General features: G+C 35.2%; 3 protein-coding genes across 3 annotated transcripts in view; all 3 read right to left on the bottom strand.

Annotated features, from left to right (window-relative positions):
* Window positions 1-9,820, bottom strand: part of pxna (paxillin a) — a 100,946-nt gene extending 91,126 nt beyond the window's left edge. Inside the window, exon 1 of the mRNA XM_056457299.1 lies at window positions 9,700-9,820. Within this exon, the coding sequence (XP_056313274.1) occupies window positions 9,700-9,712 (13 nt within the window). The 5' untranslated portion in view covers window positions 9,713-9,820. The remainder of the gene's footprint in view (window positions 1-9,699) is intronic.
* A 19,716-nt stretch (window positions 9,821-29,536) lies between these two features.
* Window positions 29,537-54,790, bottom strand: crybb3 (crystallin, beta B3). The gene is made up of 6 exons (XM_056457297.1): window positions 53,587-54,790; window positions 49,629-49,711; window positions 46,390-46,508; window positions 43,695-43,827; window positions 38,252-38,394; window positions 29,537-29,986 (listed from the first exon to the last, which is right to left on the bottom strand). The coding sequence occupies exons 1-6, from the start codon at window positions 53,798-53,800 to the stop codon at window positions 29,677-29,679; spliced, it is 1,002 nt and encodes a 333-aa protein (XP_056313272.1). The 5' UTR covers window positions 53,801-54,790; the 3' UTR covers window positions 29,537-29,676.
* Window positions 54,791-56,903: 2,113 nt separating this feature from the next.
* tnks1bp1 (tankyrase 1 binding protein 1) lies at window positions 56,904-122,381 on the bottom strand. Its single transcript, XM_056457296.1, has 10 exons — window positions 122,289-122,381; window positions 116,245-117,104; window positions 106,239-108,993; window positions 79,757-79,863; window positions 76,261-76,390; window positions 72,571-72,736; window positions 68,894-69,030; window positions 64,470-64,618; window positions 60,701-60,792; window positions 56,904-58,354 (listed from the first exon to the last, which is right to left on the bottom strand). The coding sequence occupies exons 2-9, from the start codon at window positions 117,087-117,089 to the stop codon at window positions 60,717-60,719; spliced, it is 4,365 nt and encodes a 1,454-aa protein (XP_056313271.1). The 5' UTR covers window positions 117,090-117,104; window positions 122,289-122,381; the 3' UTR covers window positions 56,904-58,354; window positions 60,701-60,716.
* Window positions 122,382-144,179: the final 21,798 nt, after the last annotated feature.

Here is a 144,179-nt window from a genome sequence, read left to right as displayed (position 1 = left end):
GCGGCGAGTTTAGGCGAGGGAATGTTTATTAAGTAAAACTGGCCTCAGATGGTTTAGTTTAGTCTGCTTCAAACCTGCAGGAAAATATCAGGCTTTGCTAAAAGGCAGATTATTTTACCAACGATTAGTGCAAGTAGTGGTGGCCCTTTACAGAATTCAAAGAAAAATCTTAATATTAAAAAAGGAAACATAAGCTGGACCACAACAGATCAATGTCATAACGAATGCTCAAATAATGTAGCCTAGTTTACAGCAAGCATCATGTTTTCAGTTAGATTGTGCCATCTGTCATGTATAGTAGGTCTATAGGTCTGTTATTTTTACTAAAGATATATGATTTGAGTTCAGCACCAGAGCTGTAGAAACTGTATTATGCTTGTTAAAAAAAATGGCACAGTATCGGGATTGGATCTGTATTGGTCGATACTCAGAATTTTGGTATCGGATCCAAAAAAATGGTAGCGGTGCATCTCTACCTGCTGTTGACTTAGGAATTGCAGTCTTGTGCATTGTGGATTGCAACTATTGTATGCACAAATTTGAGCTTTGCATATGTTAAAGCAATTGAGATCACATGCTTCATGCTTTCACTGTTAAGGGGGCTTATGCATTACATTCTAAATCTGTAACTGGACTGAATGCAAAATGAGTCAATATGTTTTTGATAAATGGCATGCACAAACACCGCAGAGCTGATGATATCTAGCTCACTCATATCTTTCATCTTGATGTCCCCTCTAGCTATGATACGCATGCTTTACCCCACACTGTGAGAGACCTACAAGAGACTATGCTAACATTCATTCATACATGCATGCATTCTCCTTGGCTTAGTCCCTTAAATATCAGGGTTCGCCAACAGGGAATAAACTATTCCAGCATAAGTTTTCCCTTCCAGCCACAACCCAGAACTGGGAAACACCCATACACTCTTGCATTCGCACGCAGACACTCATACACCATGGCAAATTTACTATTCTAAAATATATCAGTGTGATCTGGATGAAGTACAACACTAAATACACATTAGCCAGTTTGCTGCTTCTCAGCCACGTGCAGCATAGGAAACCATGACAAAATGCACACCTGGAATTGATTTTCACTGGAGGTTTTTTATATTTATGAGTGGATTTCTACAATCATGTGCTGTCTATTTATAAGACAAAGTCAAACATCAAAACATGTGATTTTGCTCTTGTATATTAGTTCTGTACACTACATTGTATACTGTTCAACACATTTTTAGATCACAATAGGGTATATGCCGAAGCATGCTAATAGGACTTTGAATTTGCCAGTAATCTGGGTTAATCATTTCCGGTGAAGTGTGTGCCAATGCAAAAATAGGCGCATTTAAGGTCAGTTTTCTTTAAAAATCAGCTATCTCCACTGTCTGAGTGATATCCGATATAAAGTGTGGTTCAGATTGTACACGAAGCACTGCATTAAATAACATGTCCCCCACCATTACTTTATAATATGAGCATTTATTTTCCCCATTATATTCAAAGGAGCATCTTCGCTAGCCTGCCGATACTGACGGTCGTGTGCGAGTAAATGGCTTTTTGTCTCGTTTTACGCTTGAACAATTAAATAAATGCCAAAGTTTATTTAACTGAATGTATTTTAATTACATTACAACATCGATCCTGTAAAAGGAACCATATAAAATGGAAAAAAACTCACAATAACAGGTCACCGGAAGTTTATCAGTATGGGAAAAATACTAGCTTGGCATATACCCTATAATACATTTTACCATGATTTACAGAACACATACTAAAATATAATTCAGAGTAAGAACATTTACAGCTTATAAACCCAAATATCTAGTCATATTTATAAAAAGATTCATCTGATGACATATGAAAATACTCCATTTAATAGTGCAGCCCTAAAATACAAGCTGTTATTTTAAATATTTAGTCCTTGCAAAAATCCTTCAACCTTTAAGCTTCAACCTTCAATTTGTCTGCAAGAAGTTATTCATCATTGAATATATAATAAACTACTATAAATGCTTTTATTTTATACATTTTAATAACTTATACTAAGAAAGTGGTTAAGTTTTATGTCATCATATTTATGTCTTTATAATTATGTTATGGTGTCATATGTTGTAATAAATATGGACAAAACAAATGTTGGGTTGACTTTTTTTTTTAATTTAATAGAAATTTCACTTCTCATCTCAAGCCAATGATTGGGTTTGTCTATATTTGACCTAATATTTGTTTATGTCGTCATATTTGACCCATATTGATATAATTGTGACAATCGTGTTATGCTAAATGACGATGCAACATTATTTCACCTATAATTTCACAATTTCTTTGGCACAAAATTTATTTTTAACGAACTGAAATCTTGATTTTTTAAAAAATAAAAATCTTTCTGCTTACATAAAACAATTTGATATTAAAATGGGATGTAAGCTAACTACCCTTTTCAAACTAATAAATACACTTAAAAAAATGCTTGGTTGTAATAAACCAATGTTGGGTCAAATAAGGATGGACAAACCCAACGTTCAACCCAACCTTTTAACCTAGATTAAAATTACTTTAAAACTGTTAAATGCTAAAACACAACTTGTTTAAAAATACGCCAAAGTAATTCTGTTACTGAGCAATTCCTTGCAATTGTCAAACTGGCAACGAGAAAATACGTTTTCACCAAAATAGTGAAACCGTTTCTAAGTTGTTTGTGTATGCTTGTATTTCACAGTACTGTAAATACTCAAAAATGTCTCTGTCAATGTTTTAAAAAGATTATATTTGATTTTTTTTTTATATATTTGAAGTGCCACAAGTACCAATGTCACACTGGTCACACCAATCCCAGAGAAACACCCACCCAAACAAAGCTTTAATTCCTAAATTGGAGAATTTTAAAGTCACATCAATCAGCTGGTTTGTCTATAAGCTGACATACGAGCCATCTGCTGATGAATCATGGCTTTAAAACGCTCCAGTGTCCCCATATCTGTGGTTACACTCAGTAAACAGCGGTGAGTTTGGTAAACTGATGACCTTCACGGCCAATCACAGTCATTTCTGTTGAGCATCTGAACACAATGGCAAATCAGCACTGTTTATGAACGTGCTCAACAGTGATTATGACAAGCATTTGATATGTTTTTTCTTTCATAGTTAAGACAAAGTGTTGTGCATGAGAATAAATGTTTAACAGTGTCCGTATACCTTCTCTAGCCTATATAATGTTGAATATAATGCAAGAGGGACTCTGATAATGACAAATGTTTCATTTTAGCAGTGAAAAAAAATGGTTTAATAATGTTGACAATGACAAATGACAAGCACATGTCTTAAACATAATAATTCAACTTCAGACCAGGACAAATTTAAAAAGTCTAGTCAAGTCCACCATTCCAAGTCTATGCAAAAATTTGCCATTTTAACTAACAGACCTACACAAAGGCCTAATATTATTGCTGTTTTATCATATGTTTGAGAATAATAATAGCCCACTCACTTTAACCTTTATTTTACACCTACAGAATCATGAGAACATCCTGATCTCAATTTTAAGCAAAAAAATAAGTAAAAATAGTGATTCTCATTTTAGCCAGAATCATGCAGCCCCAGTGAACAGATGTTTAAATATACTGTTAACTTATAGACCACTTTGAGGGATGTAAACAATAACAAAGGTCCTAACGTATTCCTGTTTTACATATTTAATTTCTAGAGCTTCAGAGAAACCAAAAAGCTCTGCATGTTGATAAATATTATTATGAAAGCTGTTTTAATGTTATGCTATAATAGAACTGCCTCTTGTTACAGTTATGAAATAGTTTGATAACAAGCAGCAAATGTTCATGGGCCAAAGGCATCACTACATTGAAAGTTTCACATTGAAACTGTGGTACGAGGGCTTCCTTCTAGTGGTACGCAGGATATTCGCCAAATAATAAATGAACACACTTTTAACCCTTTACACCAGGGGTTTTTAAACTGTGGGGCGCACCCCACCAGGGGGCGCCAGCACCTATTGAGGGAGGCGCGAGACATTGAGGCGTGCACTCGAGTAAATTATGATGACAATTTTTATGCGTTTACTAGAGGGAATAATATGATTAACATTAAATCCACAGATAACTATCAGGCACCTTGTCAGGAATTCGACCACAGATTAGCATGTTGTCCTCAGAAACAGGCTCAGCCATCACACTGAATCAGGTAAGCTGTATATTTGTTTCAATGTAATTAATTCTACGCACTTTAAACGCTGCAAGTAATATGTGAACGGCGTTTGCACATGCATTATAATTTTGGCTCGAGGGCTAGTGAAATTGGACAAATTGGGGGGGGTGTGTGTCCTAAAAGTTTGGAAACCCCTGCTTTACACAATAACACGGAGACTCATGTGATCAGACAGCAATGGCTGTTCCCTGAAGCATATGATTACACAGGTGTGCTTAGAATGTTTACTTAAAGGGCACCTATGGTAAAAAATCTACTTTTCAAGCTGTTTGGACAGACATATGTGCATGTATGGTGTATAGACTGTCATATTGGGGTGATATAAGCACACCCAGTGCTTTTTTTTTTCAATTTAACAACATAAAAAACAGTGGACCAATTGGAGCAGTTTTCAAACCCACCGCAACTTTACGTAGGAGAGCGATCCAATATTGATTGACAGGCGCGTCATCATATCCTCAGTTTGTTGATTCACGTCCGCCATTTTTAGCGTGAGTCGAAGCGATATCACTAAAGGAACACGCTAACTCTATTTTTAGATGCAAGGCTCATTGGGCTCAACACAAGAGCAATATTCTCCACATTATCGCTCTAATCTGAATTATTGGTTGTATCTTTAGGTAGGTTTGCAAACGTGTACTTCTCATCGAGTCTACCTTATACTTCAGCCATTTGCATTTCTCGCGATCCCAGAAGCTCCCTGTGATCTTAACTAGCATGCGTTTTAGAATTCTAAACATAGGTTTCTCTCAGGGTACACTCAAGTCGACGGCTGGGCGCCGCGGACCGCTGCAGAAACCTATGTTTAGAATTCAAAAATGCGTGGCGTGACGATTCGGGACACTTCATGCTTCTGCCGTGCCACAGAGAGTGTCTGGTGTGCCGTATCGCGGCTTCGAGCGGCGCATCCGGTGCCTCAGTCAAAGTTAATGGCACAAAGTTCATGGCCCCGCCCCCTTGTTACGTTGGCGGGAAGCCGAAACTAATTTACATGTGAAGCAACACACCCATAAATCAGCGAACTGTGGACACGCCCCCAACATGACACTTTTTAACACATTATAATAAAAAAATCTGAATTGTGTTTTAAACTGAAGCTAAACTGGCACACTCAGAAGAACCATAATATTAATATTAAATCATAAAAAAGAGGTAAACTATGTGCCCTTTAAGTGCATCATCAGATGTAAAAAAATCAGTCCGCTTGGCGCAGAGCCAGAGGCGCGCAGTGCCTGCAGAGCAGATACACACATGCTAGAGAAGCCCTTCTGCAGACCAGTCCTGCTGTGTTGGTACTTCAGTCACTGAAAACTCAGGAATTCCCCCATGCTGCATCATTCGTAAAATAATTACAAACGTGTTCAAATGTTTGCTCGTAGTTGTGTAAAATAATGCATGCTTTCCAAATAGAAAGCTATTTGTTTTGTAAAGCAGCGTGGCTTTCGGTTTAATTCGTTACCTCAGATTTAGGCTAATTAATTTGGATGGGATTCAAACGGCGCGACACACAGAGCACAGACTCGAGCAACTTTGCCATTCTTGAAGCTTAGAGGTACAATATAATTAAAGTTAGTCTCTGTGTGCACAGACGGAGGATCCCCGAATTGTACCCGAGTCTGCTTGAAAACAGTGCGCATGATTCATTTGATCATGATCTCATTCGCACCAAATCACAGAAATACCACACGTATGAATTGGTCAAGCAATGTGTACAGTTGCAATCAGAATTATTAAACCCCTGAATTATTAGCCACCTGTTTATTTTTTCCCCCAATTTCTGTTTAACAATGATTGTTTCAGCACTTTTCTCAACATAATAGTTTTAATAACTCATTTCTAATAACTGATTTATTTTATCTTTGCCATGATGACAGTAAAATAATATTTGACTAGATATATTATAGACACTTCTATACAGCCTAAAGTGACATTTAACGGCTTAACTAGGTTAATTAGGTTAACTAGGCAGGTTAGGGTAATTGGGCAAGTTATTGTATAACGATGGTTTGTTCTGTAGACCAGTGTTTCCCAACCCTGTTCCTGGAGGCACACCAACAGTACATATTTTGTATGTCTCCCTTATCTGACCCATTCGTGTCAGGTTTTGGGGTCTTTTCTAATGTTCTGCTGAGTTGATTCAGGTGTGTTTGATTAGGGAGAGGTTGAAAATGTGTACTGTTGGTGTGCCTTCAGGAACAGGGTTGGGAAACACTGCTGTTGACTATCGAAAAAAAATCTGCCTAAAGGCGCTTATAATTTTGTCCTTAAAATGGTTTCTAAAAAAATTTAATGCATATTCTAGCCGAAATAAAATACGTAAGACTTTCTCCAGAAGAAAAAATATTATCAGACATACTGTGAAAATTTCCTTGCTCTTTTAAACATAATTTGGGAAATATTAAAAAAAGAAGAAAAAAAAATTCAAAGGGCGGCTAATAATTCTGACTTTAACTGTATATGGGCAATTCCATGCAAATGTCAACCTTGCCATGAAATAAATAAAGTTTTCGCCAAAATAGCAAAACCGTTTCTGCGTTTTTTTTGTGTAGGCTTGTATTTTACAGTGCTTTAAAATACTCTAAAATGTCTCTGTCAGTGTTTTCAAACAATTATATTTGATTTACCAAAGTCACACACGTGGCAAATTCACATCCGTCACATCCATAACAGAGAAGTGTCACATCCAGAACGAAGCTTTTTCCTCATAAACGCAAAAATGTGAAATCAAATAAAATCAATAATGTTTATTCTGTAGTGATCCAACTCTTATCCTTTAGATTAGCATCATTTCTTTTGGTTTGTGCAGTTTAATTCACAGAATTTCTACAAAGTATGCTGTCTACTGTAAACTTGCAGACTTTTTAGGTCTCATCCGTAACGCAAGCTTATTTCCCTCATTTAAAATATAAAAAATGTTTACAGATTGATATTTTTCTGCTCCCACAACTCTATGACTAGATGTTTTGAAAAATATAAACAGATATTTCAATATAATGTTAACATACTTCCTCTGTCAATTTATGTTTTGAGATTTTACTACAAACGTCACAATCAAAACGTTGGAATTGCTCGTATGCGTCGCTCGCTTTTCTGACACACAGAGGCCTACTGCAAATAACGAGCAGCAGAGCTAATTTCTAATTTAAATATGTAATTCCAAATACAAGTTAACGTTTAGATTTCAAAGATTTACAAAAATCTCATACTGTATGTACATTCAACTTATATTTCAAAATGTATAATAAAAAGTGTGTATATATAGCCTGTATGTGTCATGTCCAAGTAACATTTCCAAGTTTTGATGAATAAGCTACTATACAAGTGCAGCAGTTTTCTTTTCACTTTTTAATAACAGTGGCATTTTAATTAACTTTTAAAAGCACATTTTAATCTAAATTCTGAACTTTTTTTGTCTGCAAGTATAAAGTTAACGTTCAAACTATGTATTTTACATTTTATGAATGAGTAATTTTCATTAATAAATTTGAGTAAATGGTGATTTATTTGCATATATTATAAAAGCACAAATAATATTAAAATCATCATCTATCACTCAAAGAAAACTAGTCATTTTCACGATTCATTCAAGTGGTTTTGGTTAAAAAAACAAATATGAGTAAATGGTTGTGGATTAACTTAAATTATAAAAGCACATTCCATTAATAACATTAAAATCTCAATCTATCACTTAAATGTAGTAATTTTCAATTTTCAAGTCTTGAAATTTACTTTTTAATAATATGTGCAATAGTATTACCACTATTTTTTTTAGTAAATAGCACATAAGATTTTTTACAGTGTATTTATAATGTTTAAAGTGGCTGACAATAATACATATTCTTAATAGGAATTAATCTTCCTCGTTTGTGAACTGTGCAGTGCTGTAGCTGCTTTATTAGGCCTACTAAATCACTGTATTTCAAAACTGGTCGTTATGGTGGTACTTAGAGAGACTATTTTTTTTTTTAGGTGGAACTTTGTTTGAGATACGCTGGTCTACACAATCTCTGTGATTTTTTGTTTACATATTTTATACAGCAAATGTGACATGCATAACGCTGGAATTGCTGTGCTGATATTTTGGCATTACAGCAATAACAAAGTCCTGGTTAATTTCTGATCCTGGTCCCACGTTAATGTCTAAACAAATGCTTGTGGCTGGTCGTCACAGATGAACGAAAATAACTATACTAAACAACGCGTCACTCTCAACCCAGCAGCCTCGAGGCACTAATATTGAGATTAGTTAGATTAGGCAGTGCGGCTCATTTTCTCATCGCCCCGGGCAACAAGTCAACAAGTTACAACATCAAAAGCTGTAGATAATGGGATTTACTACCCAAGACAGACTTTTTATTTCTAATTTTGACAAAGAAGTGTATTGGAAACCATGTATAGCAATCATATCACTAAAGAAAATGAAAACAAATGCACAATACAAGACAAACAGCAAGTTTTAGAGTCATAGTTTACACAAAAATGAAAATATGTCATCTTTTACTCATGTTTTACTTGCTTCTTTCTTCTGCTAAACAGAAATTAAGATATTTCGAAGAAAGCTGGAAACCTGTAACCATTGACTTTCATTGTATTCATCTTTCCTACTATGGAAGTCAATGGTTAATTTCAGCATTCTTCAAAATATCTTCTTAAGTGTTCAACAGAAGAAAGAAACTCATAAACATATTTGGAACCTCTTGATGGTGAGAAAACAGTAAATTTTAACTTAGCTAGTAAGTGAAGTTTGGAGGACGGGTGTGAAATGACACTTCACTGTTTTGTTGACACATTTCAGAAGTTACAAGCAGACAGGAACTATACATGCATATCAACCAGCATAACGCCTATACAACTTCTGTATTTAGGGGTAAACATAGAGCTCAAAGCAAGGGTCTAATATTAATCATGTACCTTCGTGTTACAAGAGCAGCTGTGAAGAGCATTGTGGTAAATTTGGTGTTATATTCGCACATTCGGGCACTCTCCTCAACAATATGAATTCAGAGAAGTATTATTAGCAAATTCTCAATCATATTAGCACAACAGTTTCCACACACTGTTAATTAAATAGTGCTAATGTTGTTTTAAAGTCATACTTAAATGCAATTTCATACCGAGTGTTCAAAGTAGCGTCACAAGTTGTCACTGTTAAAAAGAAAATGTAAGAATATGTGAATATAACACCAACTTCGACTCAATGTGAATAATGAATCAGGCTGACTCCTACAACCCATTAAGAGACTACAGAAAACAGATTAAAACACGCGAATACATCGCGTAAAACCAGGTTTAAATCGCTGCAGAGAGTGTGTTTTTCAGCGTGTTGCTGCAGTCAAGCATCGGCGCGCGATGACGTTGGCAACAGGAGCGCGCTCCATCCGCGTCTTTAGCGTCATTTTTGCGCTCTAGCGTCTCGTCAAACTTCTCATTTCACGATTTTCCGATGTCAAACGTTAAAGGAGATCATGCTTACCTAGATCGTCCATGTTTCTCGGTGGTTCTGGGTCGATAACGGGAGCAGGAGCCCGCGATTTACCGCTTGCTCTGTTTCGTGGCTCGTCTGTGCTCCGCAATTGCACGCGGAGAAGTTTTCAACTAGTGCACGCGCAGCGCGAGCCCGTGAGGAGTCGGACACGCGCCCGCGCTCTGGCCTGTTGACCGTAAGCGAACTATTAAAAAGAAAAAGTAAAATAAAATAAAACCGGACATGATGAATGGACACATAACAATTGCTCAAAATATATACTTGGTGTTCGTAGCTGAATAATTATGGAAGACGAAACCTGCAAAAACTATAAATAAATAAATGTGCAAATATATAAATGAGTAAATAAATCTATAAATTCTGCATAAATAAAACAATAAATAAATAAATATGCACAAATTTAAATGAGTAAATAAAATTATAAATTCCTGCATAAATAAAATCATTAATAAATAAATATGCCAGTATATAAATAAATGAGTAAATAAATCCATAAATTCCTGCATAAATAAACTAATTAATAATTAAATATGCAAATATATCAATAAATGAGTAAATAAATCCATAAATTCCTGCATAAATAAACTAATTAATAATTAAATATGCAAATATATTAATAAATGAGTAAATAAATCCATAAATTCCTGCATAAATAAACTAATTAATAATTAAATATGCAAATATATTAATAAATGAGTAAATAAATCCGTAAATTCCTGCATAAATAAAATCATTAATAAATAAATATGCCAGTATATAAATAAATGAGTAAATAAATCCATAAATTCCTGCATAAATAAACTAATAAATAAACAAATATGCAAATATATCAATAAAAGAGTAAATAAATCCAAAAATTCCTGCATCAATAAAAAATGCAAATAAATAAATAAATGTATACAAAAATCCACAAATTCCTGCATAAATAAATAATTAATAGCGCAGGCAGGTAAATACTTAAATAAATTACATGTTGGTGGAATAAGAAAATGCTAAACTGAAAGTTTATGCAGGACTGTATGACTTTATTTACTCATTTATTTATATATTTGCATATTTATTTATTTAATATTTTATTTATGCAGGAATTTATGAATTTATTTACTCGTTTATTTATATATTTATTAGAGTATTAATTTATGTTTTTTGCAGGTTTCGTCCTCCATGAAGAATACTTTTATTTATGAAAAAAAATATTTTAAATAATACAGACGTTTATTTCTAATATAATTAATTTATTGAGTAATATAACTTAACATAATTTACAAATATTCCTAATGGATTGTAACATTTAATTTAATAGCAAAGAAATACTCAAACAGTGAATAAAATTATGTGTATAAATGAATATAGCATATTATTTCATTAAATTATCTCTTTTTTTTTTTTACAAATATTACAAATAATGTATGCTTATGTTTATCTTTGTTTGGCAAAACCACTTTTTATTAAATTCATTTATTCATTCATTTTCTTTTCAGCTTATTCCCTTTATTAATCTGAAGTCGCCACAGCGGAATGAACCGCCAACTTATCCAGCATATGTTTAACGCAGTGGATGCCCTTCCAGCTGCAACCCATCACTGGGAAACATCCACACACACTCATTCACACACATACACTCCAGACAATTTAGCTTACACAATTCACCTGTACCGCATGTCTTTGGACTTGAGGGGGAAACTGGAGCACCCGGAGGAAACCCACGCCAACACGGGGAGAACATGCAAACTCCACACAGAAATGCCAACTGATCCAGCCGGAGCTCGAACAAGCGACCTTCTTCCTGTGAGGCGATTGTGCTACTCACTGGGCCACCGCGTTGCCGTCTTTTATTTAAATAATACATTAAAATAATACATATAAAAATAATAATTAACTCTGTATGGTGTGTAAAATTATATTGTGTAATGTGTAACACGTTACAAAAAATAACAATGGGTGCTGATATTTAATTTAATAATAAAATATTCAAACTTTAAATGTGAATAAAATTCTGAATATATACGAAATCATAATTGTTTGTGCATGTAAAAATTAATAAATAAAAAAGATATATGGATGTTGATTGATTTAATAATAAAATGTTTATTAATATTATAGGCCCACTAATAACACTTATAATAACATACAAAACATATATAATGTACTATAAAATACATAATTTGCATATAAAATAATAAAATCTAATTATATATGTATGAATTGTGCATTTTACTTTTATCAACATTTTTATAATTTAAATAATAGAGTATATATATATATATATATATATATATATATATATATATATATAAAGATCATTAATAATAAAAAGTACTAATAAAAGACAAAAATCAATCAATAAAAAAATCTAAATAAAATGAAGTGGGTTTGTCCATCATTTTGCAAAATATGAATAAATAAATCTACTGTAAATGTGTGTGCATGTGGGTGTGTGTGTGTGTGTGTGTGTGTGTGTGTACGTGTTTTTGTGACATATCAGGACACAAATCTGTATAATGACATGAGTATGACACAGGTATTACAAAAACGAGGTGAAATAGGAGGACATTGGTGACGTCCTCGTTTCTCAAAAAGCTTAAAAATCCCACAAGATAAGTTTAATCAGAGAGTAAAGCTGCACACTGTCTCCTGTGATGGTTGGGTTTAGGGGTAGGGTGGGGTGAGGGCAATACAATATACGGTTTGGACCGTATAAAATGAATGGAAACCTATGTAATGTACCCACTTTTCACAAAAACAAACGTGTGTGTGTGTTTCTGTTTTCCTTCTCTTTCCCATGTGTTAATCTCATCTGGACAGCATTAATACCCCATGAAATGTCGCCATATATCATCCATGCCATATATATATATACCACATCAGCCTTTACATTACACATTTTTATTTTCCTGTAAGGGTTGGGCCCACAATGTAAAACAAAACTGTAAAATGTACAGTAACTTACTGTAAATTTTTGGTTGCTAGTAATACTGTAAATTTCTAGGCACATTTTAAATAAATAATTACAATTGTGCTGTATTTTTACAATACACTTGTAATTATTAATTTACAGTCTTACTGGCAATTTTAGTTAATATTGCAATAAATTGTAACTATTCATTTACACGGAGCTTGTAAATTTACAGCCTTACCAGCAACCAGTAAGTTACTGTACATTTTTACAGTATTTTTTAATTATATACAGTGCGCTTGTATTTACAGTGTGATGGTAAATTTACAGTCTTACTGGCAACCAAAATTGTCAGTAAGTTACTGTAAATTTGACAGTAAATTGTAAATATTACAATGTGCTTGTATATTTGGAGTCCTAAATTGGCCATAAGTTCTAAAATCTAATTATTAATTTATAGCACGCTTGTATTTACAATGTGATTGTAAACTTACAGTCTTATTGGCAACGAAAATTGCCAGTAAGTTACTGTAAATTTGACAGTAAATTGTAACTATTAGTTTCCAGTGTGATTATAAATTTACAGCCCAAAATTGCCAGTGAGTTACTGTAAATTTGACAGTAAATTGTAACTATTAGTTTCCAGTGTGATTGTAAATTTACAGCCCAAAATTGCCAGTAAGTTACTGTAAATTTGACAGTAAATTGTAACTATTAGTTTCCAGTGTGATTATAAATTTACAGCCCAAAATTGCTAATAAGTTACTGTAAATTTGACAGTAAATTGTAACTATTAGTTTCCAGTGTGATTGTAAATTTACAGCCCAAAATTGCCAGTAAGTTACTGTAAATTTGACAGTAAATTGTAACGATTAGTTTCCAGTGTGATTGTAAATTTACAGAACAAAATTGCCAGTGAGTTACTGTAAATTTGACAGTAAATTGTAACTATTAGTTTCCAGTGTGATTGTAAATTTACAGCCCAAAATTGCCATAACTTGCTGTAAACTCTACAGAAAATTTTAATTATTAATTCATAGTGTGATTGTAAATTTACAGCCCCAAATTGAGAGTAAGTTACTGTAAATTTGACAGTAAATTGTAACTATTAGTTTCCAGTGTGATTGTAAATTTACAGCCCAAAATTGCCAGTAAGTTACTGTAAATTTGACAGTAAATTGTAACTATTAGTTTCCAGTGTGATTATAAATTTACAGCCCAAAATTGCCAGTGAGTTACTGTAAATTTGACAGTAAATTGTAACTATTAGTTTCCAGTGTGATTGTAAATTTACAGCCCAAAATTGCCAGTAAGTTACTGTAAATTTCACAGTAAATTGTAACTATTAGTTTCCAGTGTGATTATAAATTTACAGCCCAAAATTGCCAATAAGTTACTGTAAATTTGACAGTAAATTGTAACTATTAGTTTCCAGTGTGATTATAAATTTACAGCCCAAAATTGCTAATAAGTTACTGTAAATTTGACAGTAAATTGTAACTATTAGTTTCCAGTGTGATTGTAAATTTACAGCCCAAAATTGCCAGTAAGTTACTGTAAATTTGACAGTAAATTGTAACGATTAGTTTCCAGTGTGATTATAAATTTACAGCCCAAAATTGCCAGTGAGTTACTGTAAATTTGACAGTAAATTGTAACTATTAGTTTCCAGTGTGATTGTAAATTTACAGCCCAAAATTGCCAGTAAGTTACTGTAAATTTGACAGTAAATTGTAACTATTAGTTTCCAGTGTGATTATAAATTTACAGCCCAAAATTGCCAATAAGTTACTGTAAATTTGACAGTAAATTGTAACTATTAGTTTCCAGTGTGATTATAAATTTACAGCCCAAAATTGCTAATAAGTTTCTGTAAATTTGACAGTAAATTGTAACTATTAGTTTCCAGTGTGATTGTAAATTTACAGCCCAAAATTGCCATAACTTGCTGTAAACTCTACAGAAAATTAATTATTAATTCATAGTGTGATTGTAAATTTACAGCCCCAAATTGAGAGTAAGTTACTGTAAATTTGACAGTAAATTGTAACTATTAGTTTCCAGTGTGATTGTAAATTTACAGCCCAAAATTGCCAGTGAGTTACTGTAAATTTGACAGTAAATTGTAACTATTAGTTTCCAGTGTGATTATAAATTTACAGCCCAAAATTGCCAGTGGGTTACTGTAAATTTGACAGTAAATTGTAACTATTAGTTTCCAGTGTGATTGTAAATTTACAGCCCAAAATTGCCAGTAAGTTACTGTAAATTTGACAGTAAATTGTAACTATTAGTTTCCAGTGATTATAAATTTACAGCCCAAAATTGCCAGTAAGTTACTGTAAATTTGACAGTAAATTGTAACTATTAGTTTCCAGTGTGATTATAAATTTACAGCCCAAAATTGCCAGTGAGTTACTGTAAATTTGACAGTAAATTGTAACTATTAGTTTCCAGTGTGATTGTAAATTTACAGCCCAAAACTGCCAGTAAGTTACTGTAAATTTCACAGTAAATTGTAACTATTAGTTTCCAGTGTGATTATAAATTTACAGCCCAAAATTGCTAATAAGTTACTGTAAATTTGACAGTAAATTGTAACTATTAGTTTCCAGTGTGATTATAAATTTACAGCCCAAAATTGCTAATAAGTTACTTTAAATTTGACAGTAAATTGTAACTATTAGTTTCCAGTGTGATTGTAAATTTACAGCCCAAAATTGCCAGTGAGTTACTGTAAATTTGACAGTAAATTGTAACTATTAGTTTCCAGTGTGATTATAAATTTACAGCCCAAAATTGCCAGTGGGTTACTGTAAATTTGACAGTAAATTGTAACTATTAGTTTCCAGTGTGATTGTAAATTTACAGCCCAAAATTGCCAGTAAGTTACTGTAAATTTGACAGTAAATTGTAACTATTAGTTTCCAGTGATTATAAATTTACAGCCCAAAATTGCCAGTAAGTTACTGTAAATTTGACAGTAAATTGTAACTATTAGTTTCCAGTGTGATTATAAATTTACAGCCCAAAATTGCCAGTGAGTTACTGTAAATTTGACAGTAAATTGTAACTATTAGTTTCCAGTGTGATTGTAAATTTACAGCCCAAAATTGCCAGTGAGTTACTGTAAATTTGACAGTAAATTGTAACTATTAGTTTCCAGTGTGATTGTAAATTTACAGCCCAAAACTGCCAGTAAGTTACTGTAAATTTCACAGTAAATTGTAACTATTAGTTTCCAGTGTGATTATAAATTTACAGCCCAAAATTGCCAATAAGTTACTGTAAATTTGACAGTAAATTGTAACTATTAGTTTCCAGTGTGATTATAAATTTACAGCCCAAAATTGCCAATAAGTTACTGTAAATTTGACAGTAAATTGTAACTATTAGTTTCCAGTGTGATTGTAAATTTACAGCCCAAAATTGCTAATAAGTTTCTGTAAATTTGACAGTAAATTGTAACTATTAGTTTCCAGTGTGATTGTAAATTTACAGCCCAAAATTGCCATAACTTGCTGTAAACTCTACAGAAAATTAATTATTAATTCATAGTGTGATTGTAAATTTACAGCCCCAAATTGAGAGTAAGTTACTGTAAATTTGACAGTAAATTGTAACTATTAGTTTCCAGTGTGATTGTAAATTTACAGCCCAAAATTGCCAGTGAGTTACTGTAAATTTGACAGTAAATTGTAACTATTAGTTTCCAGTGTGATTATAAATTTACAGCCCAAAATTGCCAGTGGGTTACTGTAAATTTGACAGTAAATTGTAACTATTAGTTTCCAGTGTGATTGTAAATTTACAGCCCAAAATTGCCAGTAAGTTACTGTAAATTTGACAGTAAATTGTAACTATTAGTTTCCAGTGATTATAAATTTACAGCCCAAAATTGCCAGTAAGTTACTGTAAATTTGACAGTAAATTGTAACTATTAGTTTCCAGTGTGATTGTAAATTTACAGCCCAAAATTGCCAGTAAGTTACTGTAAATTTGACAGTAAATTGTAACTATTAGTTTCCAGTGTGATTGTAAATTTACAGCCCAAAATTGCCAGTAAGTTACTGTAAATTTGACAGTAAATTGTAACTATTAGTTTCCAGTGTGATTATAAATTTACAGCCCAAAATTGCTAATAAGTTACTGTAAATTTGACAGTAAATTGTAACTATTAGTTTCCAGTGTGATTGTAAATTTACAGCCCAAAATTGCCAGTAAGTTACTGTAAATTTGACAGTAAATTGTAACTATTAGTTTCCAGTGTGATTGTAAATTTACAGCCCAAAATTGCCAGTAAGTTACTGTAAATTTGACAGTAAATTGTAACTATTAGTTTCCAGTGTGATTGTAAATTTACAGCCCAAAATTGCCAGTAAGTTACTGTAAATTTGACAGTAAATTGTAACTATTAGTTTCCAGTGTGATTGTAAATTTACAGCCCAAAATTGCCATAACTTGCTGTAAACTCTACAGAAAATTTTAATTATTAATTCATAGTGTGATTGTAAATTTACAGCCCCAAATTGAGAGTAAGTTACTGTAAATGTTACAGTAAGTTGCAATTATTAATTTACAGTGTGCAAACCAAAATGTACAGTATTTTTTACAGTGCATATAATAACCTGTTTTTATTGTCAAAAATACATTATGGCTAGGGAGTGTCCCTGTAAACCATGTATACTGTACAAGTTTGTGTGTGTGTACTTTGTGGGGAACTGTTGGGTGTCATTAGACACTGGGATTTCCATGTTTCGACAGCTGTGAACTGGCTGCTGAAAGCTGCAGGGTCTCTGGGAATCCTCTGAACACACTCTGAATTCACACATTCATCTGCGCGTGTGTGAAGTGAAGTGAGTGACAGCTTCAGCGCTGCAGGAGAACCTGGGCAGGAATGTAAGCACGAGCTATTCCTATACACAGTCTATCCTTCAGCTTAGTCCCTGACTCATCAGGGGTCGCCACAGCAGAATGAACCACCAATTACTCTTGCAAATGTTTTATGAGGTGGATGCCCTTTCCAGCCGCAATACCCATACACTCTCGCATTCACACACTCATACACTACAGACAATGTCGTTTACCCAGTTCACCTATATAGCTCATGTGTTTGGACTATGGGGGAAACAGGAGCATCCGGAGGAAACCCACACACCAACATGGGGAGAACATGCAAACTCCACACAGAAATGCCAACTGGCCCACCCGGGACTCGAACCAGTGTCCTTCTTGCTATGAGGCCACAGCTAACCACTGAGCCACAGTGCCGAAGTATAAATACATTTTGAAATGTCAACAAATTATACAAATTATTTTAGACGGAACCACTGCAAAAATGTTGAACATTTTAAACTGTAATATTATTTCACAATTTAGAAAAATTGGTTCTGTATTCTTGATTAAACAGAAACATCTCAAACCGGAAAGAAAAGAAACAAACAAATGAAAACTGAAAGAATAGGGTTATTAAAGGCCCCTGGGGAAAAATGTCTAAAAACCCGCTTAGATTCAGAAATAGAGTCCTTCACTGAAAATGTGACGCTTTTTTTTTTCTTCTGCTGTTTTTAGGAACTGAAGTTTCCACATCAAATCATCTTCCTCTTAATCTGAGACGGCGCTAAAAGATGTGTTTATTTATAACTCATTTGAATAAACATCAAACGTCTGCTCTGTTTTTTTCAGTAAGGCTGTCTGAAGGACCATCTATAAGATTAGAGAAAAAAATCCAGTCATTTAAAAGAGACGTATCATTTATTAACGTACAGTTGAAGTCAGAATCATTAGCCCTCCTATTAAATGTGAATTATTTAATATTTTTTTCACCAATTTATGTTTAATGGAGATTAAATTTCATTCAGTTTCCTTCAGCTTTTGTAAACACAATAGTTTTAATAACTCATTTCTAATAACTGGTTTCTTTTATCTTCGCCATAATGACTGTACATACTTGACTACATATTTCTCAAGATACTAGTATTTATCTTAAGGTCACATTTAAAAGCTTAACTAGGTTGATTAGGTTAAAGTTAGGGTAAGTAGACAAGTCATTGTTTAATCATATTAATTCATTCATTCATTTTCTTTTTGGCTTAGTCCCTTTATTATTCAGGGGTCATTGACATTACCAAGCCCAGCGCTGGCATCCTGAGACCCTTCAGTGGAACTGTGTAGAAGGTAATACAGTTCACATACTATTCATTCATTTTCCTTCAGCATAGTCCCTTTATTCATCAGGGGTCGCCACAGTGGAATGAACCACCAACTTATTCAGCATATGTTTTACACAGCGAATGTCCTTCCAGCAGCAACCCAGTACTGGGAAACACCCATACACTTTCACATTCACACACGCAATCATACAGGACAGCCAATATAGTTCATCCAATTGTTCATCCAATGTGTGGAAAACCGGAGCAGTTTTTGAACTATAGTAACGTGTATTATACTGTGTGTATTTACAACTGTTAATGCTGCATCAAAGAGCGTAGAATCACCAAGAGGCGACACTCTAGTGCGATTTGGGAAACAGCCACTAGATGGCGCGGCGGCCATTTTGGAATGAAAGGGAGACAGAGACAACTGGCCTAGCCGAGGCTTGAACCAGCGACCTTCTTGCTGGGAGGTGACAGTGACAACCACTTAGCCACCAAACCACCCTTTCCCCAAACATATTGTATATATAAATAAATTAATGCAATAGTTTTATAGTTAGTAAGTTAGTTATGTTGACTGTTTGTTTGTTCATTCTGAAGTCATTAAAATAAATACTTTTTTTAAATTATATTTAAATGAAGATAAATAATAAATGATAAATCTAAATCGGTTGCTTTAATTATCTATTGAAATAAATGTATTTATTTTTAAATAATGTGTTTTTTTTTTTCAAATTTAAGCATTTATGTTATTTACATACAAAAATTTGTTTACATTTACATTAGTTACATATGTGCACTGTATATTTATTTTTAACAGCTGTTAAATTACAGAAATTTACCGTAAAATAATGGACATTAAATTACAGAAATTTACCGTAAAATAATGGACATTAAATTACAGAAATTTACTGTAAAATAATGGACATTAAATTACAGAAATTTACCGTAAAATAATGGACATTAAATTACAGAAATTTTCTTAAATTAAAATTTCTGGTAAATTTCTGCTATTCAAGCTCTGTTATTTTACAGTAAATTTCTGTAATTTAACGACAGTTATTTTAAGTTTTTTTTCCGGCACTCCATGATTTTTTTTACAGTGTATGAATACAAACATACTTGTATAAATATAATAATTGCTTAACATTACTAGTTTATTCATTAGATTATTAAATTGTTTCACCAAATACTGTAGTTATTTAACGTTATAACCCCCTATAATTGTTACACCTTTTGGAGTTTAGACAATATATTCATTCATTCATTCATTTTCCTTTAGATTAATGCCTTATTTATCAGAGGTCACCGCAACGGAATGAACCGCCAACTTATCCAGCATATGTTTTATGCCCTTCCAGCTGCAACCCAGTAATGGTGAACACCGATACACTCTCACATTCACACACACACTCATACACTATGGCCAATTTAGTTTACCCAATTCACCTATAGCACATGTTTTTTATACTGTGGTGGAAACTGCAGCACCTGGGGAAACCCATGCCAACACAGCGAGAACAGGCAAACTCCACACAGAAGTGCCAACTGACCCAGCCAGGACTCGAACCAGCAACCTTCTTGCTGTGAGGCGACAGTGCTAACCACTGAGCCACCATGTTGCCATTTCTAAACATAATAGTTTTAATAACTCATTTCTAATAACTGATTTATTTTATCTTTGTCATGATGACAGTAAATAATATTAGACTAGATATTTTTCAAGATACTAGTATTCAGCTTAAAGTGACATTTAAAGGCTTAACTAGGTTAAAGTTATGGTAATTAGGCAAGTCATTATATAATCATATAATAAATATATATTATTATTAGTGTTTTTTAACCACTATTAACGTGTATTATGTGTGTAATCACAACTCTTTGTTAATGCTTATTCCAGTGAACAGTGTAATTAATCCTGAAGTATACTTTAGTTTTAGAGTAAACCGTGCAGAAAACATAGTACAGATTTGCTTGTTGTGTTATAACAGCAACTAGAATTACCACAATAGATTAAGTCCAGTACTTTACTATAGTATAGATAAAAAACTATAATATTTACTATACATTGCTATAGTATTTTTTCCTGGGATGTATATGAGGTGTTTGTTTATTTTACTCAAAAAATTACATATTAATTAGTTTGTTTTTTGATTGTTTCATTTAAATAAAAGCATTATTTATTTTACCCAAACATTCATTAATTCATTCATTTTCTTTTCGGCTTAGTTACTTTAAAAATCTGGGGTCGCCACAGTGGAATGTACTGCCAACTATTCCAGCATATGTTTTACGCGGCGGATGCCCATCCAGCTGCAACACAGCACTGGGAAACACCCATACACACTCATTCACACACACACACACACACACACACAAACACACACACACACACACACACACACACACACACACACTACGGTCAATTAAGTTTACCCAATTCACCTATAGCGCATGTGTTTGGACTGTGGGGGAAACCGGAGCACCCGGAGGAAACCCACACCAACACGGGAAGAACATGCAAACTCCACACAGAAACACCAACTGACCCAGCCGGGGCTCGAACTAGCTACTTACTTGCTCTGAGGTGACAGTGCTAACCACTGAGCCACCAAGCTGCCATTTTTCCAAACATATTGTATTACTAAATAAATTTGTTAGTTATATATAGTTAGTTTGTTTGTTATGTTGACTGTTTGTTCATTCATTAATTTTCTTTTCGGCTTAATCCCTTTATTAATCTCGGCTTTGCCACAGCGGAATGAACCACCAACTTATTCAGCATGGTAAAGTCAGAATTATTAGCCCCCTTGTTTATTTTTTTCCCCAATTTCTGTTTAACGGAGAGAAGACTTTATCAACACATTTCTAAACATAATAGTTTTAATAACTCATTTCTAATAACTGATTTATTTTATCTTTGCCATGATGACAGTAAATAATATTTGACTAGATATTTTTAAGACACTAGTATTCAGCTTAAAGTGACATTTAAAGGCTTAACTAGGTTAATTAGGTTAACTAGGCAGGTTCAGTGTTGCCAACTTAGCAATTTTGTTGCTAGATTTAGCAACTTTTCATACTACCCTAGCAACTTATTTTCAGAAAGCTTCTAGCGACAAATTTAGCCATTTTTAACGTTCATTTGGCTACTTTTAGCACTTTTTAAAAAGTGACTCAAAAGAGCAGTGACTGCAGGCTTCACTCAACACACACACACACACACACACACACACATCACATTCAAGTTAAATTGCTATCTCAGATTATTTTTCATAACTGTAAATTTACTGATATTTGTTAACATGTATAATTGTTGGTAATTTAGGTAGCAATAAATTCCAATAGTGCTATCACTGTTGTCACTTTCACAAATGTGTTAATTTCACAAGTTAAAAAGAGTAAGTACACAAGCTGTGATTTGTAACACGTGGATGACAGAGACAACGTTAGGATCCAAGTACAGGTTTATTCGGTAGTCAGGCAAGCAAAGGTCAACACAGGTGCAAACAGATGAATAAAGGCAAATCCAGAATCGTAGTCACTATAACAGGCGAGAGGTCAGAAGGCAGGCAGTGAACATGGACAAACAGACAAACTTGGCAAGGGTCAAAACAAGACTAGGGAAACCGCGTTGAATTGTCACTTTACAGGTAAACAAGACGTGGCCCAGGAAGTGAGTGTGTGTGCTGCTAAATTAGTGTGTGTGATTAGTCCAGAAGCAGCATCAGCTGTGGGAGTCCTATCAGTGGAGACTTGGAGCAGGTGTGTGTGTGTGTGGCATGACTGAATTTGTAGTTCATAAGATGTAGTCCATGTGAAAGTGAGTTTTTACCAGCGACCTCTGGTGGTAGAGATCGCTGGTAATCATGACATGATTGTTTAAAAGAATGTAACTGTTCATTATCAGTGTTATACTTAAAAATAAAACATTCTTATCAAAAAGTGTTTGTATTTTACAAATAGTCAACCATATTTTTCATACAAATCTAAATGGACATATTTCACATAATGTTTTGGCTGAAATGGCCAGTCAATTTGAGAAATCATTAATTATTTTGTTTACTACTAAAGATGTAGTTTTGAGTTACGATTACGCAATGACATCATCACGCAAAGTAATATGTTAATAAGAACTTATTTATTGTGCATATGGATATAAATATGGATATAATGTTTTAATATAATATAATATAATACACGGCGCCTCAAAGTTGACACGTAACGAGCTTATCAGATACTACATGATGACGTCACTTATATGCAAATTAGTGCGTGAAGTCATCTGGCAACATTTAGCTAATTTTCGGGCAGGCTTTAGCTACTTTTCATTGGAAATAGATGGCAACACTGAGCAGGTTAGGGTAATTAGGCAGGTTATTGTATAACAATGCTTTGTTCTGTAGACTATAGGAAAAAAAAAATTGCTTAAAGGGGCTAATAATTTTGTCCTTAAAATGTTTTTTTTTTAATTTAAAATGGCTTTTATTCTAGCCGAAATAAAACAAATAAAACTTTCTCCAAATAAAAATAAGCCCTCCTTGTAAGTCGTGAAGAAAAAATATCATCAGACATACTGTGAAAATTTCCTTGCTCTATTAAACATCATTTGGAAAATATTTAAAAAAAGAAAAGAAAATTCTAAGGGGGGCTAATAATTCTGACTTCAACTGTACACATTAATATATCTTGTATTAAACATGTTCTGAAAAACACCATACCTGCGTCAATTCTGAAGAGTTAATATCTTGTTTCACTAAAAAAAGCATGTGATCATGGAAGTAAAATGAGTTGCTTTATTATGTTGTCTTCTTATTTCTCTATTCTAGTTCTCCTCTCAGGTTGTGTATAAATAAACGAGAGTTGTCTGCATTTGTGTGCATGTGTGTGTGTTTTTTCTTTCCTTTCATCCTCTTTATGTCTTTCCGTCTCTTTGTAAGTCGTGGCTCTTGGCAGGAGTTCAGCTGAATCATGTGAACGCAGAACAAAAGCCTGGCAGCCTGCAAAAATGACAACTAATGAAATAACTGCAGTCTGATGTGGGCAGGCCTGGGCTTGGCATGGTTTGGCTCTGTGAAATGATGAGGGGAAAAAAAAGATGGCACGCTTCCACTGCCGGTACAATCCCTGGCATACCTATGAGCTTACCACAGCGGATCCACAAACTACGACACATTAACATCAGCTAAATATTGATATATTGTAGGAGAAAACGTTAAATGTTACAGCTGAAGTCACAATTATTCGCCTTCTTGTGATTTCGTGTTTTTTTTTATATTTCCCAAATGATGTTTAACAGAGCAAGGACATTTTCACAGTATGTCTGATAATATTTTTTTGTTCTGGAGAAAGTCTGATTTGTTTTATTTCGGCCGGAATAAAAGCAGATTTTTTATTTTTTTTTAAACTATAGGGGAATTAACAGCCTACCCAGCCTGATCTCACGAGAAAACGTAAGTATTTTACGTTTTGTCAGTTTAGTGGCTAATTTGGCGAGTTCAGTCGTACAAATTTGTACGATTTTAAAAAGGAGGCGTGGCACCTAACCCCACCCCTAAACCCAACCGCCATTGGGGATGAGCAAATAGTACGAAAATGTACGAATTAGATCGTACGAATTCAGACGAATTAGCGACTAAATCAAAAAGTTATGAATTGCCGTGAGATTGTGTTGGCCTACCTCATACATGACGTCACACGGGTTCAACTGTGCATACCGGTTGCAAAAAAAAGACCGGTTGCAATAGCAAACATGTTGTGTTGTGATAGAAAGTCCAAAAATAGAAAACTTAACTTTTAGCATACACCACACCGCTTTTAATGCCAACCGCAGACATCTTTGGCTAACAGCCATCTGAAAAGCTGAATGGAGTGAGGACCTAATTAAAAATGCTGGACTCTGCAGTTGTCATTTCTTATCAGGTAAGTTCCCGCTATGCTGAATCACACACATTACTTGTGTTTGATTGCAGTAGTGATTTCAGCAAAAACAGTTAAATATGGTGAATTAAACTGCAGACACTGAATGCTCAGAATGAAATGTAAACATGTAAGTTCACATACCCTGTCGTACAGGTGCAGGTCGCTGTCAGAATGCAGTTATTCTGCTTGTTGATGACCCAGGCCTTGTACAGCTCCGTCTTCTTTCCTTGTCTTCAGCTAGGCAGATCCTCGGTTTTTAGCACTACACAGTGTTGAATCTGTAACATTATTTCTTGCACATGACTACACAAACCACAAAATTGTAGGCATCCAAAGACTTGTAGGCCTTTAACTTCTCTCTTGTAAAATCACTTGGAGTTTCAATAAGATAGTTGTATATTTGGGGCTGGATGCTTGGCCATTTCGTCTTATCCAATATCCATTGAGAGGGTGCTATCGCAAATGGACCTGTCAGATGAACGCCGCTCACTTTAACATAAATTTTTCAGAAGATCTGTGCTTATCACTGTGTGACGAGCTGTTATAATAAGCTGAAAGCATTACGTAAATAATATATATAATATGCAATCAATATAACTTATTTCATAGACAACAACAAACTCTGTAGCGCATCAGATGTCATTCCCTCACTGTAAATGCTTGTGCTCCCGGTTGTCCTCTGCAACCTCGATGCGCACGCATCCTAAATGTTTACAAATCGGTAATTCATCTATTTTAAGCAATATTTTTTCGATAGTCAACAGAACAAACCTCTGTTATACAATGACTTGCCTAATTACCCTAACTGGACTTATTAACCTAGTTAAGCCTTTAAATGTCACTTTAAGCTGTATAGAAGTGTCTTCAAAATATCTAGTCAAATATTATTTACTGTCATCATGGCAAAGATAAAATAAATGAGTTATTAGAAATGAGTTATTAAAACTATTATGTTTAGAAATGTGTTGAAAAAATCTTCTCTTTATAAAAATATAAAAGTATTAAAATTTAACAGGAGGGCTAATAATTCTGACTTCAACTGATATAAGAATATTATAATGTAACAGATTTTAGTGAAGACTCTATTGTCTATTGTAGCAAACATTTACTGCTAAACAGACCGTACTAACTGTGTTGTTTTAAATAGATTTTTTATAGTATTGGTTTTAGCTGTTGCTGTTTCCCATAATTATTTTAGAACTTGTAATTTATCTTTTAATAACTGTATTTTTTAATAGAATGTTACATTGTATAAGTAATTTTTTAAAATTATTCTAACTGCTAATTACCATTTTAACAAAAAAAATATTTTAAATTTAAAATATAAATAACAATAATAATTTACAATCTTTAATTCCTTCATTCAATTCGTCACCCCTTCATTCATTCAGTCATTTTCTTGTCGGCTTAGTCCCTTTATTAGTCCCTTAATCCGGGGTCGCCACAGCGGAATCAACCACCAACTTATCCAGCAGATGTTTTACACAGCGGATGCCCTTCCAGCTGCAACCCATCTCTGGGAAACATCCATACACACTCATACACTACAGACAATTTAGCCTTCCCAATTCACCTATAGCGCATTGGACTGTAGGGGAAACTGGAGCATCCGGAGGAAACCCCTTGAACGCAGGGAGAACATGCAAACTCCACACAGAAACGCCGGAGAACATGCAAACTCAACACAGAAACGCCAACTGACCCAGCCGAGGCTCGAACCAGCAACCTTCTTGCTGTGAGGCGACAGCACTACCTACTGTGCCACTGAGTCGCCGCTTCATTCATTCATTCATTTATTTTATTTTCGGCTTAGTCCCTTAATTAATCAGGGGTCGCCACAGCGGAATGAACTGCCAGCTTATCCAGCATATGTTTACACAGCTGATACCCTTCCAGCTGCAACCCATCACTGGGAAACACCCAGACAGCGTTCTCCAGCCTCTGTCGCTTAGACTGCAGCTCTGCACAAGAAGTTTGGCCATAGGAGAAATGGTCGTGCCCAACTGAGCCTGGTTTTCTTGAGGTTTTTTTATCCTTCACTTTCGTCAATTGGTGAAGTTTGTTCCCCGCTGCTGTCGCCACTGGCTTGCATGGTTCAGGACTTGTGGAGCTGCGCATCAATGAATTTGGACTTTCAGCAGTGAATATTAAACCACACTGAACTGAACTGAACTTAAACACTGAAAACTGAACTGACACTGTTTTAATTTAATAGAACTTCTATGTTAAGCTGATTTGACACAATCTATATTGTAAAAGCGCTAGAGAAATAAAGATGAATTGAATTCTGCTGTGTCAACTTCTATAATTTAATGATTATTTTCCCTCTTTTGTACAAGATCTTTTAGTTCCAGATTTCAGAAACAAACATATCCCTTAGCCTTCTTAAGCTAAATACCTAAGCCACATTTTTCATCTCTTTTAGTTTAAATGATAACCAATATGTTAAAATCTAAGCCCAGTGTTGCCAAGTCCTCATAGCTCCAAGCCTACATAATAAAACAGATAGTCTCGGTTCTTGATTGATTGTGACTGATAATGTGTTGCCGTTGTACATTACTCTACAATAAACACCCACCCATGACTTCATTACATTACCGCTGTACACTGTGGTTGTACCACGTATTATGTATTTTAGCAAAATTACCTGTTTGTTCTTTATTTTATGAAGTGTTACTGACCCCTACTGGAGTTATATTGCATCCACGACCCTGTTTTTGATATCACACCTTCGTCAAAAAATATCCTTGTATGATCATCTAGGTTTAATAACGCGGTTGATAGGCAGACTTTTAAATTAAATTACATTCATGTTTATTAATTGGCGCTTTTACTATGTAGATTGTGTCAAAGCAGCTTAACTTAAACAGCTAAACTTGCTATATTTCTCTATATCTAACACACACACACAGAGAGAGAGAGAGAGAGAGAGAGAGAGAGAGAGAGAGAGAGAGAGAGGGGCGAATTTTTACCTTGAAAGCCCACGCGAACCGAAAGTTGCTGAGACTTTTGCTTCAGTATGTTGGTGTACTTCCAATGGAGTATATGCACATGGACTTTTTTAAGTCACCCAGCCCATGCGCTTCCGGTGAACCGCCTCTCCATTACAAAATCGCCACGTTTAACATCTGATTTCTTTAATAATCACTGATCTTTACTGCCTGGTTGATATACGATATAAAGTGGGTATCAGACCAGACAAGAAGCACTGCATTAAATTACATTTCCCCCTGCCATGCCTTTTAAAATATGTAAATGTATTTTTAAAAAAATGTCACCCCAGTGTTTTCAATAGATTTTCGCGCTAGCCTAGTGCTACTGAGCACTGACGCCGCTAGCATTTACACTGTCTTTCGTCTTGTTTTACACTTTAACAACTAAATGAATGCTTAAGTCTATTTAAGTGATTGTATGTTATTTACATTACAACATTGATGCTGTAAAAGGAACTTTATGAAATTGAAAATAGTCACATTAACCTTGCACTTGAAGTTTATCATTGACTGAAAAACACTGTGCATAGAGCCCACTGAAATGGTATATTGAATGTGCGTAAACATCTATACCACTTCACTCAGCAAGTTAATGGGGTAATTCACTCAGCATGTTAACTAAAATGAAGACCGGGGGAGATGAAGTGGTATAGATGATGGGGTAGGTGTTGGGGAGGGTGGTCTTCAGTTTGCATGATCATAACTCAATCTCAACCTTAACACCGCCTCCACGGCCCAACTCCCTCCCGGTCTTCACTTCACTTCACTTTGCACGATAAGCACCCCCATGTGAATGGGAAAGTACAACAAATAATTATTTTACAACCTTTTTGCTGAAATAATAAAAGATAAACTCCATGATGGTGTTACCAAGACATTCAGAAATAGAAAAAAAAAAATAGTGTGAGACTGATAACTGCAGCTAGCGGAGATAACAACGTCAAATTTACTACCAGCCCAATAAATACTGCATTACAAACACCTCACACAAGCAGTAATTAGTTTTTTTTGTAATTTGATGCAAAGATGATTTAACTTACATATAAATATAGATATGTTTTTAAAAATAATCTTAAATAAATCTTGCCATTAGTATAATAATATTTCCACAGCCATATCACCATGTAGCCCGGTTACTCAATGAAGCTAAGCAGGGGGAACACCACATGGGAAAACTAGGTTGCTGTTGGAAGTGGTGTTAAAGAGGCCAGCAGGGGGCGCTCAAACTGCGATCTGTGTGAGTCCTAATGCCGCAGTAAAGTGAAGGGGACACTATACTGTAAGTGAGCGCCATCTTTCAGATGAGACGTTAAACCGCGGTCCTGACTCTCTGTGGTCTTTAAAAATCCTCGTAAAGAACAGGTGTAACCCTGATGTCCTGGCCAAATTCCCTCCATCGGCTCTTACCTATCATGGCCTCCAAATCATCCCCATACACCAAACTGGCTCTATCACTGTCTCTCCACTCCATCTATAGCTGGTGTGTGGTGAGCGCACTGGCACCTTTGTCCTGTGGCTGCCGTCGCATCATCCAAGTGCATGCTGCACACTGATGGTGGTGTGGAGAGACTCCCCTCATGATTGTGAAGCGCTTCGGGTGTATGGCCATACACGATAAATGCGCTATATAGATGCACACATTACATAATCTTACACATTAAAAGCTTTCAAGGATTTAAGATGCTGATGACTCTTTAACGCTTCTTGTGAAAAGGGTCCACTGTAAATGACATTTGGAAGATTTTTGTATCGCGTTTCATATGTAAAATCGCTTCTCTTCTCAAAGATTCTCTTCTCATTAGGATTGAAACCCAGATAGTGTTAGTCCCAAACAAATAAAATCAGACACGAGCCGAAAGTCAGAGATCAAACCAGGGCCGAGGCCTTTATTTCCAATGATAGACACACAAGAATCAAGGCAGTCACTTTTGCTTTCCAGCTTTCTTCGTGGCCCTCTGAGCAGGTGCAGGGTCATGGGATTATCATTATTATTAGCTATTCAGCTGCTGGCAGCCGTGGCGGATGGGGCAGGGGGAGCGGGAGCTGGGGCTGGATTGGGCGCAGGATTGGGATTGGGGTTTGGGTTTGGATTGGGGTTTGGATTGGGGTTGGGGTTTGGGTTGGGTTTGGGAGCCGGGTCGGGGACGGGGACGGTGAAACAGCCCCGTTTGTGCCACTGCATGTCTCGCACACGCCGGACGGACTGCAGCTGTGGTTCTGTGGCTCCCCAGTCGTTCCAGTGTTTGTAGTCGCCATGTTCAAACACAAACTGCCGGCCGCGGTAGCCAGGGTACATGTAGCCCACCCATCTGAGGAATAAAAGAGAGACTGGAGTGAGATTCTGGGTTTATAAACTTGCTTTATCTCATTGATCAGACTTCAGTGCAGTGTATGAAAATGGACACTATACACTGTGAATGCACTATACATTAGTGAAAAATGAAGTTTGAATACAGTTTCTGTGATCCGATACTGGCAAAACGTCCACATTGGGTGCATCACCATCTTGAGCTTATATCTAAGATTTAAACCCTGCCATAAAACAAAGAAAGATTTGATTTCCCTAACCCATTTGGGGTAAAATATACCATGCCAATGCATATTTGGTACATCACGATATAGTCATCATAACTGGGATTTAACCAATTTTTACACCCTCTTCCAGACCTCATATCTAGGATTTAAACACATGAAAATCATAGAAAGTCTCGATTTCCTCAACTCTAATCATTCAGGGTAAAATATATCTCATCATAGATGCCAGTGCATAGTCCATCACCATATAGACCTCATAACTGGGATTTAAACCTAAGCAAAACCCCTAAAACCAACCCAGCAAGCATTTTTTTAAAGATGTCTAATAGATCAAACGCTACTTGAAAACTACCGACCGGTATCCCTGCTTCCATTCATGGCCAAGATTTTGGAGAAAGTAGTGTTCAATCAAGTCCTAGACTTTCTTACTCAAAACAACCTCATGGACAACAAGCAATCTGGCTTTAAGAAAGGCCACTCAACTGAGACTGCCCTGCTCTCGGTCGTGGAGGACCTCAGACTGGCTAAAGCAGACTCTAAATCATCTGTCCTCATCTTGCTGGATTTATCAGCTGCTTTTGACACTGTAAACCACCAGATCCTGCTATCTACGCTTGAGTCACTGGGCGTCACAGGCACTGTTATTCAATGGTTCAGTTCCTACCTCTCGGACAGGTCATTCAGGGTGTCGTGGAGGGGAGAGGTGTCCAACCTACAGCATCTATACACTGGGGTACCTCAGGGCTCTGTGCTTGGACCACTTCTCTTCTCTATCTACACGGCATCTTTAGGAACAGTCATCCAGAAACATGGTTTTTCCTACCACTGCTATGCTGATGACACCCAGCTATACCTCTCTTTCCACCCTGATGATCCCTCGGTTCCAGCTCGCATTTCAGCCTGCCTGTCAGACATTTCACTCTGGATGAAAGATCATCATCTCCAGCTTAACCTCACGAAAACGGAAATGCTTGAAGTTTCTGCCAACCCGACTCTTCACCATAACTTTTCAATCCAGATGGATGGAGCAACCATCACTGCATCCAAAATGGTAAAAAGCCTTGGAATAACGATTGATGACCAACTGAACTTCTCTGACCACATTTCTAGAACTGCCCGATCTTGCAGATTCGCACTCTACAACATCAGAAAGGTCCGACCCTTCCTATCTGAACATACAGCTCAACTCATTGTTCAAGCTCTTGTCCTCTCCAAACTGGACTATTGCAACTCTCTGCTAGCCGGGCTACCAGCTAGTTCTATCAAACCTCTTCAGCTGCTTCAGAACGCAGCAGCACGAGTGGTCTATGATGAACCCAAAAGAGCACATGTCACTCCGCTACTCACCCGTTTGCACTGGCTTCCAGTTGCTGCCCGCATCAAATTCAAAGCTCTGATGTTTGCTTACAAAGTGACCGTTAGCTTGGCTCCTTCATATCTGCTCTCACTTCTGCAGATATATGTGCCCTCCAGAAACTTGCGTTCTGTGAATGAACGTCGCCTCGTTGTTCCATCCCAAAGAGGGAAGAAATCACTTTCCCGAACTTTCACATTCAATCTGCCCAGTTGGTGGAATGAACTCCCTAACTACATCAGAACAGCTGAGTCACTTGCTGTCTTCAAGAAACGACTAAAAACGCAACTGTTTAGTCTCCACTTTTCCTCCTAATCTGCAATTGCCTCTCTGGCTATACCACTAACTGAGCCCTCTTTCTCTCTCTCTCTCTCTCTAAAAAAAAAAAAATAAAAAAAAATAAATAAATAAAAAAATATTTTCTACTAATTTTTGCTTCTTAGACTTTTACACGCCTGAAACTTGTCTATAGCGCTTGTTCACTGCTGCTCTTATAGTTGTGTAAATTGCTTCCTTGTCCTCATCTGTAAGTCGCTTTGGATAAAAGCGTCTGCTAAATGACTAAATGTAAATGTAGATGTCTAATAGACGTCTAAACATAGTCCTCTTGGCTAAAACCAGGCTAAATTTGGCCTACCAGTGAAAATCTAATAGACGTCCTAGAATAGGCCAAAACTAGACTAGTCATCAAATAAACAGAAATGAATGAACACACATACACACTGCCATAAAACAAAGAAATATTTGATATCCTTAAGCCATTTGGGGTAAAATATATCATGCTAATGCATATTTGGTACATCCCCATATAGACATCATAACTGGGATTTAAATCTAAGCAAAACCCCTAAACTCAATCCAGCAAGCATTTTTTTTAAAGATGTCTAATAGATATCTAATAGACGTCTAAACATAGTCATCTTGGCTAAAACAAGGCTAAATTTGAGCTATCAGTGAAAATCTAATAGACGTCCTAGAATAGGCCAAAACTAGACTAGTCATCAAATAAACAGAAATGAATGACTACACAAAGTCTGTGCAATCTGTCTATTTGACGATTAGTCTAGTTTTGGGCTATTCTTAGCTGTCTATTAGCCCCGTTTACACTGCCAATTAAATGTGACCCAATTCCGATTTTTAGCTCACATGTGATACAGATTGGATCTGTTCTATAACAGTGTAAACACAAAAAATAAACGCATGCATTCAGATATTCAGAGATCGGTTTCAGGCCCCCTTCATATGTGCAAATAAATCAGATATAAATCATGTAAACAGGTAGATCGGATTTATTGAGGCATTCCGTTTTGTACGTCATTAAACTTGTGACAATGTGGTACTTCTCTGCGGTTTAATGATTTAGAAGAGTGTGTGTGGAGATGCCAACGCGGTAAACAACAGCGGAAACATGGAGTCGCCACAATTTGCTCCCACCAGACCTGAGATCTTTCTCGTACCAACAAATTCCTCTGAATGGTGGAGGACACCATATATAAACCATAGGTGCAAGCTGCAATGACGGATCTTTTCCCTCCTCCCCTGCCTCAAAAATAATTTTAAAGTTGAACTTCGCATATTTCGCAGAGCTAAAAGCAAGACAATTTCTTCCATCGTGGCTAGTGTGGCGCAGATGCTAGAACACCCCTTTACGCATACACGGTGTCGTAAATTGTATGGCAAGTGTAAACACATGAATCGGATATGGGTCACAATTAAAAGAACGTGTAAATGCATGAGCAAAAAAAAATCAGATATAGGCAACAAATCTGAATTGGGCATCAAGACTTGACAGTGTAAACAGGGCCTTAGATTTTCACTGACAGCCCAAGTTTAGCCTTGTTTTAGCCAAGCTGTCTACATTTAGATGTCTATTAGGCATCTATTAAACATAAGATTGTTTGAAACTTGAAATGTCAAAATTTGAAGTAACAAATTTCGAATGTCAAGATACCGTCAAACGTGATTTTTGAATGAATGAAGCAAAGTGAATTACAGGGACATGAGGTGTGTCCCTGTAAACCACCTTAATTATTGACAACAGATTAAAATTTGATCAAAACACACATACAATTATTAATAAGGCTCATCAAAGATTGTTTTCATTGTGGAAACTCATTTAATGTTGAGACAGCAAGGGCGTAGGTTTGTACTTGACATTGGTGGGGACGGGGGACAAGTGAATACAATCCCCCCACACCCCCGGCAAGAATTAATATTGTTTTTTATATATATATATATATATATATATATATATATATATATATATATATATATATATATATATATATATATATATATATATATATATATATATATATATATATATATATATATATATATATATATATTATATTGCTATTAATTATTTAACTGCTATTAAAATATATTATTAATCAATTAATTAAATAAAATAAATTATCAATAAATTAAATAGTCAGGCACGTAGCTGAGGGGGTTCAGGTGGTTTGAAAGACTAAAAGTTGGATCATTATTAATATGTTTGAATTTATCTTATTATTCAAATGGCCAAATTCTCACTGGGGATGGTTGAATGCGCTGGCCAGTTTATTATTTGCCAGTAGGCTTCAGTTTTTAATTTAATAAAGTCTAATCTAATAAAGTTTGAACAGAAAATTATGATTAAAAAAAATTATTTAAAAAATAAGTATATTTTTATATTTGAAGAGTTTAGATGCAAAAACCTCTAAATGCCATTTAATATTTTCTTATAAATTAGCATTTTTCTCCATCTCCTGTGTGTGGACTCAGTGATTTTACTTTTATAGTGATGAACACGTCCTTTCCATTGCCTTTAAAGTGAAATAACTGAACATAAATATACAAGGCTGAGAAAAATGCTAATTTTACATGGCATTTAGAGGTTTGGGCATCTGAACTCTTCATTTCTTTATTCTAAGAATTTTAATTTCTAATTCAAAGTATTTTTATTATTTCTAAAACTTACTGTTTGAATGCACATGTGTAAATAAAGCAATTTGACAAAATAGTAGGAAATATTTTTGGTACATCAAAAAGTGTAGTTATAATACCTATCCAACAAGATAATCCAGTAAAAATGAGTTCTTGCAGATACTTGAACTCCTCCACCTGGGGTAAGGAATTTCCTCCAACCTGGAGATGGCAAACCACCTTTTTCCGGTGAAGCACCATGGCCTCGGATCTAGAGGTTCTCATTATTATTATTTATTTTTATATTTATCTTCCTTCAGTAGTTTTTTTGTTAGTGTACTTGATGTTAAGTGTTGGTGTTTATTGTGTTAAGAGTGTCATTCTTGTTATATGTAAAGCATCACCATGTCAGAATTGCCCCAAGGGGATTACTAAAGCTTTAAACTTAAACTTAATAGAGTACAACTAAGTCAAACCAGCCTGATCTCATGATGTAACTATTTTACGTGTCATCAGTTTAGTGGCTAATCTCAGCCCTAGAAAAAAATGTATGATTTTAAAAACGAAGCGTGGCACCCAACCCTGCCCCTAAACCCAGGTTGTTGCTAGGTCGGACATGGTTGTGGCCGGAAGTTAACAAGAATTGTTTATATTATTTATTAAATTTCCCATTTATTGTATTTTAATATTGTCTATACTCACCCCACCCCTAAACCCCAAACATCCCAGTAACGTAAATACAGTAGTTGTACCGAGTTTTATTTATGCTATCTATAAAATTACCCAATAAATTGTATTTTTTAAAGCCTACCCCTACCCCAATCCTAAACCCAACCGTTAAAGTACTGTACAAATATTAATTATTGTTATACAGTGTCATAAAAAATGCTGCTATATTAATGTGTATATCTCACCTCCAGCCGGCCAGCCACGTATCTGATCTAGACTTTACCCTATACCCAACCGTCATTGGGGAATGATCAGATCGTACTAAATTGTACCAATGAGATCATTCGAATTCATACAATTTAGCCACTAAATCAAAAAGTTATGAATTGCCATGAGATTGTGTTGGTCAAATCCATATCATTATACAACTTTCTGTCCATGTGAACCAGACTTGTGCACACACACACACAGTTTTCAACATTAACATTATTTAAAAAATTAAAAACTATGTAAATGATATCACTTTGCCCTGCTTTCTATAGTAACTGTAATAATTCATTGCGAAGTCTATAATCTCACTAAGCTGTTGTGCAGGGCTCTGAAGACTTGATCTCTGTGTAATGTAAAGGCTGATGTGGTATATATATGGCATGGATGATATATGGCGACATTTCATGGGGTATTAATGCTGTCCAGATGAGATTAACATGTGGGAAAGAGAAGGAAATACAGTTACACACACATACACACACACACACACACACACACACGCACACACACACGCACACACACACACACACACACACACACACACACACACACACACACACACACACACACACACACATGACTAGGAATGACAAATTAACACAGTAAAGAGACAAACTACTTGATCTACAAACTAGTGTGTTGATGACAATACAGTCAAATTAAAAAAATATAATTATTTAATAATATAATTACTTAAGTTGGCGTGGGTTTCCTCCGGGTGCTCCGGTTTCCCCCACAAATCCAAAGACATGCGCTACAGGTGAATTGGGTAAGCTAAATTACACATTGTTTATGTGTGTGAATGAGTGTGTATGGGTGTTTCCCAAAGATGGGTTGCAGCTGGAAGGGCATCCGCTGCGTAAAACATGTGCTCGCTAAGTTGGTTGCCGCTGTGGCCACCCCAGATTGATAAAGGGACTAAGCCGAAAAGAAAATGAATGAATGATTACTTAAATTATAAGAAAATACCAGTTTGAACATCAATCAGCATGACGAGCAGTGGTGGAAAGAGTACTGAAAAATCATACTCAAGTAAAAGTACCATTACTTGCCTAAAATGTAGTGCAAGTAGAGTAAAAGTATCTGTTGTAAATATTACTCAAAGTATGAGTATAAAGTAGCCCTTTCAAAAGTACTCAAAAGTAGTGAGTAGTGAGTATCACGCTGTTAAAAACGTTGTGGATATGTGTAAATGTAACATTCTGTAGTGCATTTAGTCATTGCCCAGCAGGCACACGTCATAAGACGTTATTATTAGGTTAGATTTAGGTTGTGACGTCAGGTGACCAAAATTCAACAGCTAGCCAGCGTCTAAGGACAATGTTATTTTGATGGCCAATAATGGCGTATCTGGTCGATTTTAGGTTGTTAGAAAGTAACCAAAATCCAACGTCGACCCAACATATAAAACCAACATCTTATTGATGTCAAATACTGACATTTATTTATCAGGTACGGCAACCAAAATCCAGCGTCTGATAAATGTCAATAGTGTTAACGTCCACACAATATCAAGCTGTTACATCATTAGACGTTGATATTTGGTTGGTTTTAGGTTGGACGTTGACGTTGGGTTCTGACGTCAACGTGATTTTCATTTCCAAACAAAATGCAACGTCCCCATGATGTTGGAGTACAACGTCAATCTGACGTCATGTTGGCGTCTTGAGCCTGCTGGGTGTTTAAGGCCATTTTTGTCCTCATACAGTAAACATCCGTCATCTTCTCATCAGTGACATGCATCTAAACAGTCTCTGGGTCAATGCGTGTAAAGACTTTGAACATCTTCTTGGTAACTTTGAATACTTCCAAACAGTTTGCTGCAACTATAAATCGCTCATGTCTTGAGGTTGTTCATTATGATGCGATTTACTTTCTATGTGTGATTTGATTGGACTTGCAGGACTGATTTTTCAAATCTCCATAGACAAAAAAAAATAGTAGTGACTGCAGATTGCAGAAAAGTAGTGGAGTAAAAGTACCGATACAGCACTAAAAATGTACTCAAGTGAAAGTAAAAGTACAGATTTTTAAAACTACTTAAATTACAATTCCTGAGAAAAACTACTCAATTACAGTAATTTGAGTATTTGTAATTAGTTACTTAACACCACTGATAACGAGTAAACAAGATGGGAAGTAAACGAGATGGGAAGTCTCGACACAGTAAGGTTACAATGGCCACGCCTACTTTTGAAAAATAAGGTCAATCAATCACAAACCAATGATCAAGCTCTGAAAAAATGGCTCATTGCAAATTGTTGCAAACAATTTATATAAGCTGAATTTAAACAAACAAATTAAGTTCAACATTACTCAATTTAGGGAGACATGGTGGCATAGTGGGTAGCGCTGTTGCCTCACAGCAAGAAGGTCGCTGGTTCGAGCCCCAATTGAGCCAGTTGGCATTTCTGTGTGGAGTTTGCATGTTCTCCCCATTTTTGGCGTGGGTTTCCTCCAGGTGCTTCGGTTTCCCCAACAGTCCAAACACATGTGCTGTAGCTAAATTGTCTTTAGTATATGTGTGTATGTCCTGGTCCTCCAGGTTGGGGGTTGAGCGTTGAGCTAACAACCCTCCTTATAAAAACTAGATGTTACGAAACACCAATATGGAGCGGCTCAATATTAACTGCGATATAAATGGCCCTGGGAGTAAGTAAGTATTACTTAATTTAATTAGTTTGTGTTAATTCAGCCCATATAAATTGTTTGCAAAAATTGTTTACCTTAAAAAATTTAGTAAATCCAATTAATAATTTTTTTTAAGCGTGTGAATAAAATCTTGATAGGTTAATGGACGATTTATAACATGGTCAAGATATTTTTTCATACTCACGTTCCGTTAACAGCTTTCGCACTGGCCACGCGATCCTGGAAGCCATGAACCCACAAACTGGGAATGTCATCGTCCACGATTTCCATCTTTCTCCCGGCGAAGCTGCAGTTCTCGAACAGATGTAGTTTGTGGTCGGCGCTGTCCTGAGGATGGAGCACAAACACTGGGCTCAGCAGTTATACTATGAGATTAAATATGTCCGATTTTATCATTTAAAGATTAAAAACTAACCCCTGTTAACCCCTGTTTTTTTACAAGATATAAATTTCAAAAGAAGAGTCTGAAAGTTAAATTTGGCTGCACAGTGGCTCAGTGGTTAGCACTGCTATCTTATACCAAGAAGGTTGCTGGTTCGAGTTCCAGTTGGACTGTGTGGAGTTTACATGTTCTCCTCATGTTGGCGTCGGTTTTTTTCCGGGTGCTCCGGTTTCCCCCAGAGTCCAAACACATGCGCTATAGGTGATATGAATACAATAAATTGGCCATAGTGTATGTGTAAATAAGAGTGTATGGGTGTTTCCTAGTACTGGGTTGCAGCTGGAAGGGCATCCGTTGCATAAAACAAATGCTGGAATAGTTGGCGGTTCATTCCGCTGTGGCGACCATTGATAAATAAGCGCCTAAGCCGAAGGAAAATGAATGAAAAACAAACATTTTAATATGAAATATGTTGTACATTTGCATTGCGGCTAAATTAAAGTGTGCATTTCATACCAAAAAAACACCCTAAACCTTTTGAAAAGTACATGCATATAAAATAAAACCAGAATTTTCTAAGCAGTCTTAAAAGACATCTTAAAGGCATAATATGTATTATTATTTTCTTTAAAATATCCAATAACCACTCGAACAGTGTTATATATTTTGCTGACTAATGTACATACATTATCCAGATGTTTTGAAGAATGTTCAAATTCAGAGAAATAAGCACTTTTAACTAGTGATATGGAGTGTGTGCTGTGTGTTCATGCGAATGACATCCCAGTCCCTCTACATTCGGTTCGGTTTTATAGAAAGGAACGAGGCTTTTAGAAGTCGTGTGTGTGTCATTAGATTGCACAGAGCAGCATTATAACAGAAGCCTAAACGGTATTTAGTCTGATAAAACAGAGCTGGTTCTTCTCAACATGATCATGAGCTGAACAACAGGAAGTGGTGGACTGTAGCATAACAAAAGCTCTGCTGCTTTCCTGCCGCATCACCCTTGTATCTCATCTGCAATTGCTTCAGTGTTTCTCTCGTTTCACTTCTACAGCTTTTTACTCTGTTTCATGCTATAAGTGTTGAATACTTTAACTCATCCATCAACATGATTTCTGCAGGAGTCCTCTCGGATAAAGAACTTCCATGATGAAAAAAATAGGTCTTTGTTTGTTTTTGATACTACATACTGTGCCTTTAAAGGATTGGTTTGAGTTCCAAACCTATCCAATCCAGTCAGCCTTTTTTGGTACCATGATGTTGATAATAAACTTTCTCTGGCTTTGAGTTCGGGGAATGTGTGTGCATGAAGTTGTGACATCATTAGCAAACAGCCAATCGCATGCCTTGAAACCTGACTTCTCACAAAAGCGTAAAAATAAAAAATAAAACATTGTCCATGGTGATGAAAAGAAAACAATTTGCTTTAGTGCAAGTAAAAAATAGCATACAGACTCTGACTCAACCGAAACTCATGTAAAAAAAAACTCATGTTAAAGCTTACAGTAATCTACTGATTCTAAAGCTTATTTATAACGGGGTTTTCCATCTATTAATTTTCGTAAAGGCGCAGTGTGTAATTTTTGCCACTAGAGAGCATGTATTCACAATAAAGTATTTTGATGAGGGTGTGACTGAGTGTGGAATCATGGAAGTTGTGGTCTTCTTTATCATCTTGTGGGACTCCTGCAGAAATCATGTTGATGGGTGAGCTAAAGTATTATTATAATGGTAGTATGAAGCAGAGTAAAGGCCCGTGCACACCGGGGCGCTTTTTGCTTGTGTTTTCCATTGACGTTTAACACCTCGTGAGTCGTGACTAAAGGTGATTCAAGTGATTCAATTAAAGGTGATTCAATGTGATTGTGCACAGCAATGCGCAAAACAGCAGGCGTAAAAGCGTCATTTTAAAAGAAACCAAAGCCAAAACCTTCTCCACCAATCAGATTGGCACTTCTGTTCACGTGCACGGAGCTGCTGAAGTTACGGTAAACAGCACTTGGAGGTGCTCAAGCGCAAAACTGTCAATGCGAGCGCACATTGACGAAGATGCCCAGAGGTGATATGAACGTGGAGCTGCTTATAGCACTGGTGAACAATAATCATTTCTTCATCGCTACAGCTGCTACTTAAACCTTCCATAACAACAAGCGTGGCAACTTTCTGTCTTCTTCTGTGTTACAAGCGGGTGTCAGCTTAAAGTTGTGTAGCGCCATCTAACGTCAAGGATGATTCTGCGATTCTGCGAACTTAACGTCAAGTGATTTTGCATACTTTTCTGCTCGACGCCAGTGAAAATGTCTGGGGTTTGAATCCGGAAAAACGTCTTGAAAAACGCTGACAATAAACGCAAACGAAAAGCATCCCGGTGTGTACGAGCTTTAAGGCTGAAAGCGGTGGAAGTGAATTGAGAGAAACGCACAAAAGCAGCAGAGCTTTTGTTATGCCACAGTCCACCACAGCTCGTGATCATGTGGTGAAGAAGCAGCTCTGTTTTATCAGAATAAAAAGATTTTAGGCTTCTGTTATATGCTGCTTCTGTGCAGTCAAATAAAACACACAACATATGAAAGCCTCGCTCCTGTTTCGATGCTTTCTTTAAAACCAAAAGTCATAAGCACGAACACACAGCACACGCTCTGTCTCACTAATTAAAATGGATTGTTTCCCTAGATTTAAGCATTCTTCCAAACAATTGGGATAATGTAAATACATAAGTCAGCAAAATATATAACACTGTTCTAGTGGTTTTTGGATACTTTAATGAAACAAATCTTATATATTGTGCCTTTAACACATTTATAAACACAATGAAAAGAGCCGTCCATGATAACTAATAAAAAACTCATTTCAAAACTTTAAATTAATTTATCTGTTAATTCTAATTAATATATCTCAGTCCTTAAGGGAAAGACTATCACTCCTTTAAGGCGGGGCTATCAGTCCTTTAGGGTGGGGCTCCCATTAATTTAAGGCAGGCTATCTGTCCTTTAAGGCAGGGCTTTCAGTCACTTGGAGTGGGGATATAAGTCCTTTAAGCTGGGCTATCAGTTATTTGAGGTGGGGATATTAGTCCTTTAAGGTGGGGCTATCTGTCCTTTAAGGCGGGGCTATTAATCATGTAGGGTGGGGGTATCCGTCCCTTAAGGTTGGGGCTATCACTCATTTGGGGTGGGGATATCAGTCAGTTAGGGCAGGGCTATCAATCTTTTAGCGCAGGCCTGTCAGTCATTTAGGGTGGCGATATCAGTCATTTAGGGTGGGGCTATCAGTAATTTAGGGTGGGGATATCAATTCTTTTGGGCAGGGCTATCACACATTAAGGACGGGGATATCAGTCATTTAGGGTGGAGCTATCAGAAATTTAGGGTGGGGATATTAATTCTTTAGGGCGGGGATCTCAGTCATTTAGGGCAGACCTATCAGTAATTTAGGGTGGGGATATCAATTCTTTAGGGCAGGGCTATCAGTCATTTAGGGGGGCTTATCAGTCATTTAGGGTAGAGATATCAGTAATTTAGGTAATTTAGGGTGGGGATATCAATTCTTTAGGGGCAGGGCTATCAGTCATTTAGAGTGAGGATATCAATCCTTTAGGGCAGGGCTATCAGTCATTTAGGGCGGGGATATCAGTCATTTAGGGCGGAGTTTTCAGTAATTTAGAGTGGGGATATCAATTCTTTAGGGTGGGGGTCTCAGTCATTAAGGGCAGACCTATCAGTAATTTAGGGTGGGGATATCAATTCTTTAGGGCAGGGCTATCAGTCATTTAGGGGGGCTTATCAGTCATTTAGGGTGGAGATATCAGTAATTTAGGTAATTTAGGGTGGGGATATCAATTCTTTAGGGGCAGGGCTATCAGTCATTTAGAGTGAGGATATCAGTCATTTAGGGCGGAGTTATCAGTAATTTAGGGTGGGGATATCAATTCTTTAGGACAGGGCTATCAGTCATTTAGGGCGGGGATATCAATTCTTTAGGGCAGGGCTATCAGTCATTTAGGGCGGGGATATCAATTCTTTAGGGCAGGGCTATCAGTCATTTAGGGTGGGTATATTAGTCATTTAGGGCAGGGCTATCAGTAATTTAGGGTGGGGATATCAGTCATTTAGGGCAGAGTTATCAGTAATTTAGGGTGGGGATATCAATTCTTTAGGGCAGGGCTATCAGTCATTTAGGGTGGGTACATCAGTCATTTAGGGCAGGGCTATCAGTAATTTAGGGCGGGATCAATCCTTTAGGGCAGGGCTATCAGTCATTTAGAGCAGGGATTTCAGTCTTTGTCTTGCTTTTTGCCATTCATCAGTCTTCCTCAATTTTGTTAGCAACACCTATCTTCCAATGATCCAATTGGTTCCCAAAAGACGAAAACATGCACTGCCCTACATTATTTCTCATTTCTGGACCATTTCAATCAAATTTAAGTCACAATATGGGGAAAAAAAGAACAATCTTAACTTGCGTTTTATGTTGACTTTAAAGGGGACCAATTATGCCTCTTTTTGCAAGATGTAAAAAAAAGTCTCTAGATGTCCCTAGAGTATGTATGTGAAGTTCCTTTTGCAAAAGGCTTTGATTCAAATTGTGGCACTTTGGTGACTGTCACTTTAAATTCAAATGAGATTGTTCTCTTTTCAAAAGAAGGCGGAGCTACAAACACCTGTGTGTCAGAATAGCTGCAGATTCAGTAACAGGACTAACATTATCTGTGTGAAAAACTGAAAATGTCAAAACAAGTGTGTGACAATGTGTCAGTCTATGAAGACTCCAGTGTTCATTTGTGCATCTAAAACGCCACATTTATAATCCTCTTAGTCGCTGACATTATTTTCAGCAGGTCAAACTCTAACAGCGGACGGCTGCTTCTCACTCAGGGCTGTTTATGCTAATGAGGGTGAGGTGATCACTAATGGGTGGGGCTTTCCTCTTCTGATGACAAGTACAAAGGGAGAATGTGAATCAACGTGTTCCTGCAGGCTGTTTTATCAAGTGTGATTATTAAAAATAGAATTAATAAAGTTTCACCATTAGAAGCTGGTTATATTCACACACTGCTGCCACATAACTGTGTTTAAACCTCTTATACAAGTGATTTTTGCATAACAGATCCCCTTTAAATCTAGAGTTTGTGCAAACTAAACTGAAACTTATCCAGCTAACCAGGTAAACCAGCTTCATGGTACAGGCCTCAGGTTTTGGGTAATGTGTGTGTGTGTGTGTGTGTTGTGAATGTGTCTCTCACCACGCGCAGGGGTCTGATGGACAGCAGGCAGAAGCTGTTCTGGCTGTTGGTCCAGGTGCTCCAGCGAGGATATTCTCCCTTCTCCAGGACAAACTGCTCTCCCAAAAAGCCCTTCTGCTCAAAGCCCACCCATCTATGATGACAAGATCATCTCATGAGGGATAAACGAATCATTTCTTTTGATTAAAGCAGGAATTCCTAATCTGTTTTGTCACACCATTTCCTTTGAGTTATTTTAGTACTTGATGTATATAAAACTCATATAAAAAATTCTAATTCAAAACTCAAATTCAAAATTCAAATTCAAATTCAAAATTTAAATTCAAATTCAAAATTCAATTTCAAAATTCAAATTTAAAATTCAAAATTCAAATTTTAAATTTGAATCACATACAGAGTCGTGCACAGTATGAGTGAAATGTTTACACAACCTCTTGTGACCTTAAAATAACAACAACAACAACAAAGAAGAATATGAATCTAAATTATAGAGGAATAAAAGTTCTGCAATTGAAAATACAAGCAAATATAAAAGATTTTAAAATATATTCTATGTATTATAAAGCACATTCTTTCAAGAACTCACATTTAGCTGATGATTGATTATAAAGTGTGTTTGGCATGCTGTCATGGGAGAGAGCCCTAAGCTCAGAGGATCCTCGAGCCCGGGGCTCCCTCCCACTCGAAGGACGAGAGGGGAGTTTGAGCTAAGGTAGGTCTCGAGAACTCCCTGGTTTAGTTAGGGTCTAAGACAGATTGTAGGGATTGCTATGGAGAGATAGACTGCTGACTAAAGCATAGGTAGAAGCCTGACTAAGAGCTCATCTATGGTGCCAATTTGGTTTAGTCAATTCACTTATATCGCTTGTCTTTGGACTGTGGGAGGAAACCGGGGAACCCGGGGTAAACCCACGTGAGCATGGGGAGAACATGCAAATTGCACACAGAAACATCGACTGGCCCAGTGAGGACTCGAACCAGTGACGTTCTTGCTGTGAGGCAACAGAGCTAACCACTGGGCCACCATGCCTCCCTATCTAGGAAAACGGAGGAGGAGTAGGGGTTATAAGGAGGATTCTTCGAGGGAAAGATGACTGAGGTGAGAAACTCCGGTTATTTACATTGTGTAGGATTCATCTGATTGGTGAATCATGCATTAGCTAATGCAGGACCAGCTGTGGTCAATCATAAGCACGTGATCCTCTCGAATTAGTTTATAAATAAACCACACTTCAATACAGAGCATGTAGGTATCCATAGAGTATGCAGGTATGTAGGTACCAGTGGTGTAGTCCTAAAAAAAGTGGTGTACTATTACCCACCCAACCCGCCCATGCTGTTTTATCATTTTACCTGAACGTTTCAGCGAGACATCATTCAGTTGACTTTGAAAAATTCACGAAATTTTCTCTGAGGTCGTCAGGGGGCGGGGAATGGTGCAAAATATAAACAAAAGTGCACCGATTCCAACAAATTAAGATGAGAGTTTAAAAACCATTTGGTTTTCAGTTAAGGGATGCGAATATAAGTAAATAAGGCAGGTCTAATCAGCAAAACAAGTGAGTATACCGAGGGTATACGCAATTATTGATCCTCAGAAGTCGTAATAGCAAAACAGCTAGTGGAAAAAAATAGGCATACTGAGTATACGTGCGTATAGCCCCGACTACACCACTGGTAGGTACACCAGTGATTTTAGTTATCGCAAAGGTATTTTTGGTTACATTTTATTTTAAGGTGTCCGTCTTATAATGTTACTATCCATTTAACTAATGAGTAATAGTAATTACATGTACTTACTATATGGATACAATGCAGTTAAGGGTTAGCTATGTGTAATCATGCATAATTAATTGTATTTACTATAGTAAGTAGATGAAACGTGTAATAAGAACACCTTAAAATAAAGTGTTAGCTTATTTTTTTCGAACACAAACACACAGAAAGAGCGAGAGAGTTCTAAAATTATTTAATTTGGAATAAATGGAATAAAACTAATAAAATTTAATTGAAAACAGAAAATACTGTTTTCAATTTAATTTTATTATTTTTTTCCGTCTTAATTAGATAATTGTAGTAACCAAAATATTTAATAGTGAAATAAGTAGTTAGTTGCAATTTTGTAATTAACAGTTACTCATGTAGTCAACTGGAACTAACAATCTACCTATATTTTATTATAACCAGCTTATGCATTTAATAAACTATCCATAACATTAATAATTCACAATTAATTTTGAGCTAATTCTTTAATTAGTTACTGGGGGGAAAAGACGTCAGATATTGCAGCTCCTACTGTATTTTCTTTCTCATGAAATTAGTTTGTTAGCTAGTTAAAACGTCTTTCTTTTTACCACTTCATCATAGTTTTCAGATCCATTTGTTCAACATTTTTACTGTCAAGAAGGATGGAAGAAAGTTCTACAGGTGGGTAAATGATGACAGGATTTTCATTATTGGTTGAATATTACTTCTGCTTAAACACTGTCAAAAATATCTTCCACAGACAATAAAATACAATTTCAGCCTTCCTTACTCCTAAAAACATCCCATTACATTCCCTGTTTCTTTTAATTACTTTGTATTAATCATTTGTAAAATATAAAAGCAATTTCTGAGTAAAGACAGCATCATACAGCACTTTTATTTCCATCGCAGAATAATGCAGCTTTGAGAGCAGAGTGTTTGTACTCACGGGCCGGACTCAACGATGATTGATCCCACTTTCTCCAAGTTCTTCTCAATCAAGTCCTTGCTTTCTGCTGACAGCTCCAGCTTTTTCCCACGGAAGTTCTCGAATTCATACAGTGAGACCTGCTCAGATAATTCAACACATTTTAATCTTAAACTATAATATTGTTTATAAATAATGTGTATAACGTTTATTTGAATAATTATGTTGGCTTGAGAAATAGCTCGTTGTACTATTTACTTATATACTGTCTTCTGAGAACTCCATCTCCTCCTTGGGATTTAATTCTACAAGCCCCAAATTTGGCAAAAAGCTGTGTTCTGCATTGTTGCTATGTATTTTCCAACTGGTCCAACTTTTGGTTTTCCAAAAGCTTGGAAAAATCCCATCCACAAACATGGGACCAAACTTTAAAGCATTATAACTCAGAACAAAATACTCATATAAACACATGATCTTCCACAACTGAAGAGGCTGTCAAGCTGTGATAACTATATATTAAACTGGGGAGTAAGTTGTACCCCTGGGGCGCATGAGAAGACCCACACTTGCCCATAGTAATGTAATGTAATGTAATGTAATGTAATGTGTATCTATATAGCGCATTTTCATGTTTGGCCACTAGGGTTACACCCCTAGTTTTTCTGAGAAGTGCCATGGGATTTTTAATGACCACAGAGAGTCAGGACCTCAGTTTAACATCTCATCTGAAAGACGGCGCTCACTGATAGTATAGTGTCCCCATCACTATACTGGACAGGTTGAACACCCCCTGCTTGCCTCACTAACACCATTTCCACCACCAACCTAGATTTCCCCTTGTGGTCTCCCATCCAGGTACTGACCAGGCTCAGCCCTGCTTAGCTTCAGTGAGTAACCGGTCTTGGGCTGCAGTGTAGAATGGCTGTGGCACATTGTGACTTACAATGGTGAAGAATCTTCCATTCAAAAAACTACAGAGATCCGGGGATGCGCTTATTTGTCTCTTAGGATTATTCTAAATCTGACATGCCATAGCAACCATTTAGAGCACCATAGCAACTAAAAAACTGACCCAAAAAAACTTGCTTTTCTTTCATGAATGGTGTCTACTTTTTATTTTTTTGGTCACACGTTACAATGAGGTTTCATAAGTTAATGTTATTAATGTATTTAGTAACATGACATACTTGTACAATATTTATTAATCATAGCTAGGCCCACACGGAATCTGCGCGTACAGATTTTTAGCCTATCATTGATTCGTTTTATTTAGTTGTGTAAATGTGTGTAAATTTATATTTATTCAGTTTTTAGATTAATTACAGTAATATTATGGTCTTTTAGTAGAGATATTGTATGAGAGATTTGCTTCGTTTACCAAATAAAGTGAATCCAATTGGATTTGCATTGTAAACATTAAATAAAAGTTAAAAAGGTATTACTTTTTATTTCATATATTAAGGTTTTAGTTATGATTTTCCCCAAATCATTCTGCATAATCCCAGATTTTAAACAAAATTCTGTGCAGAAATAGCAAAAAACGTCCACCGATTCCGTCTGGCCCTAATCATAGCTCAACATTTATTAATAAAATCCAAAGTTGTGCTTGTTAACATTAGTTAATGAGTTGACCTGACGTGTCTGACCCGACTTCCTCTGAATTGTGTGATGTTTGTGTATGGTCAGGGGGGTCCAATTTCGCTACATGTAAAAGTGTATGTGACAAATAAAGGCTTCATCATCATCATGTGAGTTAATGAGAATTAACAACACTGTTAAAAAAACATTGCGACTCAACTTAAAACTGTAAATATAAAGTTGCTCATTCACTGTAATAACGTAAAAGTTGACAACTTAAAATTGTAAGATAACTTGCAGCACAGCTTATTTTGAGTAGACTAAACTTAAATAGAGTCAACTACAGTGGGTAAAAAGTTGAGTCAACTCAAAAAAAAAAGCAGTGCAGAAAGTTACCTTATAATTTTAAGTTGAGTCGTTTTTTTTATTTTTATTTTTACAGTAAATTATTTGGCAGCATGGTGGCTCAATGGTTAGCACTGTCGCCACACAGCAAGATGGTCACTTGTTCGAGTCCCGGCTGGGTCAGTTGCCATTTCTGTGTGGAGTTTGCATGTTCTGCCCATGTTTACGTGGGTTTCCTCCGGGTGCTCCGGTTTCCCCACCCAGTCTAAACACATGCGTTATTGGTGAACTGATTTAACTTAATCGACCGTAGTGTATGAGTGTGTGTGTGTGAATGTGAGAGTGTATGGGTGTTTCCCAGTACTGGGTTGTGGCTGCAAAAACATATGCAGGAATAGTTGGTGGTTCATTCCGCTTTGGTGACCCCTGATAAATAAGGGACTTAGCCGAAGGAAAATGAATGAATAACAGTTTTTATAAAATAATATTAACAAATATGAATAAATAATGATGGAAATGTATTGTTTATTGTTTGTTTCATGTTAGTAAACACATTAACTCTCATTAATTACTAAAGCCTTGTTGTAAAGTCTTCCTTTTTTTATTTTACTTCATAAAATATGCTTATACGTGTTTGCCAAAGCTCAATTTATATACAGTTGAAGTCAGAATTATTAGCCCCCCTGAATTATTAGCCCCCCTGTTTATTTTTTTCCCAATTTCTGTTTACAGAGAGCGCATTTCCTCAACACATTTCGAAACATAATAGTTTTAATAACTCATTTCTAATAACTGATTTATTTTCTCTTTGCCATGATGACAGCACATAATATTTGACTAGATATTCTTCAAGACACTTCTATACAGCTTAAAGTGACATTTAAAGGCTTAACTAGGTTAGTTAGGTTAACTAGGCAGGTTAGGGTAATTAGGCAAGTTATTGTATATCGATGGTTTGTTCTGTAGACTATAGAGAACAAATATAGCTTAAAAGAGCTAATAATTTTAACCTTAAAATGGTGTTTAAAAATAAAAAAAAAACACTTTTATTCTAGCCGAAATAAAACAAATAAGACTTTCTCTAGAAGAAAAAATATTATCAGACATACTGTGAAAATTTCCTTGCTCTGTTAAACATCATTTGGGAAATATTTAAAAAAGAAAAAAACATTTAAAGGGGGCTAATAATTCTGACTTCAACTGTGCTGACCATTAAAATTTGAACAGATGCTATTTATTTAAAGACTAAAGGACAGATACATCAGAAACATTATTGTAAACAAACTATAAAAGATATCAAAACATAATAAAAGCTGTATAAATGAGTGTGTTTGGACCTTGTAGATCGCTCCTGCTCCTCCTTGGCTTTTCCCAGCCACTTGCTGATCTGGGACTCCCTGCTGATCCGACATCTCTCCACCTGAACACACACATGCACGCACGCACACACATAATTGCAAATGCAAACGCACAATCCCAAAGAAACACAAACACACACACATAAATGCAAACACAAATGCACAAACCCAAACACACCCACACACAAACATAAAGACAAACCGCACACAAACACAGACAGACACAGAAACAAACACACACATAAACGCAAAACAAATGGACAAAACCAACCAAACACACACACATAAACACAAACAAACACAAATACACAAGCAAGCACACAAACAAACACAAAGCACTCACATAAACAAAAACACACACAAACAAAAACGCACAAACACACACACAAACAAAAACAAACACAAATACACACAAACACAAACAAAAACACAAACAATAAAATACAAATAAACAAACAAACACAATCAAACAAATACACAAGCAAACACACACAAACACAAACAAAAAAACCACAAACACAAACAATAAAACACAAATAAACAAACAAACACACACATACAAAGCCACAAGCAGACAAACACAAACAAAAATTCATAAACGAACAAACACACAAAAACAAAGTGCTGGACACTTCAGTTTAATAATAAAAGTTTCTGTTTCTGGAATAATTTCTATTTTCACTGCTCTTTTATACCAATAACTATTTTATATATATATATATATATATATATATATATATATATATATATATATATATATATATATATATATATATATATATATATATAGTGCTCAGTACAGTGCTCAGCATAATTGAGTACAATGGTAATATACAGAAATATATTTTGTACAGTAATAACTGATAATATAGCATATATATTTGTACATTAATATACGATAATATAGTTTGTACAGTAATATATGGTAATATACCATATATTTTAAACATTAATATATGGTAATATACCGTATATTTTAAACATTAATATATGGTAATATACCGTATATTTTAAACATTAATATATGGTAATATACAGTTATATATTTTGCACAGTAATGAATGATAGAACAGCATGAATTTTGTACATGAATGTACTGTAATTTACAGTAATAACTGGTAATACAGCATATATCTTGTACATTAATGTACAGTAATATACAGCAATATATTCTGTACATGAATATACGGTAATATACAGCAATATAATTTATACAGTAATACACCGTATATTTTGTACATTAATGCACAGTAATATATTTTGTACAGTAATAACAGATAATGTAGCATATATTTTGTACATTAATATACGGTAATATACAGGAACATATTTAGACAGTAATATACAATACCGCATATTTTGTACATTAATGTATGTAAAATACAGTAATATATTTTGTACAGTAATAACCAGAGATGTATAAAGTACTAGAGACCCAGACTTAAGTAAAAGTACAAGTACTCTATCAAAAAGTGACTTGAGTAGAAGTAAAAGTGCTCTTTAAGCACCATACTAAAGTGGAAGTACTAAAGTATTCAACATTTTTTGTACTTAAGTATTGCAAGTAGTTTATTTCAAAATTTACTACTCAAGTACTGAAAGTAAAAGTACATGTATTGTGTAATGTAGTTATTAAAGAATGCAGTCAAAAGACATCATATTGTTTTGTTTATTTTAAATCTCTTTTTTGGGGGCACGTCATTAAGCAGAAAGAAAAGAAAAGAAACATGACTTACAATACTGTTTTTCTCTCACGCTTGAACCACAGATCTGACAGATTATAACAGCTTCAACACACACCTTTTAGAGTTGTGTGTCACAAAAACAGTCCATAATCCACTCAAAACGCTATTGAAACCCATATATTTTGTACATTAATATACGGTAATATACAGGAACATATTTAGACAGTAATATACAATACTATTCTGCATATTTTGTACATTAATGCATGTAAAATACAGTAATATATTTTGTACAGTAATGAATGATAGAACAGCGTATATTTTGTACATGAATGTACTGTAATTTACAGTAATAACTGGTAATACAGCCTATATCTTTAATATACAGCAATATATTTTGCACATGAATATACGGTAATATACGGGAACATATTTGGACAGTAATATACAATACTATTCCGCATATTTTGTAAATTAATGTATGTAAAATACAGTAATATATTTTGTACAGTAATATATGGTAATATAAAGTAATATATTTTGATGCATTTAAACAAAAAAGATTTAGTAATTTTTAATTATATACTATAAATATATATTTATTCAATCAATAGTCAGAACATCTTTATAAATAAAAAGATAATGCATGCGAATTCATTAATTTTGCATGAATTCATTCATGTGAAATATTGCAAAAATACATACAAATTTACTATATATTTTATACTATTTAGTATATAAAAAGTATATTTTTGCTCTTTTTAATTTTTTAAGTAACATTTTTCCTTAACCTTTAATAAATTAAACGATATCTTCACTTTTTTTTATTAGATTAGCTCCAGATTTGCCTTCGATACTGACTAATCTAATGTATAAGCACAAATATATAATATCGTAAGCATATATATTTTTTATTTACTATTTTTTTATTTCAATACTTTTATTTTAAGTTTTTTTATACACAACAGAACAAACAAACAACATAGTCTCAGAATATACACACTTTGCAGATAAATATAATATGAATAGCCATACATGTGGGTTCAGCTGTTACGATACGAAAGATACGAAAACTAGAAATGTAATGTTACTAAGGGTGTCACATCGAAATCGATCGAAATTCATGCTTAATCTCGATTATCGAATCTAAAAAATGGAATCGTCGATGCTGCCCCGCCCCTATGTCCCGTCAGCAGCAGCTTGACTTGCCAAGCGGAAAAAAACTCACGCATGCGCGTCAACCTAACAGCTACAACAGCCACGAGACAGCATGGCAACTGCAGACGCAGGAGACCCATCGAAAGAAATTGAACCCCCTCCTCTTTCACTGAAGTCGCCGGTGTGGAAGTATTTTGGATTTCCAGTGAGTTATGTTGACAACGTTCGTGTTGTCGACAGAAAAAACACAGTTTGCAAGCTCTGCAATGTGCATATACCACATTATTCCACCGGCAGCACGACAAACATGGCCGGGCATCTCGGCAGGCACCACAAAAACATAGATGTATCTGCTAAACCGACAAGTGTAACACAAACTACTCTCCCGTCTTCATTTGGAATAAAACTTCCAAGCAACTCAACACGTGCAAAGGCAATTACAAGCGCGATAGGAGTATTTATAGTCGCGGACATGCGACCTTATTCAGTGATAGAAAACTCCGGTTTTCAGCATTTAATTAACGTGCTAGAACCGTGCTAGAAATGTTAATAAACATTTTATATTTGACAATGTAGTGTGTGGTACATTGTGAACAAAGGTCAGATGTTATTATATTGCATATACGTCTTAAAATGGCATAGCTTGTGCTTTAAAATTTTTTTTTGTTAAAAATCGAAAATTTAATCGAATCGTGACTTTAGAATCGCAAATGTAATCGAATCGAGGATTTGGAGAATCGTGACACCCCTAAATGTTACAGAGTATATAGTCATAAACTCGGTAGTGTGCCAGTGAGATTTCATAACTGATGCTGGATTTGGATTGAGCAGTTTCAGGTCTAAGCATCCAAGAAAGAGTTCCCAGGTAGCATTTCCCATTAAAATTGGACCTCATAAATCGGAGCCTTTTCAAAATGGATGATAAAAATATGAATTAAATGCGCGATGTGTACTCGTATATGCTGAGAAATGTACACAAACACATAATAATCAATAAGCAACTCTTTAGAAGGCAAAATAAGACAATATTTTTGCAATAATATTGATTTTTTTATCAGCATGCATGTAGAAAAGTAAGTCAGATGCATCTTTACCTTTCTTTTTTGCCGTCTCCAGCTTCAGCAGTTCTCCGTCCACTCGATTGTGTGTGTGTTGTGTGTGTGTGTGTTGTGTGAGTGTGTCTGGAGGTGAGGGTGTGCCGGGCGAGTGAACGGGACCTGGGGGGTATTTATGGTTTAATTCCGTCCACAGCAGCAGAAATGGGCCGGCCGTCGATTGCTGTTGATGCAGCAAGTCTGTCGCTCGCATTTGTGTCCGTCAGACTGAATCTCAATAGGCCGAGAGTTGGCAGGAGTCGCCCTGTGGACACCAGCCGGAGCTGCTGCCAGTGTGGGCACAGCGGGCACCGACAGGGCACGAGCCAAGAGGATTCAGACGGGATCAGCTGCTGTCATCACAACACCGCTCTCTCTCTTTCTCTCTCTCTAGCCAAACACACTGCACACATGTGGGTCATTCAGATTCATTCAGTCATTCACACTATTATTTTGTGATTTTTTAAGGCCCAACTGGCATAATTTTGTGATGTGTTGTGTGACATTTAACTTGACTTGACTTAGGTTGACTTGAGTTGACTTGATCTTTGACTGGACTTTACTTTTGACAGGAGTTGACAGGAGTTGACTTGAGTTGACTTGAGTTGACTTGACTTGAATTGAATTGACTTGACTTGAATTGACTTTTGACTGGACTTTACTTTTGACAGGAGTTGACTTGACTTGACTTTTGACTTGAGTTGACTTTTGACTGGATTTTACTTTGACTGGAGTTGACTTGACTTTTGACTTAAGTTGACTTGATCTTTGACCGGACTTTACTTTCGACAGGAGTTGACAGGAGTTGACTTGACTTGACTTGACTTTAATTGACTTGACTTGACTTTTGCCTCGAGTTGACTTGACTTGACCCGAATTGAATTGACTTGAAATGACTTGACTTTTGACTGGACTTAACTTTTGACTGGACTTGACTTTTGACTCGAGTTGACTTGACTTGACTTGGACCGAATTCAATTGAATTAGCTTGAATTGAAGACGTGGGTCATTCACACTCAGTTTTTGTGATTTTTATTATGGACTGGACACATTTGGGTCATTCAGATTCATTCAGTCATTAACACTATTATTTTGTGATTTTTTTTAGGCCCAACAGGCATAATTTTGGGTTGTGTTTGACTTGACTTTTAACTTGACTTGACTTTTAACTTGAGTTGAGTTGACTTTTGACTGGACTTTACTTTTGACAGGAGTTTACTTTTGACTGGACTTTACTTTTGACAGGAGTTGACTTGACTTAACTTTTAACTTGAGTTTAGTTGACTTTTGACTGGATTTTACATTTGACAGGATTTTACTTTTGACTGGACTTTACTTTTGACAGGAGTTTACTTTTGACAGGATTTTACTTTTGACTGGACTTTACTTTTGACAGGATTTTACTTTTGACTGGACTTTACTTTTGACAGGAGTTTACTTTTGACAGGAGTTTACTTTTGACTGGACTTTACTTTTGACAGGAGTTTACTTTTGACAGGAGTTTACTTTTGACTGGACTTTACTTTTGACAGGAGTTGACTTGACTTAACTTTTAACTTGAGTTTAGTTGACTTTTGACTGGATTTTACTTTTGACAGGATTTTACTTTTGACTGGACTTTACTTTTGACAGGAGTTTACTTTTGACAGGAGTTTACTTTTGACAGGAGTTTACTTTTGACTGGACTTTACTTTTGACTGGAGTTGACTTGACTTGACTTTTGACTTGAGTTGACTTTTGACTGGACTTCACTTGACATGAGTTAACTTTTGACTTGACTTTAGATGACTTTTGACTTGACTTTTGACGGGAGTTGACTTGACTTTTGACGGGAGTTGACTTGACTTGACTTTTGACTTGACTTGAGTTGACTTTTGTCTTGGCTTGAGTTGACTTTAAACTGGACTTTACTTTTGAGTGGAGTTGACTTGATTGAGTTGACTGTTGACTTGACTTGACTTTTGACTGGACTTTACTTTTGACAGATGACTTGACTTTTGAATTGACTTGAGTTGACTTTAAACTGGACTTTACTTTTGAGTGGAGTTGACTTAACAACTTGACTTTTAACTTGACTTGAGTTGACATTAGACTGGACTTTACTTTTGACTGGAGTTGACTTGATTGAGTTGACTGTTGACTTGACTTTTGAATTGACTTGAGTTGACTTTACTTTTGAGTGGAGTTGACTTAACGACTTGACTTTTAACTTGACTTGAGTTGACATTAGACTGGACTTTTCTTTTGACTGGAGTTGACTTGATTGAGTTGACTGTTGACTTGACTTGACTTTTGACTGGACTTTACTCTTGACTTGAGTTGACTTGACTTGGACCGAATTGAATTGACTTGACTTGAACTGGACTGGACACAAGGGTCATTGACACTTAATTTTTTGTGATTTTTTTTTTATTAGGGTAACAGGTATAATATGCAATTTTTGTGTTGTGTTGTGTTGTGTTTGACTTGACTTAATGTAACTTGACTGATGACTTAATTTGACTTGACTTGTGGTTTGACTTTTGACTTGAATTGAATTTACACAAGAATTGAATTGAATTCACTTAACTTGAATTGCACTGGACACATGTGGATCATTCAGATTCATTCATTCACTCAATTTTTGTGATTTTATTTTAGTCCCAACAGGCATAATATGCAGTTTTAGTGTTGTGTTTGATTTGACTTGACTTGTTGTGACTTGACTTTTGACTTGAGTTGACTTTTAACTGGACTTTACTTTTTACTTGAGTTGACTTGACTTGGACTGGACACGTGGGTCATTCAGATTCATTCAGTCATTCACACTTAACTTTTGTGATTTTTTTAGGCTAATATACAGTTTTTTGTGTAGTGTTTGACTTGACTTGATTTGACTTGACTTTTGATTTAAGTTGGACTGACTTGACTTCACTAGAACTGGACACATATGGGTCATTAAGATTCATTCAGTCATTCACACTCAACTTTTGTGATTTTTTTGCATAACACTTTACTTAAAAATTTATTAAATGAAAGTTTTTTAGGTGTTAGTATCAACAGGGGTGGATTTAGTGATTTGGGGGCTCTGAGCAATTAAAACCATGTGGCTCAACAATCCTAATATGTAGTTTTTGTATTGCATTGCATTGTATTGACTAGACTTGACTTGGATTTGATTGACTGGACTTGATTCGATTTGATATTAGACATTTTATACTTTGAATTCAGAAACATTTATACAGCCTTTCAATGACTGATGTGCTGTATAACTGTATAACTGGCACACCAACACACACACACGCACGCACGCACACACACACAAACACAAAACTTGCTTCCCAGTTACAAAAATATTTAATGAAAATTTCCCTTGATTGCAATTCATTTTTATAAAACAAATCTCCCATTTCCCAGCAATAGACAGGTAAACTTTTTTCCTCAAGCAGCATTTACACAGCTGAAGTCTAAAAATAAACATTGACAAATGAACATTAACATGACTTGATATACATTATTATAGCTCTGATTGTTGTCGGTAAAAGTGTTCTTGGCAGGACTCTGAAGACATGGGAAAATAATAAAAATGACAAAACAATCAGCTTCGCTTACAAGCTCTAATTAAAGACAAAATATAAAACAATAGAGTGGCCAGAATAAAATCTAATTACCGCTCAGTTATATTTATAAGTTGGTTTTAAATGAATGGCATATGCTGAATAAAACCGAATAAAACAATCAAAAGAAAAAAGGACGTTTTATACACTACCTGACAAAAGTCTCGTCCAGCCCAGTGACCAGACATGAACATTATTGAGCATGTCTGGGTAAGACGAAGGAGGAGGCATTGAAGATGAATCCAAAGAATCTTGATGAACTCTGGGAGTCCTGCATTAACGCTTTCTTTGCCATTCCAGATGACTTTATTAATCAGTGATTTGAGTCATTGCAGAGATGTATTTATGCAGTCCTCCAAGCTCATGGGAGTCATGCACAATATTAACTCTTTTTTCACTGCAGCATGACTTTATATTCTATACTGGACATTATTTCTGTTAAGTGGTGACTTTTGTCTAAACAAAGTCTGACCTTACTGTCCTAATTAAGTAATTATAAATCAAGACATGATCATATTTTAATTTGGTAAATTAAGCATAATCTAGAGGTCTTTGTCTTTCATATAAGCCACTTCTGATACCAAATGATCAACTAGAAGTCAAGTTATTATTAGCTGTTCCTAAAACTTGGATAGGCGACAAGACTTTTGTCAGGTAGTGTTTTATAATGAAAATCAGGCGACTTTCAGAAACACGATATTTAAAATTTGATAAAATATAAAAATTAAACGCATTGTTAATGTCTCCAGTGATTCTGACTCAGTTAAAGTGCATTTTATCATGAAGCTATACTGATTTCTAATTCTCAGGCAAGCTTGAGAATCTGGAGAAACTTCGAGAGATGGTTTATCAGCATAAATTAATAGACGTAAACAGAATTAAAATAACGTACACATCCCGTTGACTGGCAGTAAACAGCACTTGTGCCAATTTTGATGCTGCCAAATAAATATGACAGACTTTGATGGAAAAATACTAATAATTAAAAGGTGTCATCGTTTTTGGAAAACCTTTTACTCCAGGAAACAAACAAACAAATAGTCTGATACTCAGTCAACATGAGAACGAAAGCTCATTACGTCTCATTTGTGTAAGTCAGTTCCTTTGGCATCTTTGTGGCGTCACACACTCTTCCTTGGCAGAAAAAAAAATGGCAAACTGCATCATCTGACCTGCGAATTAAAAGAGCAATCCACTTCTAAAACTGTAACGAGAGACACTGCAATAAAACAACCCCCAAATAGTCACTTTTGCTAGGTACACTTACAAATATCTAATCAACCAATCTAATTTAACAGCAGTCGGCACAAGAGTTCTTATATCCATCCCATTTACACAGCAGAATCCTTAATCCCACTCAAAAATTCTCATTTAAAATGTGGATCATCACAAACAATATCCTTACAGCAGCTACCTCATACATTTCTTGAATAAGCCTTTTCCATTCCCAACCTAGAGCGTTTAAAGCAGTCTAGATCAGCAAGTACTGATTTTGATTGAACAATCAGATTTCCAGATCATGCTTTTATAATATATCTTATCAGACTCTCAAAAACAGACTTGTAGAAAATAAATAAATCCACTTATTAACTCCAAATTCCTTTAATTTACATAAAATAATAAAATAAATAAAAAATAATTTATTTTTTAATATAAATATATATTTTTATATATAAAATCGGACAACATAATTTACTTTTGGGGCTTTTTTAGGTGAGGATGTAGTTGTTTATATTGCAACTATGCAGTTTATTTATAAGGATTTCAAATATTTATAATTTCGGTGTCTGCATCCATCAGCCTGTCATACTGAGCAGAGCAAAGACGGTTGACGCTCTACCACAAGATGGTGACAGAGACCACATAACAAGCCTTTAGAGGAGGAAAAACTACCAAACTTCAAACTACAGCTGATCAAATCATTACAGAACAGGTAAGTGACATTCTAAGTCGATCTCTCTCTCTTTTGTATGTTGTAGTGCTGTATTTTATACTATAGTAATCTGGTAGTGTTTCTGGTAGTGTTTCTGGCAGTGTTTGTGTTGCTTTGGCTTTTTTGGGATTAATTATTGTGAAATCCCGACTGCAACAGAAAAATACTGGGAAATCTCTGTAGACTGATGGCATTTCATGTCGTTCAGCCTTATAATCTTAAAATATGAGCAAAATCACCTGTTTTGTCATCATTTTAGACATTACGCTAGAAAATCCTTCAAATACTAGCTCAAAAGGGATGTTGGTGAATGTGCATCGGTTTCTGCTGTTCTGACGTCAGCTGTAGATGTGAATGAATGGCGGAAGAAAGTTATTCCTCGAACAAAAGTATTTTTAGACTCTGTGTTTGAATTTCTTTTTTATATACATGATTATGCCATCAAACCATTGTACAAATGCAATATCACATAAGAAGCAGTGTGATTTGGCTGTATATAGTCACTGGTGGAACACTAAGGCACTCAGCCTGCTGCCTCGAGCCAACGCACACAAGCCAACGCATATCGCACTGCTACTTGTGGGATTTTGCTTATATACACATATACACACACACATACATACATATACATATACATATATATATATATATATATATATATATATATATATGTGTTTTCTATATTTTTTTGTGTAAGCAAGTATTTTACAGTGCTTTAAAATGCTCATAAATGTATCTGTCAGTATTTCGAACTATTATATTTAATTTGCCAAAATCACACAAGTGGCAATTTCACAGCTGTCACATCCATAACGGAAGAGTGTCACATTTATAACGACACTTTTTCCTCATAAATGCAAAAATATCAAACAAAGTAAAATCAATCACCGTAGTTCTATAGTGAGCCGACTCATATCTGCCTGATTAGCATTATTTCTTTTGGGTTGTGCCATTTAATTGACAGAATTTCTACAAAATATGTTGTAGACTGTAAACTCGCAATCTTTTTTGTCACATCCATAATGCATGTTTATTTTCCTCATTTAAAGTATAAAGATTTTTTACAGATTGATATTTTTCTGATCCCATAACTCTGTGGTTAGTTGGTTTGGAAAATATAAACAGATGTGTCAATATAATGTTAACATATACTTTCTATGTGAATTTATGTTTGGAGTTTTTACTGCCGATGTCACATCCATAACGCTGGAATTCATATATGTACACATACATACACACATATATATATATATATATATATATATATATATATATATATATATATATATATATAATATATATATATATATATATATATATATATATATATATATATATATATATAAATATAAAATTTTGTTAATTTTTTAAGCACTGTGATCCCTCACAGATCTAAGGTCAAAAATTAAACCAATCAACCGTCATTGTTTCATTTAAAATCATGGAAATATCAGTGAGCCTGTGAGTGTAAAAGTGTGTTTTGTCACCCTCTAGTGGAGATAGAAGAAGCAACATGCAACTTTTCCCACTTAATGAGTTTTATTTTACATTATTTGAGAGAATTGACTGATTGCATTTGACTGACCTGATCTTCATGAGCTTCACGCTTCACTTTCAGGTTGACTTATTCGCTTCTTGGATTTGAGTTCAAGCAGCCAGGAGGGAGAAGATCCGGACCTGGGTTTATAAGAATAAATGTTATTACAAATATGTGACGTAGTTATGATCATTCCCACTACATTTATGATTAATTATTAAGCACCACAGTATCTAGCACTGTCAATATGTGTTGTGTGACAGATTAGAAGAAGAATTACTTCTTAAGAAGTGCTACTTTTCTCTTTGTACGTTGAGTTTTTGTTTTTATTTTTTAGTTCTTGATTCCACAAAATGTTGTGGGAACATTCCATGTTGTTGTTTTTAACGCCTTCAAAATAGGAACATCCCTATTTTATAAAATACATTCTAAATTAAGAATCAATTCTAAAATAAGACGACACATTTCAAATTAAAGAACTAAAGATCTTTGAACAAACATATGCTACACTCCAGCAATTTATTTGACAATATTATTGTTAAACTTAACCAAATAAACTAAATAAAATTAGGAATAACAACATCAACCTTAAAAAATAAACAGTTATACATACATCCTTAATGTTTTTAGGTAATCACTAGGACTACAAATCTACAGAAACGTTTTTTTGCAGTGTGACCTCTAGACTCCTAGCCAAAATTTATAAAATAATAATTCCTTACTATTATATAGCGGTTTTCTGGACACTCAAAGCTCTTTACACATTTTTTGGGCAGAATCTCCTCATCCACCTCCATTGTGTTGCATTCACCTGGATGACCCAGACCGCACACCACAAACAAAGGACGAGGAGAACGAGTGATGAAGCCAATTATGATATGGGGATGGTTAGGAGGCCATGATGGACAGAGGCCAGTGGGCAAATTTGGCCAGGATGCCGGGGTTAAACCTCTAATATTTTTCGAAGGACATCCTGGGATTTTTAATGACCACAGAGAGTCAGGACCTTGGTTTAACATCTCATCTAAAAGACAGTGCTCACTGAGCAGTATAGTGTCGCCATCAATATATTGGGGTGTTGGAACCCACACAGACCGCAGGTTGAGCGCCCCCTGCTGGTCTCACTAACACCACTTCCAACAGCAACCTAGTTTTCCCATGTGGTCTCCCATCCAGGTTCTGACCAGGCTCAGCCCTGCTTAGCGACAGTGGGCGACCATGTGAGAGTTGCAGAGAGCTAGCTGCTGGCTTAAAAGCTTAGAGCTCCTATTTTGCATTAAAAAAGGTCATATTTAGGTTTTGGGGTCTTCAATAATATGCTGATATGTGTGCAAGGTCAAAAACACTTTCATTTTGTTTCATTGATTCACCTAATTATCCCAACGACTTCCATATGAATCGTTCAGCGATTCATTTGATCCCAAACCCCTCTTTAGCACGAAGCTAATCTGCGCTGACTGGACCGATGACCCAGTCTGTTGTGATTGGTCAACTGGGTTCAGCACGAGACAGAGAGATACGCCCACCATGGCTATGAAGTAGCAAAGAGAGCCCAATGCAAGAATGCAACAAAGCAATACAGTTAAACACCAGCATATTACATTTACGTTTAGTCATTTAGCAGACGCTTTTATCCAGAGCGACTTACAAATGAGGACAAGGAAGCAATTTACACAACTATAAGAGCAGCAGTGAACAAGTGCTATAGACAAGTTTCAGGTGTGTAAAGTCGAAGAAGCAAAACATTAGTAATGTAAGTTTTTTTTTGAGAGAGTACAGTTAGTGGTATAGCCAGAGAGGCAGTTAAGATTAGGAAGGAAAGTGGAGACTAAATAGTTGAGTTTTTAGTCGATTACAAGTGACTCTGCTGTTCTGATGTAGTTAAGGAGTTCATTCCACCAACTGGGCAGATTAAATGCGAGAGTTCGGGAAAGTGATTTCTTCCCTCTTAGGGATGGAACCACGAGGCGACGTTCATTCACAGAATGCAAGTTTCTGGAGGGCACATATATCTGCAGAAGTGAGAGCAGATAAGAAGGAGCAAAGAAAGAGGTCGCTTTGTAAGCAAACATTCAATTCAATTCAATTCAATTCACCTTTATTTGTATAGCGCTTATACAATGTAGATTGTGTCAAAGCAGCTTCACATAAAAGGTCATAGTAAATAGGAACAGTGTAGTTCAGTTTGTAGTGTTTAAGTTCAGTTCAGTTGAGCTCAGTTCAGTGTGGTTTAATAATCACTACTGAGAGTCCAAATACTGAAGAGCAAATCCAACGATGCGCAGCTCTACAGATCCCGAAACATGCAAGCCAGTGGCGACAGCGGAGAGGGAAAAAAAACTTCACTAAAGGCGGAAGTGAAGAAAAAAAACCTTGAGAGAAACCAGGCTCAGTTGGGCACGACCATTTTAATTTCTCCGCTGGCCAAACGTCTTGTGCAGAGCTGCAGTCTCAGTGGCGGAGGCTGGAAGCTGGCCTCAGCGAAGACTCGTCTGTCTCTGGAGCGTCACAGGAATCAGTCTCATGTTCTCCACTCCTCCATGACCATCACAGTAGCTGCTCAGGATTCGGCCAGGTCCAGGATATAAAAACCTTGGGATCATCTCGTCGTTGGTCTTGGATCGAATCAGTGGCTCTGCATAGTCTGAGGGCCTCGGGAAGAGTATCCCCAGGTGGAAATGGAGAATAAAGAAAACATCAGAGCTTTGAATTTGATGCGAGCAGCAACTGGCAGCCAGTGCAAACGGGTGAGTAGCGGAGTGACATGTGCTCTTTTGGGTTCATCAAAGACCACTCGTGCTGCTGCGTTCTGAAGCAGCTGAAGAGGTTTGATAGAATTAGCTATTACACTACTCTCAATGCTAACCCGAAGTTATAACAACGACACACATTCAGTATTAATCCACACAGTGGCAAAAGATGAACTATATTGAAAATTGACCGCGCCACGCATGTGAGGAACAGCTGATGGTGGCCATAACAAAGGTAAACTGTAGAGGATCGCCAGTTCAGAAAAACATTTAAAATCGGTAAAGGAAGAAGCATGCGTCACGTTTTTAACGTAGTTTTGGACACAATATGTGAACAGCCTCATACAGATTTAACCTGAGAGATACAGTACAAGCACTGATCTATAATAGATACATGTTTACAAGCCGCGCGGGTTATTACAACTTATAACACACAATTAAACACATATTTTGCAAACTACACCAAACGAGGCAACAATTTTAATGACACTTACATGTTATGATCCGGCGGAAGAAGAAACATGAACTGTAACAGTTACTGATAAGGTTGGCTGTACTGTGGTGTTGTTGTGAAAATTAACTTTAATAACCCTTTATTCCCTGCAGCTGAATCTCCATCTGTCAGTAATCTTCATCTTCGCTTCATGATCAGTCCCGTGATCGCCTGCACTACACCAGTTTCTGAAGGAAAAGTGCGTTCACGTGAACTGGAACTACATATTAGGTGATGTACTGTATCGACAGATTCAAGCCTAAGATCTGAACTCAACATGATTCATTTATTCGACTCTGAGTCGACTAATTCGTTAAAGAATCAATAGTTTTAAACATGCTGCACTTTTAGATTTAAACCTCAGCTGGATCTTTTCATTCACTTAGAGGTGCTACACCATGAAAGCTCATATTCAAAAACCCATAATAGGGGCTCTTTAAATATTTAGATTAAACCGCTGCTGTTTAAATGCCCTCTAAGATGTCAAGCTGAAATCAAGTTGATCCGCCCAGGTATCTGAACTGTAACTATTCAAACCTGCAAATACATGCACTCTAGTTTCTGGTCCACTTACCCAGCATCCTTTGCGTCGGCAGGGGGCAGCACTCGGGGGCCGAGGGTCCTGCTGGGTGTTCGGGGAGAGCGAGAGGGAACAGACGGAGGGGTTTGAGCTTCTGATTGAGCATCTGAATCTACAGCTGCACTCCTGCGCTTCAACTGAGCCTGAACAATAAAAACACCAGCATCAAGACATGAGGAGACAACACCGATGAAACTGTTAACACTACACTGCAAACAATATCTGTTAATGAACAGTTTCTTAATTTTGGGATTGTTTTGGGGTTTTTTCGGTTGTGAATTGCATTATGGGATGTTGATGTCTGCTCTGTTGACTTTTGATGTTGAAAATTCATCTCTACAGTTTAACAAAGTGACTTTTATTGACATTTTAGTAGTTTAAAATAATATAATGTATAAGAAATAATAATATATAGAGAAATAAGTGTGAAAAATAACAGAAAATGTGCTGTCAGCTTGTTACAAGGGGCCTGTAGTGTAATATACAACATCAACCCTGACAATACAGCACTTTAAACTATTAAAAATGTTCATAAAAGTCACTTTTTCTAACTTATGAAGGTTAAAAGTTGTTGGAAGAAAGATCAAGGTCCCATAATGCAATTCAAAAGCATTAATAAATGAGGGAAAAAATAAAAAAAATTGAATCATTGAATCACAAAATACAGAAAACTGCTAATTTATGGATTTTTTTTACAGTATAACACTAAACCTACAAGCTGCATTCTAACCCTTCTCATTTAATATACGTCGGTAGTTAAATGAGTAGTTACACTGTAACAAGGATGCCTTAAAATAAAAAGATCACTACAGGTGTAGACCAATACTAAAAATATTGTACTGTATATATATCGAATATATACAGTTGAAGTCAAAATTATTCACCCCCTGTGAATTCGTTTTCTTTTTCAAATATTTCCCAAATGATGTTTAACAGAGTAATGGATTTTTCACAATATTTCCTATATATTTACAATATAATCTTGTTTTGACTGAAGTCTTATTTGTTTTATTTCGGCTAGATTATAAGTAGCTTTTAATTTTCTAAAAACCATTTGGCAACACTTTATAATAACTACACACTATGAATCATTTATTAAGCATTAGCAAATAGTGATTTCATTATTTGTTGAGCATAAACTCTACATTAATAAACGTTAGTAAACTGTATAACTGTAGCTACAAGTGCTGTATTCTTGACTTACAACCACATTTATAACGAGCTTAATAATTATACTTTCATACTTTGTTAATGATTTATTTTTCATTACTAAATTAACCACTGCATTATTTACAAACCAGTTATTTGAGCATAGTTGGTGTTTTTTTGATCATTCAGAATGAGTTAGTACATGATTAATAAACCATTCAAATTAACATTTATATATGTTATTATTCAGGCATATACTAATAGTTAATTTACATGTTAATAAATGCTTTATTTTCATATAGTTTTGTGACCCAAGTTAAAGTGAGGACTATTTATGCTTTATAAATATAAGCACACCCAGTGCTTTTTTTTTTCAATTTAACAACATAAAAATTGGTGGACCAATTGGAGTGGTTTTCAGACCGACCGCAACTTGACGTAGGAGTGCGGTCCCCCCGCCCACCAATATTGATTGACATCATATCCTCAGTTTGTTGATTCACGTCCGCCATTTTCAGCGTGAGTCGAAGCAATATCACTAAAGGAACACCCTAGCTCTATTTTTAGATGCAAGGCTCATTGGGCTCAACACAAGAGCAATATTCTCCACATTATCACTGTAATCGGAATTATTGGTTGTATCTTTAGGTAGGTTTGCAAACATGTGTACTTCTCATTGAGTCTACCTAATACTGCAGCCGTTTGCATTTCTCGCGATCCCAGAAGCTCCCTGTGATCTTAACTAGGCGCTGCTGTACCTGACGCAGCGCCATGCGTTTTAGAATTCTAAACATAGGTTTCTATCAGGGTACACACAACGGCGCGACGATTCGGGACACTTCATGTATCTGGTGCGCCACAGAGAGTGTCTGGTGTGCCGTGTCGCGGCTTCGAGTGACGCATCCGGTGCCTCAGTCAAAGTTAATTCAGTGTGCGTGGTTATTAGTTTCTGTGTACAAGCTCGGCACTTGAAACTAGCACACAGTTGGCTGTAAAACTGTACAAAGACACAAATGATTTTGTACTCTCTGCTTGGTCTGTGTCCGAGTTGTACATGTACGACTGAATGCTGATCCTCTCACTCCTGCTCCTTCTCTCAGTCTGCCTGTCAGACTCTGTTGCAAACGCAGAGTGGGTGAGCTCATGGCCCCGCCCCCTTGTTACATTGGCGGGAAGCCGAAACTAATTTACATGTGAAGCAACACACCCATAAATCAGCGAGCTGTGGACACGCCCCCAACATGACACTTTTTAACACATTATAATAAAAAAAACTGAATTGTGTTTTAAACTGAACCTAAACTGGCACACTCAGAAGAACCATAATATTAATATTAAATCATAAAAAAGAGGTAAACTATGTGCCCTTTAAATACAAATGATTTGTAAATAATTCAGTAGTTAATTTAGTAATGAAAAATAAATCAATTTCACCCTCCTCTCTGCTTGCTTATTGGTTAACCATTCTGTCCATCATCATTATGATGGTGTCAGTTCCACCAATCCCAGGACGAGCCACAAGGATTTAAAGCCTCGACAGACCAGTGTGTGGTGTGCGCTCTGCCATTTGTGCTTCACGCAATTTGTTTGTGCTGTGCTTCGGCTGTTTAGTGATTTATTATCACAGTTTACTGTGGTAATTCGAGTTTGCTTGTTGAACTTCGTTGGCTTTAAGTAACATAATGTGATGGTTGCTGTGCGATTCTAAACTAAGCTTTGACCGTCTTATCCGGTTTGTTTTAGTTTAGATTGATGTTTTGTTAGATTAGTTTGAGTGTTTTGCCAGCTGTGTATTTTGAGTTTTGTAGCTTTAATTAGTTTAGTTCGGGTGTCGTATACACTGAAGATCTCGGTTTTTATTTGTATTTATTTTTGACGCCTAGTTTAGACTTTAGTTTTAAGGATTGTTTTGTTTTGTTAATTTTTTGATTTGGCTTACACTCGTTGTTTTTGTTTAAAGATAATTATAAATGTTTTTTTTTTTCATTTATTACTGTTACATAATTGTTTCAACTACTGAGTAAAAAGCTTAAATAGATAATTGATTCTTGCCTCATCCTTGATCTGTCGCACACATTACACCCGTCTAACCTAAATGTTACAGCATCCCACTTAAACATCTTAAACACGTAACAAGCTGCAGGTATAAACTGCTTAATAACGTTTAGTAATGTAGAGGTAATGCTTAACAAATAATGAATTCACTAGATGCTAATGCTTAGTAAATGATTCAGTGTATAATTATCAAGTGTTACCAAACATTAAGTTCAATATTATTAGCCCCCTTAAGCAATATTTTTTTCCGATTGTCTACAGAACAAACCATCGTTATATAATAACTTTGCCTAATTCCCTTAACTTTACCCTTTAAATGTCACTTAAAGCTGAATACTAGTCTCTTGAAAAATATCTAGTCAAAAATTATTTTAATATTATTTAAGATAAGGGAAATCAGTTATTAGAAATGAGTTAATAAAACTATTATGTCTCCAACAGAAATTGGAGAAAAAAATATACAGGAGGGCAAATAATTCATGAGGGCTAATACTTCAGCTGTATACATTTATTCATTTTCTTTTCAGCTTAGTCCCTATATTAATCTGGGGTCGCCACAGCGGAATGAACCGCCAACTTATCCAGCATATGTTTTACGCAGCGGATGCCCTTCCAGCTGCAACCTATCAATGGGAAACCCATACACACTCATTCGCACACATACATACACTATGGCCAATTTAGCCTACCCAATTCACCTGTACCGCATGTCTTTGGACTGTGGGGGAAACCGGAGCACCCGGAGGAAACCCACGCGAACGCTGGGAGAACATGCAAACTCCACACAGAAACGCCAACTGACCTAGCCGAGGCTCGAACCAGCGACCTTCTTGCTGGGAGGCAACAGCACTACCTACTGCGCCACTATGTTGCCCAGCTGTATACATTTATATATTTAGTCTAAATTATTAGCCCTCATGTCAAATCTAATTATTTTATAAAATATCTCACAAGTGTTGTTTAGTGGAGAGAAGAAATGTAATTTATAATAACTCATTTCTTTTTTCTTTGCCATGATGACAATACATTATATATTTTTCTAAACTATTTTGCAATAAACTAAAATTAAACTCTGTATCTCCTGGAATTAAATATCTTAATTTGTGTTGTGAAGGCCTCAGTGGGTTTTAAGGAAATGAAGGTGAGAGATGAATAACAGATTTTTCATTTTAATAAAATTTGACTAATCGTTAATAATCAGTGTGTTGCTCTACCATCAGGGCTGAAGGGTTTATCCCGGGAAACACAGACACTCTTTTGGGCTGACTGGGGGCCGGAGTAGATGTGACTTCCTGAGATGGTTCCTCTTCTGATTCTGAGTCCCCTCCATTGGAAATCTGATCTTTGGCATCTGTAACAGTAGGAGTTTTATTCCATTAAAATAACAGACAAGCTGGAGTCTTCAAATTTGTAGCTGAAAATCTAACATTGCAGTGCTGTGTAACTAGTTCCACGTTGAATGTAAATGAAGAGAAAGCTACACTATGATAAATTAAAAACGGCTGGTCTTTGGAAATCATTTAAATCAATCTGTTGGTTTTGTGATATTAGCAGTTTTGGAAAAAAAAAAATCTATAGAAGTAATTAGTTATTATAATTGATCAAACTTATTTTTTTTGTTCTTACTTTTCATTTCTAGGTACTTGCCTTAAATACTGCAAATTAATCCAAAAGTTCTGTATAAATAAAAGTAGCGTTTGTTTTTGTATTCAAATAAATAGCCTCTCACACAGGGCTTGACATTAACTTTTTTGATCACCAGCCACTGTGGCTAGTAGTTTTCCAACATTACTAGCCACTCGCCATATTTACTAGCCACAATTTTATTGTTGAGAAAATATATTTTAAACACATAAATATGACTTTGACATGCTAAAATGACTTGATTTAGATGTTGGGTTATCTCCACATGCCTCCTAATTCATTTCACTTTTGTGTGTCGTGTATGAGCTCAATAATCATGAGCACATGGGTCATGGTTTCATAGTATTACAATTAGCTTTTATTTCACATCATTTTCAGAGCTCAAAATAAAGGATTTACCTAATTTATCTCTGACCGCACCAAACATAAACAATTAATTATTTCTTAGCCACAAATTTTAAATGTGTCAAAACAAGCAAAATATAGCTTATACTATACTTTTTATTTAACAAAACACATGCACAGTAATCTGTCCTGGCTAAAGGTCTTAGATCACCAGTTAACTACACATAAATGGGGAGTTAATCTCCCATTAAAGCAATGTTATTGTAAAAAATTATAATTAAACCATATTAACGCAAAAGAAAGCAGGTAAAAAACATAACGTGTGATAATTAAAGGATGATCACACACACGGTTAATGTTAGACCCATAAATAATCTGTTCAAAGAATGGTTAAAGCGAAAGCAACTGGCGCTGCTTACAATAAGTCAACTCTGGAAATCTTGAAAGCAGAAAGACTGTGGGTGCATGCTCATCACTTTTTGTCTAGTCGATTTGAAAGAGAACCGATCACATCAGTTGTGTTTCTAGCACAGTTGCTGCACGCAAGGAAACGGGAGCGCGCACGCGTTATATGCGTGCATCACCTCAGCTGTTAGCGCGAGTGATTCTCCTCTCATTCGGTATTCACCCGCTTTGCTCGCGCGAAGTTGCGAACGCAATTATTTTGTCAGTCGTGTTGCTTCTCAATTCTAAGATCGCCTTTGCATGCATATTGGACCATCCTTATTGTCAAAAGCTGCTTTTAAGAAATATTATCAGGGAAAATTATTTTCAACCAGCCAAAGTGGCTAGTGGGAGTGTCTGTCTTACCCGCTGCCGCTGAAATCTACCCGCATTTGGCGGTTGTTAATGTAAAGCCCTGCTCCAACATAGACTTTTCTTGGGCGGGCCGCCCAGGTATATTTAGTGACAGATTTTTATTTATTTTTTACTATTATTAACATCCTTTTACACTTTTTCAGTCAATAACTGTGTGGTTATTGACGCTACAGAGCACTGCGCACTAGAACAGCCCGACACAGAAACAGTTTCTTCGCTCAGGCAATCCATCTCATGAACACTTGATGATAATAATTGTGGAGCCAACATCACTACTTGCCATACACTTTTATACACATATACACTTATTTAACAACATACTTTACATGCCAATTTGCACATAACAGCTGCACATATAACGTTGTATATAGTAATAAACATGTACATACACTTGTCAATCTGTATATTTGCACTCACTACTTACTTCTATTTTTTATATATATTTATTATCTGTTTTTTGTCCTGTCTCTGTAATCCTGTTGCACTGTAGAAGCTCTGTCAACAAAACAAATTCCTCGTATGTGTGAACATACCTGGCAATAAAGCTCTTTCTTTCTTTCTTTCTTTCTTTCTTTCTTTCTTCTTTTGTATCTGCCCAATATAACCAAACATCCACAATTGATTAAGTAGTGGAAACTTTTCTCTTGTTTACCCGTTACATACAGTGTGCGCAAGACCTGTCAACACTCCCACAGACAGTCTCACGTGCTCTGTAGACCCACAGAGACATGCATTTTTGGACTTAAAAAAATTGTCAGGCCTGGATTTCTAAATCTCCAAAAATGTCCTGGATTCAGCTTTTGCTTTCGCCTTCTATAGCTTGTTTGCGCTTTTGCATTACTTTTTACGTAAACCTACTTTCGCTTAGCTCACAGCTGACTGCACTTGAACAGTTGCATGAGCGAGAAAAACATAAAATAATGAATTCATGAATCAAAACGACTCTCAAAGAGGATGAAATGCTGCAAAATATATGTACACCATTAGTAATGGTTCATCAACACATGGTTAATTGCCTTTTTTACATGTTTTAATCTTATAATTATGATCATTTTTGAGATATTGTCTGCATTGTTTTCTGTCCTTTATTTCTCATTTAATCATTCATTCATTCATTTCCTTGGCGGCTTAGTCCTTTTATTAATCCAGGGTCGCCACAGCGGAATGAACCGCCAACTTTTCCAGCATATGTTTTAAGCAGAGGATGCCCTTCCAGCTACAACCCATCTTTAGGAAACATCCAGAGGATGGAAACCCACGCAACCCGGGGAGAACATGCAAACTCCACACTGAAAAGCCAACTGACCCAGCCGAGGCTCGAACCAGCGACCTTCTTGCTGTGAGGCGACAGCACTACCTAGTGCGCCACCGCGTCACCCATTTATTTCTCATTTGCCGATTATTTTGTTAAATTGATGACGTTAATATATTACATAGGCTGTTTTATCTACATATCTAAAATCCTTCAGCATTCAAGTTTGATTTGAACTTGAGAGAGAGAAGCAGATTTGACCTGTCAGTGGGTGCACATGGCTCCTTAATAGCATTAAAGTAAGAGAAATAGTGGATTTTTTTTATTTAAACAGTTTTTTTTTAACTTTAATCCATTGAAAAGAAACAGTGTCAAGACAGTGTCATAATAAATACAATTATTGTTAAAAAATAAATGATGTTTTGATTATCGCATGTAGTTAACTATTTATCTGATGTGGGCAAATGGTGTGTTTCAATCCAGCTACCACCGCAAGTCTATTTCAAACGTGTGGGAAGCACTGAAATATATTATACACAATAATTCTTTCATTTAACTACAGAAGGATAATAATAACATATTTTGAAGAAAGCTAGAAACCTGTAACCATTGACTTCCATAGTATTTGTTTGTCAATGGTTACTGGTTTCCAACATTCTTCAAAATATCTTCTTCTGTGTTCAACAGAAGAAAGAAACTCAATGTTTGAAACCACTTGAGGGAGAGTAAATAGCGAGTACATTTTCAGTTTTAGAAATTTTTAGATAGAAACTATCCCTTTAACATAGATTATGATTTATGAAATATGATATGATGCATGTGCTGATCCACCTGTGGAGTCGCAGAATCTCCAGTCGGGGTTTGTTCCCTCGGTCAGAGCAGGCAGAGCGGCTCTCTGTCGGACGGCACGGGACGGTCTGGAGCGCTTTATACTTCGTTTCTTTCCCAGATCAACCTTTGAACGTAAAACGGTGGAGTCCAGTGGAGGAGCTGAGGACTGATCCAGTAATATACATGTAAAAACACACACAAAAACAAACTGAGACAGATTCACATTGTACAGTTGAAGTCAGAATTATTAGCCCTCCTGTATAATTTCTGTTTAAGGAAGAGATGATTTTCTAAACACATTTCTAAACATAATAGTTTTAATAACTCATTTCTAATAACTGATTTATTTTATCTTTGCCATGATGACAGTAAATAATATTTGACTAGATATTTTTCAAGACACTTCTATACAGCTTAAAGTGACATTTAAAGGCTTAACTAGGTTAATTAGGTTAAAGTAAGGGTGAGCAAGTCATTGTATAACAGTGGTTTGTTCTGTAGGCAATCAAAAATAAATATTGACCTTAAAATTGTTTTAAAAAATTAAAAAACGCTTTTATTTTAGCCGAAATAAAACAAATAGGACTTTCTCCAGAAGAAAAAATGTTATAGGAAATACTGTGGAAAAATTCCTTGCTCTGTTAAATATCATTTGGGAAATACTTGAACAACTAATATTTTACAGGAGTGCTAAAAAATATTCCTTCAACTGTATATTTACTTAATAACACGTTATTTTAGAAAGATGGTAAAATTATACCTTTCACCTGAGATTTAAATCTAAGTTATTTGAAAAAAAAAATGACTAAATCAATTCCTAAATCATTATTTTATTTTTGCACAGAAACCTTCTACGCTGATAAATTTGTCGTTTTGTCAATTATGTCGTAAACAGTTTATTTGTGTTGAATTTAAACAAACTAATTACATTTATTGGCCTAAAATTTGGCTTAAAACTTGCCCTGGGTTTTAACATATACATTATAGCTGCTTTTAGGGCATTAAAATCATAAATCATCACACTTTTCTCCCCTACAGAAAAGTACATTTAGGTTTAAGTGCATGCTTTTTAATGTGTAAGTATCAGCATCGGTATCGATATCGGTGATACTGGCCCTGTATTTACTTGGTATCGGATCGATACCAAATTTTGCAGTATCGCCCAGCCCAACTTCCTTCTCTCTGTCTGCCTGTCTGTTTCCATACACAAAGCAGGGGAGCTCTTGGCTCCGCCCCCTTGTTAAGTTGGGCAACACACCCCTAAAACAGCAACCTGTGTACACGTCCCCAAAATGACACTTTTTAACACGTTTATTCATAGCATTATTCATAGGAAAAACTTTGGGCACCCCTGCTTTGTACTGTGGGGAAACCAGAGCACCTGGAGGAAACCTACGCCAACACGGGGAGAACATGCAAACTCCACACAGAAATGCCAACTGGCTCAGCCGGTACTCGAACCAGCAACCTTCTTGCTGTGAGGCGACAGTCCTAACCACTGAGCCACAGTGTCGCCCTATCCTAATAAATTGTCTTTCCTAATAAACTTTTATTTTGTAATCTTTATTTTTAATAACCATGTTTATTTATAAATGGTTCAGTCTCAGATACACGAGAACCCAGATGTTTTTAACCCTTTTTCAATAGCCGAAAACTGAATGTTGTATACAGCTGATGCAACTGTGTTTAAAAGGAATGTTTTTACACAGAAACCAGAAATGTAGCTTGTTACCCTCTTACAGCCTGCCAATCATGTTATTCTTCCAAAGTCAAGAATACCTACGGTTGAATTGACATGGACTGACCTTATTGCTATTTGTTAGATATTAAATAACAACAGGATTCAATGATATATTTGGTATCAACAATCTATCAGGTGACCTTGTTATGGCAACAAAAGCAACATGAAACTCTTTAGAAGTCAGTAACAAAGTCTTTAATACTGAGAGGCCTGAAAAAAAACTGTATTTTTACATTTAACAACACCTTGTAAGACGAAACCAACAAGTGCATTGTCATACTTTATATCAGCATGACTACTGTTCATATCATTGCTCATATTTATATGCTGAATATATATATATATATATATATATATATATATATATATATATATATATATATATATATACAGTTGGGGCGTCACAGTGGATAACACGATCACCTCACAGCAAGAAGGTCACTAGTTCGAGGCCCTGCTGGGTCAGTTGGCATTTCTGTGTGGAGTTTGGATGTTCTCCCCGTGTTGGCGTGGGTTTCCTCCGGGTGCTCCGGTTTACCCCACAAGTCGAAAGATATGTGGTATAGGTGATTTGGGTAAGCTAAATTGTCTGTAGTATGAGTGTGTGTGGATGTTTTCCAGTGATTGGGTTGCAGCTGGAAGGGCATCTGCTGCGTAAAACATTTGCTGGATAAGTTGGCGGTTCATTCAACTCTGGCGAACCCAGATTAATTAAGGGACTAAGCCGAAAAGAAAATGAATATATACAGTTGAAGACAAAATTATAATTATGAAATATTACTAAATTTAAGCTGACAACTGCTATCTTACAAAACAACTAGAAAATCATTATGTACTGTCATCATGACAAAGACAAAAGATTTAATTATTTAATTATAATTAGTTATTAGAAAGCAGTTATTAAAACTTTTGTATAAAAATGTGTTTAAAAAAATCTCTCTTTTAGACTTTACTTGGGAAATAATTTCAAACAAAATTAAATTTCATAGGAGGGCTAATCATTTTGTCATGTAATAATTATAATTTACATACTATACCTATACGGAATTTATATCCACTACCTGACAAAAGTCTTGTCGCCTATCCAAGTTTTAGGAACAGCTAATAATAACTTGACTTCTGGTTGATCATTTGGTATCAGAAGTGGCTTATATGAAAGACAAAGACCTCTAGATTTCGCTTATTTGACCAAAATAAAATACGATGCTTTGATTTTGAATTATTTCATTAGGACAGTAAAGTCTGACCTTTCTTAGGCAAAAGTCTTGTCATTTAAAAGAAATAATGTCCAGTATAGAATATAAAGTCATGCTGCAGTGAATACAGAATGAATATTGTGTCTGACTCCATCATGAGCTTGGAGGACTGCATCCATACATCTCTGCAATGACTCAAATCACTGATTAATAAAGTCATCTGGAATGGCAAAGAAAGCGTTCTTGCAGGACTCCCAGAGTTCATCAAGATTCTTTGGATTCATCTTCAGTGCCTTCACCATCTTACTCCAGACATGCTCAATAATGTTCATGTCTGGTGACTGGGCTGGCCAATCATGGAGCACCTTGACCTTCTTTGCTTTCAGGAACTTTGATGTGGAGGCTGAAGTATGAGAAGGAGCGCTATCCTGCTGAAGAATTTGCCCTCTCCTGTGTTTATAATGTAATGGGCAGCACAAATGTCTTGGGTCAATGTGGGTTCCAGTTGGTCTTCTGCTCAACAGATGATTCATCAGAAAAATCGACCTTCTGATACTTTTCCAAATGATCAACTAGAAGTCAAGTTACTATTTGTTGCTCTCACAACTGGGATCGACGACAAGACTTTTGTCAGGTAGTGTACACATACATTTTGCTTGTAAAAACAAATCAGATAGTAATCAGTTATGCATGTTTACACATTATAATAATATAATGAAGACAGCCACAGCATAGAATGAGACAGAAAGGTACCTCAAGAAGAGGCAGTGGTTCGGACTCCTCTTGAATTGGGGTATTTGCTGTTTCTGAGTCACTGGATGTTTTTCGCCGTCTGGCTTGATTCAGTCTCTGAAGGGCTTGATTGAGTCTCGCTGTGCCCTGACTGAAAAGATTAAAAAACAAAACATGAAACTGAAGTTTGCACCAGAGTGGTGCATCCGATTGGATGATGCAATGGCAGCCACAGGACAACGGCGCCAGTGCATGCAGCACACACCAGCTATAGGGGGAGTGGAGAGACAGTGATAGAGCCAATTCGGTGGATGGGGATGATCAGTAAGGGTCGATGGAGGGAATTTGGCCAGGATAGTCCAAAACTCACCCAAACTAAAAAAAAAATAAATAAAAATAAAAATGCCCAAAATATTAAATATTTTAATTAAGTTTAATTTATTTAAATCCAAATTAACCTAGTTACTTTAAATGTCATATTTTTTAACCATACAGCAACCAACAACCACAACATAACCAGATCACAAGGATAACCAGATGATCCCAAGCATAACCAGATTATGCCAAGGTTTCCATATCCTGGACCAGGTCGTATCCTGAACAGCTGCTGTAGTGGTCATGGAAGAGTGGAGAACATGAGACTGATTACTGTGACGCTCCAGGGACTGAGGAGTCTTCGCTGAGGTCCAATTTTCAGCCTCCGGCACTTGGACTGCAGCTCTGCACAGGACGTTTGGCCAGTGGACAAATGGTCATGCTCATCTGAGCCCGGTTCTCTCTAGGTTTTTTTTTTTTTTCTTCACATTCGCCAAGTTTTGGTGAAGTATTTTCCTCGCCGCTGTTGCCACTGGCTTGCATGGATCAGGACCCGTAGAGCTGCACATCAATGGATTTGCTTTTCAGCAAAAGCTAAACTGAACTGAACTTAAACACTGAAAACTGAACTGACACTGTTCCTATTTACTGTGATCTTTTATGTGAAGCTTCTTTGACACAATCTACATTGTAAAAGCGCTAGACAAATAAAACTGAATTGAATCACATCGAAACATTGCCCCCTCTCACCCCTACACTGCACTTGTTGCTGTAGATTACACTACCTATTAGAGTAGGCTATGTTTTACTTTCGAAATGGGGTATCAACTCATCCCATTTTGGCGTTATAAACTTTTTTGAACATATTTAGGTGCTCAATCAGACAACACTTCTTTGTTTGTTCTAGCACTCAATTGCCGAAAAAATGATTGATGATGAGTTGCAAGCGCTGCGTGATGCACGAGGGGGAGTCAGATTTGTCTGAGAAGTCCGATTTTCACAAAACTTTACTTCTCCTCCTCTTGCAGGTGGGCCCACGCGGTTTGCGCAGTGCACTAGTCACTACAGACAGAAATTAGGAGCACAGTTATGTTTAGTTAAATAAGTTGCATATAAAATTTACGTTTCAAAACTGCCCAATTTTTGTCAACCCGCCTATGCCATTTTTTACCTGCACAATAAAGATGTGCGGAGTGAAATGTCACTCGAATTCGCAGCTTCATACTAATCACCCACCCGCCACCTCATAGAATTTTATGTGATATATATATATATCCGCACCTGATCGTCACTTTAGTAATTCTAACGCCTGTTTCACACCGCAAGCGAAAGCAATGCGTGAGGAGAGCGTGCGCAGCGCGTATGGAGAGCAGAAGCATCCAGCATGCGTATGGAACTACACTACCCACAATACACTTCGCTGTGGACTACAACTCCCGTAAATAAATATTTTGGGCCTAAATAAATGTTTGTTGCAGTTTTTATTCATTTAAGTTCATTTTATTGACTATATATATAAATCAGTGGATATTATTACCGCATTTATTGGGTAAAATTACTACTCTTTACTGTCACTCAATGTGTTTTGGTCATTATCAATGCACTGTCACTTTAATTGAGCGTGAGCAGCATGGCAAAAATAGACCCAGCGCCGAAACTATCGCGGCACTGCTGCTTCAGCGACGCTCACGCCTCGCACTGACACGCTGCTGCTGCGTGCGGTATGAAAGCTCAAATCTGTTAACATGGACGCCGAAAAAAACACGCGCTGCTCACGCTTGCGGTGTGAAACAGGCTTTAATTCTTTGTTTTAAGCATGATGATGATAGGTCAGAGTAGATCTTTTGATATTAACAGCAGATTCAGTGAGCTAATCTGCGCATCCCTTGCCAGAAACAACATGGAAGGGGCGTACTGCAGTGGTGTAGTCCTAAAAAAAAAAGGTGGTGTACTATACCCACCCAACCCACCCATGCTGTTTTATAATTTTACCTGAACATTTCAGCGAGGCATCATTCGGTTGACTTTCAAAAACTCACAAAATTTTTTCACAGCTGCTGTGGTCGTTAGGGGGCAGGGAATGGTGCAAAATATAGACAAAAGTGCACCGATTGCAACAAATTAAGATGAGAGTTAAAAAAAACAATTGGGATACAGTTTAATACAGTTAAAGGGGATGCGAATACAGGTAAATTAGGGAAGTCTAATCAGCAAAACAAGTGAGTATACCAAGGGTATACTTAATTATTGATCCTCTGAAGTCGTAATACCCAAACAGCTCGTGGAAAAAAGTAGGCATACTGAGTATACGTGCGTATAGCCCCGACTACAACATGGCGTACTGTATATCAAGGCAGCACAGGTCCATCCACACATGCATCCATGTAACTTCCAGTGGTCTCTTTTCCTGTCCTGATGAATGTAAGAACTTAAAGTGCTTGTCAGACTTTGACTTGACCGGCCTTTCAATTTAGCACACACATGATGACCGGTATTTGAGGTACCAGTCTTGTGGCTTTCATATTTTTTACAGACGTTGCATAGCTTATTACATACCTAGCACTTGATTCAACCTTGTTAACCTTTGCTAAAACGCTCCCATGCGGCACTTTTCTTTCCTTCCTTTTGTTTTGTTTTTAATTTTCCCTTTTTAAGTTTCTCTCGGATGGGTTTCGCCTCCATTTCTGCTTCAACAAAGGTTAAATCATCAATAATTAAACTCATCCACCCACGACCCACCCGCAACTAATCATAATGTATTTTTTTATTACCACACCGACTCGCGGATTATCTGCAGCGCCCACGGATATAACCGATATCCGTGCATCACTACTGCACAATCCAATTCATAACCACCCAATCGCCGAGGTTACACCTCTACTCTTTATGAGAAGTGCCATGGGATTTTTAATGACCACAGAGAGTCAGCACCTCAGCACGTCTCATCCGGAAGACAGCGCTCACTGACAGTATAGTGTCCCCTTTACTATACTGGGGCATGAGAATGCAGGTTGAGCACTGCTAACCTCTCTAACACCACTTCCAACAGCAACCTACAGTAGTTTTCCCATGTGGTACCCCATTAAGATACTGACCAGGCTCAGCCCTGCTTGGCTTCACTGAGTAACCAGTCATAGGCTGCAGGGTGACATGGCTGTGGCTAATGATGATAATGATGATGGTGGTGTCAGATATTTCTTACCTGTCAACAGTGTCACTGTTTTCACTTTGTTCCTCTGTTTCCTCAATTAGATTCTCTGAGTCCTGATCTGCATCTCCATCTTCTTCTAGTTCACAGTCTAGCTGACCCTGAAAGGTTTAATAAGAGCAAACAAAGTACTTTAGTACACATATCACAGTATACTCCGGCTAAACCCTGCTGAAAAATACATCTGGTTGTAGTATTTTTAGTTGTGGAAGCTGATTTATCCTATAGAGTTCCTAACTAGATTAACCAGCTCCACTACACTGTAAAAAATTAACCGATTTTCATATTTTGTGATTCATGATTTAATTTTTTTCCCCTCATTTATTTTTGCTCTTGAATTGCATTAATTTTAACCTTGAAAAGTAAAAAAAAAGGACTTTTATTAACATTTTTAACAGTTTACAGTGATATGTTGTCTGGGTTGTTGTTGTATATTACGCTACAGACACCTTGTAATAAACCGCCATCTCATGTTCTGTTATTTTACAGACTTATTTCTCTAGATATTATTTCTTATACATTATATTATTTCAAACTACTAAAATGTCAATTAAAAGTCACTTTGTTTAACAGTGGAGTTGAATTTTCAACACCAAAAGTCGACAGAGCAGAGATCAACATCCTATAATGCAATTCACAACCGCAATTATACAGAAAACACTTGTGAATCATGCACTAGCAGATAATTTTTAACAGTGCAAGTTAAAGCTTCTTTAATAAATGTCATAACAAGACCAGAATGTAAACCAGCGTATTATATACATTTTAATTTTGGTTACACTTTTGGTCATTGCTACTTGTTAGGTTTATTTTTTATTTATAGTAGTTTTAGAGTATAAATATTCAAATTTAGTCACTAATAGTGTGAAATCAAAATGTATGTTTATTTTGCTAGTCTACATTGTTAGTCTTTAGGTGAACTGCAAGTTAATTCACTGAAAACATGTTATGGTAAGTCTGTGCATTTGCTTCTGTGTTTGGATTGGCTTCTCTGATGATGTCAGTTTGTAGCTTCAGCCACAATATTCTTAGCCACGCCCCTCTTACCGTTTGCTATGAGGGAATGATGCACAAAAAGAAAGCCCCGCCCCCTACTCAATATAAAGATTGGCTTCACATTAAGGATGGAAATCCCAGCTAGTAGGAATGTCAGTCAACTAAAAACATGAGCAACTCCAAACAAATATTCCATTAAAGAAGAATATCAGTGACCAATATAAAAGATAATAATCTAATAATAATAAAATAAAATGTCAAATCACCAACAGTCAATCAATGAATCAGTGAATCAATGAATGAATCAATGAATAAGCGAATCAAATAATGAATCAATCAATGAATCAGTAAATCAATGAATCAATCAGTAAGTCAATCAAACAAGGAATCAGTGAATGAATGAATGAACGAATCAACAAATCAATCAATGAATCTATAGGTGTGTTCGACTTGAACCATGGCTGCAGCCTGTGATCAAAGAGATTAGCCGAGCGCAGGCGGTGGCAGGGTTGAAAATGGAGCCATCACTTCAGGGCTCAAAGTTGCGGTAGTCATGATGACCAATCACACTGCGTCATCATAATTTTTTTATTTATAACAACAAAAGATTTACAGTACAAATAAAATAAAATACAGTATCTACAATAAGGGAATTTTGAATTAAATATATAACAAACGCATGAGAGAAATAGGAGGAAACAAGAGGGTAATATAAATATAAAAATGAATAGGCCTGTTAAATACAAGGCAATAAGCACAAATTCTAGGAGTTTAAACATCCCTCTTTAGGCTAATACTTCTTGTTGCTAAAGAGGGGTTTGCATTTATTTACATTTATAGATATAAAACTTTCCAATATATAATAATGTAAACCCCAAAACAAGGTGTTTTAATTAAGTCTTAAACAATGATTTAGATTATTTTGGATAATGAAAGCATTTTCAAAAAAGCACTTTAATCCAAAAAGATTGAACAAAAGGACGATCCTAAAATAAGTGAGCTACACTTTCAGTAGAAATTGCCCAGAAAGAGCAGGTACATCAATGTCACTTTTAAAACATGTGTATAAAGGGCTAGACAGGAAGAAATATGTATTTCATAATCATATCAATGATTTTTAAAAAAAAATATTAATTAATTATTTAATAAAATATTCTTTAAATTAATTTGTTAAGAAACCTTTGGAGTGGCAGGATCAATGATGATAATTATTTTATTTCAAGTTTGTAAGACTTATTTGAGTTAATATTTAGTTTTTTTTTTACTAAAATATATAATTTAAATCGTTCATGGAGCTGAATGCAGTAAAAAGTCTGTATAAAAAGGTTGAAAATATACCTGTGCAAACAATCTAGCCTTTATAACCAAATTAATCAGCAAAAAATGATTACGGCAGTAAAATATTTGAAGTCTTTTAATAAGCATGATGCACAAGATAGAGAGGGTATGAAAAGTGAATTGTTTGTTTTTAAATGTTTTAATCGGATTTTGTCCAATAATAAACCTGAAACACACGTGGTTGTTGTCATGCGGTGAACTTAGCCAATCGTGTAATATCGGTGTGGTCGCCGCAGCTCCTGCAGTCGCTTTTCAGAGTTCGTTTGATCTCAGAGCACTGTCATGGTACTTTGATGCAACATGTGATAGTCACATGGCGTCTGCGCAGCGTCAATCCGGACAAAATTTCTAAAAAGCATGCAGCACTTTCAGATTTCGATCGATCTGTGGAGCGCTGCATGAAGTCGAATGCACCTAATCAATCTGTTAAGCTAAACTGTAAAATGATTGAAAAAAATCACATACAAATATTAACCTAAAAACTGTTCTTTTGAGGTTTAGGAAGCTACACATTTTTGCTGTTTTTAGTCTTCCTGTCATTACTTAATTCTCTGAAACTGATGGCATGACAGATTCTTGGAGTAAAGCCACTAAAGCGAAACTCTGAGGAGCAAAACTTGTTTGTGGCTCTCGTTTCTTTGCAATGGATTAAACAGGTAGAATATGCAAACTTAAGTACAGTACTTAAAAAAGTGAGTAAATCCATTGCATTAAAACTATTAAGTAAAAAAACTATTAAATGAAGTAAATAGCAAAATTATCAAAAATATGTTAAGTCAATTTAACGGTTACAATGGGTTTACTCACTTTAAGTAAAGTAACTAATTGCTTTTTACATGCAGTGTATAAAAAAAATATATTCATCAGCTCATCATATATTCATATATTCATCAGACCCTTTTGGTCAAGCCTTTTCTTTTAGAGCATCACATCAGTGGAATTTAATACCACAATCTGTTAGAAAATGTGTATCATTTCATTCATTTAAGAGTCACACTTAAAATAAAAAAAAGAGAAAACAGATGAATCCAATTACAAGTGATTGTCCAGAGGTAATATAGGCCCAATCCCAATTCTATTTTTGTACCCCTACCCCTTCCCCTTGGCCCTTGAAATAGAGTGTAAAGGGGAAGAGCTTCAAAACTTACCCCTAAGAATTGAGACAGCACTACAACACCTGCACACTTCATCATATGTCATCCCGAGCTCTTACTTCATATGAGATCAGACGATCATGACTGCTGTAGTTTTTCCAGTTGCATTATTTTCTGATATTTATCTTCAGTGAATCACTGAAGGCATATATTATGTTATCATAACAATATAAGGTCGCAAAAAGATCATAACTATACTGCGCATATACACAGAGGCTATATTCTCTAAACACACCAACACACTCACAGGGTATTCGAGTGTCATCGAGTGTCAGAATGTTGTGGGACTGCTGTACAGGAGTTATTATTAGGGATTATAGATCGCAGAATTTAGCGGGGTTTTTTTTAGCGTTATTTAAAAGCATGATGGTAAAATACGAACGCGGTTATCAGTGTATTAAAACATGTGTTTGTTGTAAAAATTCGTAATAATGACAAAAAAAATACTAATTTGTGGATCTCATTACTTCTGGGTGCAGCTACTGTATGCAGCTGTTGTGGCTGGTGTATTCTGGGAAATTTTCTTACCCCTTGGTTTTGAGTGTGGTGCTGAAAAATCTCAGTTCGAAGGGGTATCTACCACTTCTCCTCAGCCCTACGTCTTCAAGCTAAAGAGAATTGGGACAGGGGAGGGGAAGGGCTAAGTGGTAGAATTAGGATTGGGCCATCCAGTACCCACAGTCAATATAAATAAACAAGGAGAAAATAAGGAGAGACTTAATCATAGATGGTAAACACGGAAGCCAGACAAAGAAACAAAATCGAACCGGAATACAGAGACAGGTCCACACCAGTCCTAAACAAGAGACAGAGTACGTGAACAGCTAAACAAACGGACAAGGAGACATAGGGTCACTGCCCAGATACAGTCCCAATAATGAGCCACAGCTGGCCGGCTAATCAGAACAGCTGATGATGCCAAAACAACACAGACACAATAACATGTGCATGAAGGAACCAAAACAAACAATCAGGCGAGCGCACAAACCCACAACCGTGACATTAAGTTTAAGTTAACATTGTGAACACTAGGGGCCCTATCATACACCCCACGCAATAGGGTGCAAGACGTGTTTTGCGCGATTTGTTGCCAGTTTCAGACCAGTGCAACCCAAATTTTTGGGTTGTTTAAATAGCAAATCTATTTTCGCCACTTTTGGACTCATGGGTATGCTGGTCTGAAAAGGAGGTGTGTTAAGGCGCATTGTTGGTATGCTGGTATTCTGAGAAACTGAAACAGACCACGCCATTGACCAAATTTTTTTCAGGTTATTCATGACAATTTGCATTAGTATAATGTTATTATTAGCAGTGTTATTTATTATCTGCAAATTTATATTTGTTTTCATAAAAAGTAGTTTAGATTTGTCCACCTGTCGGGTTTTGGAGACGTTTGCATAACCATATGGGGCAAAAGAACAGGACGTGTGTTTGGATATAACTCCACACTTCGTTATTATTGTTCATTTATTCGTTTGCTGGAAATTAAAACGGAATTTAGAAATAGTTTTGAAACAAATCTTTGCGCTTAACAAGCAAAATTAAATATGTAGGCTAATGGGTGTCCTTACTCCACGAAAGTAAAAGAGTAAAGTAAAGAGTAAAAGTAAAGAGGCCGAATGGAGGAGGCTCATTCTTTATCCTCACGCTGCAGATGGTCTGTTTAAATGTTTTCTCACTAGTGAAGCGTTCAGTTTTTCCACGTACAAAGTCCATCATGTAAATAGCAAATGTGCCATGGCGAGACACAACTGACTCTTAAAGGGAATGCGAGATGAGACACTGATTGGTTTAATGCACGTTATGCACAAAACACACCCAGAACTCATTAAGAGAATAACCACAACCCTGTTAGACCATGCGCCGGGGCACACCGTATTTTTCCATCCATGCCCTTAATGCTTTTGCACCATGCACTTTAGACTTTGTGCTTAGATCGTTAAAATAAAGCACTTAGTTTTCTGGCTGTTGTTGTTTTCTGTTTTTCATTTAAGTTGTTTCATGTATTTTTTTTTGGCGTATAGGTCTATAACATTTGGCAAATGGTCTACCAATGAAAACTAGCCTTTCTGCTAGTATGGACAAATAGCATTGAACAAATCTGATGCACAAGTGTGTGCAAAACTACAAAGCTGCATAAAATATTTCGTTGTAAACATATTTTAATGAGCCGACATGGACACACACCTTAAAACTGTCCTTTATACACACACACACACACACACACACACACACACACACACACACACACACACACACACACACACACACACACACACACACACTTGTACAAACAACAGATACTTTGAATTTCACGCCACTCTGCTTCTCCAAACATGTCATTGTACAGGAATTGTTACTAGGAAACCAAACACTTCCTCGAAAAACAAAGCTCTGCATTGAGCAAACGTTCATTCCACAGCGAGACAATGAGATTTATACACTATAAATGATTCCTGGACTATATCCGTGAAACTACTTAAAGTAAACAGACACCTGATTTGTTTCTCTTTTTATATATACACAAGGTGGAGGATCTTAAAGATGCCGTGAATAATGTTTTTAAAGCTTGTCATGGAAAGTGAAGGAAATGTCCTGTAACCAAAATGGCAAAAACTAAATCAGATTATATAAGAGAGGACTTAAGTGCGACCATAACACTTACAAATACTATAATATGACATGTTTTATCTCAAATAAAGGCAATAATATTACAGCTTGAATACATGTACATTTATATTTAGATTACTGGACTGATTTGAGACATTAATCTCACTGAATTGACTTCAGCATCTTTAATTCATTGTTATTTTTTAATTTCTTTATAATAACTTTTAGATTAGACTTTTTATTGTTTGGCAAGTCAATGAACCATCAATGTTGTCATATGTACGTCATATATATATTGCGCTCATGTACTGTAAATGTACCCTTATTTATTTTTCAAAACTACAATTGCAAAGAAAAGGCATTTTAATTCAGTTTTGACGCAGATATTGATAGTAACCTAAAACAATTACAGACAAAAACCACATTGAAACACTGAATCAAATCTGAAATGTTGAAATCTAAAGACAATGAAATTATGCTTTTTTACTTACAGATTAAGTGCTTTAGAAAAAAAACATTTATAAATAAATGCAGTAAAAGTTTATTTTTCTCTCACAATGAGAGTAAAGAAATAGTGAATGAATCAGCAACTGTGGCAATATAATATATAATAATTATATAATATATAATATACGCTATAAAATAGATAAATAAATAAATATAAATAAAAGTAATGTTAAAAAGTAATGTTAAAAAATTGATAAGTTAGTGAGGGGCAAATTAAAAGTTTGTTAAAGTTTGTACTAGGCTTAGGCGGTAATATGGTATATCGCGGAATCTAAAAATAGCAAGGTAACCAGTTTCAATACCGTTATTTCGTCATCAAAAAAATGCACTTACATAAGAGACAAGGATTAAATATTAAATATAATTTATTTAATGCCTAAAGATGCGTATGCGTGGTTGTCATCACGGAACAGCGTGGAGGAGACAGAGAGAGGTGGGGATAGATGGCGATTCTCGAAAAAGAACACAACTTCTGAAGTTTGGCAGTATTTCAGGTTTCGACCGAACGAGAAGGGAGAGGCGGTAAATACAGACGAGGCAATATGCAAATTGTGCAACAAAAAGGTGATCGCAAGAGATGGAAATACCTCGAACCTAAAGTCGCATATACGGTATTCACTTTCTGAATGGTTTAGACACAAGCCAAAAGTGATGCTGTCTGAGCCTTATGTCATAATTTTTTTATTATGCACGTAATACAGTATACCAAGGTAAACTAGGAAGTAGTTTTGACGGTATCAAAATACCGCCCTAACTAGTTTGTATATATATATTTAAGAAAATTATTATTTATCATTTAATTCAAAACACAAGTATATGATCCAAATATATAGATATAGCAAAGTTGTTGTGTGTCATTTATTTTTTATGTGTATGTGTATATGTGTCAAAGCAAACTTTTATTTGGGATGCGATTAATCATGATTAATCTTTGCCTAGTATTAAAACAAATATGTTAATAATGTTAATAATACTAATATTAATAAAATAAACACTATACTAAAATATTGAGTTAACACATTTTGTTTACCATTTGCTTTTACCATCAATTTACAATATTTCTATGGGACAGAATTACAGAATGCAGCTTAATAAAATTATGGCTTAACTAGAAATGGCATCAGAAAAATGTGCATGCATAAACAAGGCCATGTGCATCTTCAATCTGTGTTTTTTGCCTCACAAAGGAGAAAACTCAACTTTACAGATCATTACAGCTGTCCCGTGATATCAATCCATGAGTAACAATCAATGAATCGCGCAGCCACCAGTGACCTAAAACTGACCTACAAAACCTCTTTCCTGATATAACACATACCGTGAGCTTAGAATTATAAGGTTCTAGCTGACATTTTTGTCAAAATTGAGTTATTGACATATTCTTATTAAATGATAACTTATTTACATTATGGGATGTTTTTTAAAAGCTGTTTACATTTTTAAGACTTTTTATTAAAAAAAAACAAATGTTACACACATACTGTTTGCTATATGGAATGCAAAAACTTTGAAGCTCAATATCTCAAAAATCATTCAGAAAGTAGACAGAACCTTGTAATTCCAAGGCTCTGATACATTAAAACACGTGCAATATCCTTCAAATCATGTTTGAGGCCAGAAATAATTAAATATTGTATTAATAAAGAATGATTTAAAATCAAAGGTGACAGTAAACACATTTATAATGTTACTAAATGTTGTTCTTTTATATTTACTGATCAAAAGAATCCTGAAAAAAAAAATTCTTAGTTTTTAATATAATAATAATAATAATAATAATAATAATAAATCTTTTTGAGCATTAAATTAGCATATTAGATGATTTTTAGCACTTCATGTGACACAAAATACTGAAGTAATAATGTTGCAAGTGAAAAAAAAAACATTTTATAACATATTTAAAACAGAAACCAGCTATTCAAAAGAGTATAATAATATTTCACAATATTACAGTGTTTTAAATCAAAATTTCTGTCAGAAACATTGAAATGAAAACCTTAAACATTTTGAACATTGCATAGCAACCTAATCGTCTGAGTTTTGGGTGGATTAAAACTTGTCATGGCCAACTGTGATGCTCACAGAGGGAAAAAGAGAAGAACTAAACACATTTACAAGTGAGTAAAAACAAGCCTCGACAGTTCGAGATTCCAGGTGAAATGATTGCAGAACGCCTCACGTCCTGTTTAACAGTATCTGATGTGAACTCACTGACTCATGCATGTGAAGCAACAGAATTTATGATCAGATAATAATGAATTCTAATAATATTCATTTAGAAATGAGCAAAAGCAAACCTAGATTCAGTACAAAATTATTCTAGAACGCCTCACATGTGGTTTAAACATATGAGATGTGAAAACACTGACTCATATTTAATGATAATAATAATAATAGTAATAATAATAATCATAATTATGATGATGATAATCTCAGCCATCTAGACTTGTAATTATTATTATCATTATTATTATTATTATTATTATCATTATTATTATTATCATTATTATTATTATTATTATTATTATTATTAGTATTATTATTATTATTATCTACTATTAATTAAAACAAGTCTAGATGGCTGAGATCATCATCATCATCATCATAATCATCATCATAATAACAATAAACAACTATTATTATTATTCAAATAATAACAGATAATGTTAATTTAAGTAAAATAATATTTTATTGATATAATTTATCAATTAAAAAATATTAAATAAAAACAACAACTAATTTAGTTACAGTACCAATACAGATCAAAAAGAGATCAAAATTCTAGTGGATAATTAATTAATTAATTAATTATTTAACTAATTCATTATTATTTTTATTATTTACTGTTAAGTAAAACAAGTCATGAGATCATCATAATAATAATAATAATAATAATATATTATTATTAATATTATTATTGTTATCATTATTATTATTATTGTTATTATTAGTAGTATTATGTACTGATGAGTAAAACAAGTATAGAATGATTAGATAATAATAATAATAATAAAAACAACAACAACAACAACAACAACAACATATTATTATTATTATTAGCATTATTATTATTTTTATTATTATTATTATTATTATTATTGTTATCTAATCTTTCTAGACTTGTTTTACTCACCAGTACAAATAATAATAATAGTAATAATAATAATAATAATAATAATAATAATAATAATAATAATAATAATATTAATAAACTATTATTATTCTAAACAAAAATTATTATTTATCAATATATAACAATAATAAGATATTCAATAGATAATAATATTTAATAAGATAACAATAATATTACTTTAATTAAAATAATATTTTATTGAAATAATTTATTAATTAAAAATATTAAATAAAACAACAACTAATATAATTATAGTACTAATACAGATAAAGTTCACAATTCCAGTAGTTAGTAAATCATTTAAATAATGAATTATTAATATTAATAATAATGATAATAATAATAATAGCTAACAATAATTTTCATTGAACTAAAATAATATTTTATTGATATAATTTATCATTTAAAATGCTAATATAATTACAGTATTAAAACGACTATAAAATGATCAGAATTCCAGTTTTTTGATAATTAATAATAATTATAATAATACACATCTTTTATTTTTATTCAAATAATAATCGCTAATAAATAATTGCATATTTAACTAAAACAATATTTTATTGATATAACTGATAAATTGAAAATTATTAATTGAATACAACAACTAATATAATTTGAGTATTAATACAGCTATAAAGTTCAGAACTCCAATAACTAATAATAAAAATAATAACAATAATAAAAACTACTAATATTATTATTATTAACACCAGCAACAACAGAAATAATATAAAAAACATGCAAAAAATAATATACTCCCTCTCTCTCTCTCTCTCTCACACACGCACGCACGCACGCACGCACACACACACACAAATACACACACAAATACACACACAAATATCAACTGACTTTGAAATACTTTAGAGATCGAGCAAAAGTCATGTTTTTGTTGTTGAAAATCTGTGCAATGCATGAAAGACGGACACAAAAAGTAAGAATGAGCAGAAGCAGAGAAAAGCTTAGTAAAAACAATCTTACATTACTGGACTGTGCTGCAGTCGTGCGTTTGCGCAGAGAAAACCGATTGCGAAGCGACTGCCGTCCACGAGATGCAAAACTTCTGAGAGGTGAAATGGCTCTTTCAAAGCGTCCCTCTCGCTCCTCATCCTCGCCTTCATCAATCACTCCATTCCTCTCCAGAGTGCCAGACATCAGCTCCACCGCCTCCTGTAAAGAGCGCCGCATGTTGCCCATCCATCCAGACACCTGCGTCTGCGCCTCTGACAGCTTATTGCCCAAAAACTGCATCCTGCTCACCCCGATTGATAAAGTTGAGGAAATCGAGTCTTTCAGTTGTTTTGGGGGTTTAAATCCCAGAGGTGATGTCTATATAGTGATATATCCAATGCGCACGCACATCTAGGTATTGATTTTACATTGATAAAGTTGAGGAAATCGAGTCTTTCAGTTGTTTTGGGGGTTTAAATCCCAGAGGTGATGTCTATATAGTGATATATCCAATGCGCACTGACATCTAGGTATTGATTTTACATTGATAAAGTTAAGGAAATTGAGTCTTTCAGTTGTTTTTTTTGAAGGTCTAGGAGGTCTAGAAGATGACGTATGCAATGTGCAATTGCATCTGTGAAGGCATAGATTTTACTATGAATGAAGGAACTGAAAAAATCTACTCTTTCTTTGAGTTTTAAAGGTTTAAATTCCAGATGTGAGGTCTAGAAGAGGATGTATCCAATGTGTATTAGCTTCTATAAGGGTATAAATTTGACCATGAATGACAAAGTTGAAGAAATCAAGTCTTTCTGTGAGTTTTATGGGATTGACAATTGAGGAAATAGAGTCTTTCAGTTGTTTTTGGGGTTTAAATCCCAGTTAGGACGTCTATATGGTGATGTATCCAATGTGCATTGGCATATATGAAGGCATAGATTTGACCATGAACGAAGAAACTGAGACTTTCTGTAAGTTTTATGGGATTAAATTCCAGATATGAGCTCTAGAAGAGGATGTATCCAATGTGCATTGGGCTCACAGTTTGTATTTTGATTGATAAAGTTGAGGAAATCAAGTCTTGCAGTTGTTTTGGGGGTTTAAATCACAGTTACGAGTTCTATGTGGTGATGTATCCAATGTACATTGGCATCTATGAAGGCATAGATTTGACCATGAATGACGAAACTGAGCCTTTCTGTCAGTTTTATTGGTTTAAATTCCAGATATGAGCTCTAGAAGATGATGTATCCAATGAGCATTGGGCTCACAGATTGTATTTTGATTGATAAAGTTGAGGAAATCAAGTCTTGCAGTTGTTTTTGGGGTTTAAATCACAGTTACGAGTTCTATGTAGTGATGTATCCAATGTACATTGGCATCTATGAAGGTATAGAATTGACCATGAATGGAGGAACTGAGGAAATTGAGTCTTTCTGTGATTTTAATGGGTTTAAATCCCAGATATGAAGTCTAGAAGAGGTTGTACTTAATGTGGATTTTCACCACAGATTATTCCCCAGTTGACAAAGTCTATCAAGTCTTTCAGTTGTTTTTGCAGTTTAAACCCCAGTGGTGAGGTCTATATGGCGATGGACCCAATGTGCATTGGTATCAATAAAGGCATAGATTTTGCCATGAATGACAATTGAGAAAATCAAGTCTTTCTGTGAGTTTAGGTGTTTAAATCCCAAATATGAGGTCTAGAAGATGATGTAACCAATGTGGACTGGCATCACAGACTTGACTCCATTTGACAAAGTTGAAGAAATCAATTCTTTAGGTTGTTTTTTGGGGGGGGGGGGTCCTATCCCATATATGAGGTCTATATGTTCATGCAATCCTCGGTGCTCTTCAGGAAAATCCTCAAAATAATGTTGATCACCTCCAGTCAAATTCTTCTTTTGAATAAGGTAGATAATAAAAAATATTCTAAAAATGCTTCGGGTTTAAATCCCAGATTTGAGGTTTAGATGTGAATGTATAGGCATCTCAGACATGCTCTTCTGACACGTTCCTCCGCATAAACGTCTTGTTTTATTCTCCAGTTGGTCACCTACAGTTCAATTCTCCATATGAATGCAGTAGGAATTTCGTGCTGTTTAAATCCCAGATAAGACATCTAAAGGGTGACATAAACTATGTGGATTAGCATTTCAGACTTTATGCAAGTATTTAAGATCGATCCTCAATGCTCTCCAGGAAAATCCTCCAAATTAATGTTGATCAACTCCAGTAAAATTCTTCTAGGAATAAAAGTTAGGAATAAAAGAAATGTGTTAGGTTTAAATCCCAGATATGAGGTCTAGATGTCAATGTATTGGCATCTCAGACTAACTAAATCTAATCACAAATCAGTCTATTCTGACACTTTCATCCACATTAGTGTCTCATTTTATTCTCCAGTTGATCACCTCCGGGAAAACTCTCCTCATGAATAACGGGAAAACTCTCCTCATGAATAAGTTAGGAACACAAATCAAGACTTAAATCCCAGATATGAGGTCTAGATGGTTATGCACCCAATGTGCATTGGCATGTCAGACTTTATGCCAGCATCCGATCACAGAAAGCACTTCAGGATCAATCCTCTGTGCTCTTCAGCCAAATCCTCCAAATTAATGTCGATCACCTCCAGTGAAATTCTTCGTATGAATAAGGCATGGAGGTAAAAAATGTTTTGGGTTTAAATCCCAGATTTGAGTTCTAGATGTCAATGTATTGGCATATAGACATCTCAGACTTTACTAAATCTGATCACCAATAAAAATAAATACATTTTAAAAAATCTTCGGACACGTTCTTCCACATTAACGTCTTGTTTTATCCTCCAGTTGATCACCTCCAGGTTAATTCTCCAGATGAATATGTAGGAATTTCACCAAGATATAAAGTCTAGATGGCTATGTATCTCAGATTTTTTGGTCTTCAGAAAAAAATCCTCCTAATAAATGTTAATCACTTACAGTGGAATTTTACTTTTGAATAATGTATACAAAATAAAAAGTAAGGATTTTTAAATATGTTTTGGGTTTAAATCCCACATATTATGTCTAGATATCAATGTATTTGCATCCAGACATCTTAGGCTTCACAAAATCTGACACATTCCTCCACATTAATGTCTCGTTGTATTCTCCAGTTGATCACCTCCAGGTAAACTCTCCTCATGAGTAAGTTAGGAAAACAAATGAAGGTTTAACAGATATGTGCTTTAGATGGTGATGCGCCCAAAGTGAATTGGTATCTCAGTCTTTATGCCAGTTTCTGCTCAAAGAAATCACTTCAAGATCAATCACCCATGCTCCTCAGGCAAATCCTCCAAATTAAGGTTGATCACCTCCAGTGGAATTCTTCTTTTGAATACGGCAGGGGAAAAAATATATTTAAAAAAGTTTTGGGTTTAAATCCCAGATCTCATACTTTACTAAATCTGATCACATAAAACAGTCGTTGATGCTCTGCCAGCATGTTCATCCACATAAAGTCTTGTTTTATTCTCCAGTAGATCATCTCCAAGTTAATTCTTCATATGAATATGCTGGGGTTTAAATCCCAGATATAACTTCTAGATGGTGATGCACCTAATGGTATCTCAGGCTTTATTCTCTCCAGGAAAATCCTCCAAATGAATGTTGATCACCTCCAGTGGAATTCTTCTTTTTAATAAGGTATAGCAAATAAAAAAGCAATTTAAAAAACGTTTTAGGTTTAAATCCCACACATGAGGTCTAGATATCAATGTATTGGCATCCAGACATCTCAGACTTGACAAATTCTGATCACAATTTCCTCCACATAACGTCTCGCTGTATTCTCCAGTAGATCGCCTCCAGATAACTTCTCCTTATTAATAAGTATGAATACAAATGAAAGATTTCAGGGGGTATAATCCCAGATACGAGTTCTAGATGGTGATGCACCCAATGTGCATTGGCATCTCAGACTTTATGCCAGCATCTGATCATAAAAAGCCCTCCAGGATCAATCCTCAATGCTGTACCGCCACATTAATGTCAATCCATTCTCCTGTTGATCATCTCCAGTGAATCCATCCTTTGGATCAAGGTTTTTAATACAAATGAAAGAAAATAAAACCTTCAGGGAACTCAACGCTGAGCCGTTTCTAAGACCTCAATAAAAGTAAAGCACAGCAGCGCTCCGCCAAGCCCACTTCTTACAGGTACAAACAGGTACCGGAAACAGACACAGCCCTTAAATGACTGACAACATCCAAGGGAAAGAGAGCGAGAGAGAAAAGGGGGGAAGGGATGGAAGAAGATCATGGAAAATGAATCATTTATAATAGTAAAATATAAAATGACAGAGAGAGAGAGAAAGCAGGAAACTTTGCTGTAGCTGTGAACTTTGGAAGAGAAACAGTTAAACCACAAAGCCTTCATGCAAATCCTGCTGAATCAGGTGCTTTATACTTGACCGTGTGTTAGTTTGACTATTTGTCCTGAATAACAGCCAATGTTTGTCTAATATGAGCCATAGCGTGCGTGAGCGTGTGTGTTTATCACACCAGCTTTCAGAAGTCTAACTGAAGGACATTTATTTCTTGCTGAATAATCATACAGGAGAATAGCATGATAATAATATGATGCTGTATTTCTATAACCTAAGATTCATGAAATATTGTGCTGAATGTTTTATTAGAAATCTTTTTCTTATTTTGTGATTCATGTTTTGATTATTTTTTTAATTTTCACTGTTTATTTATGTGTTTGAATTGCCTTTTAGGACCTACAATTTTGTCAAGGTGCTTACCATATGATATTATTACGAAGTATTTATTTACAAAATTTCATTTAAACTGTAAATTATTACAGTTTTATAAATAATGTTATGAGATTAGCATTAAAAAAATAATAAAGAAATATGAAAAAATATACATTTTTATATACAAATTTATTATCATCCTTCGTTTAAAAAAAAAAAAGAATTAGGAATTTAGTAAAACTTGTTTTAAACTAAAAAAAGTTTATAGAGCAGGAGTGTCCAAACTTATGGTGTCCAGCATATTTTAGCTCCAACTTGCCTCTTCACACCTGCAAGTATGTTTCCAGAAAGCCTGGTAAGAGCTTTATTAGCAAGCCCAGGTGTGTCTGATTTAGGCATGGGTCGCTATAAAATTCTGTCGGTATGATAATCTTGGATAAAAATATCACGGTTTGACGGTATCGTGATTACTGCTCTAAATTATCTTCTTTTTAAATGTCTGGGTAAAAAAACTAAAACTTTTTCCTACTTTGAACACAACATATTTTATTTTAAGAGACATTTATCATATTTTGGAGCAGTAAACATGACAGCTTAAACAATTCAAATGAATTGACTTCTGCTGTCTTCATTAGTTTCAATTACACTGATTTCTTCACAATTTAAAATGGCGTCTTTGGATATCTTTTCTGATGGAGATACTGATGTCCTCAAAAACAAACAAACAAATAAAAATGTAAATAAAAAAATCTTACATACAGTTGTAGTCAGAATTATTAGCCCCTTGAATTATTAGCCCCCTGTTTATTTTTTCTTCAATTTCTGTTTAACGGAGAGAAGACTTTATCAACACATTTCTAAACATAATAGTTTTAATAACCTATTTCTAATAACTGATTTATTTTATCTTTGTCATGATGACAGTAAATAATAATTGACTAGATATTTTTCAAGACACTTCTATACAGCTTAAAGTGACATTTAAATGCTTAACTAGGTTAATTAGGTTAACTAGGCAGGATAGGCTAATTAGGCAAGGTATTGTATAAGGATGGTTTGTTCTGTAGATTATCGAAAAAAATATAGCTTAAAGGGGCTAATAATATTGACCTTAAAATGGTTTAAAAAAATTAAAAACTGCTTTTATTCTAAATGAAATAAAACAAATAAGACTTTTTCCAGAAGAAAAAATATTATCAGACATACTGTGAAAATTTCCTTGCTCAGTTAAACATCATTTAGGAAATATTTATGAAAATTTTTTTATATGAATAAAAAAAATTCAAAGGGGGCTAATAATTCTGACTTCAATTGTATGTGTGTTTCTTCAATATCATTATTTGTCAAATTTACTGGTAAGTTCTGAGTGAAAATGCTTTTCCAGTTAGTTAGATAACCCATTTAGTTGAACCAGATTACTCCATTTCTTTTTAATTTACTGTACCATATTAGCTATGGGTTTGAGTAAAATGCTAGCATTTGTTGTATTTTATAAAGGTCAATAACACTCCTTCCCAATTAAAAACAATCATTCATTCATTTTCCTTCGGCTTCGTGCCTTATTCATCAGGGGTCGCCACAGGGGAATGAACCGCCAACTAAACCAGCATATGTTTTATGCAGTTGATGGCCTTCCAGCTGCAACCCAGTACTTGGAAAACCCATACACATACACTCAAACACTAGGGCCAGTTTAGTTCACCCAATTCACCTATAGCTGTGGGGGAAACCGGAGCACCCAGAGGAAACCCACGCCAACATGGGGAGAACATGCAAACTCCACACAGAAATGCCAACTGACCCAGCCGGGACTCGAATCAGTGACCTTCTTGCTGTGAGGTGACAGTGCTAACCACTGAGCAGCCCAAATTAAAAACAAGATTTTCATTTAGAGATTGTTGTTGTTGTTGTGGAAAATGACAAAGTTCAATTGGTCAGATGCAAAAACCTCTAAATGTAATGTAAAATTTTCTTCTTAAATAAACATTTTTTTTTCTCAAATGTACTTCTATGGTGATGAATAGGTTCTTTTCAATGCCTTTAAAGTGAAATAATTGAACTTAAACACAGGAGGTTAAGAAAAATGCTCATTTTAGATGGCATTTACAGGTTTTTGCATCTGAACTCTTCATTTATGAAATAACATCGACCCCTGGTGGTCAAACAAACACCTCAATCCTAGCATTCTTCAAAAATCAACACACTGATTCATCTGTCCATTCATATTGTACAGCAGACACTGTAAATGATCTGTTAATTAATAGTGGTAAATATATTTTAAAATAATCGATTAAAGCTTGTGAGTCGCAGGTGTTTTTATTTTATTTATGGTTTTAAAATAGATCCTTGAACTTTGATCGCTGCTTCAACAGTTTTTGATGTTCAAATTTAAGCTTAAAAAGTTATTAAATACATTTAATTTGATCTAAAGATATTATTTTATTTACATATTTTGTGCCTCTATTTGAAATAATATATTATCTGGGCTGATCATGAACAGTAAATTACTATACAAAAAAACAGGTAATGAGCTGCCAGTACTTTTTCTGTATATGGATTTATTTCCTGAACTGTTGTTATAATAATAATAAAAATAATAATAATAATGATGATAATAATAATAATAATAATAATAATAATAATAATAACAATTGGGCAGCAAGGTGGCACAGTGGGTAGCACAATTGCCTCAAAGCAAGAAGGTCGCTGGTTCGTGCCTTGGCTGGGTCAGTTGGCATTTCTGTGTGGAGTTTGCATGTTCTCTCCATGTTTGTGTGGGTTTCCTCCGGGTGCTCCGGTTTATCCCACAAGTCCAAAGATGTGCTATAGGTGAATTGGGTAGGCTAAATTGTCCGTAGTGTATGTGTGTGAATGAGTGCGTGTGTTTCCCAGTTATGGGTTGCAGCTGGAAGGTCATCCGCTGCGTAAAACATATGTTGGAAATGTTGGTGGTTCATTCCACTGTGGCGACCCCAGATTAATAAAGGAACTAAGCCAAAAAGAAAATGAATGAATGAATAATAATAATAATAATAATAATAATAATAATAATAATTATTATTATTATTATTATTATTATTATTATTATTATTATTATAAGTAAAATAATAATAAGTAAAAGCAAAACAAGGTTAAAAACAAGTGAAATTACAGACATTTCCTAAAGCAAAAGGAAAAATGAAAACAAAGCCAGAAATAAATCCACCTGACATTACAGAGAACTCTTACTGTTGAATAGTTCAAATGATTTCTCCAGAAGTACACAAGATTAAATCATTTCAAAAGAACTTAACAAGCATCAAATGAAACCATCAATCTTACTGAGTTTCCAAGCAAACAGGAAACAGGAAAATATGTTTATGGTTATTGTTTATGTTTTATATTAAAAGGGGAGCTATTATGCCCATTTTTACAAAATGTAAAGTAAGTCTCTGATGTCTCTGGAGTGTGTGTGTGTGAATTTCAGCTCAAAATACCACACAAATAATGTGTTATAACTCTCTAAAACTGACCCTTTTAGGTTTTGATCCTAATTGTGGTGTTTTGGTGACTGTCGCTTTAAATTCAAATGAGATTGTGCTCTTTTCAAAAGAGGGCGGAGCTACAAATGCATTAGCATAGTGGCAGATTCAAAAACAAGACTAATGTCCTTTGTTAATGAGCGGGAGATGGTCACTAGTGGGCGGGGCTTTACCTCTCTGATGACACATACAAAGGAAGAATGTCAAGTGTTTCTGCAGACTGATTTTAATGAAGTATCAATGGATTTGCTCTTCAGTGTTTGGACTTTCAGCAGTGAAAATTAAACTACACTGAATAGATCTAAACTGAACTTCAACTCTGAAAAATGGACTAACACAGTTTCAGTTTACTAGAACTTCTGTGTTAAGCTGCTTTGTTAAGCTGAATTTAATAAAATAATGTTTGTTTGTTTTTTTTTACTTTTTTTTTTTAACATTTTTACCATTAGTGGCTGGTTATATTCACAGATTGTTGCCACACAACTGTGTTCAAACCCCTTATAAAATAATTTTTGCATAATAGATCCCCTTTAACATACTAAGCAACTGACAGAACAATTTTCACCTATAAAATCCATTTCAAATAGCCGTATGCTTATTCTCTGAACACCTAGCAACAACGTATTAGGTAACACAATACTATGATGCCGTTTTCCCCCAACACGCACACGCACACACACACGCACGCACGCACACACGCACACACACACACACACACACTTTCCTGCAAAACATTAAACTTTAAAGTATTTCTGTGAACTAAATTAAATTAAATATTGAATAAAAAACATTTCTAAAACATAAAGAGGACAAGTATCATAACATTCATTCATTTTCCTTCAGCTTAGTCTCTGCTTTATCAGGGGTCGCCACAGTGGAATTACCCAATTCACCTATAGCGCATATCTTTGGACTTGTGAGGGGAAACCGGAGCACCCGAAGGAAAGCCATGCACACTAACACGGAAAGAACATGCAAACTCCACACAGAAACGCCAACTGGCCCAGCCGGGACTCGAACTAGCGACCTTCTTGCTGTGAGCCACAGTGCTGCAATTTTACACGTCCACACATTTTTCAAAGCCTGAAATTTAGTTTCAGTCATTCTGCTTCACATTTAATTCAATTTGTTGTTTGAGTGTTGCTATTTGTGAACTTTTCTGGTCATTTCGGATTGTTTGTTACTATTACTTTAATAATATTATTATTACACTCTAATGATAGAAGAGTTGTTAGTACTACATTTACACTGTAGAAAAATATATGATCAATTAGTCATAACAGCATATGTTTTTTTAGGTCATTGTAACTTATATAATTAAGTTAGAACATGATCAACTTAGTTTAATAAGTTGCGCCAGCAAGTCATTCATTCATTCATTTTCTTTTCGACTTAGTCCCTTTATTAATCTGGGGTCGCCAGAGCGGAATGAACCGCCAACTTATCCAGCATATGTTTTCAACAGCGGATGCCCTTTCAGCTGTAACCCAGTACTGGGAAACACCCATACACTTTCATTCACCCACATACACTGCAGACAATTTTAGCTTACCCAATTCATCTGTACCGCATGTCTTTAGATTTGTGGGGGAAACCGGAGCACCTGGAGGAAACCCACGGGAACTCCACACAGAAATGCCAACTGACCCAGCCGAGGCTCGAACCAGCAATCTTCTTGACAAGAGCAAGAGCGCTAACCACTGCGCCACCATGCTGCTCGCAAGCAAGTCAGTTTAAAGTAATATAAGTTCTATGGACTCATACGGTTAATTTGATCCAGCTTAAAAATGTAAGGCAACCAGGTTTTTTTTATAGTGTAGTAATAGCCCAAAAGATTATACAGAACATAGAAAAATGATACAGAGAAAATCTTGAGAAATCGGTCAAAAATCTATATTCGTTTTATTTAAAAGGGGATAAAATTTCTTGCAAATCTATTGTCTTTTAGAGTTTTTTACCTCAGAAAATTACAATTGGCCAGTATAGAAAATATTTTAATGTGCTGTAATCAGGATTATTATTCATTCATTCATTCATTTTCTTTTCGGCTTAGTCCCTTTATTAATCCAGGGTCGCCACAGCGGAATGAACCACCAACTTATCCAGCATATGTTTCACGCAGCGGATGCCCTTCCAGCTGCAACCCATCATAGGGAAATACACTCATTCACAACGGACAATTTAGCCAACCCAATTCACCTGTACCATCGCAAATGCGGGGAGAACATGCAAACTCCACACAGAAACGCCAACTGACCCAGCCGAGGCTCAAACCAGCAACCTTCTTGCTGTGAGGCGACAGCACTACCTACTGTGCCACCGCGTCGCCTCAGGATTATTATTCAACAAAAATTCTTTTGGAATTGTTTCTAAAAACAAAAACCAATATAAACATGTCTGCAAAACTGGCACTTTTTATTTTAAGCATAAAGACTCTAAATGACAGTATTTTATTTTCAATAAGGAAGAAATTACATAGAATAAAACAAATATTACACTTTACTCAGGCACATATAAACTATAAAACTGAAATTTCAAATGCTCTCTTCCATAGCTGTATAAGCAAAATAAAAAAGTTAATCATTCTACATTACTCCCAATAAGACTTAAATTTTAAACTTAACACTTAACAACACGCATTACCTCTGGGATTTGCATCTCACATCTCAACCTACAGAATTTTGCAAATCATTTACATGAAATCTGAAGCAAGCAATTCCTCATTCTATCCCCAAAACATTGCAGAGGAATCCGCACAACTTCTGATCTCTCAGTATAATTAGTGGTGCTAAACTCAATTATAGCTCATATACTCAGGCTTGGATCAAATAGGATGTGATTATTGCTGTGATTACACTGGTGCTCATGTAAACCAAATACCGCGAATGATGTACTTCTGATCTTAATTAGAGTCACCATAATCACAGTAAATTATGTGGATCACTGTGCACTATACAGACAAATATTCAAATTAAATCGCATTTCCACCACATTTTCCAGGATAAACATGTGCCAGGGAGTATTTTGCATGTGTAGGAGGCTGACAAAAACAACAGAGCAACAAACAGGCAAACAACTGAAGCTAAAAGTATGAAGTTAATAAACTAAAATGAAACCAAACATTCAAAACGCTCTGAATATTATTAATACATGTGCATTTTTACATTTTATACGTTAATATTATGATATTATTTTGTATTAAAATAGAAGCATTTAAGTTAAATAAAAATATATATAATGTTATACATATATTAGAGGTGTGAACCTACACTGGTCTCACAATACGGTTACAATTTTCATGCCATTGATTCGGTTCAATTTGATTTCTCGGTGCATTGACGATGCTTTCCATACACAATTTTATATTTTACTTCACAGGCGCTGTTCACCGATGAGTGACACTGATAAACTGCATTGGCGCAGTGTTGCCAGATTGGGCGGTTTTGAATAGACATTTCAGCGGGTTTTGGACAGTTTTTGGCCTAGAATCAGTCAGCTACATCTGGCAACACTGCAGCGGCGATCACAGCTGATCCATGATAGACACGGTGGAGAGAACTCGCGCGCTCGTGTCTGTATCCAGAAGTGTAACAGCCGAGAGAAGAGGAAAAGTCATGCAGCCGGTCAAATGAGCCACAGTAGGAGAGTGAAATGGAGGACTTTCGTTCTCTCAAATCGCAGTGAAATAGGGGCTTCTTCAGTTTAGACACACGCAGTGAAATTGTGCACAGTTTCTTAGTTTTTAAGTAGCTGGAGCGTTGTAAATACTCGCGCTCGCCTCCCTCGCCATAGTAAGCAACAGCGACATAGTGAGATAAATGAGGTCAGTACACGATAGCCGGTTATGATTATTACTGAACCGATACTAAATTGTCCGCGTCTGCATCGCAGTACACCGAGGAAACAATTTTGACACCCCTAATATATATATATATATATATATACACACACATACATTTATACACACATACATATATATATACACACATACATATATACACACATACATACATATATATATATATAAATAAAAGATGACTATTTAGTTGTCCACATTAAATTAAAATGACAAATGTGATTATATATAAGCCAAGTAAGGAGTATACATGCTCATGAGTCTGCTATAATGCTTCAAAAACAAGGTGTGAAAGTAAAATGTAAAATATTAGTGATGAAAAGTACTGGCAGCTCAATACCTGTTTTTAGTAACCAAATTAAACACTATATAGTTTCAAACATCTAAAATAATGTCAATTATTAAAGTTTTCAACATGGCGGATCAAGACGCACATTGCAGTCTGCTATTATTAACATATAAGAGACATTCTACTACAAACGTACATTATCCGACCCTGAAATAAAAACATAGAAATAGAATGAATAAAAAGTATTTCATCCAAAATATGTCTAAAATGGCCTGATGGTTGACTTCTGTACGTTTTTCTGTTAAGGAATATGTCAATTTTTTTTATTATTAAAAACACTTTGCACTGTACAAACCCTGTCATTGCCCTTGTCCTCAGCTCAATTGAACTTGCAGCTTTAATAGTTCTGTTATGCTAAAAACTGTTGCTTAGAACAAATTTCTTCAGAAATAGCACATTGAAGTTGTTTTTCTTCACATCAATTGATTAAAAGCATAAATTATAAATAAATTCTACAAATAAATACTACTACAAATATATAATACAAATAAATTTACAATTGTCCCCATGTTTCTGTAAGTCCTGTCACATTTGCATTAAATTAAACATACAATGCGAGCAATACACGTTTAAGGCTATGACTCATTTGATGGAGAAGAAGCTGAGAGTGATCACAAGGATGCATTCTGTCATTGAATCGTATGATTTTATGCTTGTTTTTGTATGATTTTTTAAAGACGACAAGCTAAAGTCAGGCCCTGTCACGTTTTTTATAAGTGAAAACTAGTTTTTTTTGGTGGAATGTCCCATAAAACCCTTACAAATCACAGAATATTGATGAAAATAGTTAACAGCATATATTCCTACACATAATTAAATAATATGATACAAATCTAGACACAGTATCACATTCACTGACGGTCAAGTTTTTTTTTTAAAGTTCCCAGGTGAACATGCCTTAGCTGTTAATATCTCGGAATAACGTACTTGGAATATTGCAACTGACCAATCAGAATCGAGTATTCTAGACAGCCACGGAATAATAATAATGTATTTACTAACTTGTACAAAAAATGAAGAAGAACATTTACTTAACAATGTTTATTAATCTTTGTTAACGTTAGTTAATAGAAATTAAGTCATTCATTGTTAGTTCTCGTAACTCACAGTGCATTAACTAACAATTTTGTTGTATTTTAAATAATACATTAGCAAACGATGAACTATAATGAACAAATAATGTACAAGAAGCTTATGGTTCATTCTTAATTCATGCAAGTAAATACATTAACTAACATCAACCAATGAAACCTCATTGTAAAGTGTGACCAATTTGAATCAATTGCAAAATAATCACGCATATCAGATAGGTGGTTAAATCCAAAATGAAAAAAAAGTACACTTTCACAACTGATTGGTGGTGTATTAAAATGCCAACACTCTGAGTCAGACAAGTGTCATGTGAGAATAAACACAGAAAAAAAACACACACACACACACAAACACCCAATACAAAACATCTAGAGCGATGACATCACTGTATGCCGTCATAAGACACCAGTGAATGGGAAATTCCAACATGACACAATCAATGCAAACCAAGGCCCTGCCCTGAAGACAGCAGTCAACACCAAATCAACTAAATAAGGTTTTCATATATCCCAAGAAGATGCTTGTTATTAATAAAATTACGCAATTCCTTATTTAGTCTTTTGACAATTAGCAAGTTTGCTGCATGCACTATTTATTATACTATGAAAATACAATAATTGTGAATTGTTAATAATTCTAAGAGCAACGTTCATGAATTAATCTATTTGTGAACATATCAAGTGAATAAACACTGTAAAATGAATCATCCATTTAGAACAAATCATTTTAATCGATGAATCATATTACTCAAGTGTTGTTATTTGTAAAAGTTTCTGCTCACTTTCTCAGCGGAAGCGGTTTCAAATGCAATATTTTACTAAATGCCCAAAAAAGATTGAAGAAACATTACACAGCTAGAGAAAAACACTTCTCAGTTTCATTTGTATTTATTAAAACTGTGTTTTAAAAGTGTGCATATTTGTTTAAAGACCTTATTGAAACCTATGAAAATGCAGTTAAAATGACCCTAATACATCGTTATGAAGCCAAAAATACCAAGCAACCTGACAAAAGTCTTGTCACTTATCCAAGTTTTAGGAACAGCAAATAATAAGTTGACTTTTAGTTGATCAATTGATATCAGAAGTGGCTTATATGAAAGGCAAAGGTCTCTAGATTACACTTATTTGACCTAAATAATATGATCATGTCTTGATTTTGAATTATTTCATTAGGACAGTAAGGTCTGACTTTGCTTAGACAAAGTCTTGTCACTGAACAGAAATAATGTCCAGTATAGAATATAAAGTCATGCTGCAGTGGAAAAAGAGTTAATATTGTGTCTGACTCCATCATGAGCTTGGAGGACTGCATCCATACATCTCTGCAATGACTCAAATCACTGATTAATAAAGTCATCTGGAATGGCAAAGAAAGCGTTCTTGCAGGACTCCCAGAGTTCATCATGATTCTTCAGATTCATCTTCAATGCCTCCTCCATCTTACCCCAGATATGCTCAAAAATGTTCATGTCTGGTGACTGGGCCGGCCAATCCTGGAGCAGCTTGACCTTCTTTGCTTTCAGGAACTTTGATGTGGAGGCTGAAGTATGAGGAGCGCTATTCTGCTGAAGAATTTGATACCTCAGGCTTTTGATGTTGCCGTACACTCTGCAGTTCTCTTGCATGCCACAATACTGAATGTGACCCCAAACCTTGATTTTTCCTTCACCAAACTTGACTGATTTCTCTGAGAATCTTGGGCCCATGCAAGTTTCAATGGGTCTTCTGCAGTGTTTGGGATGATTAGGATGCAGTTCAACAGATGATTCATCTGTCCTTCTACAACTTGTCCAAATGATCAACTAGAAGTTATTATTTATTGCTCTTACAGCTGGGTCAAGACACGACTTTTGTCAGGTAGTGTATAGGTAAATGATATCACACAAGCAAGAGTGCCACTTTTAAAACACATTTCCTGTTTTTCTTTTGTCCATTTCACCAATGAAAATTCTTCAAAATCAAAGCCAGAGCAGAACATTAGTGTCTCTAAGAGCACAGTTCCTGAATGAATCTGTTTGTGAACAAATCAAGTAAATAAAGACTTTTTTTTCTAAATGAATCATTGAAATAATTTGAAACTATGAATCCTATTACTCAAGTGTCGTTCTTTAGGTGAAATGTTCTGCCCATTACTGAGAGCAGCTCAAAAACGAACCTATTTATTAACAAATCAAGTGAGCCAAACAGCCAATGAAGATAACAATAAGCAAAGCACATTGCGAAATTGAACAGCTCTTACCTCATTTAATTCAGTTTCTGGCTCCAGCAGATCCTCTGGTGTACACTCAGTTTCCTCCTCAGATAAAGATTGATGTCTGTTTTCTTTATGTATATAGGGCGAGTTCTGTGGACTGGATCCTTCAGGCTCAAATCCAATTAGGTTTTCCACATGTACCCGATCTCCGGCTGGTTCTTGGGATCCCGGAGTACTGTATTTTAATTGTGGCTGTAGATTGAGGTCAGCGGTTTCTCTGGTTGGAGACGTTGTTGGAGAATCTCTCACTCTGGTTCCCCATCTTTGTGGTTTCACTGAAAAATCATCGTAAATTACTTCGGTATCCATGGAGATGGAGGAGACAGGTGGTGATGGTTCCTCAGCGTCAAACGATATTAAATCAAAACTCGTAGGAACTTCCTCTGGCGACCGCTCTGCTGATTTACACGTTTCCATCGCCATCAATTTTTCTCCTTCTTGCCTCAGTCTTTCTTTTTCTTTCTGTCTTTCAATCACCCTGATTCTTTGTCTTTCTTCTTCAATTTCTTTTTCTTTCTTTATTATCTCCATTTCTCTTTCTTTCCTCAGTCGTTCTTCTTCCTTCTGCCTTTCTAATTCCTGAATCCTTCGTCTTTCTTCTTCCATTTCTCTTTCTTTCCTTAGTCTTTCTTTTTCCTGAATCATCCTCCTTTCTTCTTCCATCTCTTTCCTTATTCTCTCCATTTCTCTTTCTTTCCTCAGTCGTTCTTCTTCCTTCTGCCTTTCTAATTCCTGAATCCTTCGTCTTTCTTCTTCCATTTCTCTCTCTTTTCTCAGTCGTTCTTCTTCCATTTCTCTTTCTTTCCTTAGTCTTTCTTTTTCCTGAATCCTCCTCCTTTCTTCTTCCATCTCTTTCTTTATTCTCTCCATTTCTCTTTCTTTCCTCAGTCGTTCTTCTTCCTTCTGTCTTTCTAATTCCTGAATCCTTCGTCTTTCTTCTTCCATTTCTCTCTCTTTTCTTAGTCGTTCTTCTTCCATTTCTCTTTCTTTTCTCAGTCTTTTTTCTTTCTGTCTTTCTAATTCCTGTATCCTCCTCCTTTCTTCTTCCACTTCTTTCTCTTTCATTATTCTCTCTATTTCTCTTTCTTTTCTCAGTCTTTCCTCCTCTTTCTGTCTTTCCAACTCTTGAATTCGCCTCCTCTCTTCTTCCAAATCTCTTTCTTTTCTCAATCTCTCCATTTCTTCTTCCTTTTCTTTCTTGATTCTCTCCATTTCTTGTTCTTTTCTCATTCTCTCTTCCTCTTTCTGTCTCTCCAACTCTTGAATTCTTCGTCTTTCTTCTTCCATTTCTCTTTCTTTTCTCAGTCTTTCTTCCTCTTTCTGTCTCTCCAACTCTTGAATTCTTCGTCTTTCTTCTTCCATTTCTTTTTCTTTCCTTATTCTTTCCATTTCTTGTTCTTTTCTCATTCTCTCCTCTTCTTTCTGTCTCTCCAACTCTTGAATTCTTTGTCTTTCTTCTTCCATTTCTCTCTCTTTTCTCAGTCTTTCTATTTCTTTCTGTCTTTCTAATTCCTGAATTCTTCGTCTTTCTTCATCAATTTCCTTTTCTTTCTTTATTCTCTCCATTTCTTGCTCCTTTCTCAGTCTTTCTGCCTCTTTTCGTCGCTCCAACTCTTGAATCCTTCGTCTTTCTGCCTCCATTTCTTTTTCTTTCTTTATTCTCTCCATTTCTCTCTCTTTTCTCAACCTTTCTTCTTCTTTCTGTCTTTCTAATTCCTCAATTCTTCGTCTTTCCTCTTCAATTTCCTTTTCTTTCTTTATTCTCTCCATTTCTTGCTCCTTTCTCAGTCTTTCTTCCTCTTTCTGTCTCTCCAGCTCTTGAATCCTTTGTCTTTCTTTCTCCATTTCCTTTTCTTTCCTTATTCTCTCCATTTCTTGTTCTTTTCTCAATCTTTCTTCTTCCATCTGTCTCTCCAACTCTTGAATTCTTCGTCTTTCTTCTTCAATTTCTTTTTCTTTCCTTATTCTCTCCATTTCTTCTTCTTTCCTCCGTCTCTCCTCCTCTTTCTGTCTCTCCAGCTCTTGAACCCGTTGTCTCTCTTCTTCCATCTCCTTTTCCTTCTTTACCCTCTCTTTTTCTCGTTCCTGTCTCAATCGCTCCTCTTGTCGCAGCCGTTCCTCCTCAATTTGTTTCCTCTCCTCCATTTCTCTCTCTTTCTTCAACCTCTCTTCTTTTTCTCGTTCCTGTCTCTGTCTTTCTTCTTCTCTCTGTCTCTCCATCTCCTGAATTCTTCGTCTCTTTTCTTCCAGTTCTCTTTCCTTCTGTTGTTTCTCCATTCTCACTCTTTCCTCCTCTTTCTGTCTCTCTATTTCTTTTTCAGCCTGTCTTCTTTCTTCTTCCAATTTCCTCTTTAGTTCTTCCTCTTGCTTTCTTGTTTCTTCTATCTGCCTTTGTCTTTTCTCTTCTTGCTTTCTCTCTTCCTCCTTTTCCCGTTGCTTTCTTTCCTTCTCTAACTGCTCATCTTTTCTTAGTTTTTCTTCTTCTTCCTTTCGCTTCTTCTCTGCATCTAAGCTTAACCCAACTCTTCTGTAAACAGGCATAATGACAGAGTTCTCCTTATCTTCTTCTCCATCATCATCCTCCTCCTCATCATCATTTTCTTCTCTATTCTCCACAATGGCAGCAGAGTTATTTTCTGTGGTTCTTGATGGTTTTATATCTGGCTCTGTTTCTGTTTTTTCTGATGATCTCTCATTCAGCGGCTCATCTGAGGAGCTTTGGTTCTTCTCAGATGTTGGACTGCAAATATAGATGTTTAGATGTTAGAGATTGGAAAGTAAAGACACCATAGTGCCGAAAAGAAAAAACAAACCTCAAAAAAACAAATGGGTAAATACTCTAATTAAATGATCCTGGACAACAAAACCAAGTCTTATGTTGCATAAGTAAAGTTTAGATAATAATAATTAATTAATAAGCTAAATTCATTGTATTTTGGCAATCAAAATGGTTGTTTTTTCTTTTATACGAAAACATAATTGAGTAATTCCAGCATTATGAATGTGACGTTTGCAGTAAAAACTCAATACATAAGTTCAAGTAGAAAGTACAGTTGACGTCAGAACTATTAGCCCCCCTGTTTATTTTTTCCCCAATTTCTGTTTAACGGAGAGAAGATTTTTTTCAACACATTTCTAAACATAATAGTTTTAATGACTCGTTTCTAATAACTGATTTATTTTAGCTTTGCCATGATGACAGTAAATAATATTTGACTAGATATTTTTCAAGACACTTCTGTCCAGCTTAAAGTGACATTTAAAGGCTTAACTAGGTTAGTTAGGTTAACTAGGCAGGTTAGGGTAATTATGCAAGTTATTTTATAACGATGGTTTGTTTTGTAGACTATCGGAATAAAATATAGCTTAAAGGGGCTAATAATTTTGACCTTAAATTTGTGTTTAAATAATTAAAAACAGCTTTAATTCCAACCAACAAATAAGGCTTTCTCCAGAAGAAAAAATATTATCAGACATACTGTGAAAATGTCCTTGCTCTGTTAAACATCATTTGGGAAATATAAAAAAGAAAAAAAAATAATTCAAAGGGGGGCTGATAATTCTGACTTTAACTGTAGCTTTCTTTCTGATGCTTTGAAAACTATTACAGGTCATTTTTGTCATTTTAACAAAAATAACAAAGAAAACAAAAGATTTGAAATGACTTCTGCAATGCACGATCACAAAATCACAAAAATGTTCAGTGATTTCCAAAACAATAATTTCAAGCCACTAAAATAGACTTGACTTGACAAAAGCTTCTATGTTTCATTCTATTTAAAAACACAGTAAAGAAATATTCAAAAGATACCTGTGAGAAACCAAATACGTAAATATGTATGCAAATTAGCTGCACTCACGAAGGTAGGCAATTGTTTACTTTCTGAATGAATCTGCACTTTCTGAAACATCAGCTAAATTTGAGGTATGGGAAGCGATCAGGGGCCAAAAGTCTTTAAATGAAACGCATAAAATTTGATTGTGTCAGCACATTCAGTTTGGGCATGTTAATGGTTCTGATAAAACTCTTGTATTCGAGACTATATTTGCATATGTGTCATGATAATATCAATATACAAACATCAAAGAGCCTGTTTATTTATGACGGGCATCATAATGGTCTGGAATGCAAACATCAGATGTTATATATTTCCTGTCATAAAAAAAGTACTAGAGAAACATGTTTAAAAACATGCCGCCTATTTTGACACGAAATTCCATGTTTCATTTAACAATTTTTGCCCTGATCACAATCCAATTTAATTAATCGGTGTGATATTAACAGATGCAACTAAATTGCTGTGTATTTATATCCATAAGTGGTGTGTACTATAATGCTATCATACAAAATACGGTATTATAAAAATCAAATGTACTGATTTAAAGGAAAAAGTAAACGTTCTTGCCATATTATATTTTACTTCCTATAAAATATTAAATTTAAACTAATATAAATATCAATAAACATCACATTGTTAAATTCTGGAGTTTATTTGTAAGATCAAAATTTGTTGGAGCGAAGATCAAGGTCCTATAATGCAAATCAAAAGCATAAATAAACTGAATGAATGAATCATAATCTATGGGCTTACTACGCTACCCTTGATTTGTCCCAAACATGTTTGAGTTTTGTGTTCTGTTGAACAGGAAAGAAGATATTTTGAAGAATGTTGGAAACCAATAACCATTGACATACATTGTAAGTAGAACAAATATTAAGGAAATCAATAGTTCTTCAACATTCTTCAAAATTTCTTCTTTTGAGTTCAACAGAACGGATAACACAAACTGCCATGACGGACTTTTTTATTTTTGGATGAAAAAAAATACTCCTTCACTCCTTTAAGATGCTATAAACGTTAAAGGTGCAATATGTAAGTTTGACACCCAGTGGTTGAATTAGGTATTGCACTCCTGGATCAAAACACATTTTCACTAGGCTCCTCCTCTGATAAGTCCACACATGCGCAGGTTGACGTGAGTATGCCTGACTATCGAGACTAAAGGCTTATTTGAACCGTTTTCCAACTAAAAGTAACGGCGTGCCATAGAAGGAAAAATTCTCCATACTAAAATGAGGTTGTCCCAATCAACACCTGAAATTTCTATATTAGAAACAGCTTGTATTTCTCACAGGTGAGCAACAGGATAAAATATGATGACCTCAGGTGACCTTCAATGTTAAATGCTAATAATGTAAGTTTGAATGCCATTTTACATGACATTTATTGCCATACTACTGAAAGCAGCAGCAGATAGTTCACCTCAGATCTTGAAAATAAAATAAACCGTTTAAAATTAAAATTAAAATTAAACTGATATGGAGCTAAATCCATATCAGTGATTCAGCATGTACATAGAACAATGTTAAAGAGGTTTTAATTAGATTATAAACCTTACCATTTCATTGGGAGTGCAGTGTAGTAACATTATTCTGTGCTTCTGGTTGTATTTAAATTTCTGTTGTGTTTCGTCTGGTGCAAACAGCCAAATTGTTTATCTTGTCAGGTGTTGTTAGAACACAGGGTTACAATGTGAGCTGCTCACCTAATGTTTACGTTAGTAATATTTATATTATTTGCTAATTAATAACCTCATGTGGAACTCTGATTGTGCATCTCATTTTGGAGGCTGCTACTGTCCACCGGAGGTCGCATTTCGGTCACGGACGTACACTCTGAGAGCCTTCATGACTGAATGAATGAAATGCGCCATTTTCCTATTAAGGCAACCCGGGGTGCTGAAATATAATTGGCTTAACAGGCATTGGGCGGGTTAAAAAAACCAAAACAAAGACAAAGACGTTCAGACACGTAACGCACATTTTCAAATCAGGATATCTGGCTTCAGCATTGTTTTTCAGATAAACAAAAATGTTCACTTAGCATGTTTCTTAAATATTCGCAAACATATTATGGTATTTTTATGCATTAGAAAAGTCAGAAACTTACATACAGCACCTTTAACACTAACATTTTCTGTAAAGCTGCTTTGAAACAGTTTTATAAAAAGGCACAATATGCAAGATCTGTTTATTATAATATCTTAAAACCACTAGAATGGTGTTATATATTTTGACTATCATCTCTCAGCAGCAATTGCTTCAGCATTTCACTCATTTCACTTCCACAGCTTTTAGCCTTTACTCTGAGTCATCCTCCCATAATAATAAATCTTTACTTAATAAGTGATCATAAGTGTTTGCTGTACTTTAGCTTATTCATCAGCATGATTTCTGCAGGAGTTCAGTAAGATAATGAAAACCACAACTCCCATGATTCCAAACTCAGTCAGTGACTATGTTTACATGGACATCAGTAATCAAATTATTTGCCTTAATCTAATTAAGACAATAATAAGATTAAGGTGTTTACATGAGTTGCTTTTTGAATGTTCCTTTCATGATCCCGTTTTACATGTTATAGCACATGATTCGATTAACGTCATTGCGTCACCATGCTATCCACATTTCCTCCGGAGTTTCATGTAATTTCGGGTGTTTCATTATTAATTTGTCGACTTTAACTGCAGTTTGGCACTTTCACTTTCATTCATGAACATTTCATGCTCGCCCTCCATGACAAATGAGATATTGGATGAGTATGAACTGCTGGAAGTGTTGTTTTAATAATATATTATTATTATTATTATTATTATTATTATTAAATATTATACTGCATGCTGAATGGAAGAAAAAACCCTCTGCATTTCACAATGCAGGTGGTCTGCACTAACTGCGTGTGTGTGTGGACTTTCCTATCACAAAACGCTGCGAAAAGTCCTACGTGACGGTAATAATTCGATCAAGGTGTTTACTTGTCTGTAATGCACTTCAATAATGCGACTAAAATCGGCATACTCCACACGTCTTAATTCGATTTCTCTTTAGTTCAATTATTTCCTTAATATGATTAAATTAATCAAAAATTGTTGTTTACATGGATAACTCTTAATTGGAATATTGTCTTAATCGCATTAAAATCAAATTATTGGTGTCCATGTAAACATAGTCACAGTGAGTACGCTTACATGGACACCAATAATCCGATTTTAATACGATTAAGACAATATCCTAATTAAGAGTCTACCATGTAAACAACGATTTTTAATTTATTCAATCCAGGGCTATTCAATTGGCGACCCGCAAGCCGAACCTAGCCCAATTTGTTCCGGCCCCCCAAATACTGTGACCAAGACATCAAAAACAAATTTAGTCTAAAAACGGCCGCTGTAGTTATGAAGTGGCGTGCGTCTGTTTAATAAAGCACAAGCTGAAGTTAAAGGCTGCACAGAACATGAGTCACCTGACATTAAGCGAGTGCCATGAGCAGCCGAAAACATTTGGATACTTAAGTTTTCAATTCAATTCAATTCACCTTTATTTGTATAGCGCTTATACAATGTAGATTGTGTCAAAGCAGCTTCACATAAAAGGTCGCAGTAAATAGGAACAGTGTAGTTCAGTTTGTAGTGTTTAAAGGCTTCTCAACCCCGTGTTTCTGTTGCACGGAATGAAACTGCTGCAACTAAACAAAGTTATGCCACCTGTGCGCTAGTTTAAAGTTCCGAGCTTATAGCTACACCAAGGTGAATACGCACGCACATTGGATTAACTATAGCAGCCGGTCATTCACATATCACGTCTTTTCTGCGTGTAAGTTCGTTATTTCCAATATTAGAATTTATGCCAATATGCGCGCGCAAGCAGAGTGATGCACTCGCGCCTTCCAGATGCACCGAGTACAAAACATCTTACGCTGTAGCGGTGAGAGTTGTGCGTGGCTTTCAGTGCAGTGTAAACAAAAGATATGCAAGACGAATTATTACAAATTATTAAAATGATTATGTATGTATGAACGGATATGATAACAACCGTTCATGTAAATACTTCCCTAATATAAAACTTAAATTTACATTAGACGTTATAACCGTGAAACCATGATTATTCTTTAGACTATATAATAGTACAACCAAAATCTAGAATTGCTGCATCTATAATTGTTATGCAGTTTAAAACATAGCATAACAATGTGTTTTAAATGTAGAAGAAGCCTACTTAAGCAATGCACTGCTTTTGTTGCACTTTGAAATACATTGTACAATGCAGTGATGTTATGTATTTTCAAAATACAACATATTACCATGTCAATGTAGAAAAATACAACATGTCTTAGGGAGCAAAAATACAACATATGCTCATATTGCAAGTCATATCTCTCCGGCCCCTCATTTGAGATGCTCTTCATGAATTGCCCCCCCATGACAAACTAATTGAAAAGCCCTAATTTAATCAGATTAAGGTCATAATCGAACTAAACAGAAATCCAATTAAGACGTGGAGTATGCTGATTTTAGTGGCAATATTGAAGTGCAGCATAGACATGTGAACACTGCAATCAAACTATTACCTTTGTGTAGGACTTTTCGCTGTGTTTTGCAACAAGATATTCCATACGCACACGGCTGTTTATCACTATTCTCTGCATCTACCGAGTCAGTGAAGGACCACAGACAGACACACCGTGAAATGCTATGCGTCAAATTCTATTAAAACAACACTCTTCCATCAGTCCTTACTTCATATGTGCATCCAATACCTCATGCGGGGGCGTGAATGAAAGATTCCTGAATGAAAGTGAAACTGCCGGACTGCAGATAAATGTTCCAGACACCCTGGAGTACTTTTTTTGAGATTTTAACAGATTTGTGTGTTGAGCATCAGTTAAGACAACGTTAGCACCTGTTAGCTTTAATTGTGGGGAAAACTAGCTAATTTTGAGCTTTTGACAGCTAATTTCATCTTCAGGGTTTAAAATCATTATTGGGATGGGATCAAAACCAGTATCTCGACGTATCTCGAATCTGCTAGTGAAGTGATGACGCGTCAGCTTCTCATTATTATTCATAGCAGAGTTTTCTTATCCTATGAGAAGACCCTGCTACCTAATTATTCATGAGAGCACGTGCTTTCTGAAGGCAAGGCAGACCTGCCAAGCTGTGAGACTCAATGACTTGGTGAGACCACGTCCATGGACTTCACATATGCCGTTCATGAAGGGTCGTATGTGTTTGTTTCCATGATTCACAGGGTTTGTTGCATGTGTTTCCCCATGATGCTGTCAGGATTGATACAGCAAAGCTATTGGTTTGCAGCATTTTTGTCGAGAGAGCTGCACGAGAATTGAAGAATGGCGGACTTTGTCTTTTATCAGTTGAGTTCATTACCATTCAGACACATTATGTATATCTGTGCTGCTGTGTTCGCCTATGTTTAAAATCCTCCAGATTACCAGCAGGGTTAATGGTTGGAATAGACAGGGCAAGAGACCTGCAGAACTGCTATCCACTGTGTGCATTTAGACCCAGGGATTGAGGAGGGGAGAAGTCCTCCTCATTTGTAGTCGGCTGCTAGCTCTCTACAACTCTCACATGGTCGCCCACTGAAGCCAAGCAGGGCTGCGCGCGGTCAGTACCTGGATGGGAAACCACATGGGAAAACTAGGTTGCTGCCGGAAGTGGTGTTAGTGAGGCCAGTAGGGGGCACTCAACCTGCGGTCTGTGTGGGTCCTAATGCCCCAGTATAGTGAAGGGGACTCTCTCTCTCTCTATATATATAGAGAGAGAGTATATTACACATAAGGTATATGTGTATTCTAGTATCTTGTAATACTGAATACTAGTATCTTGTAAAATATCTAGTAAATTTTATTTGCTGTCATCATGGCAAAGGTAAAAAAAATCAGTTATTAGAAATGAGTTATTAAAACTATTATGTTTAGAAATGTGTTGAAAAAATCTTCTCTCCGTTAAAAAGAAATGTACAGGATTTAGGAGGGCTAATAGTTCAACTGTATATATAAATATTATGAAGTGATGAACGAGATCAATGACAGTTCTCTCAAATGAGCCCTACTTGAACACACTTTATTTTGATTACAAATATTATGTTACCTTCTTAAGTGAGAAGAACAGATCATGCGGGTTCACTAACCTTTTAGGAGCTCCAGAGGATGGCAAGCGCGTCCTTGGTGAGTCCAAGCTCAGATTCTGGATTCTTTGTTTAACGTCAACAGATATTTCAGCAGGAGTGACGTCTCTTCTGTTGACGGCGTCCCGGCGCTGAGACGCTGCCGAGCGGTCAAACAGGAGGCTGATCCTTCGTTTAATGCTGCCTCCGCTCATCTCCTCATCTAACAATTCGTTTTTATCCACTGCAGGTTTGGACTCTAACCCTGCAGGTGGAGAAAGTGGTGCCTTGTTGATTTCGGCATCTTTTTTTATAGCAGTCTCAGGTGACTCGAATTTGGACGTCAGATGGACAGAGAGACGATTTCGGGCCGGCCAGCATCTTTGAGACCCTTTAACATCCGTTTCAGACTCGCCATCGTGCGTTTTCTGTTTGTTTAACGTCACATCTTGAGAGCTCAATGATTTTGCTCTGCTTCTAAGTTGAACTTCCTGCACATCTTTATCTGCTTTTTTGCTCTCAGAGCTTTCTAGTTTATCTTTTAAGTCAGTTTTTTGTGGTGTAGAAGCTGACCCGTTTACTGTGCCGTTTGAGTCTGGTGTGATTTCTTTAGGCTCGGTGTAATCCAGAAGCGTTTCCGAAGACGTGGCTCGCTGGAGGCGTTTGGTGAAATTGGTTTTCGGGGCTCGGATTGAGCGGACGGTGGGGTTTCTTTGCAGGGTGAATGGTTTGGGCATGAGGTGTGGTTTTGGGCCCAGCGATGGCTTTGGGGAGTCTTCTGGGAGCGCAGAGGATGGAGATGAAGCATCATCTGGGTTAATGAGCGACTGGGTCATTTCCCTGGTGGTCGCCTTCACCACTGCAGCCATGGCAACACACTGCACCTGCAGGAGAAACACACCAGCGGGATTTCAGTGGCATTAACAGATGTCTTTAGGATGTTACTGTAAACACGCAAACCTGTTTGAACAAACTGTACGCTTAAAAATATAGATGTTTCTGCTGCTTGTTCAAATGCCTTATTTAAAATGAGCTGAAAGAATACAATTTTTGAGATTTTTTTGGGGAACAACTCAATTGTTTAATGTTTAATCCACTTAAATTTATTTAAAAAATCTATGAAGTTAACTTAATCGATTTGTGTTGGGACAACATGAAGGAGTTGTACATGCAAAAAATAAATATGTTTGCTGCTTGTTCATTTATTCAGTGATTTTCCTTCAGGTTATTACCATATTAATCAGCGGTTGACATGGTGGAATGAACCGCCAACTATTCCATCATATGTTTTACACAGCGGATGGCCTTCCGGCAGCAACCCAGTACTGGGAAACACCCATACACTATCACATCCACACACTCACTCATACACTACGGCCAATTTCATTCATTCATTCATTTATTCGTCTTTTCGGCTTAGTCCCTTTATTAATCTGGGGTCACCAAAGCGTAATGAACCACCAACTATTCCAGCATACGCTTTTACGCAGCGGATGCCCTTCCAGCTGCAACCCAGTACTGGGAAACACGATCACATCCACACACTCATACACTATGACCAATTTAGTTTATCAATTCACATAGCGCTTGTGTTTGGACTGTCGGGGAAACCGGAGCACCCAGAGGAAACCCACGCCAACACGGGGAGAACATGCAAACTCCACACAGAAATGCCAACTGAACCAGCACGGACCTGAACCAGTGACCTTCTTGCTGTAAGGCGACAGTGCTAACCATTGAGCCACTGTGCCACATTTTGCTGCCTGTTTGAATTATTTATTTAAAATGAGCAAAAAGAACACAATTCTAAGAGAAGATCGGGGAGGGGTGGTGATGTCTGGGTGTACCGGATGAAAGTGAAGAGGAAGACAGGTGAGGGGGAAGAGGATGATGGGGGGGCAAGTCACGAAAGAAAGTAAAGAGCGGGGAGGAGGGTGAGGGGGGGCATTAAAATGAGGTGTTGGATCAGATTTCAGAGGCACCATCAATGTATATATTTAATATTATTAATATATTATAGTTTTCACATAATTTCTGATCTGTTTTTTCTGGAGAATTTATTGGAATCTTATTGGTTTGTCTATAATAAGAGCAGATTTAGATTCTTAAGTAATTATATTTCTTAAAGTCAATATTATTAGCAAACAGCGGAATGAACCAACAACTATTCCAGCATGTGTTTTACGCAGCGGATGCCCTTCTAGTTGCAACCCAATATTGGGAAACACCCATACACACTCATTCACACACACACATACACTACTGCCAATTTAGTTTATTTAATTCACATTTAGCGCATGTGTTTGGACAGTGGGGCAAACATAAGCACCCGGAGGAAACCCATGCCAACATGGAGAGAACATGCAAACTCCACACAGAAATGCCAACTGGCCCAGCTGGGACTTGTACCAGTGACCTTCTAGCTGTGAGGCGACAGTGCTAGCCACTGTTATTCAAAGCCAGTTATTCAAAAGAGTCTCGAACACCTTGATTAGCTGCATCAGCTTGATTGTTTAGGGTTGGAGCAAAACTGTGTAGTGCTGCGGTCCTCCAGGAACTGAGTTTGAGACCCATGACTTAATTGTTGCTAAGTTACTTATATGTTTTTACAAATTTAAGTGGGTTGAACATTAAACAACTAACCCCCCCCCCCCCCCCAAATGTAATAACTGTGTTGTTTCAATTAATGTTCAAGTAATTTTTTAAATGCAAGTAATCTAAAAAAGTTAAGTAATCTAATTAATTTTACATTTTGTTGCACATAACATTATAGAAAAAAATCTTATCTCAAGTAAATAAATTCTTCTGAAAAGCATCATAATTTTAATGTTTAATATATTTATATTATCATTCATTCATTTTCCTCTAACTTTGTCTCTATTCGCCCCAGCGGAATGAACCAACAACTATTCCAGCATATGTTTTTGTAATTAAGTTTTCTGCATTGTTTACAGTGTATTTGTTTTTAAAAGTACACTTTTACTTGTTTTTATTAATTTACACAAATTTAAGTGGGTTGAACATCAAACAATTAAGTTTTCCCTTCCAAAATACTTAATAATTGTGTTGCTTCAATTCATTTACCATAAGTAGATTGAACAAGCAGCAAGTCTTTTTTTGAGTGTAAGTAATGAAAAAAAAATTGAGCAATCAAATAATTTTTACCTTTTGTTGCACATAACAAAGTATTTTTATAACAAAGTGCTTATCTCAAGTAAATAAATGCTTCACAAAAGCATCTAAATTAAGTATTTTATATTATTATCATTAATTTTCCTTAAGCTTAGTCCCTTTATTCATCAGGGATCGCCACAGCGGAATGAACTGCCAACTATTCCAGCATATGTTTTACACATTGGATGCCCTTCCAGTTGCAACCTAGTACTGGGAAACATCCATACACTCACATTCACACACACTCGTACACTACAGACAATTTTGTTTATTCAATTCACCTAAAGCACATGTGTTTGGACTGTGGGGGAAATCCACATATTATTAATATATTTTCTGAGAAAATAAATCTTATTGATCTTACTATTAAAAGAAAAAAAGGTTTAAAAAAAAAATCCTAAATAGCAAAAATGTTATAGATAACTATAATACATTTTGCAGCAAAAACAATTAGGTAATTAAGATTTATACAATGATAAATATTCCAAAAAAGCAAAAGATGAATGTTGCCACTTCATAATTTTTCAAAGTACAATGCGATATTGGATTACCATCTACATTGTATGTAGATCATACCTATTCCCTATACCCCTAAACCCAATCATAACTGTAAATTATTCCCAAAATTAGAGGGGAATAATAGTCGGATAACAATCATGTAGAAGTGCATAAACCTAACCGTAAGCCTAAACTTAACATAACAGTAACAGCAAACTTATCCCTTAATTCTGATTGGCTAATTGGAATATTGTTCCAGGAGCAACATAGATGTTAATCCAGGAACATTTCCAACTTGGTGAAATCAGGTTGGTGTAAATGTTGTGTATTTCTTTCGCTAGATATGTTATGCATGCTATAACAAGCATGTTCGAGCAAATTGACAGAACAAATGAATGAATACTTGAGAACATGAAATCAACACACTGCAGTCCAGGCCAATCCAGATGGTTTAGCTCTCTGAGGTCGTGTTACTCTGGTTAGGCTAGATTTTTAAGTTTTTCCATCTAACTAGAGCTACTCAAACATGAAACGACTAGACGTTCCTCTGCAAGCTATTTATACACACCCTGCATGACCCACAATCAATAACCAAATACTAATAATTCTAACACTTTTTGACTATGGTATTGGGTCAACAATGGAAAAAATTACTTTGAATTGTTGAAATTAATGTCATTTACAGCAAAATAATCTCAAGTTACACTGTAAAAAAATCTGTTTTGTTTTTTTATTTCCGCATTTTACAGGTTTTTTCAGTTTATTTAACGTTAATAAATAATTATCTCTGCTCTGTCGACTTTTAAAGTTGAAAGTTTTACTCTGCTGTGACTTTTAATGACATTTTAGTAGTATGAAACAATGTATTGCATAAAAAAATTATATAATATAATCCAAAGTATTACGTCTGTAAACTAACCAAAACGATAGGTATAGTTCATTACCTTTTTTTGTACTGTAAATTGAGATAATATATAACTTCAACCTAGTAAAAATGTCAATAAAAATCACTTTTTTCAGACTAAACAACATTACATGTTGTTGGAGGAAAGATCAAGGTCCAATAATGCAATTCAAAAGCATAAATAAATGAAAAAATCCAATAAATCACAAAAAACGGTTCATTTATGTATATTTTAGCTTGAAATGAACTGAAGAAATCCAAATGTTGACATTTCAAAATGGTCGCTTACATTCATTCTCTTATCACGGTGCAAAACAAGTGATTACAGACAGGCTTCTTTTAAGCATTTAGGACCAAATCCCTTCTCAAAACATATGCAATATAAGACTTCCATCTGACCAAAAAAGTCCTTCAAGCAAAAACACTGAAACATTATCCGCAGGTTAAAAAATGATCACACTCATACTCAAGCTTGGCATAAATCTGTCTTCGTTGAACAAACCGGTCCAGCTACAAGCCAGTATTATTAGATCAGATGTACAAAATATGTCAAACTCAAAATATAGCGTAATACTAATGGCGAGTCAAAGGTAAACAAGGTTATCAGACAATTCCTTATCAGTGTTTACTACAGTTGCCACCAAAGCAGCTTTATATAAAAAAGGATATCTATTGAGAAAATTCAAATAAAAAGACATTTTTTATTAACGCATACCATCTTTCACCCCTTACAGAGATTCATTCAGATCATTTTAATAAAATAAAAGTCCTGTTATGGTCATGTTTGATGCAAGTAGGCACAGTTTACATTCCCCAGGAACATATGCAAAATATTATGCACAGATTTGCATGCCGAGCTTAATGCATTACATTCTTATGGCAAGTGCATGACTCTAGAGGAGCAATATAATCTGCTTTTGTGCATCAGTCACGAGAAATGTTATTTAAGTACTTACATTTCTGTCAAGCCTTAAATATAGATGCTAAACAAACAGGCAGACCTTTGAAGAACCTTTTAATTAAGACATTACTTAAAACTGTGTGTTTATTTAAATAATTAATAAAATTCACACTGAAATGTTTTTATTTAATATTTTATAGATTCATATAGATTTTAATATTCATATATTCAATTATCATTTTTAAAAAGCTAGAGATGTTAAGCATTACACGACGTTTCTGACTTATTAATAAGAGTTTTACATATATAAAAAACAGAAAAGATCATAAAACAAGAGCAGTAATCTGCACCTGTTGGTAATAAGTAACTTATGAATAAGTGCCTTTTACAATGAACCGTCTGTCTTTGAACCCTGTATAATGTCCAGCGTTAAAAAGAAAACACACACAATTTTTTGCAGTTTATGTTGTACTAAACATCCATAATAATTATTATAATAAACAAATAGCATACTGTTTATCTATATTAGAGGCGGCATGAATCATTAGCATATTAAACACAACAGCATCAACTCAAACAATGCGTGTTTACCTGTACAGAGGTAGAATTACTCCATAAGATTGTACATGTAGGTCCAAAACTCAAATACACGTCTGTTTGTGTCCTGTCGGGTTGTAGGTGAGTTCAAACTTTAAGGAAAGAGGGCGGAGCCGCGGATTCCTACTAGGACGACTGCTCACCTCATGAATATTCAGTTACGTTCCTCGCGCAAGCTAATAAATATTCATATTGAAAGTCTCTGACAGAGTTTTGTTTGCTTATTCGATAACTTCTTCCGTGTTTAGCCAATAAACGTAGACTGATTTGCATACGTCATGTTGCGTGATTAATATTCATGAGGTAAGCGTGGAATGGCGATTTTTTTCCTGTCAGCTGCGGTCTCGAGGTGTTGCGCGTGGCCGCTCCTCTTGTAAAAAAGTGCTCAGCCTTCAACCAGAAAAACCTGTCGAGCTGAATGAAAGAAGAAAGCCAGGGGTGTGTAGAAAACACGGGAGGCACAAAAATATAGGTACATGTTCTATTATAACTGTTGAATAAAAACGCGTTGGCTTGACAACAGTTGGTGTCCACACTTAGGTTGGAGTTTATTCAAAAGCCTTTTGAGGGCTGCAAAGTTTTCCCGCCACAGACCTGTGTTCTGACATCAGTTTATCTTTTCTGCCTGATTAGACAAACAAATTCCTCAGAGGAAAATTGGAAACCGCCTAAATCTCACTGAGGTAAAGTTAGCTTTATATTCACACATTCTGTCCTTCTCCTTATTATTATATTTTCAGAAAATAATTCTAAGCAGGCAAATAATAGCAGCTGAGTACTATCAAAGTACAACATTGTTCACAGTCAATTAAATAGTGCTAATGTTGTTTTGAAGTCATACTTTCATGCCATTTCTGACTGAATATTCAAAGTAGCAATTGGGGTAAAGTTGGATTTATATTTACACATTCTGACTTTCTCCTTAATAATATAAATTCAGAAAAGTATTCTTTGCAAATTCTAAATAGGGAAATCATATTAGCAGCCAGTGACTATTAAAGTACAACATTGTTCACAGTCAATTTAATAGTGCTAATGTTGTTTTGAAGTCATAATTACATGTGATTTCAGACAGAATATTCAAATTAGCTGTTAAAATGAACGAATGTGCGAATATAAAACCAACTTTACCTTAATCTACTGTAAATCTCATAAATTTACAGTGGATTTTTGTTTTACTAATATCTACCCACTCATAATTCTTAACACAAGAGCTTAATTTGATGATTATAACATTTAAGACAGTGCTTTGTCAGTCAACATTCCTTTTCTAGCTACATGGTTATTGTTTTCCATCTTATCTTGAAGCTATTTGGACTATTTGGAGCTGATTGGACAGCTCATTATATGTTTTTATGTCTAATATGAATGTATGTTTACAATACAATAGCATACTAAACATTCACACACTGATGACTAGGCATGTCACGATATCTATTTTTTGTTGTACTATATATTGCACCAAAATATATCTCGATAAACGATAATATTATCATTGTAAGACTACTTTATTAAGACTACTTTATTAAGACTTACTTTACTCTAATTATATAATGCCAGAATGACAATATAATATGATCACAAAGCAAGTACACTGTACCAAAGAACGCATCATATTTTATTCAGTCATTTTCTTTTCATCTTAGTCCCTTTATTAATCAGGGTCACCACAGCATATTCATTATATAGAATATGCTCTACCAGCTGCAACCCATCACTGGGAAACACCCAAACACTCTCATTCACACACATACACTACGGACAATTTAGCTTACCCAATTCACCTATAGCGTATGTGTTTGGACTGTGGGGGAAACTGGAGCACCTGGAGGAAGCCTACGCCAACACGGGGAGAACATGCAAACTCCACACAGAAACGCCAACTGACCCAGCCGGGACTTGAACCAGCGACCTTCTTGCTTAAAAATATAGCTTAAGGGGGCTAATAACGTTGACCTCAAAAGGATTTAAAAGCTAATTAAAATCTGCTTTTAATGTAGCTGAAATGAAAAAGACTTTCTCCAGAAGAAAAAATATTATTGGAAATACTGTGAAAAATTCCTTGCTCTGTTAAACATCATCGGGAAATGTTTGAAAAATTACAGGAGGGCGAATGATTCTGACTTCAGCTGTACTTTATATTTTCTTTTTTACACCTTCTATAGATTAAGTTTCAGATAGTGAGTGCTATTGATGTTGTATGTGACTCATCAAATTGATTGAGCTTCCTGTCAAAAGGGTTATTAATATGACATCCTTATCATTATTGCTAAGCCATAGAAAGCGAACGTGACTCCCAACTGTGAAAAAAGCCACTTTGCATTTCAGCAGTAATTGCATGTCAGGGGTGAAAAGAGGTCATGGAAGTTTCTTATCATCTTTTCTTTTGCATGTTTGCTGACATCTGGAGGGAAGTCGTTGCTGCTGCGTTTGTAATTCTGGCCTAAAATATCATGTATATACTCTTGTGTATTTACTCACATCATGACGCTTAACATATTTGAAAGCTTTTAAAAAATTGTATTGATGTTTTTTATCATGTAATTTATTGATTGATTGAAAATGTAAAGTTAATTTGAATGTGGGGTGGCTCAGTGGTTAGCACTGTTGCCTCACAGCAAGAAGGTCACTGGTTCGAGTCCCGGCTGGGTCATTTCTCTGTGGAGTTTGCATGTTCTTCCTGTGTTTGTGTGGGTTTCCTCCTGGTGCTCCGGTTTCCTCCACAATCCAAACACATGCGCTATAGGTGAATTGGGTAAAACAAAATTGGCTGTAGTGTATGAGTGCGTGTGTGTGAATGTGAGAGTGTATGGGTGTTTCCCTGTACTGGGTTGCAGCTTGAAGGACGTCCGCTACGTAAAACGCGCTGGAATAGTTGGCAGTTTATTGTGCTGTGGCAACCCCTGATAAATAAGAGACTAAGCCGAAAGAAAAAGAGTGTATGAATTAAACTGAATTTGTGAATGAAACTGGATTTTCGAGTATATTGTGAAGAAAACACCTCAGCTTGTTCAGGTTTTAAATTCCACATTTGTTGAAAAAACATCTTTCAATCAGAAATTTCTAGTAAATTTTACAAAGAAATGTCAAGTATTAAATTAAATGATATATATATATATATATATATTTTTTTTTTTTTTTAACACTAAATAAAATTGTATATACTTGAAGTATAGAAAGTTTATATTCTTATTATTAATAAATACTATTTATATATATATATATATAATTTGCAGTTTTATTGTTTTGTATTCATTTTTTATTTTTCTTCCTTTCTATTAATTAATTTATTTTTAAACTTTTTTTTTGTAAAAAATGATCAACCAACACTCATTGAAAATTTTCTATACTGAAAGTATATAAAGTTTATATTCTTATTATTAAATAAAAATAAATAAAAAAATTATAATTATATATTTTTTATTCATTTTTACATTTATTTTTCTTACTATTTATTTGTTTATTTTATTTAACCTTTTTGTATTTATTTATTTTCTTTCCTAATGTGTATCTGACATTTTATTTTATTTTCGGTAATAATTATCGTTAATAATTATTATTATTTTTTTTTTTGCAAAATATGATCAACACTATATACAAGGAGAATGTGTATACTTAAAGTATATAAAGTTTATATTCTTATTATTATTAATAATTATTATTAATATATATGGTATTTTTAATAATATATATATATTATTATGTATATATGTACATAATAATATGTACATGTACATATATATATATATATATATATATATATATATATATATATATATATATATATATATATATATATGTGTGTATATATGTATATGTATGTATGTTTGAATATATGTATATACATATGTATATGTGTGTATGTATATGTATATGTATATATATATATATATATATATATATATATATATATATATATATATATATATATATATATATATATACATACATACATACATACATACATACATACATACATACATACATACATACATACATACATACATACATACATACACACATATATATATATATATATATATATATATATATATATATATATATATATATATATATATACATACATACATACATACATACATACATACACACACACACACACACACACACACACACACACATATGTAAAATATGTAACTCAATATAATTATTTTTATTTAATATTTTTGTATTCATTTTTACATGTATTTTTTAATTTCTATATATTTATTTAAACTTTTTGTATTCATTTATTTGGTTTCCTATTGTATTTATTTTGTTATCTAATGTATTTATGTAATTTTATTAATAATTTAATCTCTTTTTGAAAATATGATCAACATTCAATGAAAATTGAATATACTTAAAGTATATAAAGTTTATATTCTTATTTTAATAAATATATAATAAATATATATAATTATTAAATAGAATTATCTTTACTTTTTTGTATTCATTTTAAATTTTTTACTTTCTCTTTATTTATTATAACTTTTTGTATGTATTTATTTTTTTTCCTAATGTAAATCTGACATTTATTTCATTTTGTAAAACATGATCAACACTCAATAATAATTCTTATTATTAATAAATATAATCATTAAATATATCATTACTTTTTACATTTTTTTTGTATTCATTTCTAAATAAATTTTTCTTTCTATTTATTTATTTATTTATTTAACTTTTGTATTTATTTATTTTCAATCCTAATATATCTAGGATTTATTTTCATTTTTTGTAATATATGTTCAGCACTCAACGACACTCTGATATACTTAAAGTATATAAAGTTTATATGCCTTTTATTAATAAAACAAATTTCTTTTTGATGCATTTTCATTCATTCCTCATTTATTCTACAAACATTCGTTGAGCAGTTGTTGACAGAAGATACTTAGCTTAAAAACCTCTTTACATATTTGACCTTTGGCTAGTTTCATATTTCATGTCAGTATAATGGCTGAAGACTTTGCTTGTTGGATAGTAGCAGAGAATAATGTAGAAATAGCAGTAGGTTTGGTTTCCTAGCCCTGCTCGTATTACCTGCACAACACACCCAAAATGATCATGAACTGATAGCCGACATTATTTGTTTGTTCCATTGTTTTATGACATCCTAACAAAGGTCTAAAGGGTGGAGCTGTTTGATCCATGGCCAGGCATTTGTTTTCTGTTAACTATCATTTTTTGCAGATCTCGTTGCCCTCGTTGATCTTATTGTGTGCTCATTTTTTATGGATTTATTAATAAAAAAAGATATTATTTATTAGGGCAACAAGTTAGACAGTATGCCTAGTTTTCTGCTTAAATGGTTGTAGTCTTAAAGTTATTATACATATAAATAAAGTGTGTTTATTCACCAAGTCACCAAGTGTGTTCTCGAGCATTTACCAGTGTTTGTACATAATCAAGAAATCACTCAGCTACAGTCATACAAGTATTTGGGAATTTACATAGACGGGTCTCTAACATGGGACACTCACGTAAACTGGATCTGTGAAAAGCTTCACCAAAGACTGTATTTTCTACGAAGGTTATGGTTTTATGGTGTTGATAAGAAAATCATGTACTTATTTTATCAAGCTGTATTTGAAAGTGTTATCAGGTATGGTCTATCTACATGGTATGGCAATCTTTCTGTAAATCTGAAATCAAACATTTTCAATATTATCAGAATTGCTACAAGACTAAAAGGATCTGAAACTTTTACTAGTATACAAACACTCTACGAGCAATGCACTCTGAATGAAGCGAAAAGAATTTTAAGTAACCCATCTCATGTACTCTTTCCATTTTACGATCTTTTACCTTCTGGTAGAAGATACAGAACTTTCCACTGGAAGCTGAACAGACTGAAGAACTCTTTTATTGCAGTGTCAATCAGACTGTTGAACACTGATCGATAGTGCATATAATTCCTTTGCATGTTGACTTATTTTTAATTGTTATTATGTTAGAACCTGCTGATGTGCTGTGTGAGTCCACAGAAAATTTCCCCTCGAGAGACAATAAAGTATACGAACAAACAAACAAATAAAGAGGTTTTTATACATTTTTACTCCAGGATTTAAAGAAGGCAATAAAATGTCATTCATTGCAACTAGTTTATATACTAAAATCATTTGAGGCATATTTAGAGTAAGACTAATTTGAGTTAATTAATGTCAGATTAATTAATTATTAATTTTAATCTTTATCTGTCACTAGGTTTTGTCAGCGCAGTTTTGTTTTGTTTTGTTTTTGTTTTGTTTTGTTTTACACAGTAAGTCCTATTAAAGGATGTAATATAAGTCGTGACTTATTTTATTTTATTTATTTTTACTTTTTATTTAATTTAATTTTTGATTTTATTTTATATTTTATATTGTATTACATTATATTTTATTTTATTTATTTTATATATTTTTTAATATTTTATTTTAATTTATTTATTTTTCTTCTTTTATTTAATTTTTTATTAAAATTTTCTTATTTTACACAGTAAGTCTTATTAAAGGATGTATTAGTCAAAGCCTAATCAAGGTCATGACTTTTATTTTATTTTATTTCATTTTACACAGTAACTTTTTTTAAGGATGCAATAGCCAAAGCCAAATCAAAGTGGTGACCATTACACTAAATTACAATGGGGAACATTGATCGACAATTTATTTACGCAAACAATATGTAAAATGTATTTAAAAATATTAAAGTACAAAGTTGCATTTAACATGTTACCTGTGTATATAAAAATGAGTTTAATTTAATTTGATGCAGACCGTCTTTGAACTATAAACATGTATGCTTATTTTATTTTATTCTTTACACAGTAAGGCTTAGTTAAGGATGTAACCAAAGCCAAATCAAAGTCATATTTTATTTTATTATATTCATTCCTTCATTCGTTTTCTTTTCGTCTTAGTCCCTTTATTAATCTGGGGTCAGCACAGCAGAATGTACCGCCAACTTATCCAGCATATGTTTTACACAGCGGATGCAACCCATCACTGGGAAACATCCATGCACATTCAATCACACATACACTACGGACAATTTAGCTTACCCAATTCACCTACAGTGCATGTGTTTGGACTTGTGGGGGAAACCGGAGCACCCGGAGGAGAAACACACCAAGAACATGCAAACTCCACACAGAAACTGACCCAGCCGGGACTCAAACCAGCAACCTTCTTGCAGTGAGCCGATTATGCTGCCCACTGCGCCACCATGCTGCCCTTGGATATATTATTTTACTTTATTTTATTTTACACAGTAAGACTTATTAAAAATGAAATAGTCAAAGCCAAATCAAGTCGTGACATTTTATTTTACGCAGTAACTCTTATATAAGTATATAGCCAAAATCAAACTACAAAAGTCAAAGTCAGACCATTACGCTGAATGAAGGTTTTACAGTTTGGAAGATATTTTCACTCATATTTGGACATTTTATTTATACAAACATTACATTACACAAGCTTTCCTGTCTTCGACCCATAAATGTAAGTGAATATAGTGCAGTTCTTCATGTGGTCAAAAGAGGGCGCGAGAGGAGTGGAGGATCCATTCAACTCCGTGCATCCACTAATTCACAACATTCTCAAAACACCTGGTAATTAATTCAGATATCAATCTAAGTGTACTTTACAAGTGTTTTTAAGTATGCATTAGCCCAATGTAAAGCATGACAGATACAAGAGGAGTTCCTAGGTTAAATACCACAGTTTTCTTAGGGAAAAATACTCTGCGTAGGTTTTCAGTTGAGAATCAAGTCAGGATTTTATAGTGTTTTATATGATATAGTGAGAATATGAATAAATGAAACTACCGAAAACCTCAATTTAATTTAGTCTGGTACAGGTTTATATGGTCAAAGTGACAGGGAATTTTGATAAATCTTTATATAAGGCTATTAGTAGACTTCTAAAATGCATATTACATATAATTATAGATATTTCACGATGTGGCCTAGCAGTAGCATAATGTAAATAGTAAGGGACCAAGAACTGAGTCTTGTGGTACCCCACAGTGTATTTTTGATCAGTATGACTCCTCTTCAATTAACGTTCAGATAGATAAAACCTTAATCAAGCCAGTGCAGTTACAGTAATACCAACATCATTTTCAAGCCTATCAAGGAGAATGTTCTGATCAATAGTATCAAATGCAGTACACTAAGATAGAAATGCAAACCAAGTTATTTTGAATATTGAACTACACTTCTGTCTACATGGCTTTAAAGTAGCGTTTCAGTTGCATTTCAAGTTTTCTATATAAAATAGAAACTTTGCTTGCATTTAGCATATTTTCTCAGTATGTAAAGTGGATGGTTTATTGTTTAAATTGACGTTTTATTGTAATTTTTATCTGTTATAATTATTGTTTTATGTGTTTAATATCCTCAATTGTAGCGTTTTTGATTTAAGAATAGCGCATTACAAATAAATTGTATTATTATTATATTTATGAAGCAACATGCTCTTCAAAATTATTAGCCCCCTGTATAGTTTACCTCCCAATTTCTGTTTAATGGAGAGAAGATTTTTTTCAACACATTTCTAATCATAATAGTTTTAATAACTCATCTCTAATAACTGATTTATTTTATCTTTGTCATGATGACAGTAAATAATATTTGACTAGATATCTTTCAAGACACTAGAATACAGCTTAAAGTGACATTTAAAGGGCACCTATTTTACCCCTTTTTCCAGATTTAATATGAGGACTTTGTATCTCCAGAATGTGTCTGTAAAGTTTCAGCTCAAAACACCCATCAGACCTTTCTGGATAGTGGAATTTTCAGCTCTGAACTCAGTGTAGCTGTTTTTGTTGCTTGTGCCTTTAGTGCTGGTTCTCCCCGCCCACTGTTCTCACGTGCCTGTCAGAGTGTCGTCGTCTCCGGCTGCGTCAGATAAACAGCACAGTGACACATGAAGGAAGCAGATCTCACATAACGTTTGTGAGAAATACTACAGTAAGAACTTTACCAATGATTATTTGATGTATTTGTTAATCTTTTTACAACAAGTCACACACAATGTCATTACAGTTCACACACACAGTGGGGACACACACAGTGCGCATGTTTAACTTTGCACTGTTTTTGCACGGCAAATCAGACAGGACGTTACTATCCACTTCTGTATGGATGTCCGTTATGCTATTGTCAAAAATAAACCTGATTTAACGCATACAAACTGGGATTGAATCGTCTTCTTTTATAATTGTACTGACATGCAGCTGTGGTGATGAAGACGGTAAAATCACTGTAATTCATTACAAACTTACTGTCACGTGGTGGAGTCACAAAACACAAAAAGTGCAGCAATTTATTTTGACAAAAACAAAAGCGTTGCTAATCTTGCACAGTAACTACAAACAAGATACAAAAATCTAAAACTGAGACCAGACAAAAGAACTAACAAAAAAAATCCCAAAATAGGCGACTACAAAAACAGGGTAGGAATGTTAACAAAAAACAAACAAACAAGAATCCAAGAATAAGCAAGTACAAAACTAGATAACCAAACAAACATACCAGGCATGAGGGGCTAACAGAATCCTAAGGCAACTAAAACACAAGACAAATGGGTTTATAAAGACAGAGCTGAATTAACAAACAAGAAACAGCTGAAACAGAATACAATCAGAAGTGCAAAGGATTGTAGGAAACGAAGTTAAACTACAAAACAAGCTAGTGCCCTCAAGTGTCCAAAAGAGGGCACTGCAACATGTGACACATACACTGTTTTAGAAACGTGCTAAATTTGTAAAACTCATTCTGGATCACATTTGATGATGATTGATGATCACAGAGCGCTGAACAGATCTTTTGTTCCCGGTTGCTTTGCGCATGTCCTGTCTTGTTGATATGATTATACGTGTTACTATGGAGACATGTTAATACACGGCTGTCGATCAATTCAGTGGGTGGGGAAACCGCACTCCTACATCACGTTGCGGTCAGCCTCAAAATGGGAAGGATTTGGATCCTAAAACGTCAGAAAATGTCAAACAAATTTCAAAAAAACTCATTGTCTTTTGTCTGCACACAGTTCTGTCTAAACAGCTTACAAAAGATTTGCATCATAGGTGCCATTTTAAAAGCTTTATTAGGTTAATTAGGTTAAAGAAATTAGGCAAGTCATGGTTTGTTCTGTGGACAATCTAAAAAATATTTATTTAGGGGGCTAATAATAATAATAATGACCATAAATACTTTTAAAAAATGTGAAACTGCTTTTATTCTAGCTGAAATTAAACTAACAAGACTTTCTCCAGAAGAAAAAATATTATAGTAATACTGTGAAAAATTCTTTGCTCTGTTAAACATCATTTGGAAAATATTTGAAAAAGAAAATTGTGAATTCGACATTGGTTAAACATTGCATTATTATCAATTCTAATGTCAGTATTCAAAGCTCTTCCTCTCTTCCGAACTAAATCACTCATTCATACCGCAGTGATCCTGTCTTTTATGTTAACAATTCATCCTGTCTTCCTCTTCCCTGTTCTCCCGTTTCTCTCTCTCGGCACCTCTGCGCTCCTCCCTCGCTCCAGCGTTGTGTTTTTCTTCCTTTCTTCCACTCTCACCAGGTAACCAGACCTCCTGCGGGGGGTGTTGAGTTTCCACTTTCCCAGAGAAGGAGACAATTTGAGCTTTACAAAAAGCACACAAAAGCTGTTCGCCGCTGTCCCTCCTCTCGCTCTGGGCTCTTTCTCCCTCTAATTCACCGCTGTCCGTGTGCCGTTCCCTCGACAGTTCACTTCTGCGGGCTCTTTTCTTTCGCCTTCAATCAGATAAACAGACAAAACTGTAAGCAAGACACTGCCAGGTGAATTGGGAACAGAAATTAGTATTTAGTAGCACTAGTTCACTCAAACAAAATGATTACTGCTGCTTCTTCAAACTACCTGTTCAAAATGAGCTGAAACAATTGGATTCTTGTCATTTCTGGCCAATTTATTTGTTTTATGTTCAGTCCACTTAAATTTGTTAACCACTAAGTTAACTTAAATGTTTTGTGTTGGACAACATAAAGGAAATGTGTAGGTCCAACTACCTGGTTAGGGGATTTGTAGTTCCCAGCATGTTGAATTAAGAGAGGGAAATGTTGACAATAAAAGTAATCTTGTGTGTTTAAAGTTAATAGAAAGACTTGTTAGAGTTTAATCTTCACTTTAGTTTGAAGATTTAGGAGATTTTCATCTAATGCTTTGAGTTTTGAGGTTACCACCTAGCAGAAGCAGCCATGCTTTGGGTGTTGCAGCTTAATTAGCAAATTTGCAGTTTGTTGCTTTGCTCAGTGAGCAAGAACTGTCCTAAAATGAGTTCTGAGATCAGTCTCAATCAACTGTATATGTAACTCATGAACAAAAGCTCTTTTAGTTCATTTAGGATAACTTCAAATAAAACTTCGAAATGTACCACACATAATAGACACACATGATATTATCAGACTTTTGAGTTTAAGATAAATGAAAATAATATTTGAAATTTTATAAATACTTTTAGATACTCAATTGCATTTATTTATGTAAATAGTTTTTTAGTTGGTGCTAAACAAATTTATTGGATGGAAATCCTGCCCTCAATTGAATTGAGTTCATCCAATGAGTTATTTTTTGACTAGACTTAATTTACTTAATCTTAAGGTTTACTCACAAAGGCAAAATCAACTAAATAATTTTAAAAGCAATGGATTTACTGACTTTTTTTTAAAGTAAAGTCAACTAATCTCTTTATACAGTGTAGAAATCACTTATTTCTTCATTTAAAATGGCTAGAATGAAACCGAAATCAGAATATATGCAATTATTTTCTTCCTTTGAGTATTGGCACACACTCAAAAAAACTATTTTAAGATGTTCAAAATGAGCTGAAACAACTGGATTCTTGTAATTTCTTTGGCAATTTATTTATGTTCAGTCCACTTAAATTTATAATTCATTAAGTTAATTTAAGTGCTTAGTGTTGGGACAACATGAAGGAACTGTGTAGGTCCAACTACCTGGTTAGGGGATTTGTAGTTCCCAGCATGTTGAATTAAGTGAGGGAAATGTTGACAATAAAAGTAATCTTGTGTGTTTAAAGTTAATAGAAAGACTTGTTAGTTTAATCTTCACTTTAGTTTGAAGATTTAGGAGATTTTCGTCTAATGCTTTGAGTTTTGAGGTTACCACCTTGCAGAAGCAGCCATGCTTTGGGTGTTGGCAAATATGCAGTTTGTTGCTTTGCTCAGTGAGCAAGAACTGTCCTAAAATGAGTTCTGAGATCAGTCTCAATCAACTGTATATGTAACAAAAGCTCTTTTAGGAAAACTTCAAATACATCTTTGAAATATACAACACACAATAAACATACATGATATTATCAGACCTTTGAGTTTAAGTAAAATAAAAATACAAACGTATTTAAACTTTGAGAAAATCATGTTGGACCAAGGTGACATGGTGGCTCAGTGGTTAGCACTGTCGCCTCAGAGCATGAAGGTTGCTGGTTTGAGTCCCGGCTGGTTCAGTTTGCAGTTTTCTGTGTGGAGTTTGCATGTTCTCTCCGTGTTGGCGTGGGTTTCCTCCAGGTGCTCCTGTTTCCCCCACAGTCCAAAGACATGCGCTATAGGTAAATTGAGTGAACTAAATTAGGTGTAGTGTATGAGTGTGTGTGTGAATGTGAGAGTGTATGGGTGTTTCCCCACTCCTGGGTTGTAGCTGGAAGGGCATTCGCTGTGTAAAACATATGCTGGAATAGTTGGCGATTCATTCTGTTGTGGCGACCCCTGATAAATCAGAGACTAAACCGAAGGAAAATGAATGAATGAACAATCGATTTGTATTGGGACAACATGAAGGAACTGTGTGGAACCCAGCATTTTTACAGTGTAAATGTTTAATTTAAGTAAGTGGTTGTAAATGATTTATATGGGCTGAATTTAAGCAAATAAATGTTTTTGCCTGTGAAACATGGCAGAAATCAGATCACACTTCAGTAAGACTGAAAAAGAAATTGAAAAAGGAAAACAATAATCAGTGTCTTATGTGCTGCTTCACTCTACAGTACAAAACACTCAATTGTGTGTGTGTGTGTGTGTGTGTGTGTGTGTGTGTGTGTGTGTGTGTGTGTGTGTGTGTGTGTGTGTGTGTGTGTGTGTGTGTGTGTGTGTGTGTGTGTGTGTGTGTGTGTGTGTGCGCGTGTGTGTGTGTGTGTATATACAATGCCCAGCATAATAGAGTACACCCCATTTTGAAAATGAATATTTTTATCCATTTCTCAGTATATAGCCAATGTATTTTGGTGCATTTAAACAAAACAGACTTATTAAACAGATATATTTATTAAAATCGTATTTTAGTCACAGAACATCTTTAGAAATGGAAAGATAAAACAATTAAATTTATGCAAAATAAAATGACAAACTACAAAATTTCAACAAGATTGTGTATATTTTTTTGTTTATTTTTATTTTTGCTATTTTTAAAAATGTTATTTAATATTTTTCTATAACAAATAAATGTGGGCTACTAATTTTTGAACCATTATCGCAAGTTATTTAGTTTGATAAGCTTTAGATTTGGCTTTAGTGCTGACTAATCTAATGTATATGCGCAGATATAATATTGTAAAGTTTCCTATAGAAAATACTAATTTATATGACAGATTTGTGTGGGGTGTATGCTGAGCACTGTATATATATATATATATATGTTTATGTGTTTGTATGTAAGTGTTTTTGGTCCTCAATCTGGCAACCTGCGCTTGCATGTGTTTTTTTCCCCGGAATGCAATACCTAGTTCACCCACTGGGTGTCAAACTTGCATACTGCACCTTTAATAATTAAAGTAATAGATAATGTAAACATATATTTGTCCACCCCTATGATGGTTCATACCATTGTGAATGCATGATCGCGCCAAAAAATCAGTCTGAATTTGTAGAACTGACAGACATCTTAAGTGTTTGTATCTTCATATAGTAAAGTCAAATTGGAGGCATAGTTTTTATAATTCGACTTTTAACCTCTGAAATAACTAATCAGAGGTTACTGTATGTCCGAATATACATTTAATATCCTTCAAAACACAGACAACCTAAATACGTTTTATTAATAAATGAGATGTCATTTAAATAAATACATACATTTGATTAACTGAAGCGTGTATTACACAAACTATTATTACTGAAAATGTTGACACTCCCCTATAGCAGTGTTTCCCAACCCTGTTCCTGGAGGCACACCAACAGTACATATTTTGGATGTCTCCCTTTTCTGACCCATTAACTTCAGGTGTTGGAGTCTCTTCTAATGTTCTGATGAGTTGATTCAGGTGTGTTTGATTAGGGAGAGGTTGAAAATGTAAACTGTTGGTGTGCCTTCAGGAACAGGGTTGGGGAACACGGCCCTATATTCAATGTATAATTTGCACCGTGTGTGTGTGTGTGCGTGCGTGTGCGTGTGTGTGTGTGTGTGTTTGCAGCTGGTCAGCAAAGAACAAGTGTATGAGTGGATGTGAGAGCGGGAGGCAGATCTATATGAGTGTTGGTTTACAGTGTGCTCTGATGACAGCAGTGGCACCGTGAGATACGAGCCCAGATTCACCCTGTGTTTGACCCCTCAGCCTGCCACTCACCCACATAAACACTGCGTCATTACAGATGTTTACTGCTCTTAACTCATCTAGATATAAACTACTGGACAGTTTGCTAAAACTCTAAATATATTTGTTGAACTAATATTTATGTTTGGGCTTACTCAGCACATTATAATAAGTCCATTTCTTTTGGATTTGTTTGCGTGTGTTCAAAAGTTTTTTCGTTTTGACACAAAATATTTTATTTTCATAATTTAAAAAAAGTGATATATCTGTTGAATTAATATTCATGTTTGTGCTTAATTAGCATATTATAATAAGTCAGTAAAAGTTAATAATATGGGAGTAATTCACCCAGATATTAAACTTCTGGATTCGTTTGCTGATCTTCATGAGTTTATTTCTACCGTATACCAAATATTTATTTATTTATCGTTTTAAAATAAGCAAAAATATCCATAGAACTAATATTCATGTTTTGAGCTTAATTAGCATATTATAATAGGTCAATAAAAGTTAATAATACTGGAGTAATTCACCCTAACATTGAACTTCTGGAATCGTTTGCTGATCTTGAGTTTATTTCTAGTGTGAAACACAAAATATTTCAATATTTATCATTTAAAAAAAGCAAATATATCTGTTGAACTAATATTCATGTTTGAGCTTAATTAGCATATTGTATTAGGTCAATAAAGGTGAATAATACTGGAGTAATTCACTCCGATATTAAACTGATCTTTAGTTCTAAACTGAGTTTATTTCTAGTGTGAAACACAAAATAAGAAAAAATATCCATAGAACTAATATTCTTGTTTTGAGCTTAATTAGCATATTATAATAGGTCAGTAAAAGTTAATAATACTGGAGTAATTCACTCAGATATTAAACTTCTGGATTCGTTTGCTGATCTTCATGAGTTTATTTCTACCGTATACCACATATTTCTATATTTATCGTTTTAAAATAAGCTAAAATATCCGTAGAACTAATATTGATGTTTTGAGCTTAATTAGCATATTATAATAGGTGAAAAAAAGTTAATAATACTGGAGTAATTCACCCTAACATTAAACTTCTGGAATGGTTTGCTGATCTTGAGTTTATTTCTAGTGTGAAACACAAAATATTTCAATATTTATCATTAAAAAAAGCAAATATATCTGATGAACTAATATTCATGTTTGAGCTTAATTAGCATATTATATTAGGTCAATAAAGGTGAATAATACTGGAGTAATTCACTCCGATATTAAACTGATCTTTAGTTCTAAACTGAGTTTATTTCTAGTGTGAAACACAAAATATTTCAATATTTATCATTTAATAAAAACCAAATGTATCTGTCAAGGTAATATTCATGTTTGAGCTTAATTAGCATATTATAATGAGTCAGTAGAAGTTAATAATACTGGAGTAATTCACTCAGACATTAAACGTCTGGATTTGTTTGCTTGAGTTCATGAGTTTTTTTCTTTTTGACACAAAATATTTTTATTTTCATAATTTAAAAAAATAAGTGATATATCTGTTGAATTAATATTCATGTTTGTGCTTAATTAGCATATTATAATGAGTCAGTAAAAGTTAATAATACTGGAGTAATTCACTCAGATATTAAACTTCTGGAATCGTTTGCTGATCTTGAGTTTACTTCTAGTGTGAAACACAAAATATTTCAATATTTATCATTAAAAAAAGCAAATATATCTGATGAACTAATATTCATGTTTGAGCTTAGTTAGCATATTATATTAGGTCAATAAAGGTGAATAATACTGGAGTAATTCACTTCGATATTAAACTGATCTTTAGTTCTAAACTGAGTTTATTTCTAGTGTGAAACACAAATAATTTCAATATTTATCATTTAATAAAAACCAAATGTATCTGTCAAGGTAATATTCATGTTTGAGCTTAATTAGCATATTATAATGAGTCAGTAGAAGTTAATAATACTGGAGTAATTCACTCAGACATTAAACTTCTGGATTCATTTGCTGATCTTGAGTTTATTTCTAGTGTGAAACACAAAATATTTCAATATTTATCATTAAAAAAAGCAAATATATCTAACTAATATTCATGTTTGAGCTTAATTAGCATATTATAATAGGTCAATAAAAGTTAATAATACTGGAGTAATTCACCCTAACATTAAACTTCTGGAATCGTTTGCTGATCTTGAGTTTATTTCTAGTGTGAAACACAAAATATTTCAATATTTATCATTAAAAAAAGCAAATATATCTGATGAACTAATATTCATGTTTGAGCTTAATTAGCATATTATATTAGGTCAATAAAGGTGAATAATACTGGAGTAATTCACTCCGATATTAAACTGATCTTTAGTTCTAAACTGAGTTTATTTCTAGTGTGAAACACAAAATATTTCAATATTTATCATTTAATAAAAACCAAATGTATCTGTCAGGCTAATATTCATGTTTGAGCTTAATTAGCATATTATAATGAGTCAGTAGAAGTTAATAATAATTCACTCAGACATTAAACTTCTGGAATCATGTGCTGATCTTCATGAGTTTAATAATTCAGGAGGGCTTTCAACTGTTTACAGTACAGTATAATATTAGCATATTTACTATAGTATGTTTCCATGTAATTGTAACCGGCTTGTAAGTATTTTGTATTTCTGGGTGATCTGTCCCTTTAAGAGTGCACCAAACCCAGTCCACCTGATGTTAAATGAATAAAATGTATAAATAACTGTACCCTGGTCAGAAGGGGGTTCCCATGTCCTCCGTTTTGACCCCGCCACTAACCTACTCACTAACCAGGCTTCATCCCACAGAGAAAGGGACACTGTGACACTATAAATAGAGGAGAGGAATGGAGCTGATATGTTGAAGGAAAGCAGGAGGGGGGCATGGAAAAAGGATTAAGGCAGATATTCGGCTGGTGATCGGGCTGTTCTTGCACTGGATCTCTGACTCAGGTAATCCGGATAGCAGCGATGTCTCCCGGGAGTTTCGTGTGATCTTGATGACAGTATAATTGGCGTGGATGTTCTCATTTGCACTCTTTCTGTTTACCTCTCGTTCCCTATACATCACTTTCTCTTTTCCCCTGAGGATGGGAAGTGTTTGTTATTGGAGGTGAAGGTGGGATGACTGGGTGTCATGTTCGGGTGGTTGTTTCCTGATTCGAAGGAGCATACTGATTGGCTGATCGGATTCTTTTATCCAATCGGAGTCTTGTTTGAGTTCAGTCATTGTCAACTGTATTTGAGGGTGGTCAGGATTTAAATTGAACCTTCTATAGACTCGCATGCAAATAGATGCACATTTAAAGAGATGTCGTTTGCTTTGGGCAACAAATTAAATGGCAAAAAATATATATTGTTTTGATTAGAGTTTGTCAATGTCATGTGATCAGATGAGTTGACATACTTCCTGCATTTAGATCTAAAAAATGTACAGTAAGAGGTTGAAATGCTGCTATGTCAGTATTGTTACTGGTAGTGTACCACATTGTTTAATTGTTAAAGGGATAGTTACCCCAAAAATGAAAATGCCGTCACTGTTTACTCACCTTCAAATGTTGAACACACAAGAAGATTAAAAAAAACAGCAGAAAGAAAAACAAATATGGAATTTAATGGTAACAGGTTTGCAACATTCTTCAAAATATCTTCTTTTGTGGACATCAGATCAGGTGAAAGAAAGTCAAACAGATTTGGAACAAGTGAAGGATGATGATGATATAATTGTCAGTTTTGGGAGAACGATCCATTTAGCAATTTAAAACATGCTTCCCACTTTATATTAAGGGGCCTCAATTACTATGTATTTACATTCATTTGAATGAATGAAAACAAATGAATCATTAGTACAATGCACTATGCACTAATGTTTTTACATTGTACTACTGTTTGAGTTCAGTCCTTGGCATTTATATTATTTTCAGGTCATCTGATCATTTAAATGGACCCTTTCGTACACTTGCATGCAAATAAATGCACATTTAAAGAGACTGTTTTTAGTTCTGACGTTACTTATTTTTTACATGTTCCAAACCTGTTTGACTTTCTGAAATTATTTTATTTTGATCGTCCCTATTGCTTATTTTGTTGACTGTTACATAGCAAGTAAAGAAGAAGATATTTTGAAGAAAAACCAGCCACCTCTGAAATCAGTAGGAAAAATATTATGTCTGTCTAGTGTTATATTAAACAGCAGTTTAACTTTTAAAAATCATATATCCCACGTCACAAAAACTGCTTTTTTCATCTGAGAAATATCACTAAGTTACGAAGTATGCTATCCATCTCAGATGCAGAAAAACTAGCCCATGCTTTTAGGACTTCTAGACTGGATTACTGTAATGCTCTGCTTGCTGGCTGCCCAGCATCTTCTATTAACAAACTTCAGCAGAGCTTTTACCAGGTCTAAAAAATAAGATTATATCACCGCAATTTTATCTCCTTATACCGGCTGCCTGTTAAGTTTCGTATTGAATTTAAAATATATCTAACCAAGATATATCTAACCAACCTGTTTCACTACAATCCAGCTCGCTCTTTAAGATCTCAAAACTTAGGGCTTCTGGTAGTACCTAAAATAGCAAAGTCGAATAAAGGAGGTCGAGCCTTCTCATTTATAGCTCCTAAACTCTGGAATAGCCTTCCTGATAATGTCCGAGGCTCAGACACACTCTCCCAATTCAAAACTAGATTAAAGACCTATCTGTTTAGTAAAGCATACACTCAGTGCATCACATAGTGGTATGATGCATGAATGTGCTCCGCAGCTACGCCAATTATTCTCTTTATTCTCCATTTCCACCTGGGGATACACATCCCGAGGCCCCCGGAGACTATGCAGCACCACTGATTCGATCGAAGACCTGCGACGAGATGATTCCAAGATTTCCATAATCCTGGACCAGGCCGTATCCTGAGCAGCTGCTGTGGTGGTCATGGGGGAGTGGAGAGCATGAGACTGATTCCTGTGACGCTCCAGGGACAGACGAGTCTTCGCTGACATCCAGCTTATCTAGCCTCCGGTGCCTAGACTGCAGCTCTGCACAAGACATTTGGCCATAGGAGAAACGGTCGTGCCCAACTGAGCCTGGTTTCTCTTAAGGTTTTTTTTTTTTTTAATTCTTCATTTTCGCCAATTGGTGAAGTTTTTTCCTCGTCGCTGTCGACACTAGCTTACAAGGTTCGGGACCTGTAGAGCTGCACATTGACGGATTTGCTCTTCAGTGCTTGGACTTTCAGCAGTGAATATTAAACTGAACTACACTGTTTCAGTCCACTATAATCTTTGTGGCGCTGCTTTCTACATTGTAAAAGCGCTATAGAAATAAAGGTGAATTGAAATTGAATTGAAAAAATAAATACTATGGAGGTCAATGGTCACAGTTTCCAGCATTCTTCAAAATATCTTCTTTTGTGTTCATTGGGTGAAAAAAAGTCAAAGAGGTTTGGACCAAGTGAAGGATGATGACAGTACTGTCAGATTTGGGAGAACTATGACTTTATTTCCCTTCGGCTTGGTCCCTTTATTCATCAGAGCATATGTTTTACACAGCGGTTGCTCTTCCAGTTGCAACCCAGTACTGGAAAAACATCCATACACACTCGTACACTACGGCCAGTTTAGTTTTATTCAATTCACCAATAGCGCCCATAGTCTTTGGACTGTGAAGGAAACAGGATCACCCAGAAAAAACCCATGCGAACACAAGGAGAACATGCACACAGGAATGCCAACTGACCCAGCCAGGACTCGAACCAGCGACCTTCTTGCTGTGAGGTGACAGTGCTAACCACTGAGCTACAATGTCGTCCACTATTACTTTAAAAACTGAAAACAGTTTAATTTAATTGCAATGCATTTCGGACTATGCTGTTTCACACTATTGTGACCAAGTATAAAACCTAATTTAACTAGTAAAGGCATGGATTTTGTGCATCTGAGAGGTCTAAGGAGAAAACTATTGGGAATGAATAAGTTCAATGGAAGAAATCTGTTCGTATACATTCTGCTAAACATCTGTTTTTACGCTCCACAGGTAAAAGCCCATATGAAAGCAATGCTATATTCATTTGTAGTAAATACTATAGTGTTTTTCAACCATACTAAACACTCTCGAAAAAATGGTGCAATCTTGGACCAAAAAAAGGTACAAACCCTTGTCACTGGGGCAGTACCTTTTTATGGAACAGAATTGTACCTTAAGACAAAGAAACAAATTTGTATCATTGCAGTTTGTACCTTTAAGGACTTGATTTGTACCATGGGAAACCAAAATGTACCTTTGGTTTTTAAAACCTGCAGATACTATATTGTACCTTCATCAAAGGTGCAAATCTGATCCATGAGGGTACCACCACAGTGACAAGACACTTTGTACCATAACAGTGTCAAATGTGTTCCTTCAAGAACTATTTAAAGGCATTTTGCTTTATCCAAAATGTCAATTTATTTTCAGTACATTTAAAACATCAAACACATTTAATAAACAATGTTTTAAAAAGGTTATTTTTGTGTAAATTGTTACACCTGGCTCAGGGATGTAACATAGCGAGAGAGACGACACGGCGAAGTATAATCAAAAAAAATATTTATTTAAAACAATTGAAAATAATATAATCAAAACATCAGTATTAGTATGAAAAGCAAGTGAATGGATGCGGTAAGTGTTGTCAGTGAGAGTGTATGGATGTGAAACAAAGCATAATGCCCAAATTGGAGCGCAGCTCTGGCCAACCAACACAATCTCACGGCAATTCGTAACTTTTTGATTTAGTGGCTAATTCGTATGAATTCGTACGATCTAATTCATACATTTTCGTACGATTTGCTCATCCCCCAATGACTATTGGGTTTAGGGGTGGGGTTAGGTGCCACGCCTCCTTTTTAAAATCATATAATTTTGTACGAATGAACTCGTATGAATTAGCCACTAAACTGACAAAACGTAAAATACTTACGTTTTCTCGTGAGATCAGGCTGGGCCAACTGCCAAATGAACGGACAGCGGGCCGGGGTTCAAATAAGGGCGCTGACCAGCATCAGGTGCGCTGAAGGCACGCCATCAATCTAGAATAAATCAAACACACAGAAACACAAAACAACGCAGTCCTAACAAAATGCACCTTTTCCATTTACATTAAACAATAAAAAAACATTTTAACATAAATCAAAAGATTTGTTTTTTTATTATAGAACTTAATAATGAATGTTTGAGTTACTTTAAGCATATGCTTTTAATTGATGATTCTATTTTTAATATTGAAATTATTTATAAAATCACTTAGCCTTTCCAGTAATATTTAT

This window comes from Danio aesculapii, chromosome 5 (assembly GCF_903798145.1).
Source record: "Danio aesculapii chromosome 5, fDanAes4.1, whole genome shotgun sequence".
Classification (NCBI taxonomy): Eukaryota; Metazoa; Chordata; class Actinopteri; order Cypriniformes; family Danionidae; genus Danio; species Danio aesculapii.
This window is presented reverse-complemented; position numbering and strand designations above follow the sequence as displayed.

Coding starts and splice junctions, on each gene's coding strand:
- crybb3 (XM_056457297.1), bottom strand. CDS start 53,800: ATGCGAGCGACAGACTTGCTGCATCAACAGCAATCGACGGCCGGCCCA. Junction 46,509..49,628: donor GAGCAGGAGCGATCTACAAG/GTCCAAACACAC, acceptor TTATCTGAGCAG/GTCTCACTGTATGAATTCGA. Junction 29,987..38,251: donor GCGAAAGCTGTTAACGGAAC/GTGAGTATGAAA, acceptor TTTATTCCTCAG/ATGGGTGGGCTACATGTACC.
- tnks1bp1 (XM_056457296.1), bottom strand. CDS start 117,089: ATGGCTGCAGTGGTGAAGGCGACCACCAGGGAAATGACCCAGTCGCTC. Junction 72,737..76,260: donor AACCACTGCCTCTTCTTGAG/GTACCTTTCTGT, acceptor TTACTGGATCAG/TCCTCAGCTCCTCCACTGGA. Junction 64,619..68,893: donor TAAACCCTTCAGCCCTGATG/GTAGAGCAACAC, acceptor TTTATTGTTCAG/GCTCAGTTGAAGCGCAGGAG.